The sequence below is a fragment of the Neopelma chrysocephalum genome, unplaced genomic scaffold, assembly GCF_003984885.1.
Source record: "Neopelma chrysocephalum unplaced genomic scaffold, ASM398488v2 Primary Assembly neopelma1_94, whole genome shotgun sequence".
Classification (NCBI taxonomy): Eukaryota; Metazoa; Chordata; class Aves; order Passeriformes; family Pipridae; genus Neopelma; species Neopelma chrysocephalum.
Genome location: NW_020897756.1, coordinates 2515915 through 2648556, shown reverse-complemented (window position 1 = coordinate 2648556; position 132642 = coordinate 2515915). Strand labels below are relative to the sequence as shown.

General features: G+C 45.1%; 4 protein-coding genes across 8 annotated transcripts in view; 2 read left to right on the top strand and 2 right to left on the bottom strand.

The window, feature by feature from the left end:
* Nucleotides 1-33064: 33064 nt before the first annotated feature.
* ARHGAP40 (Rho GTPase activating protein 40) lies at nt 33065-71099 on the bottom strand. 2 transcript variants are annotated; one of them, XM_027693946.1, is made up of 16 exons: nt 57776-58163; nt 48767-48969; nt 43999-44219; nt 43355-43430; nt 42701-42879; nt 41928-42093; nt 41491-41582; nt 41295-41372; nt 40861-41020; nt 40087-40169; nt 39176-39382; nt 38767-38907; nt 36954-37114; nt 35820-35875; nt 35320-35474; nt 33065-35068 (listed from the first exon to the last, which is right to left on the bottom strand). In XM_027693946.1, exons 1-15 carry the CDS (start codon nt 57883-57885, stop codon nt 35368-35370), a joined length of 2040 nt encoding a protein of 679 aa, XP_027549747.1. In that variant the 5' UTR covers nt 57886-58163; the 3' UTR covers nt 33065-35068; nt 35320-35367. The 2 variants fall into 2 exon arrangements, with proteins under 2 accessions (XP_027549747.1, XP_027549748.1); XM_027693947.1 differs by lacking the exon at nt 57776-58163 and adding an exon at nt 71024-71099 and having other exon boundaries at nt 33065-35474.
* Nucleotides 71100-71577: 478 nt separating this feature from the next.
* Nucleotides 71578-76040, bottom strand: ADIG (adipogenin). 3 transcript variants are annotated; one of them, XM_027693917.1, is made up of 3 exons: nt 75759-76040; nt 74116-74417; nt 71578-72810 (listed from the first exon to the last, which is right to left on the bottom strand). In XM_027693917.1, exons 1-3 carry the CDS (start codon nt 75883-75885, stop codon nt 72619-72621), a joined length of 621 nt encoding a protein of 206 aa, XP_027549718.1. In that variant the 5' UTR covers nt 75886-76040; the 3' UTR covers nt 71578-72618. The 3 variants fall into 3 exon arrangements, with proteins under 3 accessions (XP_027549718.1, XP_027549717.1, XP_027549719.1); XM_027693916.1 differs by having other exon boundaries at nt 71578-72867; nt 75759-76019; XM_027693918.1 differs by having other exon boundaries at nt 71578-72867; nt 74116-74345; nt 75759-76011.
* A 2584-nt stretch (nt 76041-78624) lies between these two features.
* ACTR5 (ARP5 actin related protein 5 homolog) lies at nt 78625-88555 on the top strand. The gene is made up of 9 exons (XM_027693915.1): nt 78625-79023; nt 80416-80645; nt 81485-81654; nt 82468-82685; nt 83024-83206; nt 85274-85396; nt 85910-86049; nt 86959-87091; nt 87605-88555. The coding sequence occupies exons 1-9, from the start codon at nt 78640-78642 to the stop codon at nt 87851-87853; spliced, it is 1830 nt and encodes a 609-aa protein (XP_027549716.1). The 5' UTR covers nt 78625-78639; the 3' UTR covers nt 87854-88555.
* A 21637-nt stretch (nt 88556-110192) lies between these two features.
* PPP1R16B (protein phosphatase 1 regulatory subunit 16B) overlaps nt 110193-132642 on the top strand; it is a 54345-nt gene continuing 31895 nt past the window's right edge. The window contains exons 1-2 of one of the 2 annotated variants that reach the window (XM_027693913.1): nt 110193-110307; nt 126756-127158. In XM_027693913.1, the coding sequence (XP_027549714.1) occupies nt 126912-127158 (247 nt within the window). In that variant the 5' untranslated portion in view covers nt 110193-110307; nt 126756-126911. Of the gene's footprint in view, nt 110308-126755; nt 127159-130061; nt 130514-132642 lie in introns of those variants that run through there. The other variant, XM_027693914.1, reaches the window with a different exon arrangement.

Genomic DNA, 132642 nt, shown 5'->3' with positions numbered 1-132642 from the left:
AGCCCACAGCAACACTTCCCATGCCGTGGCATCTGCAGAAAACCTCACCTCATGCTGGTGTTTGTGAGTCCCCTGCATGCCCACTCTGAGCTGGGGGATACTGGTGCTCATGGGGGAGGACTGGATGCTGCAGTCACCTCAACTTCCTCTGCTCTGCAGTTCAGGCAGAGTCCTAAAGTCTTAAATAAAGCAAGCAAAGAGGAAAAAAACCTCTTTTTGCAAGAAGCCTCCACACACATTGATTCCTTTCATCCCACCAGTGTGAGCAATGCAATGAACAGTGCTGGGAGAACACACTGCAGCCCAGGGAGAGGGAGACCACAGGGCTCTCTGCAACCAAAGGGGACTCAGAATCAGGCAGAACCAGCCTTTCCAGGACTACTGGGGTGCAAGGAAATGCAGTACCCTGGAGTACTTTCTGGGTACTAAAGAAGCATTTTTATTCACTCCCTCCATCCTTGCAGAAGGCAGCAGGATGGAATGTCTGCCCAAGGCTCAGAGCTGCTCATGGTGTCAGTGAGGACACTGCCACCCCTCAACTGAGCACTCCGGGGGCCCAGCCCAGCATGGTGCATCCATTTTGGGACACACTGCAGGTTTTGGAGAGGGCTTTACAATTTTGTACTGCTGCTTTTCCAGCTGTGAGGAAGCTGAAACACTGGTGAATCTTGCTGTGCTGGTTTGCTGTTCCACCCCACCACTTTCCTCCTGGGGCAGCTCCTAATAGAAAAAGGGGGACAAGCTGGTTCATGAATTGGATTGCTGCATCCCATGAAAGAGTCCATGAACGAGTCCATGAATGCACCAGCTGGGCTCACTCTCCATGGTTCAGGAGCTTTCCAAAACCAGTCATCCAAACCTTAGATGTACCTGTGTGGCTGACAAACAAACTGGGGATTGGCTATGGCTGCCTGGCTTCTCAGCACTGATAATTCTCTCAGCAGCCACCTCCCAATGACTGCAGAGCTTGTAGGCTAAATAGGGCCCAGATTCACTCTCAGAGCATACTTTAGAGGATCACAGAGTCCATCACCCTGAATTATTTGAATACTGGTGCTCAGGTGATCAAACTGCCTTGTGTGATTTCCTTGGCATGGTCCCTGGAGGAGGAAACAATTTCCCAGCCCCTTTGAGTCTCCAGTTCTGATGGCAATCCTGAAGGGAAGGAGGGGTAGGAATTAAATGTATTGACTGCTCCACCTCTCTGGCATGTTATATGATGCCTCCATCATAAAATATAATGAAGGACAGAGTTCACAAAGCCATAAGTCCAAAAATCAGAGCTTCGACTTACTGGTGTGTCCTGCTGTGGTCAAACCACACCAACCCACTACAGAACCGTGACTGGTTGGATGCTGAGCTGGGCTGACGCTGAAATCCTGCTGTGTAACCACCTAAATTAAAGCTGCATTTCATTTGGTCTGAACTGTTAATTGTCCTGGCAATGAAAGTCCACCAAGACTCCAGGTACCTCTCCTGCTCTGCAGGGGGATCCAAGGATCTTCAGCAAATACAGTAACCAATATTTTAGCCAGTTGTATCTTGATTTAGGCCTTTGTAAATGCATACCAGAATATTTATTTCACAGGGGACTGTTTAGCAGGGTCAAAGTCTTCAAATGTTGAAACTCTGAATTTAGCAGCCTGTAATCTCAAAGTGTTACTACTAAACAGACAGTTCTCATAATAAACCCTTTGGCAGCACACCACCATCTGCTTTTAATAGAAAAGGACTTCTTAAGCAATTTTGTTAATTTGATTTATGACAAAAAGAAATATGGAGAGTGTAAAACCTCAGGAAGAGAACAGCAGGGAAGGCAGCTCTGTGATTACCTTCCCCTGCACACATGTAAACTGTGGCTGAGGTAAAGTAATAATGAGACTTAAAGTTACTACTTCTCCATGGAGCGCATCAGAAAACGGAGTGAAAGAAAACTGTAAGGCCAGGAAAGGAGAGGGCTATGCTATCCAAGAGCAGGACTGTGATTCAGGAACTCTCTTCCAATACTAAACCACTTAACCTTAGGATTAGCTTATTAAGTAAACATGTTTTGGTCATTGTACTGGGTAGAAGATCCTGAGGAGTTGTTTCTCAAGACCTGAAAATGTCACTGAAGTTACCAATGTGAGCACAGCACCCGCTCAGTCTTTTCAGGAGGAGATGACATTCTTCCTGCTGTGTCACAGGCCTTCAGCTGCTAAATCTGAATGTTTCATTTGGCCAAAAACTGCTTTACAAGGTACAAATCCCTGGTGAGGAAGGGGCAACCTGGGATCCAAAATTTCCAACTTGTGCAGGAAAGCAGAAATTAATTTTTCTTGTTCTCATTTCGGTCATTGTAGCTCTGTCACTGCAGATAAATCATTTGAGCCCGGTTCAGCTCACATTCCAACTGATGACAGGACAGAATTGCCTGGAGGGAAAGTTAAACTAGAGGGTCTCATGTTCCTTGGTCTCTCTAGGTTTAATTCTTTCTACAATCCAGGATGCCTTTTTGGGCATCTGATGTCAAATTTCCCTCCGATATTCCCTCTATCACCTCTCTGACTACCATCCCAACAGAGCCCTCTGCAGGGACCCCCTCCTCCCCCCCAGGGCTCTGCCTGGCTCAACTATTGCCATGCTGGAACCTCCTGCACATCCCAGCTCATCCTCCCCCCTTCCACTGCCCCTTCTTTCCCTCCCTCAGGAGGTGTGATTCCTGCTCATCCCATTCCTAACCCATGCAAAGTGACCTGAGTGATGCTGCTGAACTAGAGGGGCCAGAGGTAACATTTCTTTGCTCTCATTAACAGGCAATTACTGAGGGATCTGAAGCTGCCAGATCTGACAAATGGACATTAAAATATTCCTTATCTTTGTTCACTTTTCCGATTTCCCTCAGAACAGGGCTCTGCTTGCTGAGTCCTGTGTGGGAGGGCAGGGGGTGACCTTACAAGCCCCTGTCTCACAGAGAAGCTGCTAAAAGCAGGACCTCCTTCTGCTCATAGTCAAACCCAGTATCTGCTCAGATCACCACTCATGGCTTCTCAGTTGTTTTCGTAACCATCAGTCAAATCTTTCCTGGGATATTCAATCTTTAGAATGATTTTTTCATTAACCTTTACCACAGAAAACCACCAGAAAGAGCAGTAAAAAAGTCACCTTTGAAAGCAGCTTTCAGAGCAACTGAACAGCTGCTGGGTGGCATCTCTCTGGGGACATGTGAGAGGCTACAGCAGCCAAAAAGTGACCATTACCCAAATAAACTTCTTGAAAGCACAATTCTAAAGCAGGGAGGAGTTCAGAGCAGATAATCCCATGTTCCAGGAGCTCAGGTGGTGCCCTGAAATGAGACAGCGTGTCTGCACCATCATCAGGGTTGAAAGTATGGAAATAAATCAATAATTGTGTAATCAGTAGCATCTTACTTTTTTTTAATGAACCTGTAGGACGAGGATTTCCCCCCAGTGCCCTCCCTCTCCTTTTTCCCAGAGCTCATCTTTCACTTTGTCATGCAATTCCCAGCTGGCCAGCTGCAGCCGGCCTCACTCCCTTTTCCATTACACACTCGGCTGAGCTGAGGACGAAAGGGCCCCTGAATTCCAGTGAGAAGGTAATTAATTGACTTTCTGCTCTCATTGCTATGCGGCAAAGGTGGAAGCCCGCAGCAGCCACAGTTCATCTTCAATCCTGGAAGATTAGTCACAAATAGCATCATTATGGAGGTGATCAGCTGCCCCCAATAAAGGAGCTAAGGGGTGCTCTCAGGATGAGGAGGGTTGTGATGAAGAGACCCATGAATGACAAACACGCTGTTGACCCATCAGCCAGGTGTTGGCATTTGTAGCTCCTCTCCCATGTAGTCTTTCTCCTTTACATCTTAAACCTGTCCTAACCTCCAAGCTGGGCTGAGATCAGAGCCACCACTGCTTTGGTGGCTGGTGTCACCCCCCAGCCACACACTCCAGGTAGGAATAAAAAAAAAAAATCACTTTTTGGAAATGTAGGTAAAAAAAGTGACTGATTTGATGTCCCATCCCTGGAAATGTTCAACGCCAAGTTGGACAGGACTTTGAGCAATCTGATCTAGTAGAAGGTGTCTCTGCCCATGGCAGGAGGTTGGAACAAGATGGTCTTTAAGGTCCCTCCCAACCCAAACCACTCTGTGATTCTATGCTTGTGCAGTGTGCCAAGCTCAGGTGAGCTTCTTTCCCCTTTTTGACAGCAGTGCCATCCCCTCAGAGACAGAGACATCACCAAAATCAGCTTCTTAGTGTGATGGAATGGAAAATTCTACCAAAACTTTTTAGAAGATCATTTTTCAGCTCAAAATACCAAGCACTATTCTCTATCTGAGACATAAGGACCACTCAAATGCAGAATATTACACATGTGCCGAAAACATGTTTGAATTTCAGCTCTAAACACACACTGGAAATTAATTCCTCTCTTTTCAGCAGCAATAAGTAATGGTAAAATGACCCATTTTCCTACTGGAAGAAAGACTATTAACCCAGGGAGATGCTTCCATTTTAAGCACTAGAAAGTTTACAGAAAATCTGACTAAGAGCAATTGTTTTCTTAATTGTGTAAAATAGCTTCTTATTCTTCAAGGGAATTTTTTTCCCTGGTGATTTTCAACTAAGCTGATCTTCCCTATCTGCTAAGTTTCTGTTTAAGCACTTCTCCAATAGTCGTGCTCCAGATTTAAAGCAATTTGGTAAGGAAGTTCTACCCAGGGGCAGAGAACTTGAGGGCATCCCAGTATTTCATGGCTGTCCAAAACTGCTCCTGTTGGTGCCAGGAATCCACATGGTGCCTTCTTTCCTGCAACTAGCACCAGTAGGGAAAGGTGGCCTTCTTGGGAGAGCTCTTTCTCTCAAAACCCAAGGTGGTTATTTGGGCACATTCAACCAGATAAGGGTTTCTCACTGTGCTGGAGTTTGGGGAGTTCATCGTGTCTCCCCAGAGTAATCAGTTGTTCTCTACAGCCCTCTCTGACTTTTAGTGATTTCTCACTTCCCCTCAGCGCAATGCCTCCAGCCCCCGCAGGGCTTGATGTGCTATTTGCCTGAGAAGGTCAGCAGCAGAACAAATATTTGCCCTTCCTGTGTCTCATTCAGGGCTTTATAAGAATTAAGGTTTTATTCTATGATCAAACTCTGTATCTCTCTTTTTTTTTCCTGGTTCTTCGTTACTCTAATATTGTTTCCTTTGATTTTCAGATAGTACTAATGCCATTTTGTCAGCATACACACACAAAACCTTGCCGGGCTCTAAATCTGTGTCTTAGTGACAGCACAAAAAAGCATTGTTCTCATAGAATCACACAATGGCTTGGGTTGGAAGGGACCTTAAAACCATCTTGTTCCAACCCCCTCCCATGGGCAGGAACACCTTCCTCTAGAGAAGGTTTCTCCAGGCCCTGTCCAACCTGGCCTTGAACATTTCCAGGGAGGGGGGTCTCTGCAGGATGGTCCCGACATAGTGCCAGACCCCACATTCACATTGATAACCACAGAAGGGCTTTTTCTCCTTCTGTGCCTTGTCCTCCACTCACTGGTGGAAGTTCAGCCTCTTCTACTCACCTGTGTCTCAAGACAGACTCACCTGCAGGTCAGGGCTCATTTCTGGTTCAGTCTCCACAGCACTGCACAAGGAGTGCACAGGGGCTCACTGTGGAGTGTGCTGAGGAAGGATGTAGAGAGGTTTAGTGGCCACAAGGCAAAACCTGTCACTGGAAACAATGCAGAGATCCTCTTCTCACTTCTGGTCAGGTCCATCATCAATGTACAACACCTGTAAAAGCACAAGGCTCAGTCCCCTGCCAGCGTGCCCAGGAGAGCTGTCTCATTTCACTGAGGTGGCAACTGCTCTCCCACATGGACCTGAGCACAGTCGTCACACACAGGGAGCTGAGAGGGACCCCAGCTGCAACAACAGCAGGAGTAAAAGCACATTGTTAAAGGTGTCAGTTTACAGCACACAGCTGGGTAGAAGCAGAGATTCATTTGCACCTTTCTGAAAGTGTTGCAAAGCCTGAAAGTAATTTCTTTCACTATTCTTTGAGCCTTGTGAACTGCCTTCTTCACCCCTGCATGATGTTTACTCTGAAACTTAATGAAGGTGACCTATGTTTCTGTTATTTACAAACAGCTGTTTTTCCGTGATCCTCACAAACCACGTCGCTGTACAATCAGTGGTACAGCAGCATCAAAGTGTGCAGGCAGCAGCAGCATCCCAGGAAGCTACATTCTGGTGTTCCCAACCCCCTTTTCCATCGCTGCATCCAAGGGATTTCTGCTTGTGTCACCAATAGCCTTAATGCACTTACCTACATGACAGCCGTGCTTCCCCCTTCTCCTCCCCAGCTGTCTGCATCAGAAACTGGGACACAGCTCCGAGGGGCTCTCTAGAGTGATACTGAAGTAAAGGTAAAATGTGTTTTACTGTTTGAACATTTAACACCTCACACAGATTTTAACAGCTTTGAATTTACAACCCATTGGACCATTCCTGCGCTCGAACAGGCGTGCCCTGAGTTGTGGTTTGCATCCACCTGCACAACCTGAGCACTTCCCCGTGTCCATGGTGAGACTGCAGAGCTGCTGCCCTTTGTCTCTGATGCGTGAAAAAATAATGCCTTAGGTTCTAAAGTGGCATTTCTGAATGGGCACACACCCTCAGGGTACTGTGTTATGAAGGAAGGAAGTGTATTACCTGAGCCATAGTAAAATTAATTGTTTTAAAATGTGTAGGTGGAGAAATGTGCACATAGTGTACATAGAATCTCCTGAGCTGGAAGGGCCCCACAATGATCATCGAGTTCAACTCCTAGCCCTGCACAGCACACCCCAACAATCCCACCATGTGCCCGAGAGAGAGCATTATCCAAATGCTTCTTGAGCTCTGGCAGCCTTGGTGCTGAAAAAGATGTAACTGCTATATATAGAACACAGTGCCTACAGTAAATCATCTTTTTTCCCCGTGGAGTTACAGCAGGGTGTGATTTGGTCCACGTTTTATGCCCTCAGATTTTCTCTGGGGCACTCTTCTGTAGGTTACTGGGCAGATACTGGAGCTACAGCCGCTCATCAACATCCATCCATCCTTATTGCAGTTGCCCCTTTGCTCAGGGAATCACTTTGCTCTTTGGGGGCCAATAATAGAGGAGCAACCAGCATTGTCTCAACATCTTTCAAGAGGGTTGGGCTGGGCAGATTCAGAACTCTGAGCCTAGGACATTTTGGTTGTGCTGCTGATACACTGTGGGTATTGTTGCCAAATGCTCGGCGTACACAAACTGAGGGGCCGTGATTGTGTAGATTAGGAGGCCCAAAGTAGTGTGAGGCAATGGGGAATTATTTCTTGCTTTATCTCCTCTGCTCAGTGTACGTCATCATCCCTGCCACTCTGTGATCCCTGGTCCCAAAGGATGCAGCTGCCAGTGCTGTTCACCTGATAAGGGAAATTCTGTCATGTTTGTTTGTACAGTTTCTTTCCTTGCATATTTTGCATAGCCACAACTGTTATTCTGCATTTCTTATGTATAAAGAGATATGGAAGACAGCACACACAAGGAACTCTAATTAAAATGCATGTGTTTGCTGCTGATGTTACAGTGGAGACCAGACCTGGACGCCTGATATTACAGTGTGACATGCAAATTTATGCTGAATACCACGATACTCGATGGGAAGCTATATGATAATTGTCCCAGGAAAAATTGTCTGCACAAGAAGGTGTGGTGCACGTTCCCCTCCCTCCCTCTCCCTCGTCCATATTTTAACAGCACAGGTGAGACTTAGTCGGGGCACTTGAGATGCTTCAGACAGAGCAGCCCACCCCCAAGGGCACCATTTCCCTGCCTGACCTGCAGCACATTGCCAGTGTGAGCTGGAACCTCTGCCTTCCTCCTCCAATTGCATTATGCTGTAAATAAAAACCAGAACATTTTAAGGTACTGTAACGTCTCCTCCTGCCCACTTCTGTGGCCAAGGTGATCTCTATCACCACTGACTCAGATAATGAAACCAGAAAAGCAAGCTCAGAAAAGGGAGGTCAAATATTAATAACTATGGTCATATGGAAACCTTGTCCTATATGCAATACTGAATAGGAATATTTATCTGCTTACCCAGGGATAATACTTGCCTAGAGCCATCCAAATATCCACTTGGTACAGGGGATCTGCTGTGCCCCACGAGACACTCTCAGCTACTGCAAATTGTGCCTGTACCCAGTGGAAATGTCTGTTTGCATCAACTGGGATCTGCAATTCTAGGAGTTCCCGCTTAGCACTTTGCTATAGACTACCCAGTGGAAAAAAGATCACCCTATGATATCTCCTCAGCTGGAAAAGAGAGAGATTATCTAAGAAGTGTCCATTACTCATCTAATGGCCAATGTCTGATTATCAAAGCATGGCTCCTCTTGGGCTGAAGCCTCAGTCAGCAAATGTGTGTATCAAAGGCAAGGTCTGCAGTGCCAGCTGATAGTCCTCAGCTTTTGTGCTCTTAGCCAGGGTGAAAACTTCACAATATTCAGGAAAGCTAGAGGTCCAGGTCTCATTTAAATAAGAGCTGATGGCTGGGGAAATGCACACCATTGACCAGCAGGGTATTTTCTACCTTTCAAAACTCCACTTTTTTGGAAATAGGCTAAAAGCAACTTCTAGACATGAAATTAGGAAAGGAGACACTCTGGGCAAATAAGATGTGCCTGTTGATTCACAGATAGAAAAAGTCCTTATTCATCCACATTTAAAAACATGGCAAAACACCTCATATTTTTTTCTATGTCTCAGCATGCCTGTCCAAGAAATGGCAATGCTAAACTTAATTTTATTTACAGCTTTTGGGGAAGTTAAATATTTTGATCTCTACCTTTAAATCACAGTGCTCTCAGTATTCCTTTCCTACTCTGATCCCATTGCAAGAGGTGGGGGAATTTCTATTGCCTTCATGGGGAGACAGATCAGGCTCATCAGGAATTTTCAGTGCTTGTCTCTTTGTTGAGTTTCAGGCTTGTGCGTTCAAGAACTGGTTTATTGTCCGGCCTGCTAATGTTTTCAATTATGTGGCACCCAATTCAATATCCCTACCTGACTGGGAGGCAGCAGGAGTTGGCTTTTTGTGTTCTCTGACCTAGAGCTGACTCCATTTGCTGCCTATCTGACTAACTAGTGAAGCAGAAAATGCTCACAATACAGCACAATTAATGACAGACTCTGAAAAACACACCAGACCCCAGTGGAGAGGAAGAAATTAGGCTCTTGCATAATGAAGAAGTTTGTTGATGATGTTTTTCTATTTATAACATTTTAAAGGGCAGGGAAGAACAAGGCTTAGCAGAAAACCTTCACTGTTTATTTTTTTTCCTAAAATTGGCTTAATTTTTTTTAAATTGGAGATGATAATATTCATACTAGCTGTGTGGCCCTGTGGAGTGCCAAGAGAGGGAGCAGCTTTCTCTGGCCTTTAACAATCGGTCTCTCTTGGCAAATACGGCAAAGTATTTAAATCTACATAAAAAGAAAATTACCCTTTGAAAATAATTGCCAGTACTGATATACTACCATTAAACAGCATTTTATGGCAAAGACATGTATGAAATACACCTTACTTTGTCCCAAACTGAATCAGAATTACAAAGTCACATCTATTAGGTGTGTTTGTTAGGTCATATCGGATTCAGCCAACTCTTTATCATCATATACCCTAAAAAATTCAGCAAACCTAGTGCTGCATTTGTTCTGCTGAGTTACACATTTGCCAGATACAAGAAGAGACAAAGGCAACAACCACCTCTCTTCACTACCACTTCAGCTACAGCTCTGACTGTGAACTCCCTAGTTTGTAGGACAACACCAACACTGTGTTAGCCCTCACTAGTTTCATTAAGTTCACTAATGGGATGGATTGTTTTAACCTCCTGGTCTTCAACTCTGGCATACGAGGTGCCTTTGAGCACTCTGAGAGAACCAGTAAGAGTAGCATAATCTCATTAATGTGATGATAATAAAGCAAACAGAACCCAAGGCATCAAAATGAGGTGTAAAAAGGGGAAAGAGCAGGCACACAGAGCTATCTCAAGGCACCATCTTTGTAAATCAGGAATATATTGATGCATTTACACTGCCCTGCTTTTCAGAGCAAACCCTGCTTCTGCACATGTGGGATACAGATAGTCCTTAGTAATATTTTTAAACACTATCTGCCACCTTTAAATATTCAATCTAGATTTTACTTCATTTTATCTCTCTTAGAAAGCTGCCCCATGCCCTGTATTAGCCATGGTGAGGGTTCCTTTAGCAGGGCTAACCCTCACCCACCACCTGCAACACCCTCCCACAGCACATGACAAGCAGAGGTGACACAGCCAGCACAGGATACTGTGGGTTCTGATAACATCCTTCTCTACTCCTGTTGGATCCAGAAGGATGTAGGTGAGGAAGCCAAACACCTCTCTGCAGCATCTTCATCAATTGTCCTAAGGGGCAACCATGTACTCCTGAGACCTACAGCATTCATGTTACTTTTATAAAGAGAAATGCTTTTAAACAATTGCACCATGTCTAATTTATACACAGCCAAGATCTCACACAGTATTAGGATTATTAAATAGTAGCTGTGCTGCCTCCCGAATAAACACACGAACACAAGCCCATTAGTTTTCACAAGGGATGGCAAAGAAGGTTCAGTACAATTCTGTCTCTCAAGGGAGCACAGATCACACCCACAGAAGCTGGTGACCCCTGCAAAATGGAACATGCAGGAGATCAGAAGTGCCACGGCTGAACTTATTCCTACATTCTTCATTTGGCATCTTTAGGCAGATCCAAAATTCAGCGTTTCAAACAACACGTGGGTCCTGCTTCACATCTCCCATGGAACAGGTAATGCTCCAGAGGGAATAAAGAGGATCAGCATCATCTATTTTCACTGTTCACTCTCTGGCCACAAGTTTCATTCATTGCATAGAGGTAGACACTGTTGTGAATGATGAGTTCGTGTTTCCCCACGGGCCATTTTTCATGGCCAATGGAGCAACCAGATTTTTCAAGCACTAATAAATACATCTGCACAACGATTCAGTAGGACACATCATTTCCATCTCATCTTTGAAGTACAGGGCTTGACTGTCTAGTCAGCTTGAAATACACAGGATCTCCTGGTTTTCCAATGGAATTTGAAATTCTTCAGCAACTGGTATCTTCAAAATCCAGACCCTCTTGGCTTTAAATGCAGCCTGGAGGAGCTGGACTACTCCAAAATCAGGTCTCAGAGTATCAAGCTGAGAAATACTAATGTAGCTCCGCATCTATTCTTTAGTGAGTAGTTTTTGAAAAGTAAATATTCTTTGGCTTGATAACATTATTTTAATGCCAATACCTTTCAATAATCCTCTCTGGGGAACAGAGAGTGCAAGCACTCAGCACTGTGCCAGGCTGTGATAAGCATGAACACACCATTTGGCCTCTCTGAACTTTATGTCACTTGCATATTTTGGCAGTGAATTTCTAATTCTCTCCTCTTTACAAGAATCCTAGAAGTCTGTGGGGGTGTTTGGTTTTGGGATTTGGTTTTGTTTGGTTGGTTATTTTATGTGTTTGTTTTAAATGCTAGTTTAGTAATTAGACATATATTTTAGTACAATAAAAGGGAAAAATATTTTAGAAATTCCAGTTCCCTACTGCTTTTCTGCACTTCCCAGCAATTTATTAGGGAAACATCTCCCTGGATCCAAATGGTAATACAGGGCCTCAAGAGAGCTTGCAAATGGAATCTAAATTGATGTTTAAAAGCCTTTTTTTTTGTCTAAATGGGAAAGGATAATGAGTTTTAATTCCTTGGAAGGCCAGCTACTGCAATAAAAAGATATTTTTCTATTACTAGCAAGTCATCTGGTTTGGAGACTGGTTTACTTATTTATGTATGTCCTGAGCAAAAAGCATTTGATTAAGGCTGTGTTTTGTCATTCAGTAAATTCTAAGGAGTGCTGCTGCAGCAAGTTGTACTTTGTAAACATTCATAAGGAGAGGCAGAACAGAATAAATGTGTTAGGTGAAGGGCAAAATCTGAATATTCCTACAAGCACCCCGGTACAAAGCAACTTTCACAGGCTTAGAGCACTGAAACAGCCACAGAGTGCTTTAGGACCTACAAGGAGAACAGCAGCAGCTGGATTTTGCTGCCACTCTCAAGCCAAGAATAACATTTTAGATCTCAATTCACAACTTGGGCTCTTTGCATGAGGGTTTGCATTTCAGTCCATGGCATGAGAAATTTTCCCAGTTTCAAGAGCAGAAAAGACAACACTTCTGCCTCTTGCCACTTTCCTTGGGAGAGAACCTGGAATATCAAATAAATGAGGAAGAGAAGGAAAACCTGCTGTCCCTCTTAAAGAACAATGTGTTAAGGGACACTGGGATGTAGCTTGGTGGTTTGGACAGCTTCCAGCTTCTGCTGGGGCAGAGGAGAACATGAAGAGCACTGTGAGGAGGACTGAAGCACTTGATAACACATCAGCAGAAGCAGAAAACAGGGATAGACTTGAGGGAAGGACAACAACCTATGCTGGAGCACATAAACCCCAAGGCTGTCCCCCACTAAAACTCCCTCTTGACAAACACTGTCCATGAAAAGCATCAGAGCTTTGCATTCCTTCCCAGGCACACTGCCAGCAAGAATGGGATGAGAGAAGTTTTGCTTTCTCGTCTCTGTGTTCCCAAAGGGCAATGCTGGAGCAATAGCTGAGCACAGGCAGAGACAGTGGCAAAGCTGGAAGAGCCCGACCACAGAGGGATGATGTGACACCTTTCCCACCGGTGCTCATCACACAACAGTGTCTCATGGCCACAGTGCTGCCCGGTGAGGACCCTTTGTGCAGGGACAAGGGGGTCTGCCCAGTGCCATCCCCTTCCTTGCATCACCGAGGAGCTGCAGGGGAGCAAACCAAAACTAGAAGCCTCAGGAGTGAGATTTATTGCTCAGTTAATGACATCCTCCTCTTCCCAATGACCCCAGCGAAGTAAGGAAGGGCTGAGTGGCTTTATCTTTATTCAGTGCCGTGGTCCTTCTGGGACACTTGAACCTGATTGCATCATTTGCAGTGTCAGGCTTGATAAGACGCTGATTGTGTTTCCGCGGTTTTCCGTGGCAGAGGGACTCCCCCGGCAGCCCGGACGGTTAATAGGAACTGACTGGCTCTCCCGTTTGCCAGAGCGGTTCCCTTCGGCTTCCTGCTGTAGCACATTAACACAACAAATTAACATTGTAATTGCCTTTTAACTATTTATCACTGTGGAAAAGGGGGGAAAAAAGTAGAAAAAAGGAATATTACAGGCAAGGACCCAAGAGATAGCTTAGGAAGGCAGGTCTCTGTCTGCACCTCCCTTCGTTTTTATTTATAGCCAGCCATTAAGTTATGCTAATAAACAGCCAGCCACAGGGCATGGCAAATCCCTTGCTCAGGCATAGAAAAAGCACTGAGTTAAATATATTCAGCTTATCCAACTCATAGGACCGGTGTGACTGCTACCAAAACCACAGGGATCTAATAGCAGCTCCAGCAGCTTTCACTGAGATCCATTCACACAGCAGAGCCACGGCACAGAGTACATACATTTGGCATATATATATATATAAATATATATGCAAATCAAGCACAGGATAAATAAAACATGGAAATTCAAACAAAATGCCCAGCATCGATGATTTGGACTTAACCAATTATTTTGGCAAAGGCCAATTCACTACAGTTCATAAACTGATTCCTTTTGGAGAAAACAGCCCTTTAATTCAAATAGCAGCATAATGCATCTGCCACCAATTTTTCCAGAGCAATTACATTGAAAACAGCATTTATGGTAGCTCTCTTTTGCATGCAATTGGTTGTTCTGCCATTTCCATGTCTATGCAGCAGTTCCTAAAGGGGATTGCATCAGGTCCTCACATAACCTATATATTTAATCAGATTATCCAATTAAATAATACAGCCTTAAACGAAAAGTCTGCTATTCCCTTGAGCATTTCTGGGAATGCTTTCATTGCTTGTTCTTTTTCTTAAAATGTACTAGCAGGACTGTCTTCCACAGCTATTTTTGGGTATCCAGACACTTGTAAAGCACCCATCACTAATTTCTAGATGCCAATACCTTGTTTTCCTCATCAAGTTACAGCAGTCAGAAATGTCACATCAACCTATAAAGTCACAGAGCACATAAAAATAACGATGGTGTCTTTATCTTTCCTGACTGAGCAAACACAGGATGAAAAAGGGATTGTGATGATGGGGGTTTCGTGGAGGAAGGAGGGGAATCCCAGAGGGTGATGTGATTGCTGTCCCCCTCAGGGCTGCGCTTTGTGCTGACCTGCACCCTTGGAAACGTGCCAGCACATACCTGCCAGAGCAGCAGCCACGGAGGCTGGATAACCTCCGGGATTCCCTCTGACTTCCCCCAGCAGCCATCACAATGAGATGCCGTGTGACTGATTCAGTTCCTGAGGTGACTCATCACAGTTCATCCCTGGCTGCCATGTCCCAGTCGCGGGACTGCAGCAGCTCTAATGCTCCAGATTCAAGTCTTTCCACATCCTTCCAAAGGAGGATATACATGGCATGGAATGACTTTTTATCAGCCCCGAGCAGAAAGTGCTGCAGTTTGCAAATCCCTAGGAGAATTTCACATGTGGAAGGTCATTAAATGCTCTGCCACAGGGAACACTTCTTCCCACAACAAACCCTATGAGGACAATAACACCCCTGGTTGTTTTCCCTCCCACTCACATCTTGGTAAGACATGTTGCCTTACTATTGATTTGCAGTTTAATCCAATGTCTGCATCTAATTTCTTTTATCAATGATTAAATAGGTCATGAAATAGTATCAGAAGAGAAGCAGGGAGGTATTAGTGCACAGCAGTCTCAGAGGGGCAGTGGAAGTCATGCAGTGGTTCAGCACTCTGGTTAAGTGAACACAAACACCAAGTGTTATAACACCGTGTTTTCCCAAGGGAAAAATTGGGGAAAAGTGACAAATTCAATCTAGACTGATCACACCAAGCAGACCGGTTGACCAGACTCTGCCGGCTACTGCAGCATCAAGTTCCCTCCAAAAACCAGTCACAAACCTAGTCACAACCAGCTCCCTCTGCTGCCAGTGCAGCAGCTCCACTCCAGTGCCCTGATGGGACTCCACCAGGAGGATGTGATGGCCAGTGTTTTGTGCTCAGGGGTTTCTGGCAGCCTGGCTCTCCCAGAGTGCCCAAGCTTGGGCAGATTTGATGGTGCTGGTCAGAGCCCAAAATGCATTCTATGTTCAGGTATCAGTTACATCACAACCATATGAACAAAGCCATGAGCCTGTGCATGCCACTACCGAGTCAAACAAATGATTACCCAGCCACAAATCATTCCCAGCCACTTTTTCTCCCATCCTGATGCTAAAAGGTAATAAAATAAATTTTAAAAATGGCTGATTAAAATATCTGTTCTATTTCTTTACTCCTCCCTACCATCACACACCCCAGTAAAGCAGGCATCAACCCCTGTACCAGCTCTAGGACATTCCCTGACTTCCCAACACTCCCATTCCTCCAGAGGGCAATTGGGTAGAAAGGGGCCTATTTTGCAGTCATTAAATTTTCATTTTATTTTTAACCAGACACACTGCCATTTGAAAAGCTCCCTGGTGAGCAAGGGATTGCCAGTCTGGGGAAGAGTGAGCAGAGGCAGCAGGGGCCGGTGAACATGCGGAAGGTGTTGAACACAGCAGTTGCAGGAGCAGCGGAGACGCTGCCGGCACAGGGAGGGATTGGCTCCTTGCCAGCCTGCTCTGTGCTCTGAAAAACAGCAGAGCTAATAACCTCAATTACAGCCCAGCCTCTCTGGGGGCAGCTGATGGTGCCTTTGTTTATCTGAGTCCCGATGTGAAAGCAAAGATTGTTTTTTTGTCTGAAGGGGCATGTGTTGTGCAGACGCTGGAGAGATAAACAGTGCGTGTCGGGGAAAGAAAGGTCATACAATCACAGACTGGTTTGGGTTGGGAGGGACCTTTACAGACCACCCAGTTCCAACCCCCCTGCTGTGGGCAGTTCCAACCTTCCACTAGACCAGGTTGTTCCAAGTCCCATCCAACCTGGCCTTGAACCGAGTATAAGTCAACTACACTTCCTTCTAGAATTCACCTTAGACACTGACAGCTTTAATATACCTTAAATTCTGGCTCCTTTGGGCTCCAAGGTATTTTAATTTAGCAACCAGAAAGTAGTAAGTCACCTGTAGGGTGACTATCCATGTTTCAGCCTTAGCTGAAACAGGGCTGGGCTTTCACCTCCACTCCACTCAGCCCTTCCCCTGAGGCACTCAGCACCCAAATGGATCTGATGGCTTCTCAGAGAAGCCTGGAGCTCTTCCATGACAGTATGCGGGGACTGATGACCAAAATATTTATTTTATTAGTATACTAGTTAGGCAGAGATGCCTAGAAGAAACAGGCAGGAAGAAAACAGACCCATGTCTGTTGAATATTTGAAAGAATACTCTCATAGAGAACATTCTTTGTGTCTGAAGAATATTTGAGACTGCAATATTACTGCACTTCTTGCAATTTTCTCCTTGGTTACAAACCTAATCCACATTCGGGAAACCTGGAAGGATTGGATAGAGAAACCACAACCTTCATCATGAGACCAGGGACCAGAAAATAGAGTGTGGCAGCATTTATGCTGAGTCAAGAAAAATACAGCATGTGATAGAGGCGAGCTCTGCCTATATCGCCACGAAGAATGAAATACAATAGATTTCTTAGAAATGACCGTCAATATAAAATCTTTTATATTAAAGCACCGCTCCTGCTGATAAAATGAGCAATGCTTTTGTTCATGCATGGCTTCTGTCCGTGTGTCACAGCACACAGAGCCTGCAGGCTCAGTGACTCGGCTGACTCTGCCAGATGGTCCATACGGTTGGGCCCACACTGCAGCTGTAATGCAGTTTGCTGCACTGCAACTTCATTTTCTTTATACAAAAAGCCGTATAAAGGCTTGTCAGAACCAGCAAAGTCTGCTTTTATTCAGTTACAGGTTCCCCCTCAGTCCAGCAGCACACCCAGCAGAGCTGCCGCTTCAGGTGCTTGCAGCAATACACCTTCAGGTTACTTTTATATAAATTTCAATTCAAATGAGGGTGAACTTATGTAATGGGAGTTAATTTTTCTCGATTCCCTTAGGAAGCAGAGGCAATCAGCCAGCACTCACAGCCGTGTCACGAGTTGACTCTGTGCCCTGTGTACACACATAAGAAACACAAGCCTTGTTTATCTGCAGCAGCATAAATCTGAATCAGATACTGGATGCAGAGAAACAAAATGCTTCTTCCTGGTATAAACCGAAAGTGCAATGCCAGCCATTTTTTGGCAGCCCAGAGTCGGATGAATTATGGATAACATGTTACCAGGAGGTGTTAGATGCAGTTTACACAAACTGATGAAAACACATCACTCCTCATAGCCAACAAGGATAGCAAGGATATGCTGTCAATATGTTCTGACGATGCAAAACCAAGGATCTAACAAGCAATGTAACAGCTCAGGTTAGATACCCCTGCCTCAGGCTAGGAGTCAAATCTCTCCTTGGCTAAGACAGCCAGACAATTTAACCTTTGCCTGATCTCACACATGACTGGCTCTTAAAAAATTACAGCAGAAGAACTGTGAAAGGGGGAGGGGGGAGTTATTGTATCTTTGACCTTGTTCACTCACATTAAATAACAAAACATGGGAGGGTCTGACACAGCCGGGCTGAACCTCTCCATTGACACATGCTGGCCTTCATTAGCCACAAAGGCATGTTGGAAAATTCACATGAACCAGTTGTACAAGACCCATAAAACACGACAGGTGTCATTGCCTTGTCCAATATGGAGCTGAACATCACTCCAGCCATGGGTCTCCAGCCACGCTGGACCAGTGCTCAGCAGTAACCGGAGCTTTTACAGCCCATCACCACAGACTGCACCTTCCAATTTCAAATCGGTTTTCCTCCTTTAAAGACAGTAAAAATCACACAAGATGTTGAGCTGGAGGTTTACCTGGCATATATCATGTGATTTTTTTCAGTAAAATCACGGAAACAGCAAACACAGGCTTAGGTTCATCAGCCAAATCCTCCCTAGATGCCTGAAGTCCCCAGGACCTCTAATCCTCTTCTGTTTATACACTTCTGCAGAAACACTTGCTATTACTGCCATGTTTTGGCACAGTGGTGACAACTGTGATATTAATGTCCCAGGCAAAGGCAGCCACAGCAGCAAGAGAAATAGGAGTGGTGACAGGAATACTGAAAGAACAGCTGAATTTTTTGTGGCTTTTAAACAAAATAATCCAAGAAACTGCAAGGTCAGCTCCAGTTCAAGATACCTGTGTGGGTGATAGACCAAATCACAATTTGGCCTGTCCTCCTGCAGAAGATGTAGATCTCACTACAGCATCTTTCCTCTTGTCCTTTGCTGAGGAGCTGCATTATGTCACAGCAGCACCTTGGCACCTGCAGAGGTGCTGACTGGGCTCTGCGGGGCACCCGCATCCCAGGTCACCAAAAAAGTACTTGGCACTAACAGGGAGAGTGACCCAGGGGTGACACCAAGCAGCCTGCAGTTCCAGAGGAGCAGGATTTGCAGCAGGTCCCCTAAAGCAAAGGGGATAGAAGAGCTACACCACCCAGCACTGCAGTACAGACACTGGTGTTACTGGTGCCAGGGGCAGAGCTGACCTGAATGCTGATGACTAAGTGGATAATCACGTAACTCCAAATTCAAGTAGCTCTGTGCTTCAAATTAAGGTTCAGCTAAATGTAGCAACTCAATAAGCATAATTAACTGTGCTCCAATTTCCAAGTTCAGTGAGATTGCAGACAGTAAAGTTTCCTCCCTCCCTCCAATAAGATGAGAAGGGAAGAAAGAAGACGGAGCAGTGCAGATAGTGTTGATGTTTTGGGGAGATCTGTGGGCTGGAGGTTGATTAGCAGTCGTCAGTGTCCTTACTGTGAGAGGAGTAGATAAGCCGGGAGCAGAACACTGCAGGCAGCTGATAACAGCAATTCCCAGATCAAGGCTGAGAGGGGGCTGAGGATGCAGATCAGGAAAGACTTCCCAGAGAAAACAACTTGTGATGCTGAATGGTTCTGAAGTTTGTGAAAGTGCCTTGAGCCTACTAAATACAAACATGTCACTGAAATATTCTTCTCATCCTAGAGAATAGTTGTGTTTCAAACAGAAAGCAATATCTCCCAAGTTCAAGCCCAGATACTTTTCAAATGTAATTAAGTTTGCCAAATAACTCCTCAGCCATCACTTAGAACCCCAAATACTTACAAATAGGCAAGTTTTTTCTTGAAAACATCTTAAATGTTGCTCTGCCTACCAATGCATTGCCTTTATCAATAAAGGGACATAGGTTTCATTAAAATAAACAAAACCGAGTTTTGAAACAAAGCAGTCACTCATGAACTGTTTAGATGCTTATAAGGGAGTGTGGCTGACTGTAAGGACCTATACATCTTTGGTTTTTTAAGCCCCTTTAAACAAAAAAAAAGCTTTAGCGTGAAGTTTAAAAATAAAATTAAGCAATTTATTTGTAGCCCCATATCACTGTGCAGGGGTGCAGAGTATTGCTAATAGTTTCCAGGTGACTGTGAAGGTCTCTATCACTTCTTGTGTTCAATTTCAAGGATGCTGTACATGTTATTTTATTACGGTTCATAAAATTTAACTAAATCTGATGCCCCTTGGTATACACACTCATACTTCTGCAAAAGCCCTTACAATCTGCACAGACCCAAATACACAAAAGGAATATTACTCTCCTGTTCTATACAAGGTGTCAGAGATGCTGAGAGGGCCAGGGATGTGTTCAAGGTTTTAATGATGGTTACGATAAACCAAAACAAAGACCAACCCTTGCAACTCATCAACCTCATCCCATTCACCACCCCCCCAGCCTTGCTCTGCTCGCTGCTCCTGCCAGGGCAGATTTCAGTCTCTTCCCCTTCCTTTCACTACGTATTTCTGCGCTTTTCAAGGAAAGCAGCAATTCAGCTAATGCCAGTTCCAGCCCTGTAGAGGGCTTGGGGTGAAGGCACCAGCTCAGCACCACAGACTAGGAGAGACAGGGAACTCAGGATGGGGTTGGATCAGCACCAGGGATGTAACTGCTTGCTTGCATCCAACAAGTTCACCTCCTGTTCACCAAAAGGACAAAAGAAGAGGCACTACCAGCTCTGTAGTTCTGTAAAGGATTAGAAACCCTCAGTTGTTAAGTAAAATAAAGAGACAGAGAGTTTCCAAGCCTCAAGCAGGACCAGTCTCCCCAGCCAGCTGGGCAGTGGAGGGCTCTGCCTTTCAGACAGAACATCAAGCTCATTTCTGGGTAATAGCCCTATAATTTAGATATCAAGCCCAGGCCAATGAAGGCTCAGCAGCCACAATCACCACGTTTTTATCCATCCAACCTAGTGCAGAAACCCTACTGTAATCCCCTTTCCTAGCACATTATCTTTAATCACAGGCATAATAGAGATTCAATTTAAGCCCTCAGCTGCATTTTCTTCCTTGTTATTCACAGTGCTGTATTTTCATCAGCAATAAACAATTTCCCTCCATTTCATTTTGCATTTATCTGCCTCAAAGACAGCCTTTTAAGGTTTTGATAGCCCTGTGTGGAAGCTCCTGGCTAGTAATGAAGACAGAAACTCACGGGCTTTACCCAGAAAATTGAATTGCACAAAGCAACTGTTCAGAAAGCATCCACTTCCTTTGTTCTCCTTCAGATAACATCCCCAGAAATTTAGCAGTTATTTGCAGTCATTTGCCAGCACTGTTTTCATCCAAGAACCCAAATCCCACCATCAAGAGTTGCTCCAGCGTGGGCAGGGGCTGTTCAATCTGATGCTCTCAGAGTGGAGTGACCACTCAAATGCTTTGTTACCAGAGGTCTGGGCTTCACCTCTTTGCTCTGGTACCTCCTCTAGTCCTTTCTGAACAAGCAGCCTCTTTAGGCAATACCAGTAGTCTGAACTGTTTAAAAAGAAAGTTGCCAAAACATGAAATTAATCCAGGCTGTGTAAATACACAGTTTCCTTTCCCCTTAATTGAATCTTTAAATGCACCTGTGTCAATGCAGGCACCCAGCAATGTATCAGCTTGCAGGACTGAAAGGTCTATTCCCCCCTAGAGGCATCTGGGCTAACATTTCATAAATTACAATCATGTTTTCCTTTTCTGTTAATATTTTCATTCCAAAGGTCATTTACTGCACACACACACTCTCACAAAGCAGAGGGAGGTGATGGAAGCTGCTTGATTCCTAGACACAGGAATCAGTCACTCTATTAATGATGCAAATCTACAGTCTTACTACAAAGATATTTCTACCTGCAGCCAGTGCACTCACCTAGAAAAAGCTCCATTCCAGGAACTCACATGTGTATGAGCACCCAGGCTCTGGGAGCAGGTGCAAGACTCCTCTCTGCACGTTCCTTGGGCTCCTGGAGATGTCAGACCATCATCAGGGCCTAGAGCAACCTAGTCTAGTGGAAGGTGTCCCTGGCCATGGCAGAAGGCTGAAACAAGATCTTTCAGGTCCTTTCCAACCCAAACCATTCTGTGAACCCATTCTGAAGCTCAGTGCTTCAGTTGGGCACCCTCATCCTTCACTAAGTCAACCAGCCTTTGGTCACCAGCCTTGGACACGGAGCCAGCCTTGCTCAGGAAGGTCTCACAGGGGATCTCTCTTCTTCCCTGAGAGGCAAAAAGGATGAGGCTGCACAGCAGGTGTGGATCAGCACCAAAAGAGGACCCCAAAGGTGACCCAAATGCTGAGCCTGCCTCAGCCTGAACTGGGGTCTCTGACAAGGCCTGCTGATCCCAGGAAACCAGACATTGCCTGAGCAGCATTTCATTGCAGAGAATCCTGTTTATACACACAGATCTGAGAGCCTTCGGTGGTTAATGGTTAACACACTTTCTGAAATATCTAAGGAACATAATATTTTCTTTGGTTATTATCATATCAGCCTGACAAGGTTTCTGTGCCCCATCCGAGAGGGTGTCAGGAGCTTAATATTAATTAAATAGCAGATTTAAGGTTATTTCTCATAATCACAGCTGTGATCTGAATTATTGCACAATGATATTCCACTTTTGTCTGCTTGCTGCTTTTGATTGATTATTTGCATTTGCTGGTTTATAACATCCATGTATTGCTTCAGACAGAGGCATCTTTTTTGATTCTAACTGCATTACATTCTCTGGTCAGATGATGGATTGGACTTTCTAGCATACCATAAACACCAGCCCATCCTTGCCAACACGATATGTATCTATATTCCATAATCACTCTTCAGCATATTCTGTATTCAATCATCCTTATATTCATTTCTACTGATATTATTATTATTAGCCTTGGGGAACTTGTTTTATAGGCTATTTAGTTTGAATTAACCATATATGTCAGTCACTTCTTGTTTCTAGAAGAACACAGATGATAAATGGTAGGATTTATGCCTAGACTCTGCTTTGGTTTAGTTCCCATCTCTACCTCTAAGTATTATTACTATTAGTAAAACAACTGCAGGGTTCGTTGTTAGAAACTTCCATGCACACGTCACAAGCCTGTTAGTGGATACATTAGACACACTTGGAAATTGCTTTTTCTTTCTACTAACTTTCTGATTTAATCAAATATGATCTCAAGAGAACAAGGTTTTTTGCCATTTTTCACCCATAGAGCTCACTGCCACCTCTCAAAAATAAATTCCTTGCTTGATCAAGATTTGATTATATTTCAACTACATTTTGTGTTTATTATGTCTACATGTTGAGCCTTATTGAAATTTTAATTGTTTTTTAATTAAACACACTTGCTTATTCAGGAACAAGTGTTTGACCATCCTTTCACTCAGCTTTTACAAGATCAAATCAGCATGTTGTTGGTGGAAATAGATACACATGCAGAGTCAAATGACCACATGTGCAAGTTGTGATGAAATATTCAAACACAGAATCAAATTTTTTCCCCGATTCCTCTTGATGCAGCTGTGTTAAACTTTGAGGCTTTATCCCTTCTCCAAAAGTTCCAAAGCAAAGCACAGCTCAGACGACATGTTGCTCAAATTGTTCCCCATCATCCCTCTACCTTTGCCTCCCACCAATGACTCATAGAGACGTTTCTGGGGGTTTCTGGAGTAACTGGCATCCCTTGTGATGGGGAAACACACTATTGCCTGCTGCTCTACACTCCTTTAGAGCAGGACTGAGTCACCATTCCCTATTTTTGGCTTGAAGCCTGTAGATCCCTCTAACACTACTGAAGAAGGGTCAGGCTGCAGATGGACAGTACAAGGAATGTCACCCTCTGCTCTGCCCCTGGTACTACACAAGCTCAGTTACCTCTACTCCTGTGAGTCATTCAGGGTTCTCTCCATGGGTTTTTTGATTTTTTTGCTCAAGTTTCCAACTTATACTGGAAAATCACCGCACTTACCCCCTTTCTGGAAACATTTTCTGTAACGTGTCAGCCTTTGGCATGGTGGTGTCACATACCATGGGCCAGAGCTGTGCATTAGTCAGCCCCGGATCTCCCAAAATAGAAGTGAGCAGCCTGATGCACGCGAGTGGATTATGAAACTATTTTGTCACATCTGCACTGGGAGATTAAAAGCTGTCAAAAGATTATCATCAGGGAAATGGGTTATCTAGCAAGGTGAAGATTGGAAACAGCTGGGACACCACCACCAGGGCTGAACACTGTTAAAACTGGCAGATTATCTCCTTCCTCTATCATTTTACATACACTGACCAGAGATTAAGGCAGGGAAGCCTTGAATCAGGTAGGACTCTACTTTTCAGTCAGAAGTTTTCCTCAGCCTTCAGTATGCAGCAGACAGGATATTTGGGAGGGAGAAATCAAAGAAATCATATAATTCCAAATCTAGACAGAAAGCAAAGCCTCTGTGAGCCAAAACATGAACAGACAAGACAGATATAAGCAACCACAATCAAAGGCTTTGCCTGGAAATACTGCTAACAATTTAGGTGATAATTCTTGCTCTCTACAATGCTGTAAGTAGCATATATAAGCAAAATGAATCCCACACCCTGGCAGAATGGCTTTAAATCAAAGGAATAAAAACAGAAGCCAAGCAGCAGGCAGCAATGCACACTCCAGTCACCCGATGTAGCAGTGGGCATCCCTCCTCCGCACTGTGATGCACTCTGGGAAGTGCTGGGGACTCAGTCAGTGCCCCTGCAGCCAAATCCATCAAGGGATGACTCAGAAATGGCTTTGAGAGCAGAGACATCCTTGCAGAATTCTACCCACTTAATCCTTGCCAGTGTAAGCACATTTATTATGATAACTTTAAAAAATAAAATCCTTCAACCACCAGAGAAGGGATCTGTGTCCCCATGTGTTGCATCTGCATCCTGCTGCAGGTGTTCACACGTGCTCGTGCCCATGGCCAAAGCGGTGTGTGGGCAACGAGCAGGAGCAGTGGAGAGGATGTGAGCTCAGGATCTATTACATTTCTGTCTCATTACCCTGCCAGCTGCAGCACTCTCAGGGTAGGGATACTTGCCCAGAGTCCTGATTCATTGGGTCAGAGAGATCACGGACTTCAGGACATGGCGGAGGAAAAAGGCAGGGGTGAAGATATTTTTATGCCTGACCTTTCTTAGAAGGTCAGGAGTTGGGGTTTGTTTCTTTAAAGATGCACATCTTGGTCTCAGAAGCAGCCTTACCAAAATGCTGCAGCACTGAGAGAGCGCTCCGTGCTGGAGAAGGCTCCTGGCAAGATCTGTGGCCCCATGGAGAGAGGAGCTCATGCAGGAGCAGGTTTGCTGGCAGGACTCGTGACCCCACAGGGGACCCACGCTGGAGCAGCCTGTTCCTGAAGGACTGCACCCCATGGAAGGACCCCACACTGGAGCAGTTCGTGAAGAACTGCAGCCCAGGGGAAGACCCCATCTTGGACAAATTTGTGGAGGACTGTCTCTCGTGGGAGGAACGCTGTACTGGAGCAGGGGAGGAGTGTGAGGAGTCCTCCCCCTGAAGAGGAAGGAGCAGCAGAGACACTGTGTTTTCAACTGACCACATTTCCTGTACCACTGGGGGGAGGAGGGAGAGAATTTGGGAGTGGAGTTGAGCCTGGGAAGAAGGGAGAGGTTAGGGGAAGGTATTTTTAGGATTTGTTTGTATCTCTCATTACCCTATTGTAACTTCATTGGTAATGAATTAAACTGATTTCCCTGAGTAAAGCCTGTTTTGCCCTCAACTGTAACTGGTGAATGATCTCTCCCTGCTCTTACCTCAATCCATGAGCCTTTCACCATGCTTTTTCTCCCCTGTCCACTTGAGGAGGGGAGTGATGGAGTGGCTTTGGTGGGCACCTGGCATCCAGCCAAAATCAGCCCACTACAGCTTATCCACAAAGCTCTGGAGACAATGTCACCCACAGCTCCAGCATCACCCCAACCACCACTGAAGCCCCTGCCTCAAAGAAACTCTGCAGGTAAGTTCACCAACAGTCAAAAGACCCAAGATTTTGGTCAGCTCTTCCTGACAAGCTGGAGAAGGGGAAGGTCAGTGTGGGAAGCCTGTTCAGAAACAGTTAATCTACCCAGGTCCTGCAGCCTGCACTTGTGAGATTTATTTAAAGTACCCAGATACATAAAACATTTCATTAATTCCTAGGGGTTCACAGTGTGAACTTCTAATAAGTGCACACTCAGGAATACTATGGAAAAAGTTAGGACTCTTACATAAACATTCATGCTGGGCACCTGATTTATAAATGTGCTGTTTAATCAAAATAAAAGCAGAGGCAGCTCAGCTCCCTGACTAGCCACAGCCCAACCTCCAGCTGGGTGGGAATGGCAGGGACAACCTACCTGCTCAATTACTCACAGAAGTTATCCAACAGATATGTCTGTCGAGTTAGATAACACTTTAATCAAGCTCAGTATGTTGATTATCAAGAGAAAATCCATCACAGAGAAAAGGGGATGTCTTTCTACTAGGAGTAATTTGAGAGGAACTTTGACCAACAGAAGCCAATGTCCCAGTCCCTGTATATTAACAACAAACTGGCTATTCCACTTTTTTCAAGCTTATTTACATTTTAAATCTGCTGCCCTGAATGTGGGGAATGCAGAAGAAAAGCCCTTCCTGAGCTGGAGAGCCCAGCAGAGCAAGACACAAAGCAGAGCAACTCAGCTTGGTTCTTCAGCATTTTCCATGTTTCAAATGGAGATAATGAAACTTGAACTCACCAAAATCTCTGCCTGAATATCCACAGAGGGAAACAGGAGGTGGGTGAATGTTGTTACACATTCCAGTTGACCTGCCCAGTGTCCCATGTGGTTTGTAAAAGGTATTTTCAACAAATACTATTAACTTACTTTGTTTCCTACAAGGTACTGATTTCCAATGTTTTTAACAAGTCCTTTGAAACACTCTATAATGTTTATATTTACTGCTTCAGTAGATCTGAGGTCTCAGGTGCAAAAGCCTGCCTAGGGCTACATGTCTCTTTCCACCATGAACTTGATTAAAGGAAAAATCCAGACTGAGATGTAGAAGAAAAATTTTACTGTTACAAGAAAACTGTTTGGATGAGAGAGGAGCAGAAATTTCAACCTTTTGCCATACATATCTCCAAATTTTCACTTGCTGCCAATAGTTCAGCAGGGAAACATTGACTACTGAAGATTCATTTTTCAAATGAGCCTTTAATTTAGTGGATCTAGGAGCTACTCTATTCCCTGTGCCCCTGACTGAACACACCTGTGTCCTTTCCTCTGAGATGAGCTCCTTTTTACACAAAATCTGCCACCCTGCCTTATTTATTATTGACCCGTCACAGTTTGGAAACATAGTTTAAAATAAATGAATGCCATGGCCATGGAGTTATTAAACTGCCTGGCATTGAGGAAATTGCTTTTCATAAACATCCTGAGCCCTCATGTTTTTTTCCTAAAGTGTTTAATACACTGAGAATCCAAGTTAGTAGTCTGAAAACTGAATTGCTAATAAGAAGGAAAGATGTATTATTGTTCAATATTGAAAGGCTGAAGTCAGAGGACAGAACAGAGAAAGGAGTTTTCAATGCACAAATAATATTCTCTGTACTTGCTGTCACTTGATGCATAAGCTGATTAGTGATAGAAAGTGCCTCCACATTCTCAATAGGTGAGGCCACATAGAAGATGTTCATTTCAGCTCTCCTCCACCATGGATCCTGGCAATACAGATATTAACAGGTGAACAAAGAATTAACCGGTGATTTCCACTTTAGTGTACAGAGCCATAGAAGCACAATCAAAGTGTTGTAGGTACTAATTCTCTATTAATATCTTCCCTTGGTAGCACTGGGCCCTGCCCTGTGTGTACTAGCACTATCCTAGGCACTCAGAAGAGTGTACAAGGGTAGGAGCAACTTATTTTGGAAAGTCAGATACATTATCCAGATAAATGGCACATGGAGAATGTGCCTCCCTGTAGCTAGTCACCAAATCCACACAGATACATTTAGGGATGCCCTCATGTGTCAGCATCCCAGTTCCTCTTTCAGGGCAGATTACTTCTACCCTATTGCTCTTACTATACAATATACACCAAAGCTGAAGTTTGAAAAAGCTCTTTGTGGTCCTTCTGTGTGTGAAACAGCCAGAGCTGCAGCAGGACAGGGAGACCACAGAATGCTCTGTCCTACCTGCACACTTGATAATCCCACTCCTCAGCGCTGGAACTCGTTTCTTACTTGTGCCATGTAATCATGGTTCCCTTCAAAACAGGCCTGGGCAGCCTCTGTTTGCCTCAATCTCAACATCTCAGACTCCAGATAAAAAGCAGACTGATCCATCTATTTCCTATCCATACATCCAGTGCTCCTCAACAGCCTCACAGGTATTGCAGGTTTGAAGGGGGTCTGAAGCCTGACCAGTTCTCCAGCCTGACATGGCAATGCAGCAGCAGAACCAACCACCTTCTGCACTTCACTCTCTAAACAGGGCTTGGAGGAAAGAGGGACAATGGTCACCCTCCTCAACTGTAATAACCAACATGGTACCAAGGGAGGGCTCCCTGGAGATGCTTTTACATCAGGTCTTATAAGAACAATGAAATTTCCAGTCCTCATCCCATTTAGAGCCCCAGCAAGACAAAGGGATGGAAAACAGCAGCTGAAACCACAAACAAAACCTAGATTGTCTCAGCTCCATTTGCCTTATGAGTTTGCACCCCCACAACGCTAAAACAAGGCCAGCACCGCTTGCCATCTCTCTAAGACATGTAAAACCTGAGCAAGTCGTTCATCAGTAATGAATTTCTGTTTAAAATGCCTCTAAATTGAAGAAAATGAGTATTTCTCTTTCCGGCAGAGAAGCAGCACCGTCCCTCAATCGGGGTTGCTACGCAACCGCCTCCTGCACATGGCTGATAACACTCCCGGCATTATTTCCTCGCCTGACTACTCCGTCAGAACAAAGCCCGGCTAATGAAGCTTTCAAATGCTTTTGGCTCTGCCTTTGACGGCTCAACACGGGTTTTCCTTGCATGTATGTGACAGTTACAGCAGGGACTCACTGTCCCTCCCAGCCAGGCACTCTCCGGAGCTGGATGGAGGAGATGCCCAATAGAGAGTGATGGGCAGCAGGGGATAAGAGCAGCCAAACACCCAACAGACATAACCAGCCTCCAAAACGGAGGGCAGCCACACCTGCCATGGCATAAGGTGGCAATGATGAATCCCTCTGAAACACTGAGCCATCAGCATCACAGATCAAGCCAGACATTCTCCAGTTTCAATTTATCCCTCTGCCCTAAGGCCTTATCACACTGGAGCTGCTGCTCATGGGTTTGGATATAGCGAAGATAAACCTCCCCTAGCATATGCAACACCTTTTTTTACCAATATGTTGGAATAAATTTGACTGTGATCTTCTTACACAGTATGTGTAAGCAAAACCCTCCTTCTGCTAGATGAGTTGGTGTAGCAAGAACCATTGCTGGCAAGGAGAACCAGCTTCCACCACAGACATCTTCATCCTCCTGAAGGAGCAACCAGCTGAGGCTGAAGCAGTCCCATTTTGCAGTGCCACATCCATACACCTTTTGAATGCTTCCAGGGATGACGATTCCACCACTTCCCTGGGCAGCCCATTCCAACGCCTGACCATACTTTCAGCAAAGAATTTTTCCCCAATCTCTAATTTAAAATTCCCCTGGCACAACTCGAGGCTATTTCCTCTCGTTTTGTCACTTGTTACCTGGGAGAAGAGCCCGACCCCCACCTGGCTCCACCCTCCTTTTCTGGAATTGTAGAGAGTTAGTCCCCCCTGAGTCTCCTTTTCTCTAGGCTGAGCCCTACAGCAACCTCAGCCACTCCTCTTCAGACTTATGCTCCAGACCCTTTCCCAGCTGTAGCAGATCTACCCTTTACCAGTTCATTTCACAGAAGGGCTGAACAGAGTGAAACAGGGAGCATTTCCTTGGCCCGCTGATATCTCATCTACTTAATGGGATCACCTTAAATACATGTGTGAATGTGACACAGTCTTGGTGTGACCAGACAGAAAAGACAGGCTGACTACACAGGCACTGTGAGCTTGCCAGAGCGCACAGACAAAATAACAGGCAACAATAAACAAAATGACAAGCAACCCACACAGGTACAGAAGCTCCAAAAGGAATGAGTTCCTGTAGCTGAATGTTTTCTAGACAGCAGGTGGCTCCAATTACCTGGAAGAAGAGCTGGGGACAAGTTTTTCCCACACCAGCAAGGCGGAAGGATTGGCTGAGGCTAAAAGCACAGATGCCCTTGGACAGCGAGGCGGCATGAAGAGCAGCATTGGGGCAGTCAGGGCAGGCAACAGACAACCTGAGGGATTAATCTTGCTCTCAAAGACATACATTCTGCAATCAACTCAGTAAGAGTCACAAGGGAGGGCACCACCCAGAGAATCCAACCCAGCCCTGCTCAAGGTGTAGATTATAGCAAATCAACCCACCTGGTTGCTCGCCTGCCAGGACTCTGACTCGCTGGGCTGAGCTGAAGAAAGCCCAGCATGGGTGCTTTTTGCTGGAGACAAAATTATCTAACAAGAGACAATTATGCGACATTACCATTACAAGCAGCATGTGACAAAAAAGCTTTAAGCCTCCGTACCCTGAGATCTGCAAACCCCTTTCTCTACCTTTGTGCTAAACAGGCCTCATTTAGCCCATTTGCTCTGTCCCAGTCAGGCAAAGTGAAAGTAAGGTTGATCGATTTGTTAATTACAGTAATTTTATCTTAAATAGAGACAGCTGAGTGTTCATCAAGTCACAACTTCGCCTATTACAGAGAGACCTACCTCCTGCTCAGTAATTAGGGATAATAAGTGGCTCATAAATGCAACCCACAACAACACGCTCTGAGAGCATGGCTCAGAATCAGGAGGGCTATTAGGGAACCCCAAGGTCTATTTCTCCTTTTGAAGAAAACAATGTAAAAATCTTTAATTGTATCTCTTGAAACTCTGAGACAGCTCTGCCAGTTTGTTATAAATAAAGCAATTATTCCACTTTGTGACTGCTCTTGTGTCCAGAGAAGGCTTAACTAGAGTCACCAGTGCAAATGAGAGTGACTTTCTCTTCCTGCACTGACTGGGCACATACAAAAAGCTGAGGTAGGAAGTAAGACCAGTGAGTTATGTATAATCACACTCCTCAGACTTTTAAGACTCTAAGTAAGGCTCAAAAGATTCAGTTTGAACACAAATCGCAAGCAGTCCATGCTCAGCTTGAATCATCCATCCACACACACGGCCTAATTTGAAATGTGTTCATTACTGAAGGCTCACCTCACCCTCCTGTCACAGAAAGGGCAGGCTGGCAAAAGCTGAGGGCAAAGGAAACCAGCTTTGGTCATCATCCTGCACAGAACGGGGAATCTCTGAAGCAAGTTTCTACTGCAGCCTGCCAAGAGCAAGGTTTGAGGTGAGCAAGGAGAGAACATCTGAGCTCATGTGCATCTGTATCTCTTCCAAATCCTGCAAAACAATAAACAAAATTACAAGCGACCCACACAGGTACACCCACACCCTCCATTTCTGTTTGGCTTCTCGATCTTTTTCACCTTTATCCCCTGGGCAATTACTCCTGCAACTTCACCAGCCAGAAAAGTACAGACAGGCAAGAGGGTCAGAGAGATGAAAACCACACCACTTGAAGGACTAAAGAGAAAAGGAATTCCTTCCTCCACCCACATTCTTTGGGCCAATCCTTGGACAGAACTAGATAACAGTGTGGAAGGAAAGGTTTCAATACCTTGAGCTCAGTTGATCCTGCCAGGTCCAGGTGCTGGGGAAAAGGACCTTGGCAGGTGAGGTCCCCTACCTTCCCCAGGACAGTGAAGAATGGGGAGGGACAACCAAGGGTGTTTGTCACCACAAGCAATGAAAAAAAAACCATAAAAGCTGAGATTGGGTGTAGTAGAGGAGGCTGGGGGTGACTGTGGGGGCTGATCCTGCCCTGGCCATTTCCCAGATGGTAAGTCAGTGCAGCTGCACATTTTCTTTTAAAGTAACTTAAAATATTGAACTGTGACCTCCATTTTCCCCTGAAGCTGAAGACATATATGCAGTCCCCATGTGCAATCAAGACCAACCAGCATTTGGAGAGAACTTTAAAGTTTTATTCTCTCAGCATGCAAAACAACAGATGTCATTTATCTTGTTCTCAGCACTGGAGAGTGCACAAGGATAAAGAAATAGATTTAATGAAATGCAGTTGTATTTTATTTACAACAATACTTGCTGTCACTTACTTTGCTCCAGGAAGTGCATTTAGTTGTTTTCCTGTGGCATTTCCCTCCAGGAGCTGAAGCTTCACTTGTTCCTGTGAAGACCCTGGATTTCTGCAAATACCTTTTCCTGATGCAAATTACCTTTTTCTTTTAATTAACGTGTGGTATTTGAGTTCCACTTAATCCACAACTATGTTTAAACAGCATTTGCAAGATCCTTTTATATTCTATCCTGTTATCTCAGCACAGCATAAAGTTGCATTCAAGTTGTCTGCAGAATAAATACTGGGCTTTTATTGTGAGCAAGGGAGAGCTGTGTAATGATCAATCACAAAAGCCCTTGGGGATAGGAGAGATCAGCACTTTGATACTGCTGAAGATGAATGGGTGAAATGAGTTTGATAAGCTGGTGTTTTCCTCAGATAATTGCTGTGGAAGCTTTCTAAAGCCACTTGGATCCTCTTTCCCTTTTGTTTCTGGGTAGGATAGTGATTCCTGGTTTTCCAGCAGCACTACTGGACAGGCTGCTGCTGTTACTGTTTTTAAACAAATTACTGTGGATTTATGCCACATTTTATCACTGACTATTGAACACTAAAGTATTAGTGTTCAACAAAATATTCAGACTGGATTCCTATTATTCCTGGCCAATTTGGCTAGTCCAGCACCCCTGTCACTGAGCACAGCTCAGCTGAGAAGGACTGAGGGAGTGGGAAAGGGACTTCTCATCCTTCCTCAGGCTTAAATCTTTAACAGCAGCTCAGAAGTCATTAATCCTTGGTGCTCACCTTCAGCTCCCATCAACCTTTCTCTGGACTTTTTATACCCATCACCATCCTCCTCTTTCTCCTCCTGGATCATTCTTTCGCAGCAATCCCTCAGGATCATCCAAAGAGGAACTTCTCCTGAAGCTCTAATACAAAACTCTTGCCCAGCTCACTTAGACCCCAGGTACATCTCTCTTCAGGCCCAAGGCAAGTCCTGCTGGCTTTCATAGATATAGTAACTTATTCTCAGCCACTAATGAAACTGGAGCCAAGAGATTTCACTGTATTTTTATTGTTTCACTGAATAAAATGGAATTTAAATACAGAATTAAAAATTTGTAAAAAACGTTATTAAAAGCCAGCATTCAAAAGTGGGTTGCACATGAGTGACCAAAAAATTTGCATTTACTTTTTGATACAAAGAGAGGTCAGAAAAATAAAAAAAGCACATCCATCATCTGAAAAGAGCTGATTTTTTTTTTACATTTCCTTTCATATTTGAGACCTAATATTTGTCTCATAAGAATCTCCCACCAACCTTGGTTTTCACAGCACTGATTCACATTGTTTGGTGTTCAAAAAACCCCAATCATTTGTAGTTTACAGTAGCAGTGATGTAGTGACCCCTCAATATGACAGTATGTTTAATAAACCAGCATCTGAGGGGTGGAAAAAAAATGCAGCATCATGTGATTTGCAGGGGTGCAATTTAGCCTGCAAAGGATCTTTGAGCTCACACCTATGCCTTTATGAGTTGAGTATTTCTCAGGTTATCACATTTCTGGCATTCGCTCTTTGCCAACTCCATCACTGCAACAAAGAATTCTACAAGTGATGAGTGAATAGGTACCATTGATTTTTAATGCCCCATTTTAAAGCAGCTTGATCTTTCAAGGCACAAATTTCTCATCCTCAAGGAAAAGAATCAGGCTCTTTTAGGCACAATTTAAACCCTATAAAAGAGGCATCTCAAGAATTCTTGACATCGGGGATCTCGGTAAGGGTTGGGAGGTGGGTTTTTTGCAAGTTTATATTATCGTTTCTTAAGAAGACAGCTATGAAGATGGTCCAACCAGTCAATGCATCTGCATCATCTCAACCAAAAAATACTAGACAGACTCTCTAATATATGCATAATTTTAAGATATCACCACCACTCACATACTGTTCATAACAGGCTGGAAAGAATATGGACTATGGCTCACCTGTTCTTCTAGGATCTTAACCACAACAAGAATTTAACCACACAGACAGAAAAATCACAGAGTGAAGTGCCCTTACAACAGAAACTAGGAGTTTGAGATAAAGAGTAAGGAAAGCTACACATCAGCCTCGGGGAAAAAAAGGAGAGGGGGGAAAATTCAGATTGCAATGGAAACCAATTCATTTAACAAAAGAAATAATACTGGAGATTGTCACTAGTGCAGCTAGAATTTGGCAAATGAAATACTTTGAGCATACACTTGCAGGACAGCCTTGCCTCTGCCACAGGAATAAATATCCAACAGTGTTTAATAACGGTACATAAAAAGAGACACACGGATTTCTGGATACAATGCATGTTCCATCCCCTGTAACTGCACAGTGGGTTCCCTCACATAAGGTATTTCAGTAACATCACAAAGGAATACAATTCTTCTGTGCTCCTCCTCCACGAGTAGAGTCCTCTTTGAGCTGGGGTTGGATGATGACGATGCAGCAGCGATGTGAGGTGCAAGTGTTTTGCTCTACCCTCATTCTCCACCCACAGCGACCACATTGTGCTGTGAGGGATGGAAACGTGCAGCTGGAGCAATGAAGGGTCAGTTCAGTACCCACTGTGTGACCAGGCACAGGCACAGACCTCTCAGTTCAGCCACTTCTCATCTCAGGGGAGGCTTGGTCTGTTTTGGACAGACATGTTCACACAGAATCCTCCACAAAGATGTTCAGTTTACATGGCCAGGTCAGATTACTAACCTCAAATTAACTTCAGAACATTTCCTGTTATCTGTTGACATACAGGTTGTCCAGCAAAATAAATGCATGTTTTACCCTCATCAATGGCAGCCCGTAGATTTGGTTTTGCATTACCAGCAGAGCTGTATGGGACACACATCTCTCTTGTCACACTGCACATCTGAAAGGTTGCTGTCCATTTTTTGCAAGGAAAGTTATGTTCTTGTGTTGTGTATGTATTTATCTGCAGTCATTAAATACAGGATGTTGGTATCACATTCCACCTGGCCTTTTTGCAAACACCCTTCTTCATTCTTCAAAGAACAAAACAGTGTCTCTTAGTGAAACCTATGGTCTCAACTTCTGGTGATGTGCACCAGGCAATCATGGACATTACCAAGGGGATGCCCTTAATACCACTGCAGCAATTTGACTCTCACTCCTCCAAATGGTGGATGCGACCAAAAAAAGAGCAAATCCAGAATAGACAGATGTTTTCTAAAATCTTCAAGTTGATCTTTCTTCTTTTACATTCCATATTTGCTGCACAATCACTGTTGCTTTGCTTTCAGGGCTTGTTTTGGGGGGATATTTTGTTTAAGAACAGTCATTCCCCCTGCAAACTCTTCTACATAGGAATTGCTGCTTGTTTCCAACACCTCTGTTAGCAGGTAGGCTCACGTACTCTTGCTGCCAGCTGCCATGGAAGCAGTAAATAAAGTTGTTTTTCCTCCAAAGTCACAAGCATTGTCCAGTCTGTGACTACACCAGAAATGTCTCCATTTCCACAAATTCCAAAAACTTCAACCAAATGCTTTGTTTTTTCTCATCTTTTCCTTAGAACATCCGAGGATAAGATGGGTTTTGCTTAATTATCCACTCAGCATGGGGGTTGATGTGGTACAAGTCCAAGAGGTAAGTGTCTGGGTCCAGGCAATGTTCACCTATTAAAACAAAACGTTCAGAAAAAAAACCACATTTTTTTTATATCCTTAGTTCTGTAGTTGCTAGGTTTTGAGTTTTGTTTGGTTTTCCCCCCACCTAAAAATCAGTACTTGTTAACACTAATTTCAATATTACACCATTCAGAAGTGTTTTCACAAATCTGGAGTAATGCTTCAAAATGAAAGAGGGTAGATGTATGTTAGACATTAAGAAGAAATTCTTCACTCTGAGGGTGCTGAAGCACCAGCACAGCTTGCCCAAAGAAGTTTAACTCCTTTCTAAAACAAGTTAAGCATAAAAATTGGGTAACAGAGTCTTTATTTTCAGTTGCCTTTTGTACTTACCAATATTACCTCCCACTTCATACAGAAGTAAGTTTGTACACTCTGTTGAGTTGTTACTGCAGAAAGAAAAACACACTGAAGTTAAATCTTTGCAAAGACAGGTTAGGTTGCTCAGTACTGTTTATTGCAAACGAATTGTTTGTGGTTCTGAGGCCAGAAATGGCCAAGGAAGCTACAGACCATGGTACAGAGACCTTGCTGATCCTCCTGAACAGGTATTGAGAAGGACACCCAATACTGGAAAAAAAAAACCACCAAGGCAGCTATTCCTCACTGGCAGCAAGCAGCACACTGTACACAAACACTAACTTTTCAGCTGGAAAACAACAGGCATAAATATCAAAGTTCACTGTCAGCATTCCTCAAAAACTGATGGACTGCTCCAGAGAAGCTCACTTGCAGGAAGACTTTGGCAGCTGTTAGTGAGATACCAGCTGACTCGTAATCAGCCAACTTCCCCTCCATCCTCCTTGTCTAGACACCTTGTGTGACACAGTCAGGAGATGCACTGCTGCATTACCTACTAAATACAGTCTGCAGGAATGGTGACAGAGTGGGGCAGGAGCTCTTCTGTTCATTTTTTGGGTTACTTCAGCAATTTACCACTGGAGCATAGGAGGGAATTGCAGAGTTCATTTTAGGAAATCCCTACATTAACATACTCATGTTGAGATTACTACTCCAGGCAGGTAATTTGCACAGGTGATGTCTTTCCAGGTGAGTTAGAGAGGATTTGCTTTGCAGGGTCAATGTTATTCCAATTTTCCTTCCTTTCTCCACCTACTTTTCCAGCAAGGTTTCTGGAGTTCACTTGCTGTCCAGCAGCCCAGAGGGGATGGGATCACTGACCTCCTGACAGCCTAAGCACAGAATGGAATCACTCAGCTGAACTAACACTTGACTTCCCCATCCAACACACTATTTCCACTGCTTAGAATAGAGAAGCAGAGAACAGTCTCCTCATGATTCACTGTGTTGCCACATCACCTCAGCCACAAGATAGAAAACAGCAACCACTTAGTTGGGGGTTTTTTTGTTTGTTTGTGGTTTTGTTCGGTTTTTGTGGATTTTGTTTGTTTGGGTTTTTGGTTGGTTGGTTGTTTGTTTTTTTAAAGCAGAGAAAAAGCAATTTACCACTTGAGGAGGTTGACAGTGTTAACAATATTCCAGCCATTCTGGCACAGGTTCTTTTGAAACTGCCTGAGGACATCTGCAACCCTGGTTGCATTGTTCAAATGCACCTCCAGTGAGTCCTTCAGGAGGAGTGATGCGTGGACTTTCACCATCTTCGAAGGCTGAACAAAACAAACAAAAAAAGTGCTTAAAGACTTTACTATCAGTCAAAACCCCAAGTTTCAAAATAGATTGGATAGTGTGAAGAATAACATCTATCCAGCCAGCTGCTCATAGACTTTAGGCTTGTTTCTTATTCCACACATTCTACAGGTTAAAAACTTAAAGAAGCATCAAGGTGAGCATTATAAATAAATCACTAGCGTTTCGGTGTTGTGTCCGGGAAAGGAGACCTGTGCTCTCCATCAGCGGGCGCTGGTGCTCTCTGCTGTTCAAACCCAGCACTACCACCAGAAGCGACACAAGCTTGGATGAAAACAGGATTTGTCGCAAGAAATTTTAACAAACTGGTTTGCACGAGTCTGAATGACTTCTCTGAAATTCATTTAAATTACTCTAAAAGGAGCTTAGGCAGCTGGATTGCAGACTACTGAATTTCAGAAAGGTAGTTTCCAAAGAAAGGAAGCACTGAGCCAGCACAGAACTGAGTTCAAGTGGGTTTTTTTTTCCAATACTGTTTTAATCAGCTACTCCATGAAGTAACTTCTCAGAACTTTTGCCAAGAACACTGAACTATTCTCACAGGGTTTAACCTGCTGTAAATTAATTTTGCAATCCCCAAAACCTCTGCAAAAACAGTGCACAAGATTGAGTCCATTAGAACGGTGTTAACCACTTCCTAAGCATGGGGTCCATCTGTTTGACTGCCTAAACAGTAGTTGCCCTCTCCAAAATGACAGCACCTTCAACAGTGACATGTCATCTTAACAGCCATATTTTAGGCAGACATCATCTCAGTATCCCAGCCATAGAAAGGTGGGGAATGTATTGGCTTGTGAGAACATAGACTCTTCTTCAGGAATGCAGATTTAAACTTTCACTTATTATTTCTACCTGCAGACTCCAACTAAGCTTGTGCCCTTAGAGCATCCTGGTTGGACCACCACTGTGTGATATTTCAAATCCAGCCCTGCATGATATAACCCAGCTCCTACAGACTTGCACATATTCAACTAAGATGGCTACCACAAAAACCCAGGCAGAATGGCTCCAAGGATCTTTTCCCAACTTTGATCCTGAAACAGATCAGGTAGAAACATCTGTTTAAACAATCTCAGTCTGCACCAACAGGAGAGTGCGCAGAGCCATGTCATTCATCAGGGAACTTTTCTCCCTTTAAGTAGCAAGAACCTCCTCCTCAAACCCTTTCATACAGATCAACAGCATTATGGAGCAAAAAGAAAATTAGATACAATACTGCTGTAATAACCTAAATTTTTGTTTTAAGTTCCTGAAAATAAGTCTGCCTTTATCACAGCAGATGTATCTGTGCCAACACCTAGGGCACCCAGAGCCACGTGAATTCTGCTTTTCACATGAGGCAAAGACCAGCATTTCTGCTCCTGGTCTCTTCCCTCTTCATCTGCTTTTCACCAAGTGTTTTGTAGCCTGAAACGTATTTAGTGTTCTTGTTGTTGGAATCAGTTTTTGACACAATCTGGCCAAGAGAGTCTGGGAAACTGTTCCTCACTATTCTGCAACTTTTCTCTCTCTTGCTCTTCAAAGAACATCCCTCTTTACAGCTTTCTGAGTCCTCATGAAAGCATTTGACACTGCCATGAAGTGGCTTGTTTTTTTCCAAGCCCCAACTCACCTCTGCCTGGTTCTTTTCCACCTTATCTTTATCAGCGTGAATCTTGCGCAACAAATTTTTAATTCGCTTGTCGCAGAACTGGTACCTTTTGCTGTTGCTCTCGTTCAGCTTTCTCACTTGAGCTACCAGAAAAGAGGAGACCTGAGCAGGGGAGAAGGGAGAAAACAGGAATTAAATCAAGCAGAGATGAGGATGTCATTTAAGAACCCAATCATCACTTTATGAAGCTCCTGAAATAGACAAAATACCTGTGTACCTTGAAGGCAAGGTAGTCTTGGAACTCAGTCAGAGGATTTGCCTACAAATGTTTAACTCCTCTGAAATTTCCAAGACTATTCCCTCCCCTCTTCTAACTCTAACCAGATCAAGACACTGCTACACCATACTGCCAAACAGGTGTGCAACTTACTGTCCAGAGCAGATCCTGGTAATGTATCATCATCCGCACCACATCAGCCGCTCCCTCTGCCAGCTGCTTCTCCTTCCCTTCAGGGATCTTGTTTGGCAGCCCCTTGTGCATAAAGAGGTTTGGGGCCATCACCGTGGAAACATTCCAGAGGTTCATTTTGTTGTTGTTCTCCCTGGCAACCACTTTGCTGAGAAACTCAAGTAGAGCCTGAAGAGAGGGAAAGAGACTTAAGACTGTGGCAATTGCTGGAGAGATCACTTAATTAGCTTTTTCTTCTTGTTATCCATGAGCAAATTCTCTTTCCCCAGTCATGAAGTTCAGCGACCAGTTTCTAATACTAAAATGGCAACAAGCAACTATACTAAGCACACTAGTTTGTCAAGCACTTAGAGATCAGGAGAGACAGTGTGGGAAGCAGATGGGCTCTTACTCCTTGGCAGGTAGCAATTTACAAAGTCGAGTCGTAAAATTTGCAGAATCTAAAGATAAACCCCTCCTTCTCTTAGTATCCCCTCAAAGCCATTCCCAGATGTGGAAAAATAAACCCTTTTGGATTATTTCTTTCACCTCACGCCTCACCAGAGCCATGACAGATGCCATCTTTGGCTCGATTATGTATTCCAGAACCCTAAAGTTTTCAGGGTGCTAAGTCAGCCTTGCCTTTAGTACCTGGAGGCTGAACTATGCAAGAGAAAAAAAAAAAGCAGCAGCAACCACCATAGCTCTTATAAAGCACAGAAAGCCAGAGGTGGTGCTTATTTAAAAGTCATGCAGATGTGGCACTTGGAGGTATGATTTAGTGATGGCCTTGGCACTGCTGGGTTAATGGTTGGACTCAATGATTTTAAGGGTTTTTTCCAACCTAAATGATTCTATGTTTTTCCAGTTAAAACCAGAATAAGCACTTTTACCTTTAGAGTGTTTCTGTTGGGCTCTGGCAGAATCAAGATCAGGAGGTTCAGCGCTTGCAACCTTTGCTTCAGGTCTGGAATATCTAGATAGGGAGAGCAACAACAGGACAGAGGATTCGGGCTTCTGACACTGTTCTTCTTGAGCAGGAAATCTCCCAAAGAATAAGGCAATTATTGTTGTCTTGTTGTCTAGGATTTGAGAACTTGCTTTATAGAAGTAAGTCAAGCTCATACTGTCCTTATGAAGGGAATTACCCATGTTTTAGAAGACTGGCTCATTTCCTTCAGAGTACACAATCTATCAGCAACTCTGATTTCTTTGAAGGGCACCAAATGACCCCAATATTCCCCATTTCTTGAACAAAGAAGTTGTGCACTGAAAAAGTTAGCTTAACCCATCCAAACCACTCGCTGAGGCACAAACCTCAAACCGAGATGCTTGCAGAACACTGCGTTACCTGCAGTCAAGCCAAGATTGTACACCCTGGCCAGTTGCCACAGCTGAGTTTTCATGTCCTAATTTTTTCAATGACCTAATACAGCATGGCAGCAATGCTGCAGCCTCAAATGACACAACATAACGTAAACTTCAGGAGAGTGTACAAAGACACATTCAACCAAGCACCGGCGACTATGACTCTCAGTCATGCACTGTATTCCCACTGGATCCACAGGCTCCCAACACAGCTGACAAGAGAGTTCAAGGCCATAGGAGCTTTGCAAGAAGAGCACAAACCAGCAAACTGCTGCCAAGCAGGCAGAGCAGGGACTCACTTTGCACAGCAGCAAAAGCAGGGAGGTACTCTGCTGTTAGCAGCGGGGCCGGCAGCTCCCGTATGAACCTCTTCAGCAGCCCAGACACATCATTCTGGTGCACTTCATCCCAGCGGAAAAGGCCAGTGTAGAACTCCCTTTCTAGCTTCTGTTCCAGACTCTGTTAAAAAGATGGCATTTATTACAAGCAGGTATAAGGGAAAATTCTGTAGCTGAGCACTAGGAGGGCAATCCCTCAAGTCAAAACAGTGCAGAGGCCCTCACAGTACACACTCCCAGATTTCCCAGGGTATTTCTAGCTGTACTTGGAAGGGAGATGAGACAGGTTATTAATACATATTAATATTTATTATTTTGGGTTATTTAGATACTTGCTTCAGCAAATGCTCCCTGATCACCTCTGACATTTTTAAACACTGCTAAAGAGCTCATACCTTGATCCTGGTCTGAGACCCAGAAACTCTCAGAATGCCCTCTGTTTCAAGTCCTCTCTTCTCCAAGCAGGACAACAGCTATTAAAGGGGGAAACGAGAAAGCTATTAGGCACAGATGATGAGGAGTCAGCCCTTCCTTTTCACAGGATGACTCTGGGGATCAGAGAGATGTGATTGAAAGCAGAAGAAAACTTACTGCCTGGAGTAGCAGAGGAACCTTGGTGTTGGGGAGCAGCTTTTGGTCATTTTCCAACAGGGTGTTGAGTGGAACTCCGAAAAGCCTTTTCTCTACAATAGAAACAACAGTTCGTAAGTCTGTATCACCTCTAATACAGGTCTAAGGGGTATATCCCCCACTGCAGACTAAGATGGCACTTTTGCAAGCATAGATACTGGAAAAAGAGAGGAATAATTAAACAAGACAAATGCATTTAATAACCAGATATAAATGTGGTATTAGGTCTGATGTCATGATCCAGTGACTTCCAGGACCGAGGAAAACACACCTGTCACAAGGTTTCTTATCAAAGACCCTCTCTGTCCTAACATTTGGGACACAGATCTATGAGAAGATGAGTGTAAAAAAAAAAGGCACCAAAAAAGAAAAAACCATAACAAAACACCCCCACTAACCTGTTGTTTTCAGTTTTGCTGCTTTGTTTCTCTTCAGCTCAAAGCCCAGGATATCACAGAGAGCTGTCAGTTCAATGAGGGCCAGTGTGGGGATCTTCTTCATGTCCTGAGCAGACAGATCTCCAATTCTGGTCACTCCTAGTCTGCCCTTGAGGATCTTAAATTTCTAAAGGAAAACACACACACCCAAAAGCTTCAGTTCAAGTTGTCACCTTTTCCACTAGTAAACAATTTTTGCTGTATTCTTATGACTCTTTATCATAACCAGGCACCTGTTCATTCTGCTGTGTTCAAGACCAGACACATGCCCAAAACTGCTCCTACTCAACCACTAGTTGAATAAATATTTTCCCTTTTCAGTATTGCTCTTTAATCACATTGGACATCCCAATTTATCTAAGTTAAAGCCTGATACCCACCCTGCTCTACTCGGATTTTGGAAGCAGTCCAGTTCATTTGCAAAGAAAACTGTTAGGATTATGAATAAGTAAGTCCAGTTACTCTCCCCTTGTCAGAGGAAACAACACAGATCTGTGTCAAAATAGATAGTTACAGATATAAGTCTTACTTCTTTTGACCCTCCACTACACAGTGTCAATCCTTGCCCAACACTGCAAGGATAAAAGCACTATGTACCGAAAAATACCCAGTACAGACCAATTGCAACACTATCCACAGAGGATGTTTCCAAGAGCTGATCATACAACTGAACTGAGTGTCTTGACAAGAACAGATTAATAAATTCTAACAGGAGAAATTCCTTCAGTGCTTACAGTTAGAGCATTTCCATCCTTTAACTTCCTGGATTCAGACAGGAAGGATCCCTTGAGGAGGGCGGCTGCTTGCTCTGAGTAGGCAACATCCATGTTGAACGCCTCCTCTTTTCCAGGGTTTCGAACTGTGCGAGAGTAATCCTGGGTTTCTGATACAGAGGAGAAATTGCCTCGAATTTCTGAAAGCCAGGAGGGTGAAGCTTAGAAAACAAGAGTACTAAAAAAGATTTGGTATCATTGTATGTTAATGTAGGATTTTGTAAACACAAACACAGAGTTCTAATAGCACAGCCCTGACACTGATCAATAGATGAGAATAGTTTGAAATCATAACATTACAGCCGCAATCATCAGACCACTGGTAAGACAAGTATGGCCTTAAATTACAGGATGCACCTATGGCTAACTTCTCCTTGTACAATTGCATATAGTATTTATAGCATTTCACCATATGATCTTTACTAGACTGATTCTATTTTCATTTTTCAGTTGCTTTCTTGCAGAACTACCATTATCAGTTTGAGCAGCAATTCCTAACAACAACTACATATGTGTATCTATCTATCTATCTATCTATCTTTCCTTCCAGTTTCAGCCCTACTTCAGATCCTACTCCTCATTCAGTCCAACTCTACATTTAAAACCTCTCCTTACTTCTCTGTGCATTTGCAGTCTGTAGATTCTGCCACAACAGATCTGGGTTGGACTCCTCTTTCTCTGCTGTTGTCTCCTGAAAAATATGAAAAATGTTGTTTTGACTAGAATGAAAAGAGGAGTAGAACTGCAGGAAAACAGCTGAAAAGCCAATTGTTACGTATTCTCTTGCAAAAAAACCCACAAAAACAGGCACCAAACAAAAAACCCCAAAACCCTCCAAAAAAACCAGCTCTATTCTTCCTCCAGGATTTTCCAGCTGCACAAGGTCAGCTTATCAGAACTGAACTTAAGAAGTTCTTTTGTTTTGGTTAATAATGATTTAACATGTCACTGGAATAAAGAAGACACAAGAGGGCTCCAAATTATGCCAGTGCTCCACGAGGCTGTCATGCTCTAGACACCATATAGAGGCAGGATACAGAATTGTTCCAGCAGCCTCTAGGAAGTTTATGGATCTTCAGGTTTTGTAATAACTTATCAGCACTGCAACCAGGATGTAGAATTTCTCCAATCTCAGCTCCATTTGAGCTCAGGGGATGAAATCATCTTTTTGGACATGACAGCAGCCCTAGACCCAGAAAGGCAACTCAGCCACCAGAAGGCAACAAGATCTTTCAAGAGATCCCACTAAATGAACAAACCTCCGAGCTGGCCACTCCGAAAATGTCCCGGACATCCCGCACAGAGTGCTTGTTCTTTCTCCTGCGGGAGCGGGAGTAGGTGTCCAGCCGGCGCTGCACAGCGGCCGCTTGGGTCTGGGTCAGGGTGGAGAGCAGCACGAGGTTGTCATTGTCCGAGCCACGGTCTCCGAGCAGCTCGGACAGACCCGCGTCCTGGAGCCACTCAGCTTCAGCTTCTCCCTCTGCCAGGCAAGGGATGAGAAGGCAGAGTGAGCAGATAAAAGAAATTTGGGTGCTTGCAATGCTTCAGAGGCAGAAAACCTGAAGTCTGAGCCATCCCCTTTGTGAGGCGGCAATGGGATATCAGTGGAAGTTTAGGTTAGGTTCCTAACACATCCTGGTTAGGAAGCCACAGCTGTTCTCAAATTCTTAGCCCTATTCCCTGGTACCCAGCTGCCTGTGCAAAGGGGAGCTCTGACAGCTGGCAGTGGAACACAGCCACCCCAGAGGGAATGGCAGTGTCTCCCTGAAGCACACGTGATCATTGACAGCTTTGCAAATGGACAAAAGGTCTATATGAGATGCCACAACACTGCATATTTGGCTTTTGTACTTTTCCAAATTACTTGGCTATTTATTTTAATTTTTATTTATCTATACGTATGCCTGTATATCAACTTCTTTTTTCTTTTAATATCTGGACCCTGATCTGGTAGATTCAAATGTATTTTATTTAATATACTCACAGAACCATTTGTTTGCACCATCCCTACTCTTTATCTTTTGAAGTGAATTAGTATCCATACACTCAATAAAAGCAAAAATGTTATTCTTACTCTGTGTATTCCCTTTATGTCTGGGCCTATTCAAAACATCACTAAAATTAAAGACTATTTCAGATTCAGAAGGAAGTGTGAGAAGCCTGGAGATAGTACAGCAGCATCACTCAAAAATCTCAAGTTCACTTCATTCCTTAATAAAGTTGCACTTCAAAACACAGAAGACAATTTTTTTCTTATGAGTTGCACTCATAAGGAAGTGCAAGTGAGAAAGTGCCCTGAGCAAGGCAGCTACTTGAAATCCAAAGATAAAGTTGAAACTGCCTGCTAAATTGTTTCTTTTAACACAGCAAACACCACAAAGCCTTTATCTTTTCTGTTCTACCCACCACATGGATTCACTGCAGGCAGCTCCAGTACAGCTCTACCAAAGGTTATATTGGGAAAAGAAAAATCAAAACTGAACTGACACAGAACAGTCCATTCCCAGTCTTTCTGTCCTATGCAAACTTTTATCTCCTCAGCTATCACAGCTGCTCAGGCCAAGTTTTATTATTTCTGCATCAATAATAAAGCAGCCAAGCAGCTCTTCCTGAGAGATTAAATAATGTCATTTTTCTGGAGAAACCTCTGTGTTCATGCAGCTTGCAAACATATGTTGTGACAATCAAAACTCTTCTCAGCCTTCAGAGCATACTCTTTGTGTTTTAGGTGCTGTAACAAAACAGAACATTTCTTTTCATCATACCACAACAGTGCTGGACTTGAAGTCAAGTAATTCCCTTAATGAATCTTCTGGCAAACTATCTGGTTTTCCTACATGGTCTTGAGTTTTGGTCTTTTCTCATGTCTGGTTCTACAGTATCTAACAGTTAAGAGCATCCCCCCAGCAGTGCTCATTTGGGCACAGCCACTCGTGGTCCCACTCACAACTCCTCACTGTACATTTGTCCTACATCCATGGTTTCACAGCAGAACAACACACAAAAAGTCTCTGGTTTATTTTGCCTTTGGGAACCAGAGGAAGTGAAATGTATTGCTTGCAAATTTTGAAAATAGCCATTCCAGTCATAACAGGAAACAAATCTAGTACACAATACTAAACAGCAGCCCCTAAATCAAACATCCATGTGAGCTTACTGCCCCTTCTGATGCCAAAGCACCAGATTGTAATTCCTCTGTTTAATATTTTGGCCCAGTTATGTTCGCCAGTAACACAAAAGGAAACCAGCAAAATAGGTTATTTATGGAGAAAAGGTTAAAAATGGGAGAGAAACAGGTCAGAACAGAGAGATCCACAGAAGCTGAGCTGCAGGCTTAAACCTGGAGAGCTGCTAAGACTTGCCTTGTGAGCAAGCAGCACTTCAGCAGAGAACAATTAGGAATGATTTTGCAAAAACTAAAGAACACCACTTCTAAAGACTTACTTGAAACATAAGCCAGCCACAAAGAGCATTTGTAATATAGCATTCAGTTTCCAAGTATTTAAAGGACAGCTATGGCATCCTACAATTTCAGACTAAACATTAAGCACAGCTTCTTATCTAGTTTTTGAAGGTGGAGAAAGATCACTCCGCAGACAGTTCTCAGCCATGGTTACATGCTGGAAGGAAGTGAACAGGTATGTTAGTGGCAGAGAGCCTGCTGTGCTGTCAGGCCTTGGGGAGACCTCAGCAAACAGCAACAGCAAGGAAAGGACAATGCTGTTTGTATTCCAGGAAAAAGCTACTTTCTCCTCCCATCAACCATCAGCGAGGACACAAGACCATCAGCACCTTTCAGCTGACCCAGTTCTGCACAGTTACACTCTGGCCTCCCACTGACACCAGATCAGGAGCAGCTTCCCACGACACCTGCCCTCACACAGGAGCCCAGTTCTCCAACTAGGTCAGCTTTTTTGCAATGCCTTATCTCCACACAGCCTCCTCACTGTCCCTTGTGCAGTGATTGTGATCAGCCATCTCTCCATGCTGTCTCCAGATGGAGCTGTTTGCCACTGTCCAAGTACAACTTCCTGGGATTTATGCAGAGCAATGGTGCCTCTGGCTCTGAGGAGCCTCAAAGCTTCCATGCTCCAACCAGAAGCTGCAGAGGTGTGAAAGCCAACAGGCACCAGTCAAATCCTGCCTCCACACCATCCAAAGTTTCCCCTCATCACCAATGCTCCCAGCACAACCCTTATTTGCCTAAGCTCCTATGGAAAAGGTACCAGGAGCCCAAATGTGCTGCACCACCTTCCCCAGCCCACCAGGAAGGCTTTGCTACTCAGAGCATTATTTCAAGTCTGTCTGGTTTCAATGGCCAATTAAGCAGTCAGCTCCTGCCTGACAGATTAATACACACCATTAAAAGACATTTCCTGCTTACACACGGTAATTAAATTGCCTCCAGCATATCAGCCTTTTGGATATCCCAGACAGTCTTTCATCTCATGGCATGGTCTCTTTTCCAGAGTCTCCTTCCTGATGCACTCGTTTTCTTGGTTACTTTGCATCTCTTCCAGTTCTAAAAAGCAAACTTACGTCCTTTATGTAGGGACACAATCAGCAGACCTTAATGTTTATCATGTCTTGCCTGCTATGACAAACACAGATGATGATCTTCACATCCTTCTCTCCAGAGCCCCCCTATGAACCCAGGAGAGCTATTGACCCTATTTCTTCAAAATGGACCCAGGAAAGGTGTGATCCCAAACTGTGGGATCACTGGGTATTTGTCACCACTTATCATCCCTCCAAACACCCCAGGATGTTGTACCTCCCGTGTCAAAAGGAAATGCTCATCAGGAAAAGGTTCCTGCTCACCAGTGATAGGACAAGGAGTAAACTGAGGTTCAAACTGAAAGAGGGAAAATTTAGATTAGATATTCAGATGAAATTCTTCCCTGTGAGGGTGGTGAGGCCCTGGCAAAGGTTACCCAGAGAAGCTGTGGATGCCCCATCCCTGGAAGTGTCCAAGGCCAGGCTGGATGTGGCCCTGAGCAACTTGGTCTAGTGGGAGGTCTCCCTGCCCATGGCAGGGGGTGGAATAACTTGAGCTTTAGTGTGGCAGTGAGTGTCACAAGGGAGGGTGCTGAAAATCATCCTGGGAAATGTAGTTCCTGGTACTCTGTTGCACATGCTCCGTAGAATACTTGTATGTTGATAAACATCATTTGATACTTTTTGAACCTCATATATAAGATGTTGATATTCTAAATAAAGTTGGTTCAGACGCCTGCCACCCCAGGCATCGGGGTCTGTGCCCACAGTGCCATCCCTTTAGTACCTCTTTCAATGCAAAAAATTCTATGATTCTATAAGAGGCAATTGTATTCCATAAATTTTGGAATACGATTGGTTTCAGTTATTCCAAAACACTGCATATAGTTATTTCAGGTTCCACTTATTCCAAAACACTGGATAGCATCAGTGCTACAGAAAGTCCGTTAAAAACACCCCATGCACATGAAACAGTTTTCCAAAGAAAGAAAGAGGAAAAAAAAAAAAAAAAGGAGATATGCTGGAAAAACCTTGTGTGGAAGGACTCAAGGCTTTCTGGATGTTTACTGTGTTTTCTTGAACAGTGAATTAGAGAGGGAACAGTCTGCCTTCTGCAGAAGCAGCTCCCATAAAAGCCACTATGATGAATCTCAGAACCACGTACACAAACAAGCCTTCCCAAACACAGTCAGCTTTCACAGGGTGTTTAACATGCAGCCACCTGCAGTGGGAGTGAGATGTCCCCTACTTAGTGGGGCTGTTTGAAAAAAATCCAGAGCCTTGAACATGCTCCTGTGACTGACCTTTAGAGTCAGCTTTGCTTCAGAAGCCAAAACCAGGCCAGGCCAGCACTCCCCTTCTGCAGGGCATTACCCACCACCCAATTAAAATAATATGTCTATCTCTGATTGACTGATAATATTCTAACCATACTCCCACATGCTTATAAATCATTCAGGTGCATAAGCAAATTTCCTGTTTCAGATGTTCACATTCCTCTCCTCACTCCCAACATTTTTGGCAACCTACCCTCTTGTGTTTTGACATCTGCAAGGCTGCATTCCTCTTGCTCGGCTTCAGCGCTCTGTTTAATGTTCTCTACTTCTAGCCAAAAACTGTCCATTGACAAGTTGTCCAAAGCCTCTACCCTGGAATTCGTGCCCTCTGACACCAGGGATGCCAAAGGACTCTTCGGAGGAAGTTGGCTCATTTTGCAAGGCCAATTTCTGGTGCTGAGAGAGGAAGAGATAAGGAGAGAGAGATTAAGCTACACATATTCACACACAGCATTCACAGTACAGTCTTCACTGATTAATGGCTGCAGTAAAGCCAAATAGAGGTAAGTGCTGAACTTGCTGTGGTTAGTGTTTAGCAACACAGACAAAGTTGGGACTAAATCCCCTAGAGAATGGGGAAAACTGCTGCCCAAACCTGTGAGAAGACAGTATCAACACAGTTTTTCCAATGCTGCCCCTCCAGTGACCTCCAACACACCACCTACCACCACACTCTTGCTTCCAACACTCCCCTGCAAGCTTGCACAGGTACCCTCTACATTCACAGCCTACCAGGGTGTTCTCCAAGCTTGGTGCATATGTGCTCCAAGGACCTGGAGCCTGGAAGCTCCCAGCCACAGCAGCCCAAACCCAGCAGGTCTGTGCTCCATATGCAAAAACCGGCACAGCTCTGCCTCTTGCACTTCAGCTCATGCAACAAAAAACTCAGATGGTTGAGGTCCTCTTTTCCTGCTCAGACCAGATTTTTCAGCTGTGAAACAGCACAAGTGTCCTGGGAAACCCAAGCATATGGAATTTTCTTACCACCCTGTTGATTCATTCATGGGCAGCCAAAGTCCCAGACTGGCCTCGTTCAGCTTTCAACCTCTGTGCAGAAAGCTGTGATGTTCTCATCACTTCATGAAATAGTGCCTCTCCTAAAATGAATTATAGTTTTCTTTAAAGGGTTACAAAGCCATTTAAATCCTGTTACACATCTTTTTCAAAGACTTAAAAAAATAGGGATAAGTGGAACATACTTATGAGTACACCTCAATGGTTCCAATTATGAATACAAAATTAAAGAGGTGGCACACTACACTAACTGTGGGTGGTTTGAGAAACACCTGGGAACAGCCACCACCATCAAACATAGGCCAGAATTCCTTTCTAGTTTCACGAAAAATAAAAATATAAAAAATAAAAAGGCAGATTTGAGTCTTATGCCTTGAAAACCATGACAACAAAACACACATGAAAAGCAGTTTAGACTCCTAACTCCTGGAATCTGAAAGTTATAGATGGCAAAATACCTGGAAAGTTTTAGCCCCTTTCATTCCAGAAAGCCATTACTAGCAGTTCTGGCACTAACTTGCTTCTGTTAGAAGAAGCATTTCAAGGCATAAAGGGCTAATTTTGAGACACATGTTATAGGACATTCTTAACTTGTATTTATGCATGTGCATGCACATCATGCTCACACCTTATTCTAACATGCACGAGCCCTTCTCTTCTAAAGGTCAGAACCAAAGCAATAACCACCACTCCAGGAACATCTGGAGCCAGCCAGAGTGCTGAGAACAAGAATAAAAGGGATTTGTTTGTTTGTTTTATAGGAACACAAAAGTAAAAGACTGAATTGAACCATTCTGCTATCCAGCCCTGGCAAGGGCAGAGTTGAGATCTGCTTGTTTAATACCCATCTGCACTTTCCTATTCCTGGATATCCAAATAACAGGTCTCCACTTGAGATGCTGATTTATAGCCTGGTAGAACACTTAAATAGTCAATCTAAGATTTACTTTTTATTTACCTTCACAATTCATGTCCATCTCTCTCAGTTCCACTGCAGTAACCACCCCAAATCATTATTTCCCCTTTTGACTTTTTACTTATATCTTTACCCATTAGGAATTAAAAATTTGGATCACACCCCTCATTAACTCTTCCTCTTTAGTGCTCCTCTCCATTTTCTCACATTTTCTGACAACCTACTCATAAGATTAAACAAAGCCACCTTGCTAGCATCAAAAATGACTGTTTAATACCTTGCCATGATATCTCACTAGGATTCTATTTTGCAACAGTCAATAGAAATCAACACTAATTGGAAGGAGGAATTTATATTGGAAGGAGGAATTTATATTATCTTGAGGGAGTTGGTTTTGGCCATATTAGTGTCAGAAACACTGGCATAGGAACTTGCACTGAAGAGCAGCCTCTCAACACAGAACACTAAGGACCATCTTATAAGCTCTCCTAATTACACTACTACATGCTTTCAGCAGGCACAAAACTACTACTCTTGCCCTAAGTTACTGCCCTATACTCCTGTAGAATTTAGTTTATACAGATCAAAGCTGCTCTGAAATGTATCTTTCTTTTGTGTTAAGCTTGGTTTAGAGCTGGTTCATCTAACACCCCCAAAATCTCCATAGATTCACACCAAAACAGAATTGAGGTTTGCAGCTCCAGCAGAACCTTCCCTAGACCTGAGCAGCAGCTTGCACCCAGCAGATGTGCTCTGTGACAAGCCTGTGTCACACATGGCTGTGACAATCCCTTCCCCATGCCTGCTGGAAAAAACAACACAATTTTAAGCCAACATAAATACAGTCTTCAGCTCTTTCCAAAGAGTGGCTCTTGACTTAAATCTTCTGCATGACTTACATAGATACCAGACCCAGAATGTGAGTTTCAGTCCAGGAGATGTTACTACAAGTGCAGCATTATTTATCTAAGGCATTAGGGCATATTTCTGGTGCACACCTGAGAAGGGTCACAGCATCCTTTCAGCCCAGGTTTCAGGTTACAGCCCTGCCAGCAGCTATTTTTGATCTACCTTCAGTCCACACCAAAACTCTTGCACAGACTACTGGTGTAAGGGTATAGTTTTGCCACACAACAGCAAACTGCTGTCCCCATCCCACTCTGATTGTGTCTCCACACCACCCACAGTTATTTTGCTTCCTTCTACAGCTGGAAATACAGATATTCTATTGCTGCTTGCACCAAAACGCACCCTGACCAGTCACACTATAAAACTACTCTAGAAAATCCATCTCTGAACTACTTATGTGTCAAGCAACTTAAAAGGCATCCTGACTTTTTTTCTCAACAGGCCCATGTACTCATGCACTAAACTCGATTTCACTGAGGTGCAGGATGTTATTGTCACACAGCAGCTCTACAAAGCAGCACCAGGTTGCAAAGCCCAGCTCTAGAAGTGCTAAACTACAGTTGTTGTTCCTGTCTCAAAGGACAGCACCAAAGTCAAGCTTTTACATTTAGAAAATGTTTTATTTTCTGGCCTAAGTTTCTTTTTTTTCCTTGAACTCAGTGCACAGTGCTTTGCAAATACAGCTGCCCAGGTGGAAGGTTAATTTTAGATTCAGTGCACCTGAAACATTGTTCTTCCTCATTGCATTCCCGAGTCAACTGGAGGGCAACTTGGGGCGTACAAACATAGCAACAGTTTAGATTGAAGGCAGAGATTGTTGGCTTAAAATGTTAATCGCTTGGTTGCAACTGGGCAAAGAGGAGGTAGAATAATCAAATTCACACTGTTGCACTGTCAATGTAACAAAAAGCATCAGATTATGAAGCTGTAAAAATTAATCCAACAAAAAGCAAACTGGTAGAAAGATCTAGTTAAGGACAACCATAAAGGAAGGATTCTGTGGAAAGACTGACCATCCTAATGCAGCCTTCTCCTCTTGTTTAAGAGCACAGACAGTTTCAGTGGGGCTTAGGATCCGCCTAACACCTACAGTCTAACTCTGACTTCACAGTGTTCATGACACAGTTATGAGTAATTAGACTGGCATGGACCTTACACAGTTCATTTTCTTATTGTTTCCTCTCTCCATCCCCTCCATATGGACCCCTGGGAGCTCCCCATGCCTGCACAGTGCTGACTCCAAGTAATGGTGCCTCACTGACCCTGGGCTGGGAAATGCAGTCTCAGTATCTGTTCCTAGATACTGTCAACACACTGCAAACGTATTGCAAACACTCATGCAACTCTTCACCCTCTTGAATATCAAAATAAAATAAACACTGTTGCTATGCATTTGTTCATTCCAGGCTTGAATCATTCCTGTCAGAGAGCTGCTCAAAGGACCTGGAGCTGCCTAGACTACTTCTCTGCTTGCTCAACATCCCTCCCTCATTGAAACACCTCTCCAGCAAATGAATAAATAAGGAGGTTCCTTCTCAAGCATTTCAAGTAGAACAGGAGGCAACAAGTGTAAGCCAAGAAAATGGAATTCCTTTAATACTGATTCCAGAAAAACTAAGATGAGAAAAAGGCAACAAGAACAGAAGAATTAAGTCAGACAAGGCAGTCCTGCCCCACAAGGAGCACCTGGTCTTTAAAAACATTTCCAAAGATTTGGAGAAAGCACAAAGGCACACAAGAAACAAAGAAACAGACTGAGAGTCTGAATTAACCTCAACAGCAAGCTAAGAGCAGTACACCAAGTCGCAGCATCACTTATAATGATTCAGACCATGAGCATGAAACACAAGTGTCTTGAAAGAAAAAAAAAAAAGCAAGAGATTAGTCTGTCAACTGGTTGCGGTATTTTGACAGATAAAGACACTAAGTAAGAACAAAACTACATTAGTGTCACAACACATATTTTACCTGCTTTAAATTTGATTCAAGGTCAAAAACAACTGATGAGTACAAAAGCACAAGACTAAAAGAAATGACAAAGAAGTCCACACAGGAAAAAGTCCCTCTTCTCACTGCTTCCACCCCTAAGCAAGCAGTTTAAACCCAAACGATGAACTGTGAAGTAAATTCTGAAGAGAATGAATCACATGAAGATGAGCCTATCACAGTTCCTAACATGATAGACTTTGTTTAAAATCGTGTGGCAGACAAAGGTGTCCAGAAACAACAGACAGGAGACTTTGGAAAACTGGAGAAAATCCTGAAGCAGTAACTCACATATATATCTCTATTTTACATAGATATAGCTACAGATATTTTTCTTATTGCAGTTTAAACATTATTCTCTCAAAGTTATCAATGCTAATGTAAGAACAAGTCCCTGTATGGAAGAATTCAATCTACTCATTATCAAAATCTTACACGAAATATGCATCAGCTACTTCATTCAGACACACAGAATTACACAAAACTCTATTCCCAACACAGACAGCAAATTTATCTAGGAGATCCCTCATGGACAAAAACTCCACAACTTTTATACAAAAGGCCTAAACCAAATGGAAGCTCTACCACAAATATTTAATGCCTGGATTAGTGACCCCCAGATTTTGCACAGAAACATCACAGACTACCAATTCCTTCCTTCTCCCCATAACAAGAAGGAGGAAAGAACTACTGAAGTTTACTCTGAAGAGAAAATGAAAAGCACATGCTGTTCAGATTCCTTGGACTAGACCACAAAAGCAAAGAGACTAATTATCAAATTACTGTGGCAGCAACAAACAGTAATGTACCCAATAGACTGCTACCATGCTTTACTTTCTCTGGCTTAACTCAACCAAAGCAGCCAAAGAACCAGAATTAAAGCAATCTTAGCAGCAGTCTGCCACTGCTGACATATGTGTCCATAACTCTGACCACAGATTTACTCACACAGTAGTTTCACTGAGAACATCCCCTATGAGAAGCCACAGTTCCTTTAGCTCAGACTATTTTATCCAGCACTGCTGCCAACCACCACTTATGGTCCTATTAAGGCATTTTATCAAGGACTTTTCACATGTGGGACAGCACAGTTGAAGGTCTCTATAGCACCAGCAAGAATAGCTAAGATGTCACTACCACAATTTGTTAATAAGATTAGAGCTTGTTTTCAGTAACACAGCAATCAGCTCATCAAGATCTTCCATTATGCAAGCAGCTCAGGGAGCAGCGTCATTTCAGGTTGTTTTGAAGAAGCCTGTTCTGCAAGTGATAAAGAGGATGTGCCAGATCGTGCCGAGAGTGTGGAGTAATCCCTACCAGTTCCAGCTTTCCCTCAGACACATAAGAAGGCACAACCTCCTGTCCTGGCAGCCCCAGTGACACCAGAAAGAAAGAACAGAAATCCTTTGCTCTGTGGATTTGTGAAGGGAAAGATGTGAATTCTGATGCTTGTATGTATCACACTGCTACAGCTGAGCACCTCCAACATTTTCTGTGCTGGACAGGAGCTCCAGATGGTGGTGGAACACTGGCACAGGTTGCCCAGTGAAGCTGTGGATGCCCCATTTCTTGAAGTGGTCAAGGTCAGATTGGATGGGGCCCTGAGCAACACGACCTGATCATGGGCATTCGTGCCCATGGATCAGGTTGGAACTAAGTGGGCATTAAAGTCCCTTCCAACCCAAACCATCCTGTGATTCTATGATTCTGTGTTACCTCTATCACAGCACTGGGACTTTTAACTAAAGCACGGTTATAACTTACCAATAAGGGTCTCTATTAAAGTATTTAGGGGTAAAGAAACTCCATCTCAACTTCTTTGTCTCAGGCCTTCATCTGGAATAGTTAGGGGCTAAACGAGAAGCTAAGGAATAAGGGAAGTTGCCTGTAATTACAGATCTGCCTGGAGGTATCTCAGACCGAAACTCAGAGCAGAACAAACACCGGATCGATAAGCCCATGCAGATATAGTCAAATTAAAATTATTCAAAGCCATTTTTAGTTTAGACTATTAGCTGGGTGTCTGTCCCATCACATTAGCATTTGTTTTGGCCTTGGAAGACCAAAGCTATGCTCCCTGTACATGGTTTCATGTTTGACTGCAAGGTCACAATAGATGAGCCCATTGTTCACTTTCCCCCTTCAGCAGGGTAAGCCACACAGGAAAGGGTTTTCATCCACACAGAAATCCAGCTGTGAGGAAGGGGTACCTGGCCAGAACAAAGCTTTAGTAGTACTGGGATCTTTAATGTGATTGTAAATTGATAAGGCTGATCTGCAGGATGATTAGATGACAATCATTAATTAAAAGGTAGCATTCCCATCTCCACTGAATCCATAGTCACCTAAACACCCAAGCAGCTTTATCTATCCCTTAGTCACAAGGACCTGGTGTGACAGTCAAATTCCCCTATCAATATGACACCAGGATCCCAAACCTCACAGCTCAGTAGCACTGGTTACAGATGGGAACCCCCACACACTTGTACCTCTGTACAGAAGTTGCCCTTGACTTCCTCCAGCTGCCTTGAGGCTGAGCCTGTGCACAGGATTCCCACGAAGGAAGTAGCAAGCATGGACTCTGTGCACTTTAGTGACTTGTCTGTCACAGCCCCGAGCACACACTGCCAGGGATTTTGCTGAGACCAGAATGAGTCAATACCTCCCAGTTACTGAACACATCCTCAAAACATGCTACCGTTACACCAAATGAGGCACCTTGACTTTATTTCCATCACTGCTGTGACTTCAGGTGAGATGCTAACCTGTATACATCTGAGACGCCTAGCTTTGGGACAAAGGGGTGAGGGATCACCTGGCTTCCAAAGGAAAGGCTGCCAGTGTGTTTGAATCCACTATGAAAAGGCTGTGAACTTATTTCTTGTGTGCTCATTCATTAACACAAAGACTTTTTACAAAAGCAGATTCACACATACTAAATATTTGTCCTACAACCTCTTTAATGTTGAACTGTGAGTAAATCAGGATGATAGGGCTCATCCTTATTTCTTCTTGTCGCCCATTCTACCAGTGCTTGGCAGTTACACTGCCATGAAAAGCCCTTGGTAAAAATTTATAACTAATTCTGTAACTCGTAACTGGAGTGCTGCCAGCAAGCCCAGGGCCAGTGACCCCACCCATGAGCCTCCTCAGGTACCACAAGCTTCACAACACCAAGAGGAGGAGCAGGAGACACAGCTGGCTCAGCAATGGCTTTTTCTCAGTGTTGCTTTGGAGCCAAGACACCACCACTGCTGCGTAAGCCAGTAGGTGTCTTAGTGGGAACCCAGTGAGCATGTCACAGTCACTGATCAAAAATAAACAGTGATTACAGGCAATTAATTAAAAGGCCAGGATGGCTGGTGTATCACTGCTGTATTGTACAGGCATGTCTTAGGTAAATCCTAGCAGAAAGGCTTAGTTACACACGTACACACAGGACATGTCTCACCTGTGGTGAGCTCCGAGTGAACCGGTGGGAAGTGCCACTTGGTTGGAGTTCAGTGTTTTGGTCAAAGTTAGTGAGCATGTTTGAGGTTCCTGGTGTGGGATCTGTTCAGACCTGACCACAGAGGTGTTCCAGCACCAGTACAGACACTGGAACTCAACAAACTCGTTCGGCAAAAAAATAAGTTGTTAACAAATATTTTAATTTTTACCAAAGAAGCCCTGCCATACTCAAGGTGTTAATCTTGTTCTTTTACACACTGTGTCAGTCCCCTAAGACTCTTTTTTTTTTTTAATCTCAAATTTTGTCTGGGGTCTTTTAAAGATTTCTTGTCTTGTTTTGAACACAGAATGTCAAAGCAGACTAGAAAAAATGAGAACTCAGACAGAAACATGAAAACCTGAGCTGTGATTAGAAGTAAAAATCAGTACATTCACACAAAACCAACAGATTTCAATTACTACAGCAGGGAAACATTCTAAAACTTGATGCAACTTCTAAGCTCATGCAAATACACATTAAATGAAGTCTTAAGTCATTTAATGTCCAGTAAGCACACCAGCAAGATGGTGTTTGTCAAGCAAAGCAGTTCAAATTTCAGTTCTATCCTCTAATGCTTTGCATGATATTTATAAATAAGCAGTTCTTACCTTTATATAGTTCCACAAATCCCTGAACAGCCCCCAAACCCCAGGAGCTGCCCAGGCAGGTTACCAGTGAACCACGGAACAGGCAGTCGGCACTTCAGTCCCCCAGGTCCCACTTCCCCAGCTTGCTGCACTCAGCCCAATTACAGAATTAGCACAAGAAAAAAGAAAGGGGGTTTTAACAAGGTTTCATTTCAGGATCAAGGCACTCAAAGACCCATCTAAAGAGCATATAAAAGCCTCCTCACTGCTCGAAGTTCACCTTGCTTCCACACTCCGTACCTGCTCAGCACCTGGGCACAGCTGCCTGCCCGGGCAGGAGCCAGCACCACCCGGGGCCTGGGAATCCCACTTCTGGCCATCCAAGAGCCACACGTGCCACGTTTGTCCATGTCCAAGTGGGGAGGAGGGCGGCAGTCAGTCCATCCGTGCTCCTCCGAACACCGCTGGTGACCCAAAGAACGCCTCACCCGCGAGGTGCCGGCTGCGCGGCCGCGAGCATCCTCTGCTCCCTCCCTGCATCCACCCGCCTCGGCAGCCCCCGGAGAAGTGACAGTAAATCCACCCGATCCTTCAAGTGCCTGAGGCTGAGCCGCCCATGCCTGGGACAGGGGCTGAAGGAGACAGCCCCCAGCCAGCACTCAGTGCGCGGAGTACACAGAAAACAGCGAGGAGCTCTTTCCAAGGCGGGGCTGAAGCTAAGGCTTGCTAAACATTAACATAAGCCTCAGCCACGTGAAAAAGTAACTCCCTATCACAGCCCTGGGGAGGAGGAGTCAAAACAGCCTATTTGCTCTTTAAAATTGTAGTTCCCTGCAGTGAAAGAACATCGAGAAAAGCATGAAACATCTGTCTGGGGACCTCGGGAGAGCAGGAAAAAACTCCAAGTGCTTATTAAAAAAGCAAATTCAGCATTTTTTGCCATAGTTGAGCAGTGACTAAACCCCAGCTGGATGTAAGACACTGGTGTTGAAAGAGCAAAGCTAACCCGTAACACCCACAGAGGATAGTTTGCAAGATCCACATTATTCTTCAAATTCTCATCAACAAGCAAAGCACAAGTGAATGAAGGGTTAAAGCAATCCAATTCTTTGCAGCCATCCCTGACAGGTTTATTCTGTCCTTGTTATTCTCTCCATCAAACCTCCTTTCACAGTGTTTCTGCAACTCTCCTTTCTTATAACATTTACTATTCATAATACCAAAGTTAAGGGGACAAAAAGTGATTTATTTAAGTTTTCCTAACGAAGGTACACAAAGCTTATCCAGCACAAGTAATAATCCCTCTCTGTGCTTCCAATATTCCCAGTAAGGCTGGATCTACAGCTCAGCCTCCTCTGCCTCCAACAGCTTAAAAGGGCAGCATCAGCCAATTTAGAGACAATCCCTCATAAAAGTATGCAAAGAGCCCATTTCAGCTTTGTTCCTACTAACATGGCTATTTATCCAGTCACTGCTTTAATCCAGTCTCTTTAAACCCCCTTTGCTGCCAAGGCAATGCTGCCTCACTGCCCAACATCAGACACCGGGGCTGAGGAAGGGAAGTTGTTTGGTCTGGGACACTTACAACTCCCCACAGTAAGTATGTGAAAATATTCATGGGAATTTCCACCAACCCTCCTCTCTTTTCCTCCTTACCCACAATTCCTGTGAAACTTTCTTCCTCCCCTCAAAATTGAAAACTCGGGTTATCCATACAGCTCCTCCTCCATCAACTCCAAACCAAGACAAACTACAGAATGTCTCAGCTTGTGAAGTTCACAGTTATAACCAAAACACATCCACAGACCACAGGTTTTACAACAGCACAAAATTATACACAGGCAGCATATTATTTGGAAGGGACCTTGAAGTCTCGTTGCACCCCCTGCCATGGGCAGGGACACCTTCCACTAGCCCAGGTTGCTCCAAGCCCTGTCCAACCTGGCCTTGAACACTTCCAGGGATCCAGGGGAAGCCACAGCTTTTCTGGGCAACCTGTGCCAGGGCCTCTCCACCCTCACAGCCAAGAATTTTTTCCTAGTATCCAATCAAAAAAGTTTATCCAGTAATGAAGATCTTAGGAACAGGCAGAAAGCGAATTCTGATGCTTTCATACAGATCCACAGAACAGCTGCTGCAAAGCTACATCAGACGGAAGCACTACCATCATGTCTGACCATGCACACTGCCCAGCATGGGAGGGCAGAGCAAAGAGGGACAACAAAAGCATCTGTGAGAGGAGATGTGGCTGCTCAAAGCTCTGCTGTTTTTACAAACTTTGGAAAGCATAATTTCTCCCCAGGGACCACCCAGCCTTTCCAAACAGCTCCCCACCAAATGCACCTCGCCCTGAAACAAGGGGTTAGGTCTCAGACCATTCCTTCTCCTGTATACAAAATCACATCTAAGCTTCCAGTACTGCAAGTCAATGTACACCACAGCCCTCAACTATAATTTTTTTTGTCCCTCAGTGATGTTCCTTGTCATTACATTTCTTTTAATAACTTCAGCAGCCAGCTGCTCATCCTTTTTGATGGGTAAATTTGAAGAGAGAGGCTCCCAGACACTCATACCAGCTAGCTTCATCCTCACAAGTTTCTAATGCAGTAGTAATAACTCAGCCAGGCTTCTTGCACAACTGAGGCAAATTTAAAGTATCCAAAATGAAGACAGAACTCTTTAAGAGCACATTCAGCTTTGATTACTCACGTAAAGCAGTACACAAGCATTACTGAAACTTTCAGATCTCTGTGGATAATAACAGCTGTGCTCCCATCTACAACCTCTAACGTCTTCACTCCTGTCTGGCCTTCAGTTATTCATGGTATTTGAGAGGAGCAATCAGTAAGTTTATCTCCTAGATTGTGCTTGTGAGAAAAGAGGTGGAAGAATAGAACATGAGGCCAGCTGAGTTTGCTTTTTCAGACAGAGTGAATCAGCTTAAATATTCTAACTCTGGCTCCAGCATGTTTCACGCTCCAAGACAGTCTTCCTGGCATCATTAGAGATGAGACAAGCTCACTGGGATGAGACTATCTGGATCACAGGAGCTGAATCTTACTCAAATATGGAGACAAAGACATACTGATGCTCTCAGCAGCCAATTAGTTCAAATGAATCACGGGTACAGACCCAGCACTGTTACCGTCACCACTTCAGTGCACGAGTTGTTTCTGAAGGTATCTACACTTCCTGCCAAACTGACATGAGTTGGCCTGACTTCTTCAGAAACAAAAGGAGGTGAAAAAACATCCAACATGCTTTTGGACAATCAGGAATTTCAGCAGGCTGGAGACCTGCAGACCGCAGGAACCCTCATCCAGCCTACAGGGAATCCCCAGCCTGAACCCCAGTCAGGGAATCCCCTGCCTCTTCATGGTGCTTGACAGAGCCCAGCATCAGTGCCTTCAGGTCAGCTTGAACACAATGCCTATGAGCTGCATCACAATGTTTTATGACAACATTACATTTTTTCAAACATCCCCAAAGTAATTTTTTACCCCGAAAAATTAATGCAAGTGACACACTGCAGTGTGGAGTGGAAAAACCTGAATGTAACCAAAATCCATAACATGTAACTCTTTTTTCCTCCAGCCAGTTTATTTTTAGGGTGTTTGAGATTAGGAAAGGCTGAAAGTAATTTATCCCCCCTCAATCCCACCATATAACAAGAAAATCCTCACATAGTGTTACCTATCCATCACATGGACCCATCAAGATTAAGAGATTATTACAGTTTCTGGAGCCACTGAGGCGGTGAGATTATCCAAGTCCCAGCTTGTTCCCAGTCTGGCAGGGAGCAGAGCCCAGGCTGTGGCCTGGGGCACAATGCTAAGTTGCCAGCAGGTCTGGGTAAGGCAGCAGCTCCTAGCAGTCGGCCCTACAACAGGTTTGGCTCTGCTATGCCCTAAGGTGGGAGAGCAAACCAGCCCCTCTAAGCAAAACAGCTGTCCAGAAACAGCCACAGCAACACTCAGACCCTAAAAAGTGCTTCCACTCATGACTTTACTGCACAAGACAAGATCTAATTTGTCATCCTGCTGGAAAAGATACAGACATGCCCATGGGAGCTGGAGTATCAATCCAGTGCAAGAAGAGGAATAAAGCATCACCTGCCCAATGGCCCAGCATCACCCCCTTGACCCTTCTTGCTCTACCCACATTTGGGTGGCTCAGGCCCAACAATGAACAGTCAGACCTTGCTTACTGTCAAACCCAACCTGTCTGCAGACACAGCTGTATGTCAGAGCACAAGATCTGCTTCACTGCATCCAAAAGTTGTAACAGAGGATCAGGACTTCAGGCAGCAGACAAACAGCAACAACAAGTATTTCCTAAAACGAGATTAATAGCCATCTGCATATAAGCAATCTCTCATTTAAGAATATGGAAAACAACATTGGACAAAGGGCATATCCAGGGGGACACAATGCTGTAGCACAGTGGGATTGGTAAGTTGGCAATAGACAGAGCCCCTTCAGCACGTCACCATCAGAAGCAGCAGCTGTAAGCAGAGATCACCAGACACGGGCCAGTGGTTGGGTACACAACTGCCTCCAGTCACCTGCCCTGTTTGACAATGTCATGTCTTGGGGAAATGAAGGAGGAGGGAAAAAAAAAAAGTCATACGCTCTTTAGACACAGATGTATATTCAGATAGGTGAACTGCAAAGATGCTTGAACCTAATTACTACTGTAAATGTAATTTAAATCACCCAAAACATTTCCACTGCTCAAGGAAGAGCTGTAACAATGGGAGGAAGCACTAAGACACAGCAGCTATTCTTAACACTCAAAAACACTTATTCTGATGAATAATCAAGATTTACTTGTTAATTTAAATTTAATGTGCTTCAGCCTCCTGGGCATTTAAGACTGTATAAAATTAGAAGTCTTAGCAGATTTCAGAGGATGATCTCATTTACCTCCCTGTTCAAACATGTGTTTGACATCACAGGGTGCTGTGCCTTGCAAGAATTGTATCTTTCCTGCTGGATGCTAAAGGCAGAAAGAAGTGACAGGCACCAGATGAATGACCAGCAAGCTGCTTGTTCACTTCCTTCAAACACAGGGAACTATTATCCCTGCAGGCAGCCAACAGTGCCACACATCACTGCTACGGTGATGGAAGAGAGGCAGGTGGGGAGGAAGGACCAGTGAGTTCCCTCTCAGCTGCAATGAGTAACCAGCACCTCGTGCCAGCAGAGCACACACTGGACTGGAGCACACGTTGCAGAGCTCACCCCAACACCACCTTCATGGAGCACTTTGCACCTCCCTAATTCTCATGGAAAAAGTTTTTGCAAAAACTCCAATTCCCACACTCGCATCCCAGCTCATTTCACAAGCCTCATTTTGATTTTTGCAAGATGGATTTTCTGTTTCTTTCTGGGAAATGGATGGGGCAACAGAGCTATGAATAGGAAGAGTGTCAGAAATGGACTATTTTACTCTGGTGCCCCAGTTCCCAGTCCAAAGATGTGATGGATTAAATCGTCATCTTGTTTATTTCCTGCACCATAATCACAGCAGCAGGATAGGCTCCATGGGCTGAACTCACCATGAGTCAGTCTGTTTTTGGGCATCCCACAGGAGTTACTGCCCAAAGAATGCCAAACATCCACTCCTGAGAGAGGAGATCAGGCACATGGCATGGCCTCACAACCAGTGCAGGGCAAATGGTTCAGAGCTACCAAGCTTATGAGATAACTCAACAACACCTACTGATACCTTGGCTCAGATAAGCTGGAGTTTTAGCAGGGATGGTAAGACAATGGGAGGAGAAAAGTAGGAGTGACCTGATCATAGCTACAGAATTAAGCTACTTATTAAGATTAAAATTAAACACCTAAAGACCAGAGTGCAGTCTAAGCATAAATGCAGTTTTCAAAGCAATGTCTCATTTAGGAGAAGTTTTGTTTCCTTAACAGATTTTAGTATCTTATAGTTTTAAAAATCCCCCCATAATTTTTTTTTTAGTGGTCAGACTACCCGAAGCTACTCCAGAAATTTGTCTGGAACCCCCTCTGTGTGGCTGAAACTTGTCTTGTTGAATGACTACAATAAAAGCTAAATCCACTAACCTAAATACTCAAAATTCATGTTTTGGAAAAATATAAATACCAAATAGGTTCCCACACATTGTCCCTACACACATAGATACAGGGCATGTACTTCAGAGTGAAATGCCACTGTGCTTATTTGTGGGTAGAAGTTCCATCACCCTCAGGGCAGGGAAGAGAAGGATACCCCTCTCTCCAAGAGAGCAGCATTTTTACAGATCCTGATTGCTCAATCAGCTATTTCCAAAATAAAAAGATTTAATACAGTCTAGTAGCAGAAGCTCTCATTTAGCAGCCAGGCAATTGTAAGTGCCAATTATTCCACTTGTGAGCAACAGTTTTGTTTTACTCCAAAGTGCCATCACTTATCCTAACAGGCTTCTGTTCTACTTTGTCATCTCTTCTGCAGTGACAGGTCCACCAGGAGGAATCCAAAATTCTCTGTGTGCAGACAGATTACAAGTGGCCTGTAATTTATATTTATGGGCATTCTCCTCATTTGCCCTTGAGAAGAGAGCGGGGACAGAAACAGAGTTGGGCTGCTCCTTTAAAGGCTCAGAAGTGCAAAAAAAGTCAGCTGTGACTATTTTTGCTATGCTGGCGCCCAGCTCTGAAGTCACCACACAGAGCTTTTTTTGTACTGGTTTAATCTACAAACAATGCAACAGCTGGAACAAAACTGGTTGAGATGCTAAACCTGATTACACAATACAGCTCATGGCTCTCACAGACCTGTTAGTAGTCAGGAGTCTGTTAATTCATTAGGAGAGGGCTTGTTTTTCCAAAATATTAATGACAAAGTTTAATTACACAAGTCTTCATGAAAACCAGGACTGGAAGATGTCAGGCACGATGTAGCTTGGGGGCCAATGAGGAGATGGAAGGGATTGCTACAGACTTTCCCAAACAGCTCTGTAGTGCAGGATTTTCAGGAAGAACATGGGGCAGGTGAGGTTAGTGGTGTAAGATCATCTCAAAGCTCAGTCAGGGATTAGAGTAGTGTCCATAAATCCCTACATGCTGTTTAGTCTTTAAAAAAAAAATCCACTGCTCTAACTGGAGGGCTAAAGAGAAGGTCAAACACATGCAATCTTGGGTATCAATGCCAAGTGATGTTGCAAGACAAATTTTTATTCTTCAGCTCACACCTGGTGTGCAAGGCCAGAGTAGTTCAGGGCTGGTGCAAAGGCCAAAAGAAGACATCACATAGATTATCCAATTAATGAGAACTGTTGAATCCAACAAGTGAAAGAACAGGAATTCAATTCAGACTTGCAGGTGAGTTGAAAACCACAAAGAATTCACCGAAGTAAACCAAGACAGACACACAAACAGATGAACTACAGCAGCTGTGTTTTACCTCACAGCTCTTACAACACAGCTGACATTCAGGACTATATGTTTTAACCAGGCTGGTCTAAGCAGCCAAGCTTTTGTACAATGGCCATTTTCTGACATGGACATCACTTGGCTGTGGCTGCTGACTCAACTCCTGCTCAGGTTTTGGCCCAAAAATGCTGATACAGCTCAGCCTGACCTACTCTGGCAGCAGCACCACTGGACTAAAGCAAGAGCTGCAGATACACAGGAGGGGAGAAGGTGAGACCTGCTTTCCCTGTAGCTGTGCAAAATCAACTGTTGAGCAGTTTCTGATAAGACTGAAACTCTTCAGAATTAACTGGAACAACCCACAAGAATGGTAGAAACCAAACTTCCATGATGGAACCTGTAAGTACACCACCTTACCCAAAAAGCTTTCAGCATCTGCACTGCTGAGGCTCCCAGGCTTTCCACTGTGATGCTTGCACCATGATGGAGGAGGAAGGATGAGCATTCTCACCATCAGCTGGGAAACTGGCTTTCTCACAAGCACGGCAGTTAGGGAGTTTGGGAATGAACCAATTAATTAGAAAATTAACAAGTTCCACCATCCCACTGAGAAGGGACTGATTCCTTGTTTGAATTTTTTACCTGATGAACCCACATAATAAAGTTGGCTTCACAGTGTACATCCTCCTGGAACTGTGAGAGATCCAAATGAACCAGGACACCTGACTCAATACTACTGTCAGAAAAAGTACTCATATGGGATTAAATGATATTCATAGATCCCCAGCCAGCAACTAAGAGGCAGCTTCTTGACCTTTACAAAGACTAGATTTTTTTGCCATCTGCTTTGTTAGCAATGAGGTGATGCTAACCCATTACAGAACTGCACAGACCACACAAGCAGAATTCACAGGAATGCCTTAAAGAAGCAATTCCTTGGTCCTACTTATTGATTTGCTCCCCTGGCTCTTTTTTTCTTCCAGCTAACACATTATTGCAGCTGGAAAAACCCTTGCAAAAAGCCACCCTCCAAAAAGCTTTTTCCACCACAAGTGCTGGTATTTTGTAAAGCCCAATGGACCTGGCAGCTCTGTGCTTGTTCCAAACTCTTCCTGGCCTGCAAACATCCGGAAGCCTCACGCCTGTTTCACGCTGGCCAAGATGGTGTAGGAAGCACAGAGTGAATGAACTCAAACTCTTGCAGGAGGGATATGGTTAGAAGGGCTGCTCCCAGGAGGTGTCCTTCCTCTCCTGTTAGTCAAAGGAAATACTGCAGCTAAATACAGCTGTTACCTTTATCTGCTTTTACCCTTCTTATGCACGAGCTGGAGGGAGGCCAGGATTCTGAAATATTTGACCAAAACAAGGGTATCAGGGATCAGCTGCAGGGATGTATATATTGCAGCCTCATATCCCCCTTCCGCTGTGAGCCATGCAGGGATTTCCTTCCACTGTGCCAGCCCTGCTGTTTTCAAACGGCGACATTGTCCAAGCTTTACCTTGGCCGAGAAAAACAACTTTCATCAGCAAAGCTGTATTTACTTGTTGCCTAAAGAGGATATCCTTCCAGTTCCATTATATATTGCTCACCTGCTATGGACTTTGCAAGAATTCCAGGCTCCTGTTCACTCAAGGGCTTACACACACTCTCAATGCAAGAGATTCTGCTTTTATTTTGTGTGTTGGAAAATCAGCAATGAGACTCTTCAAAAAGATGAGTACAGAGACAAGGGAGTGAAGAGCACTCAGGATTAGTGCCATTCCACTGTTTCTTAGTTACAATGATACATCTCCCACGCTTCCCTAGGTGACCCAGGCAGGAATAACTGAGAAATATAAAATTTGGTCAGCAGCCTCCTGTCACAGCTTCATCCATGCACAGGCTGCCCAGTGTGTTACTGTTGAACCACCAGTGTATAATGGTTGAACAGGCTTGGACCTCCTTGGCAGTGCCTTCCCTGTAGTGTATGTTGTACTACACACAAAAGTAACATGTTGGTATCTACTTCCACTTCTAACGGAGTCCATCATCTCAGAAGGAACCTTCTCTAAAAGAACAAAACAGGGCAAAGGGATAAGTACATCAGTGCCACAAAAACAACAGCAATTCACACAGCAGAAGCTTTCTTAGGTCTCAGCCAATCTGTTTGCTGAAACACTGAGGTCTCAACCGTATGTTGCATTCAGTCACTTCCTATGCTCAGGCTCCACGATATGGTGGGACTGTGTATGTTCACAAGGACGTCTCACACACCATAAGCCACAACATTCAATTCAAGTTGCCAGAGACACTGCAAGTTCACACAGATGGACAAAATCCCATAATTTAAAAAAACTAAACAACCCTTGAACAACTAGTGAATTAATAATTGGCTTGCCAGACATTATGCAGAAAGAGTCGAGGGTCCTGAAACTTCTCACTCTAAAAATTTAAAAGAATATGAAAGAAATACCAGAATATTGTTTATTTTAAAAGGCCCCCAGTGGGGGTTGCCCTATTATTTTTTTGTAGGACAACAGTAAAGTTCTCTTCATACACAGCTAGCGCAGAGGATTTAGTGGGAAGATCCTCATTTTTACAAGAGACACATTTTAATAGCTCACCAGCCCAGGCACTAGCAGCCCTGGGGCTGATGGAGTAAGCTATGCAGATGGAAACAATTATTTAGGAGGGGAAGGACTCCTGCATGCATGGAGAAACATCTCACTGAAACTGAAGCCTCCCACCAACACATTCCAGACTCTTGGAGTAATCTACTTTGGGGAATATGCTTTAAACTACATCAGCTTTTGTATTTCTTTCTCCAATCTTAATTGCAATCCCAAAACATACTCCCCTGCAAACTGACCCAGCACTCTTACCAAACAGCAACAAATACCAGAAAATATTATGAACATCTGAATCTCAAAACAGTTTAGAGACCCAACTTTTCAAGCAACAGGTTCTGACTTCAGACAAGCTTTTCACTACGCAACACACCTGGAAGAACTTACCCACAGATTAGCAATGTTGTGGTGGATGACTTACACCTAAAGTCCATAACATAAAATCATGAATAAATCTTACACATCATATTTGATATGTAGTATATAAAATTAAAATGCCTTATGTAATTCAAAATCGTGTGTCTTAGAAAGGAGCAGAATTTCAGAAAGCACTATTTGATTAGAAATATCTAATTAAGGATAGCCCTTTCAAGCCAGCTACATAAGTAATGTTTCATATAATATGTTGCAGGAGAAAAATAACTCCAGCAGGTTTCAATTAAGCCTCATTGCCATATGGATTTTGCATCTGCAGCAAGAAGGCTCAAACACCATGTCACAACTAAGATATTTTTATGTCTCCAACTGAAAGCACTTAAACTGCTTGGAATAGAAGCATGTGGGTCATAACATCCCCAATAAAGCAAAGCTTTTGCTGAGTCTAAAAGACACATGAAGCCAGAACATACCATATTCTTGGTCATGCATTGTAGTTACTAACTTTCAAAGGATTTAAAAAGCTAAGTGTGTAGAGCATGTATACTTCAGTGCCTTCCTTACCCAGAAAAACAGAAGACCCCAGTGCAAGTCACACAGTGATTTTTAAGGAGGCGCTAAAGGAGTGGGGTGTCTTTTTCTCCCTGCAGCCCCAGAAGGGCACTGCTCCCTAAGCAGTTTACATGTGCCATCACAAGCACATTTGAAGGGCTCCTCAGGTTACCACCTCAGCCAACCTCCTGCTTAAAGCAGGATCAAACACCAACTAGGCCAGGATTCTGAGGGCTTTGACCAGTTGGGTCTTGTGAAGGGCTGAGGTGCCACCACCTCTGTGGGTCCCCATTTTAACACTCCCCTGTACTCCCATGGAGTGGTATTTTCCTTAAGGCAAGCTGGATGCTCACCCATTTCAATATATAAAGCTTTGACAAGTAACAACCTTCTATCCAACTAATGAAAGATGCTATGAACTGGAAAACAACAGTTATGGGGTTTTCCCTTCACTATTAAAAACATTCTCAAAAAATATGTCTTGATTAACCCAAGAGCTCCACTGCTGCTGCTGTGCCCTCTTGGGGCACAAGGGACCTTGAGCTGAACCGTCAGTGTTATTTTTCTTCACACAGTTTGGACCCAAGAACCCCAATTCCTCTTTACTGAAAACAGATGTCAGCCAAGTTAAATCATCCCGTGACTCGTCCAGCAGAAGGATGTAAACAGCCACAGCTCACCCAGCTGTTACTCAGAGAGGCCCTGCTGACAAGTCAGGGATCCCAGCATGCTTCAAGACCTTCAAAATACTTTGACATACTGATTAGTGTTTATCACTTAAATCCATCAAAACACATTAGGTCACTTGAGTTTGCACTAGATTAGAGTTTGGGTCTTCTACCAACTTCCCCCAGGAGCTCAGAGGAGAAAGAAACTATTATCTACGTTTTTATACATACAATGCTTCCCAACAGTCTTAATGTTTAACAAACCCCACCCCTGCACCATGCCTGCAAAGTAAATGCTTTACAAATAAGAAGGAGGGGGGAAAAAAGAGAGATTTAGTGATGTGCAAAAGGTCATAAGACACGTATGTGTACCATACGCCTACCATGTTCAGCACACAGAAATGCAGGCTTCCACCTCCCAGGAGGCTTAACCTCAGCCAAAAGGAACTACCAAACTACAGCTCTCACTAATGCTGTGCTCCAAAGTGTTCAATTCAGGTTTTTGTATCCAACTTTTTCAGCTAAGAAAACTACTTACTTGCTACAGTATGGAAGGACCCTGGGGCAGAAGCTGTGCGATGTGTATGAGAAATGATGCTTTGCACCAGGTGAACAAGAGACCTTCAGGTGAATTAAATCCAAAGCTATTTGCAATCATTGTAAACAACCACACTGGCAGGAGCTCTACTACAACATCCAAGGCTGTAAGCTCTCTTGCTGATGCCCAGGAAACAGCTTTTGCACACAGAGCAAAGGGAAATTAAAGCACAAACTCACCGACATTCAAACACTTCCAGACTACAAAGGCAGCTGGGAGGTCATGCTACATTCATGCTGTGACTCCAAATGCTCAGCAAAGATAGGCACAGGGAAAGGCATTACAGCCAGATTCAGGGAAAGGAAATTTTTTAACAAAGGTGGATCACAACACAGTCTCCAGGGCTCAAACAGAGACCCGTCAACTGTAGATCTGGGTCCATTCTCCAGGCCAGGTTCACACATCACCAACCTCTTGCAAGAAGCACAGACCCGCAGCAGAGCCAAAATGTTCTTTCCATACAACTTCTAGCCAAATCCTCAAACAAAATTTTATTCTTAACAGCCAAATATTTATTTGTGCATTATTTCTCATAGCTCAGAGACAGGAAAACCAGGTATAAATCACTAGTGTCATCAGCATAGCTGTGGTACTGGGCAGCTCACAGGAACCAGGAGCCCTCAAAGTAAGTTCCTCAAGCAGGTTTTGCAAGCTGGCACCAACTTCCCTGCTATTACAGTGACATTACCAGTGACAGCCAGCCCAGCCAGGCTAAAGCTATTCTGAGTGTATTTACACTGACTAAAAACTACACAGAGCATGTACTTTGCTACCCCTGGGCTTTAGAACATCAGCATGTAATTCGAGAAGCAATATTCTCCTAGACCTTTGGGTTATTTATTTACTCACCTTAGTTCATCTACTTCTTTGCAGTGATGATCCCACTATAACGTTTTTAACTTAAATTATGGCAACTGCCTCGAGATAACAAGGTGTCATTTTGAACTGAGATTGTAACAGAGTGTCCAACATACTCAAATAGCCTAAACAAGTGAAATCCAATAGAGACAGGAGGTATCCCCAGAGATTTAGCTGCAAGACTGGAAGCATCCCCAGAGATGCAGCTGCAAGATTAAACCTTTCCTGCCAACACTTTTTTTAAGTGCACATAGACTAGGGAGAAAATGAAAAGAAAAAACCCTTGAGACTACCAGAAAACGTTCTCCTCGCTGGCTCAGTGAGGACAGCCTTGAGGTGTCAGAAGGGGAACTAGGGCTGAGACAATAACCCCACTCCCCAGCAGGGCAGAAGCCAAATTCTTCAGGAAAAGCGACAACTCAGGACCTAAAGCACTGGAAATCCCGCAGCTCCGGGGCACGGCCGGAGCCCCCCCAACATCCGCCACGCACCAGCCTACCTGGAGGGGTCAGCGCTGCGGACGAGGGCGGCCGAAGGACTAGAGGAGAAGAGAGCAAGGGGCTCTCCCGACCCCAGTACCGCTGCCCCGGAGCCGCCCAGGGATGGGCGCGGAGCTCAGCGGAGGCGAGACCAAGCGAGGAGACCCTTCCCTTCCCTCCGCCCCGGCCACTGGGAGGGCTCCGGGAGGGCGGGACCGGGGCGGACCCCAGCCGGGACCGCTGCCCGAACTCGCCCCGCGGCGCCTCCGCAACCAGCGGCATCTGCGTCCGGTCCCGCAGCATCCACAGGGAGCACCCCCATGGAGCACCCACCCGGCCCGCTCGGCGCTGGCAGAAGGGGCAGTAAGTGGGGAAACCCCACTGGAGAAGATCCTCAAACCCCCTCCGGGAAGAGTGGGATGTCCTTGGCAAAAGGCTTTTTTTGTGTGTATTTTTTTGTTTGTTGGTTGGTTGGTTTGGTTCGTTTGGGGTTTTTTTGGGGGGGTTGGGTTTTTTTGGGTTTTGGTTTGTTTGGGTTTTTTTTTTTCAAATAAAGGAGCTGCGAAAATAAAGATGTGGGCAAACAGTTTTTATTTAAGAGCGTACAGCTTTGGGCAAACATTTGGACACGTTCAGGGGATGGGGAGGGAAAGGCAAATACAAACAGGATGGGTTTCATGGTTACTAGGGGCTGGTGTTACACAGCGTTCCCATGCAAGGCTCTGCAGGCACACGGCCTGCACGTGGGGAGCAGAGACAAACGTTTTTCACAATTGGCTCTGTGCTCTTTGGGATGTGACTTCCTAATTCAGGTCCTCTTTAAAGAAAAAAAAAAAAAAGAGTGTGTTGAATGTGTGCACCGATGCCAGGAGCACACAGCTGTTCTGATCACAGCCCAACACCTGGATAAACCTTTAGGCCACAAAATGATGGCTCATCACAGTCCTACCACCCTCCTTGTGGCTCCAACAACTGGTGAAATTAAGCTGCGAGTGCCCCTTTAGGCTGTAATCTAACCTTCCATCAGCCTGCCAGCTGTGCCAAAAAGCAGAGCCTGCACGGAAATAAGGGACATGCATGCTTGGGATCTGCTGAGGGCTTAATTATTTCTTATTACTTGGAGGTAGGCTTGCTTAATTTATTAGACCTGAGTCTTGAAAAGTTGTTTCCTACTTTGCAAACTGACAAGCTGAAGATCAGAAGAGTGCTAATTGGACTACAAGTGTAATAATCCTTGGGCTGTACTGCATTTAAATCCCAGTAAAAATCACTACAGAGAAAGATTGCCTTGATCTTTTTTGTTTGAAACCGAAGATTAGTAGTGTGAGCAGAGAGTATCACTGGTGCCGTTCTTGGTCCTTAAAAAAAGGGACTCACTCCTCTGAAGTGGAAGGGGAGTAGAATACACACCCAGGAGGTGGACAAGAAACTGGTTGTTGTCATTTATCTCATAAATGTCAGTACTCTAAAAGTAGCTGTTGTGACCTCAGTGAGTGCTGATTTAGTCTTGAGTGGGTTTCCTCAGAGAATTCCCTTCCCTCTGTCATGCTGCAGTCGTTCTCACTGATGCCAAGCAGGATGGATGCTAAAAGCCATGGGACCATCTGCTTTATTTTCACCCTCTGGTGGTTCTCTGAGCTCTGCTCAGCTCCAGTTTCCTCCCCAAGACTGAAGCCAACAGTGCTCTGCTCTCCAGCCTCAGGGAGTCCAAGATTTTCACAGCTTTTTCACACAGCAAAGCAAACAGCTGAGCCATGTAGGTAATCAGATAGGACGGCAGCAGTAGAATCCTCAGGATATTAAATATCTGGAGCAACAGGCAGACAAAGTTCCAGGTGAGAGAAGAAAACATGGTGCACAACAGCTGATGAAGAAAAGGAAGAACTGAATCATCATGGCAATGATGCTTTCAGAAGAGGTTCTATTTTCAGTGGAATAGACATGATTTTGAAAACACAAGTGCTTGTTCCCTTCCCTCATCCACCCTGCACAACCTGCAAGCCTTTCAGCAGGGCATTATGTCCCGCAAGAGACCAGCTCAAGCTGCTGTGTTCAAGTCAATGCTGGTACATGTGAAGAGCTCTAGGAGAATCAAATGGTACCTTTGACAAGTCTAAGCTCGTTCTTAGCATTGTTAGCCTTTGAAAAATTAATTAAAAGGAAATAAAAAAAATTATTACTACATTGACTTGGTACGGCCTTGGTGGTGTTAATAATGTTAAAAATGCTTTCACTCAGGGTATTGTTGATTCCATGCTAGAGCTCAGCATCAGGGTGTGTTAGTCAAACAACTGCAGCAGTTTAAGATGATTCCAGTCCTTAGCCAGTCTAGCCTAAGCAAGGTTACCACTCCAGCAAAACTAATGGAAGGAAACATGAGTGAGTACCTCAGTTGCTGCAATTCAAAAATCCCAGCAACGTGACTGAACAGACAGGACTGTGTATAGTGAGCGTGGAGACACAGAGCAGCTTTCCCTTGTGAGCCCCTTCTACAAAGGAACAGACAGTCAGGGCACAGGGAAAGAGAAGACACACAAGACATCAAGCTCCTCCACTGTGTCAAATATATCTTTTGGGATTTGTGTAAAGCCTAAGAAGATTTGGACTGTTGTGTTTGCAAAGAGATTTCTCACTTCAGCTCTTATTGAGCAAGTGAAATACAGCCTATTTTTAGTCATATGCTCCACTGTGAGAAGTCTGAAGCAGATTTTAAAAACACATAATATCAGTCATAAATACCACAAGAGTTTCTATGCACATTTGAGCTAAACTTCTTATCTTAGAGAAATAAGTAGCATTTTTTGCTGTTTTAAATGCAATTCTCAAGGACTTTTAAACTATGCATACATACCTTGAAATATATATACACACACATATTCATGATAGTAATTCTGCACAATTTTGTGTTACCTTTACCTTGTCTACATCAGGAGCCATTCCAAGTGGGGAAGACAGAATATAGAACCTCCTGTTAGTCATTAAGCAGACAGAAACCAATCTTGCAGCTTTTTCTTCCCAAGAGACCGAGGAGTCAGGCAGAAGTGAAAAAAAGTCAGAGCTGAGGCACAAAAGCAGTAGATATGCAAAGAGACCACCTGGTCACACTACTCACCATCATGATGTTACAGAAATTGCTCTTTTCAACATGGGAATATCTTATCTTCTGGCTCCGGGACCAGCTGTTTGAGGTCACAGCAAGAAGACTTTGCTTTTGGCTTTTTGGATTTGAGCTCAGATAAGCAGGCTTGGGCCTCAGCCTCCCCACAGAGTCACTGGGTTGGGACTCCTCTTGTGTCTCTGTACTGGAAGCATCACTCTGGTTGTCCTCCTCTGTTAGCTCATCTTCAAATATAGAGTCAGAATCAGGCTCATCAAAAGATTTTTTCTTTATCTTTTCTGTGCTGGGCATCTGTGCTAGAAATAGGTTTAAAAAGAATATGCAAAACAGCTGTATGTGACTTTTTCTCCCTGGCTGCAAGCCTTGCACATTCCACCTATGAGCTGGGCAAGGTTCCTCTGAACATTTTTCAGCTGAAATAAAGGATTTCCAAACCCAACTAGACAATAAAAGGTTTATACAAGTGTTTGATTTCAACTAATTAACTCTTAATCAGCAACTATATTAAAGGAAGAGCTGAAACATCCATGACTTTTTATTTGTGCCTGCTGTAATCTAGCATAAAAAAGTGGATATGACTGAATTAGGAAGTTACTTGAAAGGGCACTGTTGTCTTTCTCTCTTATGAGTAACTGGGAAATGCTTTAATGTTGTAATTCTGTAAATATGCTGGTATGTATAAAGTTAGCAATGTGTCTAGTCTTACTGATTAAAATGCAATTTAGAGCATTTGTGGAAATTGTTGGAGGCCTGGTGCTAACAACAGTCATTACAGGGCCAGAAATTGTGAAAGTAAATGTAGCAAGAATAACCTGAAAATCTCATTCAAAGCATCAATAGATTCCAGAGTTACTCTGTCCAGGCAAAAACCTGAGCACTCAACTGAAGTGTGTGCAGAGCTACCCTTTGCCTATGCAAAATAGATTTTTTTTTTATCGCTGATATTGAACTTACAATTCATTCCTTATCCTGGATTACTTATGGTCCAGCATTAGAGCAAAGTAGCAAGGCTTTATCCTCATGAGTACATCGACAAGCTTATTATTAGTCTAAACCAAAAGCCTGTTATCATTTACTGACATGTTAGAAGTAAGAATCAGTGATGGATTGGGGAAAAAAAAAGAGCAAAATACACAAATAAATGAAAATGCATGACTTGCTCCCTTCAAAATTTTCTGTCAGCCTCAGCATTGACAAAAGGACCCTTTACCAGCTCCCCCACTAACACCCTGCACACCTCCCAAAAGTAGAGGTGCAAGAGAACTATAATGTCAGAATTTAAAGTGCACAAAACTAGAGGGTTAGCTTTGCTTTCTGGGAGATTTCTTAAATAGAAATCTACAAAAACTACTTGTCTTTTGCCCTTCTTAAATCAAATTACCTCTGAGAAAAAGGGAGAGACTAAGGAATAGAAGGGTAAGGCAGCAGCTGGTCTTCCTATAAGCATTGTTAACAGAAAAGCATAATAATTTGTGTTTGCTTTTCCATATACTACCACCAGTACTAAGAAACCTTTCAGTTTCTTTCTGTGACAAGTGTCATTAACCTAAAAATAGCTAGCAGAGTGTTTTAAAGGTGAAGCTAATAGATAAATGCTTTATGCAGAAGCATTTTATGTGATCAACAGCCGAACTTACCTTCATTAAGTAGAAGCTGTAGCCAGATGATCATGATGATCAACAGCATTACAAATGGCAAACAGAACCAGAAGAAAAGCAGAGGAAAGGTCAGCTCATTCACCAGAGGAACCAGGGGATACCTCATAGCTTGCTTCAGGTTACACTAAATTCAGAACAGCTTGTCTGCTCCAGTTTCTAACCACCCTTTAATAACTCATTGCAGCACTATTAACGACAAGAAAATGAGTGATATATCAGCATGGTTAGCAAAGGCAACAGTCCTGTGCTAGGGAGGGGGCAGTGGGGATTAAATACAGCATAAGAAGAACTGAGAAAACATCTGATTTGATTGGCCTTCCTTCAGCTGCTATTTAAAGGAAGCTTTCAAGGCTTATGTTAAAAGAGTAGTTAAAGATCTGGTCATGTTTGTGGATATAGGGGAGATAACCAAGCAATTCAGCCAGACTCAGTAGCCAAGGTTGCTTTTGAGAACACAATAAAACAGAGCCAACCCTCCACAGATGGGTAGAGGATGAAGAGGTAAAAATTACTTCTCCCAGGCTCCTGTTTGACATAGAGCACAAATATGTCCTGTATTAATATAACTCTATTTTTAGCCTACTCTGTATGCCTCCACCTATTAGTTAATCCTTTAGGAAAATAAACCTTTGTATTTTAATTGCTTATCTCCCTTACATCCGAAAAAAGCAACTAGTGTGTTTCAGAGGACATATGTCTACAAATGTATTGCTTAAGAGTAAAGGAGTTCAGTAGAGATCAAAGCAGGAACCAGATAAGTGACTTGATAACTTGATATTCATCACACTGTATGTTTCTCCTTCAATAAAATAAAACCATTATCTACTGCTTACCTCACAGAGAGTTGTTTGGCTAAATTAATTGTTTGTGTAGCTCTCAGTGGAAGAGAGCAGTGATGTAAGTGCACATTACAAATGATCGCATGCATTAATGTTCTTACTTGTGTGCATGTGTTTGTTTTTATGCAGTAACAGCTCCTTGAAATGAGCCTTTTAATCCCAAGATCTAAATGAACTCCGCAAATTCTTATTAATTCACGTTAATAACACCCCTGCATGATAAAAGAAAGCTATTATCCCTGCTTTGTGCATTGGGCAAACAAGTGAGAAAAGCCATTAATGCCCTGAGCTTCAAGGATGCTCAATATTTGAATCCTCATTTCGCACAGTAGGGGTGGCAGGTTGGGGGCATCTTTGAAAACCAGGCTGTCAGTGATTTGTCTACAGATGCAGTGCCAAAATGGGTGGAAAGGACCTGAATCCTGAAGCTGTGATGTGTTTCATTTCAGTGGTAAAGTGTTTCTCTTACTCACGTCACCAGGACCCCTTGGGGTCCACACAGGCTCTCACCGAGCTGAGCCAGCCTGGGACCCCTTGTCTTTGTGGCAGGATTAATCCCATCCTGTGAGCCCATCTCCCTGGGGAATGGGGGAGTGAGAATAAGGGGGAAATGCCTTCACCATTTCCCATATCTCTGGAGAGGCTGGTGGGACAGGAGCGGGTCCCTCAGCAGGGAGATGCCTGGGCTGTGTCAGTGACCTCCCGGGTGGGTGGCACAGCCCAGAGCCATGGGGTTTCACCTCCATGCAGACACTGGGGAGGTTTCACAGTCCAGGTTTAAAGGATGGCAGTCCCTGTGTGAAAGTGAGATGGGGTACAGCCCACCCTGTGGGATGGTGGTGTTGTCCACAAAATTGGATTCTTTACCAGGTGTGCAACAAGACAACCATTACACATTTGAGAGAGACACTGAGTATTTATTTCAGAGCTGTGCAAGCCTGGGTGCTCGGTGTGTTCCACAAATCCAGCACACCCCACTGGACTTTCTGTGGCATTATTCATAATTAATTTATTATTATTTATTTATTTATAATTTTTATTTATTTGTTTATAATTAATTTTAATTCAGAGTTAGTAACTTTCCGAGTACAGACTCTCTATTATGACTGGTTAATAATTTCCATACGAGTTATGTAACCCCAGCTAACTTCTCCACATGCTCAGGGGCAACTGTTCCATTGCTCTGCCACCCTCAATGGAAAGAAGTTCTTCCTCACGTTGAGGTGAAACTTCTAGTTTATGGCCATTGCTCCTCGTCCTTTTGCTGGGCACCACTGAACAGAGTCTGGCACCATCCTCTTGGCACCTGCCTTGGAGATATTTATGTGCATTAATAAGATCCCCTCTCAGTCTTTTCCAGACTAAACAGACTCAGCTCCTGCAGTCTTTCCACATTAGCGAGATGCTCCAGACCCCTCATCATCTTTGTGGCCTGTCCTGGACCCACAGCAACCTTCCAGTATCTGAAGGGGGCCCACAGGGAAGCTGGAGAAGGACTGTTCATCAGGAACTGTAGTGACAGGACAAGGAGTAATGGGTACAAACTGAAAGAGGGGAAATTTGGGTTAGATATTAGGAAGAAATTATTTACTGTGAGGGTGGTAAGGCACTGGTACAGGTTTAGATTAAATACTCACAAAATCACAGAATATTCTGGGTTGGAAGGGACCCACAAGGATCATCAAGAACACCCCATCCCTGGAAGTGTCCAAGGCCAGGTTGGATAGGGCTTGGAGCAACCTGGGCTAGTGGAAGGTGTCCCCGCTCATGGCAGGGGGTGGGCCAGGATGATCTTTAAAGTCCTTTCCAACTCCTTAACATTCTATGATTCTGTGCTGGCTGCTGCCTGTCCCACTGCTCAGGTCTCCTTCCTTGCTGATTAGGCTCGAAAGCACACAAAGATCTCACACCAAGGAACGCCCTGATTTAAGATAATAAGGTAATTCTGACACATTTCGTAGCGGCGGCGGTCCCGGAACCCCCGCGCGCTGCCGCGTTCCCGGCCGGACGCGGGGCCCGCCATGGCGGCGCCCACACGGGTGTTCGCGTTCCGGGACGCGCGCTGGGCCCCGGACCCGGTGCTGGCTCCGAGCGCGGCCGTGCGGAGCCCTCAGCCTGTGCCGCTGGTCATCGACAACGGCTCCTTCCAGACGCGGGCGGGATGGGGCTGCCCGGATCCCGCCGTGCCCGCCGAGCCGCTGCTGCGGTTCCGCTCGCTGGCGGCGCGGAGCCGCGGGGCCCGCGGCGGGGCCGGCGCCGAGACCCAGGTGGGCAACGACCTGGGCAGCCCCGAGCCCCTGCGGTGGCTGCTGCGCTCGCCCTTCGACCGCAACGTGCCCGTCCAGCTGGAGCTGCAGGAGCTGCTCTTAGACCACGTCTTCCAGCGCCTCGGCGTCTCCTCGCAGGTAACACCGGGCCGGGGCTGGAGCCGCCCGGGAATCGTGGAATGCTTTGGGTTGGAAGGGACCTTAAAGCTCATCTCATTCCACCCCCTGCCACAGGCAGGGACACCTTCCACTTGACCAGGTTGCTCCAAGCCCCGTCCAACCTGGCCTTGAACACTTCCAGGGATGGGGCAGTCACAGCTTCTCTGGGCAACCTGTGCCAGGGCCTCCCCACCCTCATAGGCAAGAATTTTTTTTTTCCTGATATCTAATCTAACCCTACTCTCTTTCAATTTGAAGCCATTTCCCCTTGCCGTGTCACTCCAGGTTTCTGTAAATAGTCTTGCCTCGTCTTTCCTGTAAGTTCCTTCAGGGCCGGCCCCGGGGAGGGGGGATCTGAGTGGAGGGAGAGGTTCCACCTTAACATGGGGAAGAACTTCTTTACTGAGCAGTGACCGAGCACTGAACAGATTGACCAGAGAGGCTGTGGAGTTTCCCTCATTGGAAATATTCCAGAACCATCTGGACACAATCCTGTGCCATGTGCTCTAGGATGACTCTGCTTGAGCAGGGAGGTTGGACCAGATAACCCACTGTGGTCCCTTCCAAGCTGAACCATTCCGGGATTCTGGGAGGTTGTGGCTGGTCCATAGTGGGAATTTGGAGGTTTAGAATTTCCTCTGGCTCTCCTGGGATATGTTGTCCCCCTCCTCACAGATAGTCACAGCCTGGGTAGACAGTGAGGTGAACCTGGCTGGGCAAGGTATGCCCCAGGGGGGTCTTTGAAGCTCTGCTGTGCTGTTAATTTCTTCATGGTTTTGTGGTGAAGCAAAAGGGGAGGATTCAGCTGCAGGGTGAAAGGCTTGGACTGCAGTGTCCTGTCAGGTTATGTCCGAGAACTTGCATCCAGGATCAGCTTTTGAGAAGGACATAAACATTATTGGTGTTGTGTAGGGCTCTTATTATTAGTGCTTATTGACCACCTGTACTTCCAGCTGCGTTGAGAGTTGTTCCTCAGGCCATGGAGCCTTTTGCCTGCGTGACAACACAAGAGTGAAAACGTTACCCAGTGTTGAACTAAACTTCCAGTGGTTTTCTCTCGCACTTCACCTTCTCATTGCATAGATTTTGGTTACTTAGATTTTTAATAATTTGTATATGCTTTTAAAAGTCCATTCTCCTCCACCATTAGGAATTTATTCTTTGATTGAATTAACATTAACATCTTTTTTCCCCCTTAAGCACTAGATATAATTTAGCTTACGTGATTTTACGTGATTAATAGCCTGCACATAAAGTGCTTTCTCATGGCTGTTTTGAAGGAGTTCTTGCTGGTGTTCAAAAGAAGAAGCAAGGATGACTGGGTTTTCCCTTCATACCTTTTTTATTATTCTTTTCCCTTGTCTCTTCCAGGGTTGCGTTGATCACCCAATTGTTCTGACAGAAGCAGTGTGCAACCCTCTATATTCAAGGCAAATGATGTCCGAGCTCCTCTTCGAGTGCTATCAAGTGCCAAAAGTGTCCTATGGCGTGGACAGCCTGTACAGTTTTTACCACAACAGGAGGCAGAAGTGGCCCTGCAGTGGTTTGGTGATATCCTCAGGGTATCAGTGTACACACATTTTGCCAGTCTTAGAAGGCAGGTGAGTTCTTGGTGTCTTAAGTGCAGCTTCTCTTTGTCAGGCATTGACTTTTCAAGTGGTGCAACTATCCATTTTTCCATCACTGAGTATTCCAGCCCTGCAGTATTAACTCCTACCAGGTCTTAATTTACACTGATGACTTAAAACCAGGTCTGCAGATTTTACTAGGTTCTGTTGAATTTTGAGTTGAAGAAGCAGTACTGTCTTTGTATTTTTAGTTGCTACTCATGCCTAAATTTGTACTTTCAAAAGTAGAAGGGGATATCTGCCCCAAGTGAAATCAGGCATTAAAAAATATAGGTTTTAAAGCAGCTTTGGGACAAAATAAAGTGCTCTGTGAGAGTTTTGCAGTTCTTGAGGCTTTTATCATTCTGGTTATTCAGCTACATTGCTCTACTTTCTCTTTTTTCTTTTTCTTCTTTTTTTTTGAATCACTACTGCAGGCAATGGCTTTATTAGATCTGATAAATGCTTCATGTTTTCAAGGGTTACACCTGGCCAACTGTAAAATGTTGCAAAGGTTAAAGAACTACTTTTAGCTCTGCTAACCATCACCTCCCTTGTTAAAACAGAATTATTTAATATTTGGGGTTTTTTTAAAGCAGAACTGAGCCTTTCAGAAAATATCTGCAGTAAACACAGCAGTGATTGTGCTGTCTGAGAAAAGCAGGTGTGTTAGGTTCTGTGGTAACTGAAGCTTGAAATATTTATCTGTGAATATTCATCTGTCTACTTGTCCTTATGAGAAATTAAATAATACCGAAGTAGGCAGGAGGTGTGTTTTATGTGGATTTCTCGTGGATTTCTCCAGTCTGAGCTGTGTCTCTTTGCATTTTGAGGCTGGATGCCAAGAACTGCAAGCGCATCAACCTGGGGGGGTGCCAGGCTGCCGTGTACCTGCAGCGGCTCCTGCAGCTCAAATATCCCGGGCATTTCGCAGCCATCACGCTCAGCCGGATGGAGGAAATCCTGCACGAGCACAGCTACATTGCAGAGGACTACACTGAAGGTAAAATCAGAGTAATTTACTGCCAGGTAGCGTTCATCCATGCTTAGTTTGTCCTCTATATCCCTTGTTTTCAAGTTGGCTGGGATTCTACCAGAGATATTCTACCGCTGTATTGCTATCTTTGTAGCTGTCTTTCTGGTAACCTGCCTCATGCTTCACAATGGTTTCAAATTTAAAATTAAGAAATAAAATTGAACTACTACCAAAAATAATCTGTATTAATTCGAATTTATCTGTGAATAAAAATTGGGATTGTTTCAGAGGACAATAATTTAAAATGAGCTTATTATTTACTTTATACTTCTAAAACCCCTTTAAATTGGTTAGGATTTCTGCATCTAGCTGCATTTCTTATCGGCATTAAGGTTTCCAAAATTGCAGAGGACATTTGTCATGACTTTTTGTGAATTCCATAAGTTTTACAATTTCCTCGGTGTCATCTGAAGTAGTGGTTGAAGAGAAGTGTGTTCTTAACTTTGTCACTTGTGAAGGAGCCTGCGGGAGTCCTTAAAAATGTGTGAGAGCTCCTCTTGGAAGGAGAGAAGAGACTTTAGTGTGCACTTCCACTTGTTAGTGCTTCGTGTTTCCTGGAGATCAGAGCATGAAGAAGCACCTGCACTGAGTATGTGACCAGAGGGTAGTGCTCAGAGGGGGTAGCCAAGCATGGGGGCAGCTGCCAAGAGGTGACAAAATTCTAGGCTGGACTATTTCTGCCTTCTTTCCTCACCTTTCATCCTCTACATGGAGTGTGTACAACATATGAATCATTGTCTTCAGCTGACAAAACAGTTATCTTGCTTTCAAATCACACAGAGCTCCAGAAGTGGCGGTGCCCAGAGTACTATGAGAACAATGTGCACAAGATGCAGCTGCCTTTCTCCAACAAGCTGCTGGGGAGCACTCTGACATCCGAGGAAAAGCAGGAGAAAAGGCAGCAGCAGTTGCGGCGGCTCCAGGAACTCAATGCACGTCGTCGAGAAGAGAAGCTGCAGCTTGACCAGGAGAGGCTGGACAGGTTGCTGTATGTACAGGTAACCAAGGCAAAGTTTTCATGTGATATTTTGGGAGGAGGGCAGGCTGCCTTTGGAGCTGTATCAGAAGGTCACATGTCATTGTAAAGAACCTATGACTGTCCTGGGTGTTTTCTGATAGGAGCTTGCCAAGGTTACTTGTGAGATAACAGGGAGAGACTGCTGATGCAGAGGGTGCTTTCAGGTTCTGAACAGCACTTTGTTTGGGAAGTATTTTGAATGCTGCCAAAATGTGTACATCATAATATCTAGTAATGAAGGCAGAGTGTCTGTGCACGCACAGTTGACAGATGGTTGTGATTACCCTGTCTTGGTCATCACATCTCATCTGTCTGCAGGAACTTTTGGAAGATGGTCAAATGGATCAATTCCACAAAGCTTTGGTGGAGCTGAACATGGACTCTGCAGAAGAACTTCAGTCTTACATCAACAAATTGAGTGTGTCTGTTGAACAAACAAAGCAGAAAATCCTACAGTCAGAAGTCAATATTGAAGTAGATGTTGTGGACAGCAAGCCAGAGGTATGATGTTTTGACCACGTTAATCCCTGTCTTATCTCTGAAAGAATTAAATTTCTGTGCTTGAAAATGTGTCCCTTCAGACTTCTAGTGGTGAACTAAGCTTTTAACACGCTGCAAGTCATGGTCAAGTTGGCAACTGCTTCTCTCTTTTCAGAGGGAATATCCTGAGACAACCATCCTTAATTATTAGTAGCCTTCTATTAATGATATAGAAGAACCCGTCAAGCTTTTTCTTAAAAACAGTATTTGTTTTCCTTTCTGTTCTTCCCTTTCAGGTGCAGAGAACTTTATGGTAAACAACCAACCTTTTGCTTTCATGCTGGCTTTTTTTGGTGCAATTAAGCAGTCTGTTCTGTTTTGTTTACTTAATGAAAGGTTAATTGCTACACTTGGTTGTTGGAGTTGTCTTGAAGATGAGAAGCTTGTTTGCCTGCTTTGCCAGACTAACACAGGCCTAGCACACAGCAGCTCTTTCTAAGAGGTGGTCTAAGGTGTTTTTGCATGTGCTTATAATTGCCTTTCAAGTCACATAAAACAGAGCTTTTTTAGTTATGGCAGCCTTTGCTCAGGAAAAAAGGCAGAGAGAAAAACAGAAAGCTGAAGCATAGAGGAGAGATCCATATTTCCAGAGAAGCTGTGGCTGCCCCATCCCTGGAAGTGTTCAAGGCCAGGTTGGACGGGGCTTGGAACAACCTGGTCTAGTGGAAGGTGTCCCTGCCTGTGGTAGGGGGTGGAACGAGATGAGCTTTGAGGTCTGTTCCAAACCAAACCATTTTGGGATTCTGTGATTATCAGTAGTTTGTGTAACAATCAAAATGATTGTGTTTGAGCAAAATTCAGGGAGATGATGGACTTACCATTGTGGTAAAACATCTTTCTGCCTTCTGTCAAGAGAAATTGTTCTAGAAAGAAGATAATTGAAAGACTATCAGTTTCTTGTAATTTTGCTCAGTGGTTATGCCTAAGTTCCAGCATGAATCCCACACTGCTCCTCTTTACTAGGTGTAACCACAGACCTTGGAATGAATCCACAAGTCTTTTTGTTTGGTCTTGGCCTTGTGAGAGCACCTACAATTATCACCAAATCCATTTTTTAGACAGGCCATCCTTCTGGCATGTAAAGGAGTCTAAAAGCTAATTATGTTGTCCCAGGGTCTGTGCCAAGTCTCCAGCAGAATTCAGTGTTTCTTTCTGTCTTTTTTTTTTTTTTTAAGATGTAAAAAGAAATGGATTTAACAAAGCATAAGTGGTGGAGAGAACTTGAGGTGACTGCATTTGTTTGCTGTAACAATGAACTCTGCTCAAACTTCAGTTTGAGTAATTGCTTCTATTTAAGTGAATATAAAATAGATACTTAAGAATGTTTAAAGGATCTAGTTTTAGCTTTCTAGTCATTGCAGCAAATGTTTCAAGTTTAAAATAACCAAAATAAATATTTAGCAACAAAATCCTAAAGGTAATATTGTAACACAAAAAATAAGGAAAATAATTAAGATTCTGTTGCTAGCTCACAACAGGAGTCCTGTAGGATTTTGAGTGATGCTTTTCATTAGGAAAGTGCTTCACATTTGTGTAAAATATAAAGGGGTTTTGGTGCATCCCATGAGCAAATGGTAGGTGGTTGAAACTGTCAGAAATTGTGTGGTGGCTTTGTAGCTAGCAAATATTTGTTTTCCAGTCCCACACAAACAAAATAGGGAATTTAATGGTAATTATAGTGCAGTTAGAGGTGCTGGGAGAGCACCAAGTTTTCACCAGTATAAAAAGCTATTTTACCAGGTTTTAATATTTTATGTTCAGGACATGGCTGCCTGGGATCCTGGCAGACTGAGGCCTTGATTGAGCTAGCATTGTGACAAATTTATTGGAAGCGTTTGATTTTTGTGCTTTGAGTGAATGTCTGTCTTAACTTCTATTTTCTGGGCATATTTGTTTTCAGGCATGTTAAAAAGTTGAGATTTGAGGAAATTGGCACTGAGTTTTCCAAATGTGACACGTGAATTGCAGTCACATGTGTGCCCAGCACACCTGACCTAACCTACCATAATACACCTTCTCTGTTTCCAGACTCCTGATTTGGATCCATTGGGCAGTGAACAGTCACTGGAGGATATGGAAAGTATTAATGAATTTGAACCTTTATTTGCTGAGGAACAGCCTGAAATTGAGAAGCCTGTTGCTGCAGTACAGGTTTGATTTCTATGTCTATACCTTGTGCCAGAGGTTTCTGCATCCCAGTTGTCCAGCAGGTTTGCTAATATTTTTCCCAGTGCAAACATTGTTTGCCTGCTCTTGGAAGAGATTCTTAAACTACCTGAACAGGACATTGAGAGGAGAAGTCCTTGCAGTCTTAGCTGGTGGTTTAGACCATGAATATACCCACTTGGTTCACTCTGCAGGCAATGTCTGTTGTAGCACTGCCATGTTATTAGGAAAAAAAAAGTCCTGCTCAAGGACCTGAAATCTCATCCCAGTGGACACAGCTTCCACTGTGAGGTAGAGCCTTAGTGGCACAATGGAGAGTAAATTATAGGAAAAGTCCAGCTTCCTTGGTCTTCTGGAACCTTTTACAGCATTTTCTTTCTCTGTGAGAGCATTACCATCTGCTTTTTGTACAGAATTGTGTGGAAACTTTTCTTATTCCAGAATATTACTGTTCTTTAACATAATTACCCACTACTTCTCAATCTCATCTTTTCAAAGCCCGTGTTTAACCTGGCAGAGTACCACCAGCTTTTCCTTGGCACTGAAAGAATCAGGGCTCCAGAGATTGTCTTCCAGCCCTCCCTAATAGGAGAAGATCAGGCTGGTATAGCAGAAACCATGCAATATGTCCTTGAGAGGTAAGTTTACCAACCTGCTTACTTCAGATATCGGCTTTTGAAATACTCTTTATTTAGCAATAATTTGAGAAAATGTGTTGGAATAGTTCTTTTTGGCAGAGTGGAGCATTGCAGAATAGACATGTCTTCATGTTCTGAAAGTCATGGGTAACTCTGCTTGTCTTAAGTCAGTGGATCTATAAATTTTTTTGATCAATTACCCCATCAGTGAAAAATTTTTGAGCACACACCTCTAATAGATATGTATTTATAAATTACATACAGGTACTACTGAACTGATATATTGTGAACATTTTAAAACATACACAAAAATAAAAATTAAAAAGGATGAGATAAAGGTGAAATAGACACAATTTAAATTTATTTATTAATGGTACAAAAAATACCTTCTTCCTGCACCCCACTGGATTGTCTTGCACAGATCCCGCTTTGGAGATCCCTGGTCCTACTTGTTACAGAGGGAAACAACAAACCCTTGTAAATATCCATCCCATGCAACAGTGAGCTGGCAGTCTCTGGTTTTGGGAGACCAAAATCAGGGGTAACATTTTAAAGTTATGATATGCACACACTTGCTGGACGTTTCCAGACAAATTAGCACTGGCAAGATTTCGCCCCTGAACTGTATGAACACGGGAGATTGCATTTTCTGAAAGGTAAGAATTCCAACCCTAGAAAGAAGGTAGAAATTCTATTGTTGATTTATAGAGTACAGTCCACTGAATGCTTTCAGGGTTTTCTTCTGCCACCCCCTGAATTTCCAGAAAACAAACACAGTTTTTCATGCTAAGAAAATGAAGGAAGTTTCTCTGTGAATCCTGAGGCAAGGTATTAGTACTCCTCAGAGCTGTTACAGTTCACAGGGGAGACGTCCTTGAGAAAGGCTGAAGTTGTTTTTGTTCCTCGTAGGTACTCAAAGGAGCAACAAGCTGTTCTTGTCCAGAATGTTTTTCTCACTGGTGGAAATATGATGTACCCTGGACTGAAAGCCAGAGTCCAGAAGGAACTCCTGGAAATGAGGCCGTTCCAGTCATCTTTTCAGGTGTGTGTGTTGACATTATGTTTGTGTGATCAACCTGTTCATTTGGGTTCAGAAGTAATTGGGGTTGGGTGAGGTGCAGAGCAGGTATCCTTAGAGCATGGGAATGGAGTGTTTTATGACAAGACACTGCAGACAGCTGTTTTGACCTGAGAAGATGCAGGTTAAGCAAAGATACAGTTGCTCTTTCTGAAGTCAGTAGAAAGAGTAGGGAAGATACCTTGGAACAGGAAAATCTGCTTCTGCTAAAGGCCGAGCACACAGAAGCATGTTTGGCTGGAAATTTTCATATTGATTTCTTAGGAATTGATTCCAAGGTGAAAATGCACTTCAAACCCTTTCCTAACTTTATTCTTCCCCAGAGACACTGAGTAATCAGCTCAGACTTCTGAAGCTTAGTGGTTTGTCTTTACCACTGCAGTCAGGGTAAAAAGGCCTTTATCTCTGCAATCAGGGTAAAAAGGCCTTTCTCTCCTGTGCTGAATTGACACTGCTGTTCTATTTTCCTTCCATCAGGTTCACCTTGCTTCCAGCCCTGTTTTGGATGCCTGGTATGGGGCTAGGGACTGGGCAGTGGAATACATGAACCGTGAGGAAGGCTGGATTACCAAGAAGGACTATGAAGAAAAAGGGGGAGAATATCTCAAGGAGCACTGTGCTTCCAATGTCTACGTCCCCATTCGCCTTCCCAAGCAGGCCCCACGGGCAGCAGAGGCGGCGGCACCCAGCAGAACACTGGCCTCGGGCACAGGGGAGCAGGGATAGCCCTGCTGGGTCCTTGGCACTGACCAAGTGTGCAGGAGGGCACACCTCGTCCCTGGTGCTCGGGAGCACTGGGACTCCATCCAGGCCCTTGGAGGAGGAGGACAGGCCACGCTGGGTGTCACCTGGCACGGTTGGAGCACTCGCAGCGCTCGGTGCTGCTCACACACAGCAGCACAGGGAGAGGAAACACCATCTACGGTCTCGTAGTAAGACTCAGGGGGGTTTGAGAGTGTATGTTTTACAGTTTTTTGAAATTTTATTAAATGTCCTGGTTTTATACTGGTTTTATTTCGTGATCCCGCAGCGGGGCTGTATGGACCAAGGCAGCCCAGCAGGGGTCCCCCTCGCTCATGGCAGCGATCCTCTGTCGGGACATGTCGGGCAGGACGAGGGGCTGAGCTTGGCCTTCTGTCTTCTCTATGGCCTGTTCGATCTCCTTCGTGCTACACGCGTTCTGCTAAAGCACCACCCAGCAGGTGGTTTCATTGATGTCAGTGATGATATCGATGACGTGGTTGAAGCTGGATAACTGGTCACATAAAGACACAACCTTCCATAAAGCACAGTCCAGAGGGACTGCCAGGTCTTGTGCAGCCCTGGAGTGGTTTTACAGCAGTAGTGCTGAGCAGGGCAGCTCTTTGATGGGACTTTTTGATCAAAAGTTGATTAAGCAATAAAGCAAACTTTTTGCTTTACCACTAACTTATGTGTTTCAGCGATTTGACTCTTCAGAGACTACAGCATTGGCTGTCCCTTGCTTACAAACACAGGTTTGCAGGCAGTCCCCTGTCCTGGTGTACAATGTATTCCAGCTTAAATTTGACTGAGGATTCAGTCGTTCCACTGAACAACTTGCAGTTGCATTCCCAAAAAATAGTCAATACATAATGTTGAACTGAAACCTAAGGAGACTCCATCACTTTGGCAAAAGCTGGAAAAGGTAAGACTATAGGGAAAATATCCAGATCGTATCACTGGTATAAAGAAGGTGTAGAGGTGGTGATTTACTGTCCTTAAGGGCCGCAGAGCATCAAGATAAGTTGTCACCTGGCAGATTCAAAGCAAAGGACATGAGGTGCTTGTCGATGCTGAAGTTGTTGCCACAGGATGCAATATGCACATTTTTGAATTCCAGAAGTATTACCCAGAAGTCTGGTCAAACACTGAGGTCTCGCCTGTGCATTGAGGTCCTGCAGTGCGTGTTCTTCAAGAGAGCATGTGAGGGAGGGGTTGTTGCAGACCTGCTCTCATACACAGCCCCTGTGGCACCCAGCACTGGTCACTCAGGTGGGATACAGGTCTTGGTGGGCCTCTGGCCTTTTCCCAACAGACTGTTGGGCAGGAGAGGAGGGCAAGGCAGCTCTCTGCCTCCAGGTGACCTCAGGTTTGGACTATTAATCCTATCCCTGGCTGCCTGGAGGCAGTTTTCAGGACCATTAGGGGAATTCTATGGGTTGTAAAGAATGTGGAAAAACTGTGCTGTGCTGAAACAGGGCAAAGTTACACCCCAACATGTCTTTTCTGATCTCGGTTTCAGTGACCTGGAGTGGAGTAAATGATGTCCCATTGCTATTTGACCCCTTTCTGACACATCTTTAGCTACTTTAGGCAGAGTGGCTACTCAAGGTATGGAAATCTGTTCTGATACTTGATGTTGGCTACCAAATAGATGAGTGTCTTGTGCATAAAACTGTTACAGGGTGAAGGCCTGAAAGGGCATCTGTAGTGGATGATTATGTGACTTCTAAATGTTTGGCTGAATTGAGCCAGACATTTCTCTTGCATGAATTCAAAGTAGAGCTGTTTAATTCTGTACAGAGATGCCAGAGCAGCTGCTTAAACAGATTTAAGGAAGCATAATTTTATGATCTCCCGAATATTAGCTGTTAATTTTTTACTTTATCTCTGCAATAGCTGGAGAAAGTAATGAAGTTGGACAACATGATCATGGTCACAGGCTGTTCTGAGTGTGCTAGTGGGCATTCAGTTGCTTGGGGTAACATCATGAAAAGTGTGAACATTGCAGAATGGGATTAATTTTACCCATTTAAGTTCAGTTCCCTGGTAATGATTTGGCTGTGATGCTACATGAGCATTGGTGCTGGCACCATTCAAGTGGAAGGAGTGTGTGGTACTGATTGCAGGAGGACACAAAGGCATTATTTTTTATGATACTGGTGGAGTTCTTCTGGAGCTTCATCACTGTGACACTTGTGGCAAGGTTTTCTCATACCCATGTGCAGAAGAATTTGTTCATCTAACTGGCACAGGGCTCTCCAAAACTGAAAGGGGTCTGGACTGTGTCTTCTGTGCATTGGCTTCTGCCACCTGAGAGGGGAGCAGGGAATAGGCACCTGCTTGGCTCCTTTTTAATGGGACTTCTGGTTGTGTGAGGAGCACTAGGAGGAAAAATAATGCTTCTGTGGACAGGAAACTTGAAGTGATGCTGTGAGGGCCTTTGCCAAGTGATTGTAGGGCTGCTGTTGAGTGAGCTGCTGTGCCAGCAGCCCTGGAATCTGTGATGTGTTTATCCTGGTAGGTGTCCCACAAGCTGACCAAGTGCAAGTGCCAGTCCTGAGATGGTCAAGTGGTTCCCGTGTGGTCCTCAGTATATTAAGTTCAAAGCAACTGTAACCATATTATACAATTCAGTTATCATCTAATTCAGGCCAAAGAATACAAAAAGTACAAGTTGCAATTTAACAGGAGTGGTGAGTTTGGTCTATTTAAAAGAGAGCTCAAACTGGGTCCCACCTTTCACAGGGTCCCCAAGACCTGCTCTGGGTGGAAAAACGACGTCAGTGAGGAGCCCAGGAGACTAAACATCCATCACGTGTTCCATGTCCCAGATTTCTGTTTGAGCTGCTGACAAGCCTCGCTTTTAGGCTTCAAGGCTTCTTATGTTTCCTGTGCCACAGTAACTTCAAACACGAGCCGTTCTTTGCTAAATCTCTGCTAGGACACCAAGATTAGAACTCTCTGCTCTAGTTATTAATCTCTGAAATACTTAATGTGATGTAAGACAGCATTTCAGAAAAAAGAGAAGATGCCCATGAACTGTCACTTAAAATTTAGGATTATCCCTCCGGAGACAGCCTGCAATGATCCTCTAGCAGCCAGTCATAAACCACAAGTTTTGAAGCCTGTGTGGGATGAGCAGGGGAGGGGAGAATGCTGTAATGGATTTAACATTATCCCCAGAGTCATATGGTGGGATTTCCACCCCGGTTGGGTACGTCAGGCACAGAGCAGCTGTGCTGATTCCCAGTGCTCACTCCCACTGCTTTGTGCAGAGAGCGAGCTGGTCCCTGAGCAGCAGCTTCAACAAAACTGAGTTTTAAATGGCTCAAACCCTGAGCATGGTTTGCCAAGAGTTCTTCAGGCTCCTTTCACTCCCTGTACAAGCATGAAAGGCTGGGGACTGCCTTCCTTTTCTGAGCTTGCTTGGAAGAAAGTTCAGTCTGTGCAAACAACTTTTGGGTAGTCTTATCTTTCCACTAAGGGTTTTAATGCAGAGATTGTGTTCTTCAGGGCATTGTTGCCCTCTTCAAAGGAGAATAGTAATATATAAAACTGATCTGCCTCACTGACACTTGTTTCTGCTTTTGAACAGCAACCCAACTACATCCAGGTAAGAAACAGTTCTGTTGGTCTGCTCTTCCTGCTCTGCTTTGGGGGCTTCACAGGGCTCCTTCACACAATTTTACAAATAACTCAGGTGATGCTAGAATGATCAGAAGTCCCCTGGGGCACACAGGCCCCTGCTCCTTGGGAGTGACCTCCCTGTCACCCCTCTCACATTGAGCACCAGCAGCCTTCCAGCATTTCATCTGCTGCACTTAGATAAATCCACCTGATCCAGAAGCCATCAGCTAATACACTGTCGGTGCTCCAGAGGCAAAATGCCCTAAGAAGGTCCCAGACTGTTTTCCTAGACATATCCACAATGACATGTCCCTGGGGATCCACTGTGTGCACCAGGAGGGCTGTCACAGGGTTGATGCCAGCTGCCAGCGCTGGGTTTGACCTGTTAGAGAGCTTCTTGCATAACATCTTGCATAGCTTGTCTGGTTTTAGGAAAAGCACCTTTGATTTCTAAATGTGGCAGGGTTGGGGTTTTTTTTTTGTCATCTTTAAACTTAGTTTTGTGTCCCTTGGCTTAAGCATGTGCATTACCATGATGGCATTGCTGGCTGGCATTGCTTCTCCGCTCTGGGAAATACATTTCATATCCTCGTCCTCAGATCAGTTTATTTTTCCCACTCTACAGCTTGATTAAAATATACCCCACTCCTCCTCTCACCCCACATTCCTGCCACATACCTGGCATTCTTTCATCCTTAATGAGATGAAGGAGTGGGGGATTTCACCCCCCTGGAATTTTAGAGGAATACTAAGTGGTTTTCTCATGAAAAGCCCCATTTAGGTTATGAATCTCCCCTAAAGATAGTCCATGCATGGTAAACCTTGCTTTTGCTGGTAATGGTGAATGGAGATTTAATTCCTTATTCAATAGGTACTTTCTCCTTGGGCCTTATTGTAATTATTGCCATTGATGGAGTCTGTTGGAACAAGTTCCTGGTGGTGTGAATGATGCAGAGGAGATTTGCAGCCTTGCAGAGGTAGATGGGGACACCAGTGGGCTGTTGGCACTGTTGCTGTGAGGTGGCCAAACTCTTCATATAGACAAGGCAACAAAAAGTGAGAATAGTTTTCATCCAGACTCAGTCATTAATTTCCCTTAATAAACATAAAGCTGTGTTGGATCAAAGGCTCCACCAGCCTGGTTCTGGAAGTGACCTCCAGGAGCTGTCGAGGGAGGAGTATAAGAATAGGAGCAGTGAGAAATGTGTGCAAAACAGGGAGAGGATGGTAAATAGTTCCAGCTGGTTAGTGCTACATCGCCAGGGAAGCATGGAAATGCAATGCTCCTGGAGTCGATACATGGGATCCATCACAGGACTCTGCCCTCTTACATGTGTTGAAAGGACAGGTTAAGGTACCCGCAAGGACAAGGATTTTGGAGTAGCAACACTTCACTGGATTGTGAACATCACTTTGGAGGAGCTGTGCTGGGCTGTGGATGTTCCTGAGCCTGCAGCAAAGCAGCTGTGATAGCCCCAGGCTGTGCTCCAGCGGGGAAGGGCTGGGACAGGACACAGCCGGCCCGTCTCTGCCTGCTGCTTCGGGAGAGGGGCTTTGCTGCAGCTCCATGGGGCAGACACAGCAGCTGCAGGAGCCCTGGGTCCCGTTGTGTGGGGCCCTGGATTGCTTTCATCCAGCTCTGCAGTGGCAGAGGGTCACAGGCTGTCTTTGCTGCTGGGGAAACAATGGAGAGGAAGGCTTTGATTCCAGCAGCGATGGACACCCTCCTGCTCCAGGGTGGTGCCGATGGAAGGAACTGGGGGCTCGGTTATTTGCTTTTATCCTTTGTTAACCACTGGTAGCTTCTTGTTGTGGGAACTGCTGTGACTTCTCCTTAGGTTTTATTTATGCTCTTTGGCTGACGTTTGCAGGAGGTCTTTGATATTCAGCCCCAGGAGTGTCCCCTGGCCTGGCAATGGGAAAGGTTGAGCCAGGGCTGCCCGCAGGCACATCCAGCCAGGGAAGGAGGGCTGGTGTCCTGCTGTGGTGGCAGGAGTGGGGGGAGTGGGGGAGACAAATTAGTCACATTCTGGGCTGTTCCCAAGCTGATGATTTGTGCCTGGCATCTGCCCTCCTTGGCCACAGCAGTGTCCCAGGTCAGCAGCAAACATGGCTGATCTCAGCCGGTGGGGTGGCAGAGGGTGGAGAAGATCCAAAGAATTGGGCATTTACAGGAATTTGTCGTGTTTTTCTAGGGAGAGAAAAACTAGGACAATACAGAGCTTTTGTACTGGGTTCAGGCTGCAGATTCATGCCTGGAAGAGCTGGGAGATATCCAGCAGGTGTGATCTAGGGGAGCTTTGCTCAGGTCTCCTCTCCACAGCATCCTGGGGCTGCACTGGCTGCTGAATTGGGGCTGGAAGGGATGATTCCCCAGCTCCTGTGGGCTTAACTTCCCAGTGGGCTGTAAAACTTATACATCCATACCTTTTGCCATAGTTCCTGTTCACAGGAGGCTGTTTCTGCCCCTCACTGCCCAGATCCATTTGTCTGGGTATGGAATGAAAACAACTTTTATAATGATATAAAAATGGAGGGAATAATTTATATTTGTACTACCCCCTGGGCCCCCTGATCTTGAATGCATTTAAGAAATCTCAATGTATATTGTTTTTCAGAACACAACAGATCCCCCAGGCAGCAAAGATGACAATTCCCTGGAGCCATAAACCCCTTGAGCGTGTTAACCCAACTCAAAATGCACTTTATATCACCTTCAACCCACTCAGCTGTTTTACATGCTGGGATTTTAAACAGGCAGAAGCACTTGTGCTATATGTCTTACAGAGAGCCTGGAAATCTTTAATTGTAGATTTAGGAGCTTGGATGGCAGTTTTATAAAGTGTCAGCAACAAATGATTTTATGAGGTATCAAAGTACACTCTCACAATCTGGGAAGCTGGGATCAGAGAGGGGTGTTATCTCAAGCTCTGGGCTTTATGTGGAAGGCTTAAGTAGATGGTCACTGTTTCAAGGAGGACTTTAGCTTTCAAGTGCTCTCCAATAACTCTTTGGCAGCAGGGACTAAGCTACAGAACCACATGGGAAGTGGAACTGGTTCAGACGGGAATGTCCCGATTCTGCAAGAAGTGGATTGGATATCAAGAAAACAACATAAAAAAATTAACCCCCAGACCCCACTGTTTTTTTGTGATTTTTGAACCCAAAAATAGCCATTTGGTATTTCTGACAGAAGGAACCTCATTCTGAGCAGCCATAACTGACCGTTTCCTATTTTTTTTCCTTCTGGGCGGGTGGTTCAGCAGCTCTGGCTCCTGAATTGAAGGAAATGTTTTCCTGAAATGCAGACAGAAATGCTCCTGGGTTTTCTGGCTCAGGAAATCAGTCCTCAAATCTGAGGCTGACTTCTTTGGAGATACAGACACCAGCAGTCCCCACCAGGCTGGTAGAAATCCAGCGAGTCAAGTCCTGCCAGAAGTGGCGAATTCCGTTGCTCCAGCTTTGCAGACTTCGTGTCCTTGGCATATATTTCTTTCACAGGCTTTGTCAGAAGATGACCAACTTGGCTGCCCCTTCCTTTCTAAAGAAGGCACCAGGGCTTAAATCTAGGCAAAAAAGTAACTAGTATTTTATATTATTATAAATATATTTCTTATTTAGCCCTCCTAAGAACCTCTCTGAAATTAAAGCAAAAGTATGTTTATTTTGAAAGTGTTTTGTTCCTTTATGTTTCTACTTGAAAATAAAAAGGTTGTACCTCCCTCACTGTGGTTATATCACATCCTGAGATGTATGATTTAAACATTTTGAACTTAAGTGCAAACCTTTAATGCCATAATTTCCTAGTACTACTGCCATGACTGTTTAGACATAAAAGCCATTTGATTACAGTTTTATGTTAAGTGACGAGCCATAATTAATATGATCATGTTTAATTTCTTTCTTAGTGAACATAACGATAGAATAATTTCTCCAGAGAAAAGAGAGTTTCCTCGAATTACTAAATGGAAAGATTTTTTAAATAATTTAGCTTTTGGAAAGAAGTTTAAGGCATTAGATGGGATCGATGCAGGATATAAAATGCAAAATGCCTTGCTTGAGATGTGGAGAGAAAATCCTAGGGAGCTTCATTTCATGCCTGCAGCATCCCCCTTCCCTGGTGGTGTAGTTTAATTCCAGCCAACATCTTAGCCCCATGGAGCCACTTGCTCGCTCCCCTGGTGTGATGGCTGAGAGAAAAGTAAGGAAACTTGTGGTTGAGATAAAGACAGTTCAATAGGGAAAGCAAAAGCCATGCATAAGAGTAAAGGAAAACAAGGAATTAATTCCCGGCTTCCCACGTTCAGGCAGGTGCTCAGCCATCCCCAGAACAGCAGAGCTCCATCACATGTAGCAGTGACTTGGGAAGACAAATGGCATCAATCCAAATGATGCCCCTTTCCTCTTCTTCCCCCAGCTCTATGGTGCTGACCATGATGCCATATGGTCTGGGATATCCCTGGGGTCAGTTGGGATCACCTGTCCCACCTGTGTCCCTTCCCCACCGCCTGCTGACTGATGGGCTGGGGTGTGGAATGGAAAAGTCCTTGACACAGTGCAAGTCCTATTTAGCAGTAACTAAAGCACCTCTGTGTTATCAACACTATTTCCAACACAAATCAAAAACAGGCTGTGAAGAAAACAAGAAAATTATCACAGCCCAAACCTGGCTGCAGATAAGGTGCAGGTAGAGCAGTGGGATTTTCCTGAGTTGTCCCTTTTCCTCTCAGCAACATTTCATGGAAAACAGAATGAAAAGCCTTTGGTTGTCAGAGCTCTCCAGAAGACATGCTCTGTTTCTCACTACTCTCCAATTTTTGCCTAAACTACATTCCCCAGCCATTTTGGGAAGCAGAAAGCGTGGAGAGAAGTAGCAATGACTCTCCTGTCATGCCCAGACCCTTGGTGACTCTTTTCAGAGAGGCTCATAACTAGTGCACATGCACCAGTTCAGCAAAGGCTTTTGAAACTTGGGAGCCTGACCACGTAGAGGCATTTTAGACTGAAAGAGGTAGACTTAGATTAGATATAAGAAAGAAATTCTTCCCTGATCAGGTGGGTGAGGCACTAGAACAAGTTGCCCAGAGAAGCTGTCCAGTCCCTGGAAGGGTTCAAGACCAGTTGGATGGGGCTTTGAGCAACCTGGTGTAGGGGAAGGTGTCCCTACCCATGGCAGGGTGGTAGAACTGGATGATCTTTAAGGTCCCTTCCAACACAAACCATTCCATGTTTCTGTGATTTTCACCCACCCCTACATTCCTGCGCATCAGTGTCAAGGACACCGGGGTGGGGGATGCTCTGGAAAGGTGCTCTGGTGTATCTTTATAATTTGCACTTGTACAAAGTAGGGTGACCGTCCCTGCCAGCCCTTCCCTGAGTGAAGCAGCCCATGCAGCTGGCACTGCTGTCCCTGCAACACCCTGGGGAATCCCACAGGGTTCACAATCCCAGCGATGACAACTCATCCCTTTATCTTCCTTACAGCTCATTTTCTGCTATCAAGTCCTCGAGCCTGGGAGCATTTATCTTCTCCTGGTGGAAATCCAGCACTAATGACTTCAGCAGGAGCAGCTACACAGCTGGAATGTGTTTTATCCATACCCTGACACAATGTGCCATCGCCTTGTTCGCACATTGCTGGTTTGCTTCCGAGCTCTGAGCCACTACCCCAAATTTTTGGTGCAACATAAATACATTTATACTTTTTCCTTCTGTGTAGCTGCACACTGACACCCACGTGTCCATCTCTCGGGAGGAAAAGGCCACTAGTACACTTGTGTTTCACTTTTAGGAGAATGCAATCGAGTGCCATCGAGAGGGTGTTGAAACAGCTTGTGCTCAAGAATATGACCTTCAAATTATTTGCTTAAACTTCTGAATGTAGAGAGATGAGAGCGTATTTCAAGCTCTCTGTTCCTACAGGGCTGAAAGAAGAAATAAGTGCTTATTTCTGCCTGCAGTTCCTCCCTGAGCCTTTCCCCAGGAGTACTTTGGTGTTAAGTATCCGCTCCCCCCAGATCTCTGCTGACATTATTAGCGATAATGGTCAATTAGGTGTATGGGGAAGGGAGGAAGATTGATGAACAGACATGTCAATTTTAACACTAGCAGGACAAAAGAGAATTAATGTTTGCTGAGCAGAAAGATTAAGACCCTAGCAGGGAAGGAAAGGGAAGGAAAACCTGCAAGCCTTCAAAGAAAGAACTGTGGAAAATATCGAACGCTGCTTTTTCAGGGTTGCCAAACAAGCAAAACACATTTTCATCTGCTGGCTCAGATTTGACTTTTGATTCGCTATTACATAATGTGTTTTGCAGCCCAGGTTTTAGGCAGGGTCTGAAGGTAAAAGGATCCAGGGGCCATTGTATTGTCAGGGAAAGGAATGTGGTTTTGTGATAGAGGTGGGAATTTGCAGCAGGTCAGGTCTGAGCTGCTGAGGGATTAGGTCGGTATCAGCTCTCAATGCTGCCTTAAGGCAAATTGAATTTTTCACAGAAGAGTGAAAGATTAAGAAAGAAAAAGAAAAAACAACCCTACAACTTAACTAATCACCTACCACTAAATAAGACAGCATGAACTATTCACCACCTCCACTTTGCTTGACACATTACTGCAGTAATTACATTTGGTTGGAGCATTTCTAATCCTTGCAGAATAAAAGGGATTCTGCCCAGCTGTGCCTGTGCTGGGTGAGTGGGTTTGAGTGCTTGGTGGTGGGCTCAGTGTGTGGGTGGGTAGGTAGGAGATGAGCTCAGGAGGATGGGGATAATGAGTGTGGAGAATGTCCAGCTGGGAATCAGCTTTATCTCACAGGGGTTTTATTCTCAGCTGTGTGATTTCAGAAATTCTGTGTCTCCTGGCTTGCATTTGCTGATGGCTGCTATTGGACAGGTGGGAAACAGGCTATCTCCAAAACAGGTAGTGGTTCTCTGTGACTTGTTGCTTTTATTTCTGTACTGGAGTAATGTTGGTGACATCCCATCCCAGGTTCTCCCAAGGAGTCCTCTAACTCCTGTTAGACCCCTGGCTCAAATCCTGCTTGGCTAAAGCTTTGTAGGATGGGTGGCTGCTGAAGGTGGGATTGGAATGGGGCTTTTGCAGGGCAGGAGTCTCTGGCAGAGCTCCTTGCAGAAGCCCTGCAGTGGTCACAGACTCCTTCTGCTTTGCTTGAAGGAGGTTCACTCTAGATAGAGGAGCCATGTTTTCACACACTAAACAGTAAAGAAAGCTACAGGTACATCTAAGCCACAGTTATCCTAACTCTTGAACTGAGAGGAGGCTCTCAGACAAGGGAGAGGAGGCTCTCCTACTGTACCTCCTCAGAGAAAAGCTCCCAAGAGAAGAAGGAAAGGGAAGCATCTCATCATGATTTGCCAGCATCAGAACTGACAGTTTCCCTATCTCTCAGCTGGCTGAAAACATGTAGCATGCAGTCTCCTGTGTGATTATTTGCTTCTCCTGCTGCTGGGGCTGTTGACTCTCACTCTCAGAACCTTTGCATGCCATAGTTGTGCATGGCCAGGCTGAGCCCTGGAGGTGATAAGGGAAGTAAGAAGGAAGAGGAAAAGCCAGAGAGCTGCTGTAGCTTTGCTTTCTCCTCTTGCTATGACAGGTCTGTCACAGTGTGGACAACAGCCTGGTGGCCCTGCAGAGAGTTAAAATCTCTACTGAAACAACTTTGGCAACGCTGCTGAGTGCACTGATGAAACCAGTGCCTGTTTCTCACAGGCTTGGTGCCAGGAGTCAGGGACCTGTCTCTAGTGCTGCTGTGGGTATGCTCAGGCTTGGGCTGAAGTAGAGTATTCAGGTTGAACAAGTTTAGCCAGGTCTGCCAAGACCTGAGCACTTTCCTTTATGGTCCTGCCAGGTTTGCTGGGGACTTGCTGAGCCACAGCCTGGTAGTGGCTGTGCTGGCCACTGCTGCTGAAGGGAAGGGACTGTCACCTTGCATGGGTATCTGGGAAAGGGGGATGCTGTACAGGACAACAACTAAGTATTAGAGTTATTTTTCTGTTAGTGATGCCCTGTGTGGGTTGTTTGACACTGATGTGATGTCTGGTCATGGGTGTTTTTGGTGACACATTTGATGGCTGCCTCGGTACACTGTGGAAGGCATCAGCTGGCTGGATTTTAAGGAGGTGAATGATTCCCTCAGCGGAGAAGAGGTGGAGGAGTGTTGGCTGAGTCCTTGAGGGGTTAATGCTGCTGAGGGTTTGTTGTGTTGTGTGCTAGAGCCTTGGAACCCAAACAGGTTATTTTGGGTTATTTTTAAATTCACAGCTAATGGAGGTGTCCAGTAGTACTGGTTGAGATGCTCAGAAGAAAAATGAGGTTGTGACTCAGGGCAGCACTAGGGCCAGCCAGGTACACACCTTCCATGTGCCTCCCTCTGGGATTTCTGGCTGCTCCTGCAGCCCCTCTGGGCAGGGACAGGGCTCATGCCTGTCCAGAGTTAACTTAAGAGCTCTTGGTTATCTCAAAATTGAGTCTCTCCCAGGCCATGCGAGAGCCAGAGGAAATGACATGGGCTTTTCCCTTCCAATGCTGCTCTGGGCCTGTGTCAAGCAGAGACAGCGAAAGCATCAGCTTTCCAGTAATAAGGAATTTGTAGCAACCCAATAATTCCATTAATTCTTGTCTAAGAAGTGAAATGAGCTGCCTGCATGAATTAGTAAAAAGGAAGCAGGAGAGGATTTTTCTACATCCCTCTCTGTGTGTTTGAGATTGACAATAGTGCACCTCAACCCTGCAGTCCTTGTGCTCCCAGGGGAGCACTGCAACACCTCGTCCTCAAGCTGGGATTTGTAAGGGGGCTCCCAGGGCTTTGCCCATGGACTGGGGCATGATGCTGCCAAAGCCTGGCTTCCAAAGTGGGCCTCAACATCTGTGTGTTCATGAGTGCTGCAAAGAGTGACTTTTTTAAAAAAAGACGTTAAACCTGAAACATCAAGTACCCTCTGAGTATATGTATGTTTATATATATATATGTATATACACATACATACCTCACTGAGGACTTAAAACTTCCCACATCTGGGAAAAGGCAAGATTTTGTCCCTTGCTCTGTAGACTTGGTGATTCAGGCATTATGAGGTGATTTGTAAGTGATCACCCTGATAACATGACACGGCTTCTGTTGATATCTGCGGGAGCAGACTTAAACCAACATTCATTGCTTTTGGAAACCTTTCTTTTTTCCTACTGTATTTCAGATCTAGATTTTTTTTCCATGGTTCCATGATCAGGGATAGCAATATCTCCTTGATACAAGGTACTGAGATTTTAACATCAGTCTGCTTGCTGTAGTCTAGGTATCACAAATATTTCTTGGAGTGTGATTTAAGGCACAGCCAAGAAAATAATTTTTACTGCTAATACTCACTGCAGCTGTGAGACTTAATAGATATAAATCTGTATTTTGGGTGACTTCACTGATTCCTCCCCCTCCATTTGCCTTTAAAACATCATTACCAAGAAAATGTAAGACTTTACCAAAGAAGCTTAGCTATAGCATTTTGCATTATACGTTATTTAGTGTCCTGAAGTCCTGAGCAGGGGCTTCTAAGGAAGGGATGGGTAGCTTAATCCCAGACCTGAAGGCTGTGGTGGCTGTTTTGAGAGTCTTCATCCCAAGCTGGCAAACCTGGATGCAGACATCTATTAGCACAAGACAGACCAGAAGTCTCCCACTGTAACCACTGCCAGTATCCCTTGGGAGTAACTTAGCATGGATGCCAAAGCATCTTATCAAACTGAGGAACAGCTTCACCATGCTCCAGCCTGTTGTGAGACAGCCACCCCAAATTCTTCCTAAACTCCAATCCAGGGTTGTATTTCTCTTATGAGTATAAAAATACTGTAACCCTAAGAAATGGAGACTACTCAGATTAGCCATCATAAATCTCCCCTTCCAGAATAATCCTACGTAAAAACCCTTAGGAAATGTGTGGAGTTAGGATAGAGTGGTTTAGTTAGGCTTGCAGAGCCCTGGGGCACCCAGCTACTGCTGGGAGCTGAGCCCTTCCCTTTGGGGCCTGTTTGGTGCCATGAGTCCTCAGTTCAAGTTCTGCTGGTAACCAGCACAGAGCCATTACACCATTAGCTCTGCAGGGATTCTGCACTGAGCCTTCAAGAGGGCTCATTTCAAACAAAAGGGCTTTATTCCTTCACTTGTGGGTGGAATTTAAAAAAAAAAAAAGAAAAATGAAAGTGAAATTAAATGCTAAGCAGTTATGATAAGTCTTGTGTGCTTTGTAATAACTTTACCCGAAGTCCTTTTACATTTCTAGAATGCCATCTTCCTTTCCACAATTATGCTTTCCTGGGAACTTGAGCAGTGTGGTAGCTCTGTGTTTATGTCCTGGCTAATGAGTCAACAGCTCTAACGCTTTCAGACTGAAATAGGTGTTGCAGATGTTTTTGTAGGTGGCAAAGGCTCCGTTTTGATAACTCCATCCCAAGCGCTGTGAGTTTTTATACATCCAGTCACCTTTAGAGCAGAATAACTACGTGGTTAAATGGAGTTATTGTTGAACAAATGGCAGAAGTGCCTTTGGGGAAGAGACGATGTGGGACATTTTTAAGAACTTGAAATTAAGCCCTCTGTGCTCTGCCTGTCAGGCACCAGATCTTCTAACTGGAACTAGAAATAACCTGTTTTATTTCTTAGAAAATGGAGGAGTATGTGAGCAAAACTCACTCGTGAAACAATAATCATCTTGCTCTTTGCTCCTTTTTTTTCCTTTTTATTTATTTTTCCCGTAGATCATCCTTGTGTCAAAACATATTAGAAAGACAAACTCTGTTGGGGAGTAATGCCCATTAACAGACTGAGTGGTAGAACTGGGAAGCAGACACTTAATAAGCATTCAAGCTCTCAGAGCAGGAAACTTCCAATTAATATTGATTAGAAACAATTTTTTCCCTCATTTTAAATACTGCAGCACAGTGTATATTGTCATCAGCACTTTTCTTGTTACAGCTGTCATCTTGATTTTTTTTTTTTTTTTTGCTTATTAGGGTCTCAATGCAAAGATGGTCTTTCATTTATTCTATAACGTGAACAGAGCTAGTTAACTGGAATACATATGAAAGCAATTACAAACATCTTGACCTGCAATTGATGCAGATCCATGCCCAAACTGACAGCTGAATGCACTGAGAAAGGGAAAAAAACATTCATCTGCTTTGCTAAAAAAAAAAAAATCTGCCAAATTTGGGGCAGGAGCAACTTGTGTGTTCCCGGGCAATAGGGTTTGTTCCGTGTGTTCTGCTCTGTTAGGTTGTCTTGATACATCATTAAACCAGGTCTCAATAGCCTCGGGGGAGGTGGTGGTGGTAAAGAATCTTGATGTTGCTTTTAGTGCTGTGTGTGTTTTGTAATACTGAATATTCAATTAAGGCTGGATACCTTAACCTTGAGTCTGTATTTCTAATGCCAAGAAACTTTGATAAAGGGCTGCATCCTGATGTGTCTGTTGGTGTTGCTTAGTTTTCACCGTTCTTAATTGCTGACTGCTTAAATGTGAATTTTTGTATTTAAAAAGCAAAGGCGTTGTATCCTCATTGGGAAACACTGGACATGTGTGAGAGGGTGGACTCGTGTACCCTTAAAAACATAACCCTGATTGTCTGAGGGCTGCTGCAGCAGTCTCTTGTGTTTGCACAGTATCATTGCTGTCAGGGCAGCTGACCAGTAAAGCCATCCTTCTAATGGAGGAGAAAGTCCCAAACATGGAATATCTGGTTTCAAATCCTTATAACCTGGTTGTTGACTCCCAGAGATGTATGTCTGATCTGTGGCTTTCCTGGCATGTTGCTGCTCAAGCCCTGAGTCCAGCCCTGCTAAAACTAATAGGGGGACTTTCATTAACTGTAGAAATTAGATCTGGCTTTAAAAGATGGGCAAAGGCTTCTGACACTCCTGCTGAGGCTTTTATGCCTTCAGCTATCAAATGTGTTCTCTGCAGAGAGCATCATTAAAGATGCATGGGCTGTCAGGATCACTTCCCCACGGGACAGTACAGTGTGTGTGCTGCCAAGGCTCTGAGCAGCAGCTCCAGCATTAAGAGTCTCCTCACGCCCTTTTGCTTCACACATGGTCAAGTCCTGATGAACTTGGAGCATCCAGGTTGGACCAGCCAGGTAAAGCTGTCTGGTACCCTGTTGTAATGACTTTCTCTGAGTTGATATGGTGATGCTGGCCATTCATGAGTCCTTTTTGGGGTGCTGGTCCAGGAAAACAAGTGTGTGGTCACTCTCAGGAGTGGAGCAGGACCTGAGTGAAAGCGCCAGAGCCATGGGAATGATTGGAGAGAAACTCCTGTGACCAAACCCATCTGGAGACTGGAAGATGAAGCTCCTCAGACAGCAGAACCAGGGGACTGAGTGGGCTTCAAGATATGGCATGGCTGGTTCATCTCAAGGGTCATGTGCAAGACCAAACCAAGGGCTTGGGGTTATGATTTGGGAAACCTGTTTGCAGTTTTCTGGTTCCAAAGGGCTCTGAAGCCAAGTTTCTCTCTGAGCTTGGATTAGAAATACATTGCACAGTTGTATATCTCAACAGAAATGCCAGGCACACCCTTAAACCCTTCAGCTTGTCAAATACCTGAATGCCACAGGGAATTCATGGCTAAACGTTCGGTGCTTAGTGTAAACCAGATTATCGGGCAATATTTGCTTAAACTGGGGAGGAAGCTCACAAATGACGACAAAGCACTGATGAGTTTCAAGTGCAGTGCACAGGAGATATTTTAATTAATTCCAATGAATGGCTATCTAATAGAAGGTGGAAGGCTTTTTAATGGGACCAGGATGTGAAAGCTGGGTAGAAAATATCATGTTTTTCCCTGGTAGTGCTCTGACCTTCCCTCTGAAACACACGGTCCTCTGCAAAATTGACATTTGCTTTCAAAACTGGCGTTGGGCTTTGTATTTACCATTAGACTTAATGCTGCTGTCTGTATTCCTGTGATCAAAGGGTATGTTGTTGAGTTGTGACTTTAACAGATTAAAGAAACCAGAGGTTAAAAAAAATGTGTGGTGCTGCAGGTGTTTCTGAGGACAGTGTAAACCCTGTTTTGCTGACGTACCAAACATGGTAGCACAGCTCTGCTCTGGGTTTCTGTGCAAGTCTCTGTTTTCTCCGAGTGTAGCCCCCACATTGGGGAACAGGAGCATGGCAATTATTTTCCGAATTTCTATCAGCTTTGTGAAACATAGGTGAAGGCCCATCCTTCCACAAGTGAATTATGAGCTGCGTGATTACTTCAAGGCCAGAACTGAGAAATTCAAGGATACTATCAGGAGTGATGGTTGCAAATAAAATAGCATTGTCTTATCTAAAAGCTAAACCATCATTCAGTAGTCCACTGCTGAGATGTTTTAGGAACATCCTGCTTTGCCTGATATGGTATTTTCTTCCTGAAATCTTTCAGAAGTGACCCTAGGACTGTCAAGAAATGCCTGTTTTAAGGGAGCCAGAGGGTCTTGCTTCTGATTCAGTCTTTTTGGAGGCTGTTTTTTGAGGTCCCCCTCCTCATTACTTGCTGTCACCTTTAAACTCCCTGAGACAGCATCTATTGCTAATATGTCAGTACAAGGAGGTTGTACAGAACCAGCAGTTTCGTGTGTTTCTGTTTTAGTCTGTAAGTTGTATCTGGCCCTTAACCTCTTGCCCTCAAAGCTTCTCAGAGACATAAAGACAAACCAGCTTACTGCTGACTGTCAAAATTTCTAGCCAGGTGCAAAGTTTGCATCCTTAGACAGTCTTTCTAATTAATTTCCCCCACCTGCTGTGAAAGAAGGTAAGTAACAGGTATTAACTGCCATGTGAGGGTGGGAGGAAAGAACAAAGATGCAGAGCTATGATGATATAAATGTTTGTGGTCTGCAAACCATCGGCAGAAAGAAATGCTGTGTTGTTTGGGGGGTCTTCCAAAGAAACTGCTGGAGATGGCACATACCCCAAATGTTTCTCTGCTCTGCTACAGCAAGAGGGAGGCACAGCAGGGACCCAAAGCATTAGAGAAGAGGTAGGGATTAATTGTGAAATTAAAGCAGCAGGTCTGCAGCTGCTCTGGTGGGCTCTGCAGTGCAATTCTCACTTGCCACCGAAGCATCTGTGCAGAGCTGGGAGGAGGAAACCACCACCAAAGCAACTGCCTCCTTCCCTCACCTTCCCCTCCCAACCCCCCAAAAGCAAACCCCCCTAGGATTTCATGCCAAGCACTCAAATGACCCTGTGGACATGCTCACCTGATGCTCTTGGTACAGGCACCCGTGATAAGGTGGGGCAAGCAGTGCCTGTTCCTTTGGCTGGACGATGAGGAGGAGCTCGCTGCTAATAACAGGGATACAGTTTCACGCTGGGCAAGCAGCCAGCTCCTAACCACAGGGATTTTAACTCATATCCTTGCAAGTTGTGGATCTTTGCCCATCAGCCTGTAGTATTTCTTTCCTGTCAAGGCTTGAAATCGTCCATAGGTCAACCTGGTCCTGGCTCCCTGTGCGTTTACAGGGATTTGCTCTCCAAATCTGCTCCTGGCTTTTATGTTTGCAGGTGGCCCTCCTGGGAAAGTCCTGGATGTTAACACGGCAGCATTCATTGCCCTGGGTGAGTGCTGGGGCCAGTACTGAATGTTCTGCCTGTAGGGAGTTGGCCTTTGTGCCTACAGAAGAGGAGGAATGAGTGGCAGCCTGTGATAAGGATGTGTTGTACAAGTATTGGGGGTTGATCAATTAATCTTTTTTCTTGTTTTGCTATATTTACAAGGTACAAACTGCCCATTGGCACCATCCCAAGTCTTAATTTTTCTGCAGTGGTGAGCATATACTTGGAGAGCTTGTTGGACTGCTAGGAAGTCATTGTGCCAGTTCACTGCCTGGTGTGGTGGGGGTTTTCCTAGCACAAGTGTAGTGATGGTCCTCAAGGTCAAGGTCCATCCTGCCAGTCTTTGCAAAGTTGTTTCCTTACTGATTTAATGCTGGAAAATGAAAGATGAGTTACTTTTGACTTCTCTTGCTACAGCACTTTTTAATTCTGATGTACCAGATCTATGCATTATTCTCTTTTTGCATCCTGGTTTATTCTTCAGCTAATCTTTGATTTCCTGTCAGGGCCCTCTACCTAAGTCAGCATGAATATCCCAGATCCACCCCTCTATCTCTTTTAGTCCCACATTTCTGATGCTGCTTTCAGCTTTCCCTCGGTGTCCTCCTGTGTCCTCTGTTCTCTTACAGATTTCCTTCTTCTAATTTTCCTTTTCAATCAGACCCTGGTTATTCCATGTGCCCTTCTGTAAGACATTTGAGAGCCTTCCCATGACTTCAGCACTTTCCAAGCCCTTGAATCTGTTGTTTATTTGTTTGTTTTACAGAGAATAAACAATGTCAATGTTCTTAGTCCTGTATCTTTCTCTAAGATAGTGTTTCACCACTGGCAACCCCCTGGTTTAAGCATCATTTCCATTTCTTGTCCCTTGCTGTTTCCTTCTAAAGAACCCACACCTACAGCTGAATCACTCCTCCCCTCCCACCACCCCACAGTTCTCCTGTGCCTCACCACTGATTTCCTGCCACTCTGTTCAAAACCTCTTGCCCTCATCTGCAAGTTTGCTTATTTCCTTGTGTTTTCCCCATCTCTGTCTTGCCCACTTTCATTTCCAGAATCCTCCCACTGCTTTCCATGCCTCCCTTGCCCAACTGGCTTTACCTCCTGCACTGGGCAAGCCCCAGTGCTCAAAGCAGCTCACTATAACAAACTTCTGCCTTCACTTCTTGTCTCATGGCTTGTTTCTTCTCCCCAGCCCTCACTGTGCTACTGGACACTGTCCATGAGCATTGTCAGTGGTGCTCTGCTGTGCAGACACTGGAGAGGACGTGCTCCTCTGCTTTGCAGAGGCTTGTGCTCCTTTGCAGTAGGTTTAAATAAGGACATGGTCTACGTGCTTGCCATCAGCCTTGCTTCTGTGACAGCAGCTCTTTGCTGGAATAGAATGCAGCAGGAGACCTTGAAACATCATGAAGAACTTTGCCAGGGCATTAAAACCTCAGAGATGGAAGTGGAAATTGTAGGGGAGAGAGGAAAAACAGCACAGCACATTCAGCTTGAGCCTGGGGCTGTGGGCACCGCTCCTGGCATGGCACTCCCGGAGCCCACCCATGCTCCATGCTGTGCTTTGACAAGCTGGCACCACTGAGGGCACGGTGAAGCAGCAATCACAAACACACCTGCAGAACAAGGGCAGGAGTTTTACTGTCACCTCACTTTGTTTTAAACTCCCAGCACAGCCCAAGACTGGCAGCTCCTTCTGTGCTTCCAAGCCATGGGGGCTGCTCAGTGTCCTTCAATCACACAGCTTCCTACCTATTTATTTAATCCAGAAAACTTGATTGAATACCAGCATCTCATCTGACCGCTGAATAACTTATGCATTATAAAAGCACAACAGAAAAATCCTGTTCTTAGGCCTGGGTGTTCTTAGGCCTGGGTGAAACCTTTGCAACAAATTCCTAAAGAAAGGAATTCGAGGGACCAAAAATACCTGTGAAATTGGCTTGAACACTGGATGAGGAAGGGGACACTAGGAACTGGGTCCTTGAAAATGCTGGATGTTTTAGTAGTGCTTTTTATGAAACTTCACCTTTGAAATGTCTTTTATTCAGAGACTTAAATCTCTGCAAATTTTTTATCTGTACTGGAAAAAAAGAAAGAATTTGATGCAGTGAATTTTGACTGGAATAAAAAACAAACAAACTGTATTTCTCTTCTAGATTCAAAGCTTTGTACTGGTAACTGAAGCTAAGACTTTGATTTGCCAGAAAAACGAGGATGATGTGGATGCCTGCGGGCTCTGATGTGTTCAGCCCTCCCTCTGCTCTGAAGGTCTCCACCTTTTCCTGCCCTGGGCACTGCAAGAGCCTGCTAAGGTGATGGCTGTCCTTGTCTTCCCAATCACAATGCTCATACCCGAATTTGAACAGGAAATGGAGGGGGTTTTGGGTTTTTTGATCCTCTAGCTGTGAAGCTACGTTTCAGCTCTTTATGCTGACTCACCGGTCTGGCCCAGAGCCAGTGTATTTATGTGACTCCCCCTTCATTACCATACGTGCCTCAGAAAGCAGCTGTGCTTACAACACACTTTCAGTAAACAGACAACTGAATTAGGGACTTCAGAGACTGATCCAAAGTTGGTCAGCTCTCCAGTGCCCTGGGCTAAGACCCACTGCCAGACCCAGGCTTTGGAAAGCTGCCTCTACCCTGCACAGCCCAGGGCTGCCAAGGTCTCTGGCTGGTGATCTAAGTCCAGTCCCAGATCTGTAATTATCTTTACCTTGGCTAAAGATTTTCCCATGCCATCCATCCTGCATTTCTATCTCTGTGGATCCAGTAAGGAGGAGGACATGGAAGAACTTTCTTCCCATCAGCTTTGTTTTCCAGGTTTTTGTATATGCAAAGACAAGTTTTACAGTGAAGACATGTCTCCATTTGTCAGTTGGTGACTCCTATAATGTGATTCTGCCATGTTGCAGCAGTAATATGTGAATTCTGGACAGAGCTCCTAGTCAGGTGTCAGAGTAAGTTCCCACCTAAATCAGACCTTCATCCTGTGGATGCTTTTTCACGCTCATGTACAATTGCAAAGATCCAGGTTTGTTACCTGTGAACACTTACCTACACATTGTCCTGTTCAAAGGAGTGACTGCCATTTCTAACCAAAAGGCCTTTGTTGAGCTAGAAGGGTTTTAGTGAAACCCCACAGCTTGATGTCAGAGCTGTTTCCTGTTGATCTGTTCAGTCTGGGTGGAGGCCCTTTCCCAAGGAGAAAAAGTATGGATGGTGATTAATTGTCCAAGCCTTCTGAAACCTATTTCACCCGAGGAAAAAACAAGCAATCCCAGACACAATATCTGACAGCAGCATGAGGAATCCTCTCTGCTCTGCTCCCAGTGGGTGAGTATGGGCTTCTCAGTGCCACTCCATGGCCCTGGAGGCTTCTTGGCTTCTCTCCCAACTCTGGTGACTGGTTTGACTCCTGACAAAGGCTCTTATCTGCCTCCTTTTATCTGTCTATAAAATGGGCCTAAGGCACACTTCAGGAACGGCATTTGTTTTTGGGATCAGTCACTGTGGTTAGTGCCCTGATGTGATGTTGCATTGCATTGGGGGTGGTTTTCAGTTTTCCCTAAAAAATTCTCTGTGACCTCACCCTAACATCAAATTGCTCTGTGGCAAATAGGAACCTGCTGGCAGGTTTGGCTATTTATGCCAAAAAAACGGGCAAAACAGTTTCTAAGGCAGATATCCACCTTCCAGTTTTAGCAGGGACAGCAGGACGTGCATCTTGTGCTCAGGCAGAAGTCGGAGGAAATGTTATCTACAGGCAGCTGGGCAGCCGCAGGCAGGGGTGCGACCTTTCACCAAAACTCAAAGAATTTTTTAAAAATACGAATCTATTTATTTATTTATCTTAATTACCTCCCTGGCGGCACAAACAGCCCCGCCCGTCCCACGCGGGCGAGCCCTCATTCCCCAGAGCCTGCAGCGGCCGCTCCCGCAGCATCCCCGGGGATGCTCCGCGCCTTCACCTGCCGGGCGGGCGGGGGGCGGGCGCCGGTCCCCGCCCGCCCCCGGCCCCGGCAGCGGCCGCAGCTCCGCCCCGAGGAGGGGCCGGGGCCGGAGGCGGGCGGCGATCGGGGTTGTGCGGCCGCTGTCTCCTCCTGCCTCCTGCTGCCTTCCCTGTGCCTCCCTCCTGACCGGCCGCTGCCTGCGGAGCGCGGGCCGGGCCCGCTGCGGAGCTGCCGCGGTGAGTGCGGGGCCGGGCGGGGAGCGGGGTTCGGGCTGGCTGGGTTGGGCTGGGCTGGGCTGCGCTGGCTGGACTGTGCTCGGCCCGCCGGGATGCTGCGGGTTGGCGCCGTGGCTGCCGCGGTGCTGCCCGCGGGAGCGGTGCCGGGGGCGCGGGTCCCGCCGCGGTCACAACGCGGAGTTTCGGTAACTCCAGCCCCGCACAGCCCCAGACCGGGCTGGCAGGAGCCGCTGGGGTAAGGCTGCCCTCCCCGGCAGCCCGGCGGCGGCTCATCCCGGCACGGCCGGTGACCTTATGGTGGGCGCATCCACTGATGAGGACGCGGTTCCCCCTTTCAAGGCAGTTTTTAGTCCGTGGAGCTTTTGTCGCTGGTGTTTAAGTGTCATCTGTACCGTGGGTCATCGTGCGAGACACAAAGCGCTGTAGATGCGGATGCCTTGGTCTGGTCGTGAATGGCTTTTGCTTAGAATTCTTCTCCCTTTTGGCACGATTGGGGCGTGGAAGAAATTTACTCGAGGTAGCAAAATAGAAGCTGTAATTCCTGAAATGGCATCAGGATTGCAAGTGCTGGTTTCTGTGTGAGATGAAGGGGTTTCTTGCAGAGTCTCCTTTAGATACTGGCAGACCGGGGGAACTTCAGCCTGAACTTCAGTGCCTTCTCCAGCTCCAGGGCCTGAGGTGTCACTGGTGGTAGAGATGCTTTTGGTTGACTCTGACGAGCCAACAAGTTCACGTTTATTATCTCTTTGCTCACTTATTATGAAAAGATCTTTTCTGCATTGTGATAACTGCTTGAGGATGAGGACGATGCTTCAATCTGCAAAAGAGTAGTAGCAGGAAAAGTGACTTTTCACAAATCATCTAGGAAAGGAGAGAGTTCACAAACCTGGGATAAAAACCCCCAAATCCATCTCTGAGCCCTTCTGTTCCCTAACAATCGCTCAGGGAACCTCGGGGGCAGCGGCTGCCTGGGCTGCCCTACATCTCGCCTTGCCCCAGCCTTCCTTGGCCCTGAGTCCAGAGCCCTGCCCTCACCATTAAGTGCTTTTTCACAGATGCAAGGGACAAGTGCTGTTATGGCAGAAAGCAGAAGGGATTTTTCTGGCTGGAACTGAGCTTAGTCTGGTGTGAGATTGAGTTTGTTGTGAAAGATGTGATGTATTAAATCCCGACTGTGAAGAATACTTTTTTATTTATGTTTTTGCCTTCCTTGTTTAATCTCTACGCTACGGGTTGGATCAAAAACTGTGGATGATATTGAAAATACTCTTACTGCATTATTTTTATGGGTTTTTCTTCATGTCCTGGGATCTCTCATGAGGTTGGGAAAAAAAAAAAAAGCTTATTTTCCTTCTGACTGGAAAGCATAAGTGACTATTTCATAAGAAAAATAAAGTTTAAAGTGTTGAACTTCAGATATCTGTGGTGGATGTGATGAAATGCTGAGATATCATGTCTTCTTTTTGCCATCAAGACCACGTGTCCAGGCTGTGCATTTCTAACAATGTCTTTTTGTTGTCCGTTGTTGCAGGAAAAATGACCCTGTGTGAGTGTTCTGGTACCAATTGTACCAGCTCCTTGGTGCTTCTGCATCACTTCTGCAGTCACTTTGTTGGAACCTTATTTTCCCTTGGTTTAATAATTTATAAAATGCCTGTTGCCTCGAGGCACATTTCATCCAGCAGAAAGAAAAACATCAACCAGTGTTTACTGGTTATGGAGCTGAGGTTGACAAATAATGAAGTTTTTGTGGATGAGGGGATGTTTCATTTTTATCTTGTATAAACCCACAGAAATGCAGGATTTGTGCTGAAATTTCTGTTGGTTGTTACTCCTTTCTTTTCCCCATCTTTTAAAAGGTCTTTTGCCCACTGGTGACAAAGTGGCTTTGAACTGTGAGCTTCCTTAACATTGGATCTGCTTCTCCTTTTTACTTTGACTCGAGTTTAGCAGCTCTTGGGTATTTAAAGACTGCAAAGTAACATGGCAGAATCTGGCCCTACATCTTCACCAGCTGAGCTGCCTTAGCTTGAAAGAGATCAGTCTCTTTTTGGGTAATAAATTGCTCTCTCAAATCCTCTGCCGGATACTTATGAGCCACTATCATTAACTGCATTTTGAATCACTCATTGAGCTGGAGGGGGGAAATTGGCCTGCAGTTCATCTTGTCTGCTTTGAAACAGCTAAATGACGATCCAGTGACCTTAGTGGGCAACTTATATCAGCAGCTAATTGGCCTAAGAAGAAAAACTTGCCTGATACCAAACAAACTGGCTACTGCTGTTCTTCATCCTGAAGAAGATGCTGCTCCAGATGAAACCTCCAGTTTCAAATAGTTATGGGGTTTTGTTGTGGCACTGGAGAAGGGGACACAGTGAGCTCTTTCTGTTGGCCATGCCTGGGCGTGGTGTCTACACCACCTCCAGCAGGTTTTGAAGGTATCATCCTCTAAAGGATAAAAATCTTAACATGTCAAGCTTGCCTTCCCCTGTGGATAGCCCTCTCCTCTTGCTTCTGAGAGGGTGAAACCTCTCACTGGGGTGTAGTGGTTTTGGAGGACTTGGCTCAGTGGGGGATCCCAACAGAGCTGAATTTAGGAAGGAAGTGAAAGCGTGATGAAGGCTGCCTGCTTATCACCTTGTCATCCCCATTCCTTTTTTGGCAAAGCCCTTTTTAGGAGTGATGTGCCACTTCCCTAACACTGGGAACACAGGTCAGGATTAGTCCCACTATGTGTCCGGATGGGGCCACGTGCTCTGCCCACGCTCACGGTCAGCCTGACCTTGCTGCTTGTTCTAAACAGTTCAGGGCTGGTGGTTTCTCTGCGAGGAGGGCTGGAATTGCAGGTGAGTGCCAGGGTGGAAGCATCCAGGTATGGTGTGTTCAGCTTTCCTTGCTTAAGGAGCTGCAGGAGTGAGCTGGGACGTGTGAAAGGGGTCAGCTGTTGGCTTTCTGCAAGGCTGTTAGTCGACTTACACCACCTCCTAGGATGGTCTTGCCAGCTGGCTCATCCTTTAGGGAAGTTTAAAGAGGCTTATCGCAATCTTACTAGAAATCTGTCGTCTTCTATTAACCTGCTTGTCTCTCCTCGTCTCCTTTCCGAGTGCTCCTGTGCTCATTCACCTCGACAGCACAGCTCTGCTGTGCTGCTGCTGGCTGACACCAGCCCTGCTGCTTGCAAAAGCCTTGTTTAGTGCATGTACATTTGTAGACTGTCACTTTTTACTTTCCAACACGGTTTTTATTTATACATAGAGAGAGATACTATATTTTTAAAGTTTTTTTTGAAGGTGACACGGAAGGGACAGCAGAGTCCGGGTGCTTTGCTGGCTGGGGTGGAGGTGCAGGGGACCCATGGTGCACAGGAACAACCCGAGTCCAGCTCCGAGTAAGCCAAAGCCCACTCCTACGCCTGGTCCTGCTCAGTGGCAGGCTCAGTGTGGAGCACAATGTGCCTTGGCACCAGCAGCAGCATAAGAGACAGGTAATTGTGGATAGGAATCACCTGCACCTTCCCCCCTGAAATCAGGAGTGTTCTCACTTTGGGAAGCAGAGCTGCACTTGGCTTGAGCAAAGAGCACAGAGGATGGGCAGAGGAAAGACTTTGGGAGGTGTGAGGAATGAATTCAACACCCCGGGTCTCATGGCAAAGTGGGAAAGGGCTCATCAGTGAAAGCTGCTGATGCTGGACTGAGTCAGGACTCGGCAGCACCCTTGGCTCTCGCTGGCTGGGGAACGTCACCTTCGGAGTGATGTGGCTCTTCCTAATGGAGCCTTTCCTTTCAGAGCTCTCAAAAGTGGTCAGTACTGAGGTTAACAGCCACGGAGGCACCAAGGAAAAAAAGAGTAGCTTGAGGAAGGCTAAGCCTTAATACCCAAACAAAGCAAACAAATGGTGTATCGTTTGAGGAGGATTAGGTGAGCTCTGAGATCTCTGGCTCTAGAAGTTCAGGTAGGAAATACAAAGCTTTTGACAAAGGTGGTTTGGCTGTCCGTGCTTCCAGAGACAGCATCCGTGTGCTGATGCAGGTAGGGGAGCTGCCAGAACCACCCATCTGCCTCTCCCCTTGACTTTCACAGGGATACTCTTTTTCCTGCACAACACATTGTTTGCTCTCCCTGAATATGGTAGCTGCCAGGGAAAGAGATCAGTCTGTTTTTTTTTCTGGAATAGTCAGCTGATTTCATCCCATGGGAAGTGGTTGAAAAGCAGGAGGCAGGTGGGTTGGCATATTCCTGCTTTGTAGCCTTCCATAGTTCCAGCAGGAAAAGGCTAAACAGGGAAGTGCAGTTGCTGTGTGCTTGTGTGCTTTTCTGTTTGCATTTGAAAGACCTTGATAGGCTGTGATTAATGGGGCTAAATGGAAGCTTGATAAATGGTAAATTCAAATGAACCTCAAACAAAAATGGCTTTATAAGGAGGCCTTTGGGTGTGTGCAAAGGGCAGGTTGTGGGTCTCATCTACTGCCATTTGGTTTAAGGTGGGCTGGGCAGGTTGCATGGGCTGTCCCCTGCCCAGGGATGTCCCCATGCACCTGCTGTAGGTAAAGCTGTGGTGTCTGTGCAGATGCTCCTGTGGGCAGTTGTTTTTTTCCTGGTTTAAGTTAATATGATATTTCCAAATTTAGAGTGTCACATCTGCATTCTGGAGCCCCCCATGTCCCCATATCCAGGCTCCAATTAAGAACACTCTAAAAGCAGCAGACCAGCTACCATGGCCTTGCAGATGAGAACCATTGGCCTAATCTATTTTTAAAGTGAGTTAAACTAGAAAAAGGTACTGTCACTCTAGAATAAGAAGCCACCTGGGGAGTTAACCCAGAATAGTTGTTCTGCTTTGATTTTGCACCCTATCTCACTTCAAAATAACTTTACTTTCTATATGCACAGTGCAGAAAATGGGGCATGACCCATCTCTGTAAATGCAGAATATGGGGCGTGACTTAAGCAGGATCACCCAAAAGAGCAAGGAAAACATCTTATTTTTCCTGAGGTCTTCTGTGCATCACTTCCTAGTGAGCTGTGCACGCTCCTTAACTCAGGCATCCTTTTCTGTAATGAATCTACCCTGTTTCATGCTCAATCCCCTGCAGAGATCTGTGCTTCTTTCCCACCCCCAGCCCTGTGGTTTGCTGTAACACCCTGACTGCCAGCTTCCACAGCCACCTCTGCTCTCCTCTCATGTCCCTGTGTGGGTCCTGTGCTGGTCACACTCAGTGAAATGAGCATCCTGAGTGCTCAGTCCTCAGCAGGATTGCACAGAGGTCTTTTCTTAGGCTGGATGAGACTTTATCACCTTTCTCAGTGAGTCAGTGTGAGCAGCAGGTAAAAGGCAGCATTAGGTGCCTTTTTCAGAGCTGGGGCTGATAACCTGAGCTGGGCGTGGGTGGCAGGTGTAAATTATATGCAGTGTCCGACCCAGGCTCTGCTCTGGTGCTGCTCTTGTCTTGTGCCTGCTGGGAGGAGGAGTGGGGATATTTGCATGGTGGTTTGAGTTGTGCTGAGACGTTGCTATTACGCTGCTCCTTCAGATTTGTCAAGCTCAAGTTAAATGTATATAATTTTAACATCTCATGATTCTTTGGGGGCTGACTCATGCTTTCTTGGCCTGAATGAATCATAGCTCTTGAACTCCGTTGCTAAATTCATTATGCAACAATTACAGGGTTGGAAATGCCACCCTAAGTGCACACAAACAAGCTGGCAGCAATTCTCTCCACCTTTTCTCTCACCCTGTGTTGCAGGAGACCTTTCTTGAGAGTTAGTCCTTGCCTCTGCTTTGTAGGTGAGGGTCTGCTACATCTAAATGCTCTGCCCTTGAGCTGGCAGGGGCAGGAGTTGCAGGTTGGGTATTTCTGGAAGAGAAGAGAGAGGAAGGGGAGATGCACAACTGTACTCCTCAGGGCCAGTTGGTTTAATTTTGTCCCAACTGCTCTGTGTGATGTTATGGTATAGTCATGGCATCTCTAATGATCCATATGGGAAAACCCCAAGTGTGAGGCATTGCTCTAAGGTGGCTCCATGTGGCAATGTAGGATGCTGGCAGCATTTCACAGGCACAGATTCTGCTTGATGACTTGCTCAGCAGCTCAAAGGTCAAATATCCATCTGAGGAGCAAGACCAAGGAAGGCGTGAGCTCCAGGCTGGCTGTGAGGTGTCTACTGTTACCCACCATTGTTTTCTCTATTTGACAGTGCTAAACTGAGATTTGGGGATTTGTGCAGGTCTTGGCTTTTTAATAGTAAGGTCTTGAGCAAGTGTTCATCTGGTATGTGAAGTTGAGAGGGGTTTTGTAATGGGTGGGCTTTGCTTGTTGGCTTGTTTGCCCCCCCAAAGGAGCTGGTGGGAGCTGTGCTGTAGGTCTGTCAGCAGGATGCAGAAGGGTCATCCCTACCATCTGCAGGATCAGGTCAGATTTTGGGCTTTAAGATGCCTCTGCTACCTGAATTTGACTTTCACTCCCAGAACATCGAAATAAAACTGCTTCTCAGAACCAATGTTCAGCTGAGGTCTGTACTGAATAGCAGGGTGGGTACTTCTGCCTAAAAAGCCCTCCAGAAAGTCTCCCTTAACGGCAACCAGCTGACTTCTGGCCCTTAAATCTTGATATCTTTGGGAAAAGTCTCTCCCCTGGACAGGTTCTGGCTGGCTGCACATTGAGACAGCAGGGAAGGATGGCTAAACCTTGTGTCCATGAGTGGATGAGGTTCTCCTTGGCCTGTGGCAGCAGAGCTCTGGTGCTTGTAATCCCAGAAATGATAGAAGCCAAGTAAGAACTGGACCAATGGGGAGGAGAGCACAAGCAGCAATTCTGGTACCATGTTCATAGCTAAGTTAACCTAAAGTATCCAAAATCTTGTTTTCAAACTAAGAAGTGGTAAATATTTGATGAAACTGAATGTCAGAGCAACTGTATTGTCAGAGCAGCAAGTCATGCCAACACACCACCTCTGTGGCCAAGAGGAGATGCAGGAAACACAGAAAGTAGGGCATGTATGATGACGTGGGGGTTGATAACTGCGCCTAAAAATAAGGTTCTTTAGAAACATAAAATCTGCCTCGCAAGCAAGGCAGCAGCAAGCTGCTCCAGTGTCTGATTTCAGACCGAAACTGGTGATGTTGGCACCGCAGAAAGCTGTGCTAACATTGTGTTAGCATTCTGCTAGCAAAACATTTGGTTTCAGTCTGAGGGTTTGCATCTGAGATAAGGCAAGTTACTGTGGAGCAGAGCTCGGGCAGAGGTGGAAGTGAGAGGCGGTGCTGGGGCTGTTGGCGGAGCTGCTTTTCCTCAGCCTGCTTCCCGTGCAGGCTTTCTGCTGACCTGCATTTTAAGGAGCCTTTGTCCTCTTGAAGTGTCTTGGTTCTAGGTGCACTTATGATATTCCTTCAGGCCTCAAAGGGAAACAGCCTGGATTGCCCTGTGGTAACAGGACCTGAGGGTGATGCTGATTTTGGCTGCCGCTGTGAATGGGCTGGTCCTGGTACCCTATGGCAGCTACAGGAGACTGCAGGGAAGGCTGATCCTCTGTGCTGGAGGTCTTTAAGTATCAGATCAGCAGCCTCAGGGCCCTCTTCTTGCATGCTGGTGGCTGACCTTGAGCTGCACAGTCTGGGGGAACTGAAGGATGACATATTTGGTGACATGCGTGTGGTTCAGCAGTGCAATAACCGAGCCATTGTGGAGGTCACCAAGGTGCAAGGGCTGTGCCTCAGAGAACAAATCCAGATGTTTGGGCTGCATGGAACAAAATATCCCACGCTGTAGCATGGATAATTAATTTTTCCCAAAGTCTCACCTCTTTACTCTCCCAGCAGAACCTGCAGGCACCCTGCAAAGCAGAGGCAGGAGGGTAACACCACCCTGAGTAGATGTATGGGCTCCGTGATGGATACAGGATGGGTCAGAGGGCATCCTTCTGTGTTGTTTGATTAAGATCTTTTCAGGATGATTGGAATGGTTATAGATATGCTCAATAGTGTCCATAAGCTTTAGAGTTGAAAGCATTTTGTTAGCAATAATTAAATACAACTGCTACTTGAAGTGTATAAATCAGGTGGTTGGGAAGAGAACCCTCTCGTAAATCTCCCACAAAATCAATATTCCTCCTGTCAGGTGTGTAGCAAACACTTTTTTAAATTCTGCCAGTCACTGGCATTGTCAAGTGTAGTGCCATAAAACTTACAGAATCACACCTTTGCCTTGGAAAGAGAAAAGCAAGGCAGGACTTTCTTCTGGTGACAAAGAAACCAGAAAATAGTTAAAAATAGAGGAACGCAGTCCCCTTGGATGGTGAGTCCCTGTGGGGATGCTGTGTCCCCCAGACTGCTGCAGGGAGGCACAGCCTTGGGGGTGCAAAGCTGTATGGGGGCAGGTCGGATGGCCGGTCCCACTGTCACCTCTGGTGTGGGTATTCCCGGGCACATCCCTGTTAATGTGTGAGAGCCTGCAGGAGCCCTACCGCTGAAACGTCCCACGTTTGGCACAGCTTGAGGTGCCTGGGAGCTGCAGACGGAAAATCCAGGCACTTATCTAGCTTGTTGCTGTGCCAGAATAGGGCAGTTCCCAGGATTAGTTTTTTTTCCGTGGGCCAAAATATGTGTAAATGGCTTTAAACAATAGAAGGATTTCTGTTAAGGAGAGTGGTGTGCAGGCGCAAATAGGGCTTTAATTTATATCTTAAGGGAAGGGTGTGGGCTCTTGCAGTGGTGTTTTTGAGATTCTGTTGGAAATTAGCTTGGTTATTTTGGTTTTTTTCCCCCCGTGTTTTATTTTAAAGCTTGTTTTGGGGAAAAATTGTTGTTTTCCAAATTACAGCTCTCTCAATGTGTAGCTGAAAACGTCAGGAAAGGGGATGCAGTTTCAGAAGCTTCCACATATCTGTCTGTGGCAGGGTTGATAAAAAATGGAAGCTTTAACCAGAAAAACAAACAAAAATAGGTAATATCACTGTCACAGATAGGTTGGGCTGCTTTCCCTGCAGGTGACTGCATTGCAACCCACGCTCCCATATAATGTGCTGTGGAAAAGATAAATGGAGAGCCGAATCGGAGACTTATGCCCTCAATTAATTTTTGTTCCACATAATCGGAGATGCTGCATGCCTTTCCTTCAATATTTAACTGCCTGGCTCAGAGGATGGGGCTGCTCTGATGCAAGGGAAGTTGGGATTCGCTTTATGTTTGCACAGAAATCCCATTCTGATCTTTCTTTCTTTGCCTGAGGGCAGGGATTCTGATGCTGGAGATAAGTTTTGTTGGCAGACACTTTTCTGCTAAGGAGAGGAAAGGGGAGAGGGGAGTGATATGTGATGAATTCTTGAAGGAATAAAATTTCCTTGTCTTCAAACATCCTCTTCTCTGGAGTCCTCTGTGCTGCCCGGAGCCAGTGCCTGCGCTGTCCAGGGCACAGTCACTGGGGAGCAGAGGGAGAGCTCTGCTCTTGGTTACATGCACACAGTCCTCAGCTAAGGGAAAAAAGGTGTCAGTACAATTAGTGTGTGCTCTCTGCAGATTTACAGGCTGTTGAATAGGTTTCTCTGTTGCACTAGGTTAAAAAGGGATGGCTTGCTCTGCTGTAGTTTGAAATTGAGACCTGAATTTAGTTTCTGGTTTTTAACTCAACCCAAAATCATAGTTAGATTTTCAAATTCAGACTGACAGAAATGTCCCTCTCCCTTCTCTTTGTGGAAATTGAGGGCCTAGAGCCCAGGATATCTGTTTTTATGGTGTTTTTACTGATTCACTGATCGACTTAAAAGCAGGAGGGAAACCCAAGGTTTCAGTTTTGGAAAGTACAAGGGGGCTGAGCAGTTTTTGCAGATCCAAGGCACCCTTAAAGGTGCATCCAATGCCTGGTCTGGAGCTACATCCCAAACTGGGGGCTGGAAGAGCCCACTCTGCCCATGGATATGGAGGGACAGCCAGTGAGAGTGGAGAGGCTGCCTGGCCTCTGGAGCCTGACTGGTGAGGAGGATGCTAGCGAATAAAAATAGAGAGGGAAGAAGAACCCACAAACTTGTAGTGAACATAAAAGCTATCCACATGAAAGTTCTGGATTTGAATATTTACCCAGGCAAGGGCAGTTTAATGAAGAAAAGTGGCAGCTTTGAGAGCACTGTGTGGAGCAGACACAGAAAGGTGCATTTGCTCTATGGAGCTTCTTGAGGATGGTTTTCTAAAACAACTCCTGGCCCTGCTGCCTTGCACTGGGAATGGGGCTCCAGGAGCAGCTTTGCACAGGAGCCCCGTGGAGGGAAGTGAGCGCTGAGTTGGTTTAATGCTCTGGGTGGCTCTTGAACCAAGTGTGTAAGCTGTGCTCAGAAATGTGTCCTACAAACCAAGCCCTTCATGGCTGTGTCTGCTGAATCTGAAGACTGAGCTCTTCAGCCACTGACAGAAGCGTTTGTCCAAGTGGGGGCCATCACCAGGTTGCTGTTGCTCCTCACTGAGGTGGCACTGGAAAGGGCAGCGTTTCCAAGCATGCTGATGTGGGGGAGGGCTGCTTGACACAGAAGGTCTTTCCTTTCCTTTTTTTTTTTTTTTTTTTTAAGGAAGCTCACGTTGAAATATTGATAGGAAAAAGAATGTATATTGTGCTGTGTTGAGTGTTTACAGGAAATATATAGTGAAAATACTGAGGGGCTTTCCTCAAACAACTGCCAGTATTGTCAGGAGTGGAACAGTTGGGAGGAGGAAAGAAAAAGACACTTTCAATTTTCTATTACCAAAGAAATTTTTTGACTTGCTGCTTCACTTTTTAATTCTTGCTTGTATTTCATTCCCTCTGCTGGGAAGGAGCTTATTGAAGACAGAGAGATTATCTGGAACTAGAGATAAAGTGGCTGAACCAAAATGTTTTAAATTCTCTAGAGAAGAGTTTAGCATTAAATTTTGATCTTTACATTAAGCTAGAAAAATAATTTACAATGCTGTGCCTTCAGCACCACACTGCCCTTTTCCATCAGGCAGCAATGAAACTTCTTTTGCTGCAGATGGTAAAACAGTATCTTCACTTTAGGAAGGTAATTGGGGCACAGATTAAGTTACTTACTTTGCATACAAGAAACCTGTGGGAAAGCCAAGAATCTCTCCTGAAACTCCCAATTTCTGATGAGATCTCTCACCCAGAAGACTTCTGTATCTGCTTTTCCCCACCAGCACTCCAGGGCAGAGTAGGAGTTTTGCTCCCTAAGGGGTCTTGGCTGAAATATTTTTTTCTTTTTCTTTCTTTTTTTTTTTTTAAGTGGTACTTCCTGCAACTTTCCCCATCATTCCTTCAGGAGGAACCATTCATTTGGTAATGCTGAGCATCTGCTGCTTAAAATGCTGCAGAAGCCTCGAGTGAGGAAAGGAGCTGTTTGCTTCTAAGATACCAGTGAAATTAAATCATGCAGCACCAATTTTGATAATTTTCACTCCTCGGTGTGGTTAACCTGTGGGTGTTGTGGAGCTCACAGCAGAGAGAATCACACGGTGCAGGCAAGAATTTACCACCAGAAGCAACAGCCAGTGAGGGACAAACAGCTTTCACCAGCACATTGTGGCTGGAGCTCAGGACTAGAAATAATAATCCTGAGGTGGTGGTGTAGCTCTTGCAGTGACTTTGCTGCCTGAAGTCAGGCAAGTGACCTTGTTCTGTGTTCATGTGTTCATCAGTGGATGCTCTTGACTTCTGGAGAAGGGTTTGTTGCAGATTATTGTGAAGGCACTGGCTGAGGTGTTTGTCCAGCAGTTGTTTGATGTGCTGCCTTGGGCTGTGTTTGGGGCAGGTGTGTCACCAGTGGCAGATTTCTGACTTCAGCCTTACCATGAGCTCTGATGTCCTGGGGGAGATGGTGGTCAGTGCCCACCTGTGTCACAGTCCATGCACAAAGATACACACAAGGGAGATGGTACAACCTCCTTCTCTCAGTGGCTTTCTAGCTGTCTCTGGATGGTGTTTTACAGCTGTTGGGCTCCAGTGAGCTCTTCCCCTCAAGCAAGTGATGAAGGGCTGCTCTGCTGCTTCCTCCAGTCTTTGGGGAGGTCCTGGCCAACAGCAGAAACAGCAACACAGAATGTGCATCTTCAGCCTCTCTGTATCACCCAGCAGGGACAGTCCTGAAGGAGAAGCCTGTGGGTTCCTCACTGGTGCCTGCTGCTGGAGGATGGGTTCAGCAGAAGGGCTGCAACAGGGTGCTCATTTTGCGTTTTGTGGGGCAGAAACACACAGATTGGCCTTGGCCCTTACAAGAAGCAGGAGGAGTGAATTTGGCAACTCTTCACTTTGCCATGGTGCAGTTGACTCTTAGTGACATAAATAAATCAGGCAGCCACCTCCTCTGCCAACTGCTTATGCACTCAGATCCCTGCTATAGGCTTTCGTGCTGGATTTCCAATTCCAGCAGAGAGATTAGCTTGATGTGGGGAGGAGAGGGCTATTTCTGACACTCTTCATGCCACTGACTTGGCTTTATGCTGCAGACACCTCACCTAATCGGGCCCAATCCTGCAGGTGCCTCCCCACAAGCAATCCAGTGAATGGGAATGATCTCCTTGACTTCAGAAGTGGCTCCACACATACCAGGGTCTTGAATTTTCCCTTTGCTTGAAAGATACATAGCTTAAAGAATTCTCTAGTTGCTGCACTATTTTGTTTCAAGGTGTTCCATTCAAGGGTTGCTCTTCCATGGTTTGTGTTTGATTCTTTTTAAGTGGCATAAAACTGAAATCAGTTGATGATACTTAAGTGAAGGACTCTTGTAAGTGTTTGTGTTCTGTGTCAGTGTCACACTGTGCTTTGACTAGTGCCTTGGGGAGATATGGTGGAGGATTTGCAGGTCTCAGCTCCAGCTTCACCATCTGGTGGGGAGAGGGGGAGGTTCTCCAGCCTCCCTCTGCAGCGTGGCTGCTTTAATAAATCCAGCCCCAACCTCAGCAAGGTTATGTCAAAGTGTCTGCAACTCGGATGCTTTGTAGGAAGGTCAAGGGAACAGCTCTGAATGTGTGCTGGAGCAGGAAGATAGGTACCCTCAGTTTTCTCCTTTGCAGGATGCAAGTGCCAACCTCTAAAGGTGAAATGGGAAAGAGCAAAGAGTGTGTGCATTGGGACCCCTCGGGCAGGGTTGGTGGCACAGGGTGCACTCACTCACTCAGGAAACTCTCACTTCCTGGAATCACAGTCTGATCTTGTATTGAGAGTGAGTAACCAGTGCCCGGAAAGTCCTTTTGGGCTTAGTGAGGTGAGTCTTGTCCTAAGGGGAAACAAAAGGTACAGGAAATGCAAATTGACAAGAAATCCCACGTTGGTGTTCACCAACACGTGCAAGCCCTTCACAGGGACCAATCTTTGACACAGTTTTCCCTGCTGCAGCACCCGAAGGAAGGGGATGGCATGAGCACCCTGCCTTCCTTTTGGCCCCTGAAATAGCCCCCGTTGTCCCTGTGGGGCTGGGGGCTGTGTGTGCCTGGGAGGGTGTGCTCTGTGTGGTGGCAGCAGATCTGCTGAGCTCATGGAAACTTGGTGCCATCAAACACAAAGAACGGCACTTTCTTTTTGCCTCCTCTTCTTCTTTAAATAAAACAGAAACCAAAGTGAGATACCTTGCAAACCTCGGACACCCACACAGCCACTTCTGTGTCGCTTTGCAGGTAAACAGTTGCTGGGGACTGAACCTATAGTGCTATAGTTGGCCTGACTGGTTTGTGCAAGAAGTCAATGTGCCAGTTTTATGGTACAGGGGAGAAACCAGGTCACTGGAAAACAGGCAGCCAGAGTGATGGATCCAAAGTCTTTCTGAAGCTCTGGGATCCATGGGGGGTTGTAGGGAATTATACCTAAGTCTAGGAGAAGTTGAGCTGTGTTTCCTTCAGGAAGAGCTCTCAGGGAGACCTTTCTGCTCCTTTAGAGGTTCATTTGCTGGTTGGATAGAGGAGATGCTGGTGTTTGGTACTTCCAGAGATGTCTCCATATTCGTGGAATTCCCCTCTGCATTTCTCTCCCCTTTGCAGACCAGTTGAATCTCCCTTTTTATCTGTTGTGAGAGCAGAGGTGCTGCTGGAGGATGAGCTGTGTGCAGGAAATCTGAAACATGGGCGAACAGAGCCACACATGTCCTCTCCTTGTAAATCCATGTCCTGTTGCTGTTTCCCAGATGCACTCCTAAAACCACCAAGAAATCTTCCAGCTTATTTTGGGAAATGCTGAAATAAGGTTTCTTTGCCTTAATAATCCTGCAGAATTGTTTCTACTCCAGGTGTGTTTTGGAAAATATTTGTTCATCTTTTAGCAAACAATGGCAGAAGTGGCCTGGAAAAGGAGCGGGGTGGGAGTGCCTCGGTATTTCGAGAGGCATTTCCTGCCCTTATCTCCCCTCCTTCGAGGTATTGTAAACGGGACTTAGATCTGCAGCCTGTGTTACTGCAGTGGAGATCGCCAAGAAAGATACCTCCCCTGGAATGCCTTCGAGGGGCAGGAGCCGAGTTCACCAGAGGTGCTGAAGAGCGTTCCAGCAAAGTGCCTGTGCTTGGGAAATGTGACTGCCCTAAAATAAAAGCTTCTTGGAATGTTCATTTATGCATTTTCTTCAGGGTTTCTGGGGACCCTGGTGAGTCCCTGTAGGCAGGGGTGAGGGGGAGCTGTGCGTGGCTCTCGTGCTGTGGAGGAGCTGTGGCACCCTTCCCTTGCTTTCCAGAGACAGACTGAAGTAATGGGTTGATATTTTCCATCTCAGGCAAGTGTTTGAATTTCTAGGTAGTATCTCATAAAAAAACTTGCGAGGATTTGGGTTTGTCCCTGTGGAACTAGTTCTTATGGGATTAAACAGGGCTTTTTATTCAGGTCTATCCTTAAACCCTCAAAATAAGGTTTGCAGGTGTTGCTGAAGCTGCCCTTGGCCATTTACTGGCTAAAGAAACTGTCCAGGACCTGCCTGTGTGCTCTGGCTGGGTTGGTTTGTTTTCAGTTCTCAAACCAATTATCTGGCGGAGGAAATGGCCTGTGTGGCTGTCAGTCTGCCCAGATATTTATAGGTAAGGTCAAAGCCCTGTGGAAGGTCTGTAGCAGTGTTTAGTAGGTGTGGCTGTCTCAGCCTGGTGAAGCTCAGTGGCATGTGGTGGATGTGCTGTGTGGCTTGGACACTTCCCTGCAGCCCCTCACAACAGTGCCTCCACCATGGGCTGCTTTGCCCTCGGACAGGGATAAGCCGAGGCTTTTCCTGGCTGGGCTGGATGGGGTAAGGTTTGATATCCTCACCACGTCTCTCACCTGGGTCTAGCTACCTCTCTTCTGCTATTTTCCCCATAGATTCTTTGCATCCATTGCTTATGAGATGTTGCTTCCCCTCTTTTGCAGCAGGAGAGTTGAGCAGGGAATGGGTTCCGCTGTCCCCTTGGGGCTTTCTCGGGTGCTTGGGAATACTTAAGTTCTCCAGAGTCTCCCCTTCCCATCAACACTTTCTTTTTGTTTTTTCTTTTCCCCCTCCAAGCTGGCTGAACAACAAGAGCTCTCTTGTATGTGGTTATTTGCTTCTTACCTGGATTTGGCATGCTCACCTTGTGTTCATTGTGCTTTGCACCGATGTGTTGGAAAGGACTCGTTCAGTTTGCCTGTGATGTTGGATTTATTTCAAATGCACTTTTCCCTGTTGGACCGCTCCATAAATCTGGGATGTGTTTCCTCCTCCCGTGCAGCAGGTGACTGGGCAGCTGCCCATGGGTCCCTGGGTGATGGCTTTGTGGGTAGCACTGCTCAGAGGTCTGTGTCGTGGTCACACCAAGAGTCTGGAGCTGTGAATTAACTGCTCTCATCTCTGTGCTTGTGGAGCCTGAACAGCAAAACCAGAGTGATTTAGCATGTGGTGAAGAGAAAACACAAAGGAAGAGAGAAATGAACACAACCCCCGTGTTTTTAAGAGCTGAGGCAGTTTAAGTGTTAGCAATACCTCCCTGGGAGCCATGTCCTGTCTCTCTGTCCTTGGATAGGGCTGGGCTGGGAAGGGGCTGATGGATGAAGAAGTCCTGGTTGCATGGTGGGGACACCTGCAACGAGGGGTGATGGCTGTGCTGGAAGGGATCAGCTGGAGGGAAGGAGGTGTGTCTCGGTACTCAAGTTTCTCCTGAGTTGTCTGATGAATTATATCAAATATGTGCAAGATCTTTGCTCGTTAAGACTATTCTGCTTGTAAGAGAGGGCTGGTGTGAACTATAGGCATGAACACCATGCACACTAGCACTGCTGCTTTATCAAGAGGGTTTTACTTGGATGTTTGGAGTGAGGGAAGGGAGGAATTAAAAAGGGGGAAATCACAAAGGTTAGTGAGAACAACCAAGCAATTAAAACACAATTAACTGAGCTGCCTTTTTTGGGGTGGAAGGTGTTGCCTGTTGTGTTTTCCAACAGTCTGATGTTAGTTGCTTGCCTGCATGGAATGAGGAGACTTGATCCCTCATTTTTTCCTCCTCATTGCAGGTTTCCACCATATTCTTATTGGACGCTGCAATGGGCCCTCCCCAGCTTGGCCTCAAGATGCTGGTATAGCAGCAGGTGGCTGTGATCCAGAGGACCTGTGGTGGGACACTGTTTCCCACTGGGACATCCTTCCCCACCCCTCTCTTGGCAGAAGCAATGGATGCCCACGTGGACCTCCTGACCGAGCTGCAGCTGCTGGACAAGGTGCCCACTCTGGAGAGGCTGCGGGCAGCCCAGAAACGGAGGGCTCAGCAGCTGAAGAAGTGGGCACAGTATGAGAAGGAGATGCAGCACAAGAAGAGGAAGCATGAAAAGAAGAGAAATGCTCTGAACCGAAAGACAGTGTCTTTTGAAGCCAGTGTTTCTCTGCTGGAGGCCTCTCTGAGGAACGATGTGGAGGAAGGTACGGCACTTGTATCTGGCAGCTTCTTTGTCTGGCTCTGTGTGAGGCCCTCTGTTGTGTGCAGAGGCATCTGTGCTGTCATCCATGCCCTGGACTGCCCTTGACACATGGTGTGTTCTCTAAAGTGTTACCATCTCTGATATAGCTGTGGGGTCCTCAAAGCACCGTGTGACACACCAGCGTTACCTCGATGGGCATCATGAGTGGGTGCACAAATGCCAGGATAGGGCAGGAGTTATGACTGAGACTTAGGGAAAGGAAGGCAGTTTTCATCTCTTTCCTTTTCATACTTCCTACTTACAGGAGGTGTGAAACCCTCCTTTGCCTTGTGGGTGTGCCTCTCAGTGGTTTTATAGAAGTCTGTCGCAGGGATTTACATGTCAGTGTAAATCTCCTCAGCTTCCCTGCTTGAGGGCATGGATTGAGAGCTACATGGATGTATGAATTTTTTTCCAAAATACTGTAAAGCATGGCTTTGCTTAGTGCTTCCTATAGAACAGAACTGCATATTGTTCAGAAATCGGTTTAATTACACCATTTCAAAGTGGATCAAAGTGCTTTGCTTTTGCTACAAAATCTCAAGGGAGGAGGAAAAAATATGTCTAAAAGTCAATAACCATTTGCCTCAACACAGCATGGGGAAAAACTTGTGAGCTCCGGGGAACCAGAGAGTACTTTTTTACAGAGGAGTAAAAATATGTCTTGGAGGAGAGCTGGAGCAACCTTTGAGGCTGCTGCTCTGCAAGGCAGTGAAATTGGTGTGATCTTCCTGACCCCAAGGCCGGGAGATGCTCAGCCAGTTGAGCATCTCTGCTAGTGAATGCTGCTCTGGTTTTCAGCATCTTCTGCAAGAAGCAGTGTACCCTTACCTGGTATGTGGGTGGAGGACAAGGACCTCATCTTGTCCTATGAAGAATCTCCCCAAAGTCACGTCCCTGTTTCCAAGCAGGCCTTTTGTGCTCTGTAACTTCTCATTTGTGCGTTTTGCACGTGTTTGGAAATGGAGCACGGGCAGTGGTGCCTGCCTGGGTGCCCTGTTACAGCATTTGCCAAGTCACCTCTGCCTATGCTGGCAGGTACTTGGCAGGGAATGGCTTTGGTTTTTGTACCCAGCCATTCACCTGCCAGTGACAGGTCATGGCTTTGGGGTGGATAACGAGCATTTCATCGTCTTCGTGCTGGTGCCTCTGCTCAGGACTTGGGCTGGAAGGTGTGGTGGGTCTGCAAGAGGCCTAACCTCATAGTTTTGCTTTTGGCACTTTCTCTATTTGCAATTTGGAAGGAGGAAAGCTCCTTCCCTGGCTGCCCTACAAATACTTTCTCATTTTGTGAGGGGTGCACAAATGGTGGAGGCCCTGGTGAAGGATGGTTGTGCTCTATGATGGCAGTGAGCAGGCAGGGCTGGTATGTGTTCAGGCAGTGACATTAATGTTCTGGTGCCAGGGGTTCTGTGGATGAAGGGTTTGTACCACATGTGGACATGGATACTTTGCTGTTGGGGGTGGAGGAGTTGAGCTTTCAACTCCCAGCTTTACTCTTTCTCTCCTGCGAGGGAAAATCCATCACTGCAGGTCTCTTTGGTGCCATAATTGTTGACCTCTTTCCCTAGGCAAGTCCAAGTAGCAGGCTTGAACCAGCAGGTGCTGTTTCTGGTGTGATGCTGGTTACACCAAACACAATAAAGAGACTTTCCTGCTGATGGAAAATCAACCTCCCCACCTGCTGAAGATGGCAGGGGCAGTATTCCTGGGGCACAGGTGCTTCCCTTGGGTAGCTAAATTTTTCAGATGCTTTACTTTTTTACACCAAATTTGTTATGTGCTCAATTAATATAAGTCCTAAAAATAGTGTGTGGGCAGGTTCTGTGCCTGCTCTGCCCTCTCTGTGCTGTGGGACCAGTATAAAGGGAAAGAGGGGACAGAGTCAAATGGGAAAATTCCTTATCAAGTGCCCTAGGTCAAAGTGAGGGAACGCGTGGGCTTTTGGAGATCCCAGGTGATTACTTTGATATATGAATCATCTTTTGTTTCCACGTGGGAAGTCAAGGGGGAGGTGAAATATAAATGATTAAGAAGTTGAGAAGTCAGTGTGAGGAAGGTTGGAGCTGGGAGTGCAGCTGACACGTGTCACCTCCAAGCTGCCTCTGGGCAAGTGCACCACTTCTTCGTGGCTTTTCCATGCCTCTGTGTTTATTTTTCATCATTCTCACTCCTGAAGTGGGAGAGGGGATGGTAGTAGGTGCTGTGCGATGAAATCAGGGAAAAGAAAGTGGAGTTGGGTAGTGAGTTGGCTCTTTGTCCCAAAGATGTCTTGGAGCTGTGATGTGATCTCCTCCTGATGGAGGTGGTGAGTTGAGCCCTCTAGGATGGAGTCAGTGGGTGCAAACCCCTGCCTTTCTCTTCAGGGAGCAGCCCCGTGTCCCTGAGGAGCTGAACGTGCTGATTTCACTGTTCTTTGCCTGCCTCTTGCCCAGATGTAATTGAAAGAGCTCCTGTGCACCCACATGTATCTGCAGCACCTTCCCTTATCCCTGTTTCCTTCTGCCATTGATGGCACAACCACTGGGCTCAGCCACTCTGGCTTCCCACTCATCCTGTGACCTCTCTGACTCTGCAGATGTGACAGGCTTAGAGAAGAGGACTTCTTTAGCACGTAAGAAATGCAGGTTCAGCCACAAGTGACCAGGCATGTTGCAGAATTGCTGTATCTCCCAGGTAACAAGTGATAGGGCAAGAGGAAATGGTCTCAAGCTGCTCCAGAGGATGTTTAGGTTACTGAGAAAAATATCTTCCCCAAAAGGGTTGTTAAACATTGGAATAGGCTGCCCAGGGCAGTGGTGGAGTCACCATCCCTGAAGGGATTTAAAAGATGTGTAGGTTTGGCACTCGATTAAGTGGTAGGCTTGGCAGTGCTGGGGGATGGTTGGACTCTGATCCTAGAGGGCTTTTCCAACCTAAATCATTCCATGGTTCCATGATCTCAGCATGGTGGTGAAGCAGGACAGAAGTCAGGGGCTCTTGGAGAGCATCAGCGTGGGCAGGAGCTATGAAGGGGCGATGGCTTCTGTCAGCTTGTTCCTCACATCTTCTGCAACAGATCTGTCAAAAATCCCAGATTTTACAAACAAGTTGCTATTAAAAGCTCCTTTGAATCTCTGCGGGCAGAACCGGGGTAGGGAGCCCGCTGCAAACATGCTGGTGGCAGATGTGAGTGGACAGTGACGCTGGGGAGAAGGAGGTGTTGAGCAGTGACCCCAGATGGAGGGCAGCACTTCCCCTGGGCTGCAGAGTGCTGCCCTGGACCTTCAGTGTGGAAAACTGAAATAGCTACAGACAGTTCATGGGAGAACTCCAAGGTGAGAGCAGAGTGCTCCCAGTTGCCAGACTGGACCTGCTCCAGTCTCCCCCATGGGAATGCTGGGGGGAGGGACATCACACACCATAACCTTTTAAAGTGGAAACATGTTCAAGTCCTCGCCCAGCTCTGAGCTCAGTCTGAGCTGGCTGCAGGAGGATGGTACACAGGGGAGAACACTCAGCCTTACAGAGCTTACAGGGAGCACAGTGCTGGATGCAGCCTCTGGGCTGTTCCAATGGCTGTGAAGGAGTTGCTTTATAACGCAATAAAGCAGCGCTTTATGAGCTACTGTACTGTTTGCAAAGGAATTGTGAGAAGAAAGACAAGAAGTTGCTGAAGGCTGTAGCCCTTCGAGGCTGTCCTGCAAGATCATGATCTGAAATTGTGGGGAGGAGGCGGGTCCTGCCATTCCCAGGGCAGCACCTCATCCCTGAAAACAGCCCTGGCTGCTGCAGTGCTGTCGTGTCCAGGTCTTTCTACATCACTGAGCTCCTCTAAAAGCAACCCCAGAGACTGGGGAGAGGAGCTGGTGTTCTGTAAATTGGAAAAACAGATCCCAAAGGTGGGTAAAGTGGCTGCTTGTACAGACATGTGGCATTTGCTGTCTGGAAGTCCCTTCTCACACCTGGGCTGTTTGCAGGGGGAGCTTCCGCTTGACTGACAGAAGCTGGAGGTGTTGGCATTAGCTGGGTGGTGAGCTGTGTTCCCTTCAGTGAACCAGTGGAAAAATAAAGACCCCCAAGGACCAATTGACCTTCCAGCAGTGCTGGAGGTACCCTGGTTTCTCCTGCTCTTGGATGAGAGCTGCCTCCCACAGGCACCTGCTGCCCCTGGCCATTTCTCTGGGAAGCATCCCTGCAGAGTCCTTCAGCTCCCTCCTCCTGGCACTTCATCCTGCAAGCGAAACTTTACTGGAGCCAGAGTGTTGCATGAAACAACACTTCTGCAGGAGTTTAACCATGCAGGCCTTTAGGGCTGGTGAGCCAGAAAGTGAGGGAAAACTCAGGTTTGATGACCTTGGACTTGGCATCCAGCAAAAAAGTTCCCATTGGCAGAGCAGCGGGCACAAGCTTGGGGCTTGCTGGGTCCTGTGCCAGTGTGGGGAGGTTTCCCTGGGGAGGAACCAGCTTATTCACATAAACACATCCCCATGTTTCCCTTCATGCTGACCCTTAAATACCCTGTACATGTGAGGCAGTGCTGAGCATGCTTCACCCACCCTTTCAGGAGCATCCGCAGGGAGTTCCGACTGTGCTCCCTTTGCACCTTTCTGGAATAAACTCAACCCTGTCGTTTCCAAAGGCACTTTTAAAAGAGGCCCTAATTAGTGTCTATAAATTGCTTTCTTTAACCTTTCCAAGTTGATGTGATCTGTTCCCTTGTTACTTCAAACCTTTTATGAGGTGCCTTAATTTTCCACCCACATTATTAATCTCCTGAAGCTTTTTACATGGGGTTCCTGTGTCCAAGTCTATGAGCAAGTGCATTTGTCTGTCTGAGAAGGTTTTTCTCCTGGGCTTTGTGCCCTTTGAAGGGCTCTGAAAAAAAAAACTCTTTTATAACCAGAAGTCTGAGTATACATCTGGGTATTTGGGAATGACCTGAGTCAGAAATTTAAAGTTTCTTTTCAATAACAAAGGCATTTCTTGAGTTTTAAATTCTCTGGGTGTGGAAATGAGAGCTCTCCTCTTTGGGAAGCTGTGTGTGGGAGCCCTCGGCAATGATGGATTTTGTTAATTTTGTAAATGGGTGTTGGTATGTCTTCCTAAAGCAAATTCATGTATTTGGCCATATTTTAACTTGGCTTTTTCATGCAATTTGGATGCGGTGCCAGCACAGGGTGGTTTGCATATGGCAGCAAACTGGAGGCATCTGGGAGCACGAGCGGTATTGAATCTGCAACTTTCTCTGTTGTCATAACAAATAAATAATCTTTTTTTATTGTCCCCAACTCCCTGAAATTTCAATCAAATGGGAAAATTATATCCATAAGAGCTTGAAATGCCAACTATTCTGTTTGGATATTACTGCTGAAAGTCCATCCCAGGTTTTCATGGGATGAGGCCCTCTCCCTCCCCAAATCTGGAGTCAACTTCAACATTTTGTTTCTTTAAACGAAGAAGTTTG

Coding starts and splice junctions, on each gene's coding strand:
- ARHGAP40 (XM_027693946.1), bottom strand. CDS start 57,885: ATGGACAAACGTGGCACGTGTGGCTCTTGGATGGCCAGAAGTGGGATT. Junction 43,431..43,998: donor TCGGAGTGGCCAGCTCGGAG/GTTTGTTCATTT, acceptor CATATTTTTCAG/GAGACAACAGCAGAGAAAGA. Junction 38,908..39,175: donor ACCAGGATCTGCTCTGGACA/GTAAGTTGCACA, acceptor TCCCCTGCTCAG/GTCTCCTCTTTTCTGGTAGC.
- ADIG (XM_027693916.1), bottom strand. CDS start 75,885: ATGAGGTATCCCCTGGTTCCTCTGGTGAATGAGCTGACCTTTCCTCTG. Junction 74,418..75,758: donor ACAGCTTCTACTTAATGAAG/GTAAGTTCGGCT, acceptor ACCTATTTCTAG/CACAGATGCCCAGCACAGAA. Junction 72,868..74,115: donor ATTTCTGTAACATCATGATG/GTGAGTAGTGTG, acceptor TTTCTTCATCAG/CTGTTGTGCACCATGTTTTC.
- ACTR5 (XM_027693915.1), top strand. CDS start 78,640: ATGGCGGCGCCCACACGGGTGTTCGCGTTCCGGGACGCGCGCTGGGCC. Junction 83,207..85,273: donor TTGTGGACAGCAAGCCAGAG/GTATGATGTTTT, acceptor CTCTGTTTCCAG/ACTCCTGATTTGGATCCATT. Junction 86,050..86,958: donor ATGCAATATGTCCTTGAGAG/GTAAGTTTACCA, acceptor TGTTCCTCGTAG/GTACTCAAAGGAGCAACAAG.